The following is a 142,459-nucleotide window of genomic DNA, read 5'->3' as shown; positions in this document are numbered from 1 at the left end:
CCCGAATGCCCTTGAAGACTTCTCAATTAACGCAAAAATAATGTTAGTAGTAGGAAATAAAACAAACTTCGTATGTGTTGCATGATTTACGTTGCCGGCCGTTGCGTTTCCACATTCTGCACAATTCAATGACAGTTGCTTGCCGCACGAGGGAGCCAGACTTCCAGGACCCAGAAATTTATGAAAACATTCGTCCTTTACTGGAACGTTTTTGTAAATTGGGTCTTTGCATCAGAATATATTCAGTATATATTTATACTATGAATTGTAAAAAAAAAAAAAAAAAAATCCTACCTGAAGTCATTTAATAGTGCTACAGCTCGGATTTCTTAATGAAGAAATTAGCAACAGTAAAGGTGTTGTAATTTCTGTTCTGTATATCCCAGCATAAACAGATGAATAAAATTCACCTAAAAAGGTGAATTCAAAACCAACAAATTCTGTGTTTAAATATCACACAAACAAATGTCACACAAAACATTATGTCACTGATTTGCTTCCATACCAGAGTACGTTTCATGCATGTATTGATTAGTATGAGTAACCAGAGTAAGTTTCATGCATATGGCACTTTCCTAGTCAGAGTTATCAGGGGGTGCATTTCCTGGGGTCAAAGTTTTTTGGGTTGAATTTTGGGGATCTGAATTTATACAGAATACAAACCTCCACTTAATGATCATCTTTCAGTGCAGACGTCGTATCGAAGGTATTGAATTTCTATCCCACTCTGTACCACTGGGTGGCGATAGAAGACACAACTTTAACTTTAGATAAGCACACAGAGTTTATAACCGGACCACAGTCTTAAGGCCGCAATATGCTTCTGCGTCTCCGTTTACGGATGGGCGGGCGCACGGATACGGACGGATAGACTGCGGTTATCGTTCTCCGTGGGCTGTGGGTGCTGAAAACAATTCACCGCCAGAAGAGTAGGTGACGCAACGATTTTTTGTAAATCGTCGTGGAGTGTTTATTTACCTAGGTTATCGAGAAGTCGGAGCAAATTTACAAATGAGCCGTTTCATCAATAAAATACGCACATTTTCAGCAACTACACTGCCCATTTCTCGTCACATTTTAATTCAGATGCTGATTTACATGTACTGTTTAGCTGAAATATGAATTGTGAAAACTTACAGCAATGGCGGTCAAAGGATTCTGTTCGTCCTGTTTATCCCGGCAACCCCGCCCCCGCCGCTGACACAAGCGATTCTTAATACTGACCAATCACAGCCAAGGGGGTCTCCGTAGCTCTCCGTCGCTCACGACGGATAGTTAGAAAATTCAGGAGGTGCACGTCGAGCTCTCCGGGGCTCTCCGAGGGCTGACGGAGAGCTCGTAGAGGGCGTTCCTCGGAGAAGAGGGCGTTCCCATGTGTCCGTTTTTCGAAAAACGCAGAAGCATATATAAGCCTTTAGTAACTTTGTTCTCATAACAAATACTTCGATTTGTTTATTTCACTGAATGCTGAAATAAGCCTTTATATGTCGTAGATATGCTCCTTTTTCTCAGCTAGTTGAATAATAAAGGAGCTGGATTTCCGAGTGACTGGCCTCCTGCAACCAGAGAGCACTCAGTATGTTTGGGGTATGACCTCTCTCTCCCTGCTCCTGTGTAATGGCTTCACACATCGCTGGCACCGCAGTAATGAAGTGTGAAGCCCCTTTAATGCCACAGGGAAGTTTCCGTGTGTAACTGGTAAGCTATATTTTGGTGTACTGCTCCGTCTCCGACGAGTCCAGAGCCCATAAGTCATTACACTGAGATAAGTCATACTGTATTATTAGAACTATTCGAAAAGCCAATAAAATAATAAGTCGTATTGAGATACTAATTCATATTGAGATCTTAAGTCATTATTTTCAGATACGCCATGATATTGAGTCATAATATTGAGATCCTAAGTCATTATATTGAGTTATTCGGTGCTATAGAGATACATTTATTATCTCAAAATATATTTGAGATACAAGTTATATGATAATGACTGAATTAATATAGATGTAATTCATAGTTATCATTTTATTTGATTGTGATAATAAGTCATTAGATTGACATAAGATGTCATTTTGAAATAAACCCTGACACATAGCTGAGGTGCAACATGCAAAAACCAAGTGAACCATGTTTAAAGACAAACTCCTTAACTGTATTGAAAAATAGGACTCGTAGGACTCGTAGGATTTCGTAGGGACTGGGTAGTGTTTTTACAGGTAGGTAACAACACAGTTTTAACACAAAAAAAACACAGTTTTTACACAAAAAACAGTTTTTACACACAAAAACACAGTTTTTAACTGTGTACACTGTGTTTCCTGCTGTGGCTTTACTGGTGTTGTACAGTTGCGTGTGTCCCTGGCCTCTGAAGAGCAGAAGGAGAGGGAAGGTTAAGTAGGACAGGACAGAGACAGAGAGGGGGGCAGAGCACTGGGTGTGAGTGTCAGGCTGGCATGACGATAGACTACCACTGCTTCAGTCATGTCTCAAGTAGAGAAGTCCAGACCCAGGGGAGCCCCAGAATGCTGCCTCCTCTCTCAGTGTTGCGTATTGCTGTAGGGCGGCTGTCCTATTTTTATCGCAGAGGCTGCGGATTGATGCAAAGTGACGAGAGGGCCGCGAGGCCACTGAGTGGGTGGGCGCCCACATGCTCTGCTCCACAGGCATCCCTCCCTCCCCACACACACACACACACACACACACACACCCACATGTAAGCACACACACACACACACACTCCTGTTTTCGGCTTAAAAAGAACCCCTACGGCCACAATGTGCAATGTCCTCTCTGTCAACATCTTTGGTGCTCCAGCGTCAATGTGACAGCACACACCAACCCCTAGAAGAGCAAAGGGTCAATTTACAATATTTAACAACACAAAAACTAGGCAAGCCCCCCCCCCCCCCCCCCCCCCCCCCACACACACACACACAAACACACACATGCACCCTTGCACTGCTTAATGTGACATGCCAAAAAACCAAGACATTTGAATAGGCGTTGTACAGGACTAAGCAAGGAGCCATCTGTGATGGTCCTCACACCCCGGAGTGAGCTGCGTGTCGTCCATCCTGTGGCTCTGTGGCTTTCAGGTTGCTACGGTGACTGTTAGGTGGAGAACAGTTCACCGGAACTGAGCTGAGGGTGGATTGGTGATGAGGGCCGGTCTTGGTTGTTGGCACGGAGGATGTGAGGTTAAAACTGGTGGCGGACTTCCCCCTGTGTCCCCCCCCCCCCGGAGAGACATCGCTGTGGCTCCCTCCTGCCAGCTCTTTAGACAGAACCACAAAAACACCACCACATGAGCATGGAAAGAGGTAATGAATATGCAGTGGAACCCAGCGTCGTCCGGGGAGACCACTCTTAGAGTTCTGAGGTTTCCTTTCTGGAAATCACCGGGAAGCACAAAGACCAGTTGACAGCGTTTTTTTTCTTCTCTCGTTTGGTGCGTTTGACTCCCCTAACTGTGGCCCAGAGGTTTTCCAAACGCAAAAGCTATTCTTTCCAGGTTAGTGAACTTTCATGACCTCCCACTGTGAGGAGAAACTTTTTTGGCATTGGTCTGGCAGCCTGCCTGGCTCTCTGTGCCAGCACCTGCCCATCTTGGGCTGTGGGGCCGGGAGACGAGGTGGCTGAACACGTCTAGACAGCCAAGTGGAGGAGGGCAAATATTTAGCTCTGCCACTTTAGGAGGGAATCCAGAACTGGTCCCAGTGCCAGGCCGTGCTTCCAGGCCAGGGATCAGGCCACGTCCCTGTCCTTCTCTTCCTGCTGTTTCCTCACTCTGTATTCAGGGTCACGGATCTCATTTCTGGGATAATATTTCAAGCGGGCCACAGATGGGGAATTAAATTGAAGACCTGGCTTGGTGTGGGGCATCGGAGATGGGGGGGGGGGGGTGTTGGCTCTGAAAGAAAGAGGGGAAGGAAAGCTAAAAGGTCGTTGTGATTCTCTGAGGTTTAAGGGTTGTTTTGTCGGGATTTGTGAAAATGTCTGTCTCCAGTGCTCAGCAAAGTCTTTCCTCATGAAAAGGCCCTATCTGATTGACAGGGTCGTGCTGACTCCTCACAGCCAACGTGCTTGTTTACATGCAAGCTCAAATATTTACCCAAATGGGTTGCAAATGAGAGCTCGCCTCAGGGACTGCCTCTGCCAAAAGGTCTTATGCCTCATGTCATTTAAGAAATAGAGATTGCGAACAAGATAACCTATCCGAAAAAGGGTTAGACAAATCAGTAGTCAACATTATTTGACTTCAAACCCAGCTCTCAGCATATAATCATAGTGGTTCTGCATTTAAATTCAGCACAAGTCCGTAACTTCTGGTCTATACCCCCTACCCTCCTTGGGTCTGACAGCATCGGAGGAACAAGGTCGGAGAGGGAGGGGAATCTGGGATTTTCCCATGGTTCCACAGTGTGAGTGTTGGCGCGGGCGCAGGTTTTCGGGTCTGAGTTGTCACGTCTGCTCCTGGGCTCGGCCAGCCCTGCTCGACTGGTGGCCGTCACTCACGCGCTCACAGACAGCGCAGCGCGGTCTCCTGCCACCTGTGCTCTCCTCATGTTTGATTGGAGCGGATTTATCTGGACGGCCTCCACCACTGTGCCTGACCTCTCTTTAGAGAGCCAAATAGTTTTACTCGCCGGTCTGTGGAGGTACCACTGTTTTGAACTTCAGTGGCTGCATTATCTCCAGGTGGAATTTTCCAGAATAGTAACAAATCGGCCTTTTGTAGTTTTTTTGGGGGGTTGGATTTGTTTGGTTGGAGAGGGAATGTGTGTGTATGAGTGTGTGTTTTTGCGTTAATGAAGAGGAACATTGATGTCTCTCCAATTCAATCTGTGAGGGATTCGAATTCTGTTTAGCAGTAGCTCTTTGAGAGTGCCATTATTGACTGGGATGACACAGTCTTCTCAATTACTGCTTATTAGTTCCAAAAGCAGCCATGACAACATTTATCAGGGGAAGCATCTTACATTTACTCTCCCACCTCATCCTAATTGTCCCCCTCAGGACATGCGGAGCGGGTGTCAGTTAGGACCGCTATCGACAGCTCTGCAGTCATTAGAACTTCACACTCGAGCCGAGGAGCGGAGAGTTCAGGGCACACGTCCACATGGATTGCCTAATTTGATCTGAGATGAGCGACATGGTGGTCGGAGACGCAGTGGTATTTATAGTGTGGGTGAGGATGTTCAGGTTAGGTTCGGTGGAGCTCATTCGGAGCCGGGGGGGTGGGTGGGAGGGGGGGGGGGGGTTGACGAAGGCTTGGCAGTTGGAGATAGTAGGAGGAGTGACAGGGGTGAGGTGTGTGCGCGGGGGGTAGTTATAGCTTCTTTGCATCCCAGCGTGAGGGGGAGATATGCCTCTGTGCATCTCAGCCTGGCCTTTGAGTGAATGACAGAGTCACAGGTCACTACTGGCTGTCTGGAGATTGTTGTCTGTCCACAATGGACTCTCGTCAGATAGATATATACGCTGCCTGTCTGTCACTTTTACTCCCTGATATTTCCCCTCCTTTGTCTGCATGTCCGATACTGTGTATGGCCCAGTTTCTCACTCAACCGTGTGTGAGCTAGTCCAGGAAGTGTGTGTCTGGGAGTGTTTCCAGTGTGTGTGTGTGTGTGAGTGAGTGAGTGAGTGAGAGTGAATGTGCTGCGAGATAGTAATCTCCTGACGGAGCCGGCTGTTGCCCCTCCGTCTCAATGAGACCTCCCCTGCCTCCCGCCTGCCCCCCCAGAGGCAGACAGATTCAGATCTGAGCCCTCCACTCACCCCCCCCCCCCCCCCCCCCCGCTGCCCCCCCCCCCCCCGCTGCTCCAAGCGGCGCTCTTTTAAAAGGGCTTTGCCTCTAAACTCCCTCCCGCCTCTCTGCCTCTCCCACTGCTAGGACTGCACACCCAAGCAATTTGCCTGAAGTGTCCACAGCTTTGTTCCCCTCATCCCCACACAAGAGTCTCCCGGCCCTTCATTTTTCACATGGCATTAGCCACCACAACACATATTAATCATGCTTTTTCCAATCGTTTCGGCTGTACAAACCCAACTTTTCTCCCCAGCCAATTAAATCCTATGATGAATCTCCGTGGAGATGTGGAGCTGGGACGGCGCCTGTGTTCCGCCCCCAAACTCCAGCTGCAGCGAGGATGAGTCACATCAATTGGCTGAAGGAAATCAGCTGCACTCACACAAATAAGAGAGACGGAAAAAAGGGTTTCAAAAGAAAAAAAAGGGCGAGAGGAGGATTAGCATCCATCCCGCCTGTTGGGCAACCGGGGAAGGCGAGGGAATTATCTTGGCGTCGACACTAATGTGGGGACGGTTGTTGTTTCCTAAACTGATTTCCTTAATCCGTCGCTTGCTCCATGCCCTGTAAACACAGGGCCTTGTTTTAGTAATGTGGGAGGTCTTTTCTGCCTCCCCCCCCCACCACCACCACTTCCAATCAACCACATGCACACCCACACAACCACACACCTACACCCACGCATCCGGTTAACACCTCATCCCTCTAACCCTCTCCTAGTCAGCCAGCGCCCTAATTAGTCTGAATTAAGACGAATGCCTGGGCCTCCCACGATCAATTGGTATCGAACGGACCTTCGCCCGGCCCTGCCCAGGGGGGTTCTCTTAGCCGGCAGATCATTTATATCAATCGCTTTTGTTTTTCTTTTCCTCCACCTTCTCAAGCCTCCATCCTTTATTCCACCCTTGCAAACGAGGGAGAGGTTGTAGGGGAGGTTGGCAGGCGGGAACCTGGCAGAGCCTAGATGGAACGGTAGCTTCTGGTGTGATATTGATGTTACCGGGGGCCCCAAGTCGTTGGGGTCTGGACCATTCTGAGAGCAATGCATGCACAACTGATGAGTGTGTGTGTGTGTGTGTGTGTGTGTGTAATGCTGCGTGCTTGTGTGAGTGTTTATGCAGTCTATCTGTGTGCCGGGTCACTTTTCGATATAGTCTCTCCGCTGAACTAACAAGCTCACCCTTTACAAACTGCCCTTTCATCCTCCCCGAGACCTTCACTGAAACATTGCCCTCTCTTGATCTCTCTCTCTTTCTCTCTCTCTCTCTCTCTCTCTCTCTCTCTCTCTCTCTCTCTCTCTCTCTCTCTCTCTCTCTCTCTACCTCTTTGTTTGTGTGTGTGAGACAAGGCTTTATGAGTTCCATGTTTTTTATTGATTCAGCCCTTCTGGATGGATCTGATATTGACGTTATGGCGTCCTCTCTCCTGAGCCCTCCTCTTCTTCTCTTCATCTGTGACTCAAAAGCCCACAACACATGGCGTGATATGATCCAGAACAGGATGTAAGCTCATTTTAAAGTTGAGTTTCATAAAAATACAATATATATACGGCGTCACGTAATTACAATGTAACAGAAAAGGAAGAATTGAAAAGTGTTTTGGGGTCGTGCTAGTGTGTCCTCTCTGTGTCTTTGTCCTGCATGGTGTGCTGTGGCGTGGGAGCACAGCCCTGCTAGCCTGTAGGCAAGCTTAGGGATCGCTAGGTAGCTGCCTCATCATGCCACACTTCATGCACAGCTGAGAAGGATTTACCACGTTGGCGCCAGTGTGAGACTCCAGAGAGACTGAGAATGCTACGCCAAACTCAGCCGTGTTGGCATGATTGTGTTGGATGGGCTGGGTTCGATTGGAGACTGGGACATTGTTATCAAAAAAAGAAGGGAACAGATTTACACAGGTAGGGCAGACCTGATGCATTAGCCACGCTTTGTCTAGCTATGCCACACTGCTCAAGACTGACCCGCAGGCTTCCGTTTACACTCATGCTTGTCAACTATGGCAGGACCAGATGGGTTCTCTGTGAATACAGTTGTGAGTGCATTTGTGTGTGTTACCTTATCTGGTCTTGTGTTTGTTTGTGAGTGCTCCCTGCCCTTATCTTTCAGCCTTGTTTGTCCCTCAGGCTCAGTAGTCCTGCTGCTGTGTCTCCCCCCTCCCTTCCCTCCGTCTCTCCGTCTCTCTGTCTCACTGTTTTGGTGCCACCTACTCTTTAGTGAGAAACCTTCATCCCTGCAACATCCCTACTCGCTCCATTTCTCTCTCCTCCCTCCTCCCCTCTTCTATCCCTCTCTCCTCCTTGCTCAATCCTCTCTTGATCCTTCCCTCCTTCATCGCTCCTTCCCTCCCTCCTCCCTTCCTGCTTCCCTCCCCTGCTCTATTGCCTAGAATAGATAATGGGGAAGCTATGAGAGCAGCTTTTAAAACAATGCATCATGGATGGGCCCGTTTCACTACTCAATAGTTCCTTCGTCTCTTACTTTCCTCCATAGTGGACAGTTTTAATGTGACAAAGTGCCAAGCTAATATAAGCCAGTGTGTGTGAAAGATTTTGCCCATTCACTGATTTTCTTCTCATTTTCCACTCTAATGAGTCTCAGAGGAGACACACACGGTCTCCTTGTATACAGAATCCCACAAGCCAGGGTGTGTGTGTGTGTGCATGTGTGTGTGTGTGTATTTGTGTGTGTGTGTGCGTGTGAATGCGTACCTTCAAGCGTGCATGTCACACATACATGTTTTACTATGTGTCTGTGTTGGGGACGATATGATAATACACAGTGCTCGAAGTTTCAACTGGGAATGTGTGAATGGCCTAAATGTTGTATTGTTTTGCTCTCTGCATACCTGCTGTGGTTGCAGCAGTGTAACACTGAGCCCATGAGCAGTCAGAGAGGTGTCTGGGGAGGGGGGACTGCAGGAGCCTGCCACGCTCAGATGATGAACACATGGGGGAGCGATGAAGCAGGAGCTGGTGCCTTGTGGAGGGAGACTAATGCCAACACTGGCCCTCAGAAACAGCTTGGGGGGTCGCATCAGCCTCAGCCCCAGCCCCAGCCCCAGTCCTAGTCCGAGCCTTAGCCCCAGTCCCAGCCTCAGCCCCAGCCCCAGCCTCAGCCCCAGCCCCAGTCCTAGTCCGAGCCTTAGCCCCAGTCCCAGCCTTAGCCCCAGCCTTAGCCCTAGCCCTAGTCCTAGTCCCAGCCTTAGCCCTAGCCCTAGTCCTAGCCCTAGTCCAAGCCTTAGCCCTAGTCCTAGTCCTAGTCCCAGCCTTAGCCTTAGCCCTAATCCTAGTCCTAGTCCTAGTCCCAGCCTTAGCCCTAGTCCTAGCCCTAGTCCCAGCCTCTCTCCAGCCTCAGCCTGTGTCCCTATCCCATCCCTACTGCCACAGATGGCAGAGAAAGTAACGCTAAAACGAGAAAGCAGGGTATGATGGTGGGGTGTAGAAGACGGATAATATATGAAAATACATTTTCCGACATTAGATTCATGGTCATTTGTGTCAATGAGTGGTCACACCATGGAAACGTTATAAAGTAATATTATGACATACTAGTGACCAGGTCTCTAGGTCATGTGACCCTACTACTCCACAGGCCCCTAAGCCGTGTGGACAGGATCAGACAAGGACATCACTGGCCATTGTGCAGAGCACAGGGAACACCTTAGGGCACTCCACAGAGGTCACTCACAGACACACAAGCAGTGTTTACGGTTCACTTTTCATTTCAATTCTGCTAATATGCTGTGTAGGCCAGACGGATAAAATAGGAATGAGAAAAAAGTAGCCTTTAAGTCGATCAATCTACATTTTTTGGGGGGTGAACATGTAAAAGCATTTTAATGAGAGCCCTTCAGCTCATGCTCAGAGGAATGTGGTATTGATGATGTGCTCCTGTTGTCGGGTCTGTGCGGGTCTAAATCCGCCTTCTCACAGGCGGAGACTGGCTAATTCCTGAATAATCATTTGTTGTCACGACTTTCAACGCGCAGGCAGGGCCAGGGAGAGGTCCCCCGGGGGCCCCGGCTGAAGCAGGGGCTGATGGGTAAGCAGCAGCGGGTGGGCGGTGGCTTTGTGGCAACGTGTCAGGAGATTTGTGTGGCTGGGGGAATAGTGAGTGGGGAAAGTGTCAGGGCAATACCCTTGACGCTGATGTGATTGAGTAGACAGGCGACCCTCTCTTCCCTTTTACCCCCCCACCTCCACCCCCCTTTCGCCCTCAACTCACATAGCAGAGGAGGCCCGAGTGAGCGATCGTTTAAAAAAGGGGGTTGGTTTTTATAGGTAAGCACATCCCCCGTAATTTATGCGTGATTGCCTGGCGATCTGAAGGCACTTTGTCTTCCTCCTTCCTATCTTTCTTTTTTTAATCTGCTGGTGTTTTGTTCATCTGGAGTTTAATCTATAGGGCTATTAGGAAGAACCGTGTAATAACGGCCCCTGCACAGGTGACAGTGTGACATTACCCTAGGAGTCGGGCTGGGGCTGTGGATGGGGTTGAGGCTGGGGCTGTGGATGGGGTTGAGGCTGGGGCTGGGGCTGGGGCTGAGGCTGGGGCTGTTGTGTTGGTTTGGTACAATAGAAAAGCTTGTGTCAGCTAATTGGAAGCTGTGTGTTTGTGTTTCAGTTTACAAGGTCACTGTGTTCGATTTATATCATTAGCCATCGTCAGTCAGTGTATCTGCCTGTTACAAGAACATCCTTATATTTCTAGCCATCACCTTAAATTGGAGTGTACATGTTTGCCTTGGAGGGTGACCTCCAGTATTTCAGACACTCTCAGGGAAGAGCACTGGAATACATGAAAACATTTAGTCATTTTAGTCATTTTAAATGACTGAAACATGACATGAAAAACATGGCAGAGAAGATTGTTTCAGCAGCAGACTAGAGCAGAACAGACTAGACTAGAACAGACTAAAACAGACTAGAGCACAGAGAAGCAGACTAGAGCAGAACAGACTAGACTAGAACAGACTAAAACAGACTAGAGCACAGAGAAGCAGAACAGACTAGACTAGAACAGACTAAAACAGACTAGAGCACAGAGAAGCAGACTAGAGCAGAACAGACTAGACTAGAACAGACTAAAACAGACTAGAGCACAGAGAAGCAGACTAGAGCAGAACAGACTAGACTAGAACAGACTAAAACAGACTAGAGCACAGAGAAGCAGACTAGAGCAGAACAGACTAGACTAGAACAGACTAAAACAGACTAGAGCACAGAGAAGCAGACTAGAGCAGAACAGACTAGACTAGAACAGACTAAAACAGACTAGAGCACAGAGAAGCAGACTAGAGCAGAACAGACTAGACTAGAACAGACTAAAACAGACTAGAGCACAGAGAAGCAAAGCCGGCTGACCAGGTGCTCCCCTGACTGGGAGAGTCATCCCTCTGTGACCGGGAGCTTTGGCTAATGGATGCAGACCATCCTTCATGTTCTCTATCTGTTCCATTCAGCACATATCAGCCAAAGAATGCATCTGGATTCACCCAGCGGCCCTCGCCCTCGCCCCACCTCCACAGTATGATAGAAGAGTGCTCTGTGGCCACACGCGTCTCTGGATCCAAGCGAGGATGGCCAGGGGTGAAACAAGGTCCTAGTTACAGAGCCACATGTGTGATACAAACAGAAGTCTCTTCTTTGTAGGTTTTCCTGTTTCCTATAAACAGATACAGTGTCTGTTTTGATGTATATGCAGTATCAATATACACACATGCCATATATCATTTTCATTTTTGATTTGAGGTACTGCAGCATATTACATTTGGCCTCATGCCGTGCCTCCCTCTTCCAGACTATCTTTTTATAGGATCATGATATTTTGCCCTGTTCTTCCATTCCGCTATCGGTGCTCCTGTATTGGTCTGGGTTGCTGTGAGGGGTCGTGTTAGCCAGACGTGCAGCTGGTGAGGGGGCCGTGAACAATAAGTCAAGGTTCTGATTTGCCCCTTGGTTGACTAGACTATATGGAGAAGAACAAGGCCAGAGGAACAGTTGCCGTTTTCCAAATCGTTTGAGTCTCGTCTGGATTCTTTAAGTGATTAGTTCACTCTTTTCATGTTCCTGGTAAAATGTCCTACGGTTCAGAGGAACAAACAATGGCAGTACGTAATGAAGTAATCTGTCTGAACTGCCCCCTGTTGTTCGGTCTCTCTTCCAACTTCATTGTGTGTGTGTGCGTGCATGTGTGAGATAGCTTTTGTGAGTATGAGAGAGTGTTGGTATGTTTCGGCTTGCATCCCCTAACATTCGCTTGACGCTCACAGCATCAGTCAGTGCATTGATTTCCCATTGGTCGATGTCGGTTGAGGTTACACAACGCGACGCAGACTTCAAATGTCTTCTTTCTCCGCCTGTGTCAGTAGTGACCGTGCCATTGTCAGCGTTCTCTCTCTCAGAGGATGAAGTCAAAGACTCACTATGTGGTTGTATCCAAAACGATTCAGGCCACGCTGGCCACTGTCACGACAAGACAGCCAAAACAAGACGGCAAAGTGGCTGGTTGTCAGGATCCGGGATGCAGTGTCCAGCTAGGCTGGTCCAGCGGAGGGGGCAGAGGGAGTCCAGAGGGCTTGAGGCTTGCAGGGTGTTGTGGGATAGGGCCATGCGGACAGCCCCAAGCCAGGGCTCATCTACGGGGGCCAGTGTTGTTGTTGTTGTTGTTTTCCATCAACTTCTCCCATAGTGCAGAGGGCTTGCTGGCCATGCATGCATGCCTGGGAGATAGTCCCCTGACAGCTAGATATGACACTCTCTTTCATCTTATCCTTTCTTCTCCGGTCTTTCATCACACACAGTCTCTCCCCTGAACCCAGCGGTCACCACTTGGGGGCCTCAAACTTAAGACAAGACAGATCGAGAGAAAGACAGAGAGACAGAGAGAGAGCGGCCGACAGACAGAAACCACTCGGAATACCGCAGTCCAGAATTCTTGCAGAATGTGGATTTTTATAATGCGGCTTTCTGCCCGGAGCCCTGAGTTTCGAGGTTTCTGTCGCGCTGACGCCCTTTCTCGAGAATTGACGCCATCTCTCAGCCCCTCGTGACCACGGAGATCACACCCCTCCTCTACACAGCCTCTCTCTCTCTCCTCGAAGATGTGGAAGAATAGGCCAGCGCCTGACAGCTGTGTTTAGGCTTTGATAGAAGACAGATAGTGGCTGGGCGGGCATGGAGACATGCTGTAATCAGGCAGAGGAAGGGATGATGTCAGTCACAGTGAGGTTTGGCTCCTTAGCAGAGGTAGGGCTGAGGGAGGCTGGGACAGAGGGATCCAACATGTCCGACCAGCAGAATCAATCTCTCGTCCGTAACCGCCCTACCTCTGTTCCTCCCTCTTCTCCTCCCTCTCTTCCTCCGTCTTGCCCTGCTGATGTCATCAGTCATTGAGGTTTATCTTCCTGTCTGTCCACTTTGACCTCCTCCTCGCTTCATCATTGTCACAGCCTTGTCTGGAAAGTGGGCGACAATAACCAGGAAGTTACCGAACAGATCTGGATGTGATGGGTGTTCGATGCCACTCTGAAAATGTCAGTTGTGAAAAGAATGAAAAAGAACACTTTTGTGTGAAATCACATGATGTATTTAACCAGAACCTATACTAGTGACTCAACGCAATATTGCAAGGTTGTCTAAATAGGTCTGGATTTATTACTTGATGAGTTCAGTGTGACAAGATGGCTGCTATCAATGGTGTGACTCTCACTTCACACCGAGCTCAGTGCTTCCGTCTTGTGTTTGTGGCAGGCGATGGTGGCCCTCATCAGTTTCTGCTTCTGAAAGGGAGTGTGGTTTCAGACAGGTGTTTTACTCGTGGGCCTCACAGGGGCCTCTACTGACGCTGCCACTTCAAGGCCCCCAGTGAAGGGAGACGGGGTGTGGATCAGCCTCACATCACACGAGGTGGGGCTGTCAACTTCAACTCCCTGCTGGTATGTCAACCAGCTTCAAGCTCTTAACTGTTTACTTATTTATCCATATCTGTTTGTTTGCATATTTCATATTGCCTACTTTTCTTCGTTTTGGGTTTCTGACAACATTCAGAGCAGAAATACGTTTTTTTCTTCAGACTTGGAAAGGGGTGTTGACTGAAATTAAGATTTTTACTTTTTTTCTCCACAGACGACCTTAAAGGTTGTGCATATTTCTTCTGTCCTAATTCTTTGCATAATTAAGTTTTGGATGTGTGGGTTGAGTGGATGGGTCTCTGGTGTTAAAGAGTCCTGGTTTAGCTCGCCCTTGTTGACTTTGCGGCACAGTTAATCATTAGAACCCTTCCCAAAGGATAACGATAAAAACTCAGGCGTTCATTTATTTCTGTCCAGAGAATGGCGACAATCGCAAGAGATAATTTATCAGTTCAAGGTGCGACCTGTTCACATCTGTCAATACTTTCACTCCTACTTTCCAAGAACAATATACAAACGGAGGCTTGACAGATTTGTTCTTTTTCTACCTCTCACCTACTTTTCAAACTCCCCGCATTCTCTCTCTTTCACTTTCTCTCCTTTCCACACTTCAAAAGAGCTTGACTGTTTGACAGGAGGGGCTCCGGAAACTTGCCGCCTCCCACCAGACCCTCCCAAGTCTCGTCTCCCTCATTGAACTGTTATCTGCCCCATTTCTGGGCTTTTCCATGGCAACAAGCGAGTCGGCAAACTTGTACGAGTCAGTGTGCAAACGTACGGTCTCCTGTGGAACCAGCATCTCGTCTCAGACAGCTGTCTGCTAGAAAGACAGATGGGGGAAAAAAATGAATCTAAAAAAGTTTGGTGGAGTTGTTGTTCTGTGTTTGTAAGGAGAGCATTTATACACAGTTGATGCATTTTGTTGTGTATTGATCCAGAGTGTGATCAAAGAGAACCTTGACCGTGCGTGTACCAGGGACTTGACTGCTAAAACAAGAGCCTTGCACCCCAAGGTCTCTCCCGAATCATAGAAAAGAAACAACATGTTCGACCTGAGAGGCGTGCTATCTGATTTCCTCTGGAGGTGCAACACAACCTGCTCGCTAGGAGCTGAATCACTGAGTGACAGACTGCCAAATCCTATCCGTCCACATTTGAGAGGACCCCTCAGTGGAAGTAACCCAAATCTCAGTCTATTTTAAGGTTAATGTCATACATTCGGCCGTGGAGAGACACTCCTCTCGGTGTCCTCTCAGTCTCCTGCTAATATAACAGGGAGTCAGATGGCTGAGCGGTTAGGGAATCGGGCTATTAATCAGAAGGTTGCCGGTTCGATTCCTGGCCGCGCAAAATGACGTTGTGTCCTTGGGCAAGGCACTTCACCCTACTTGCCTCGAAGGGGGAATGTCCCTGTACTTACTGTAAGTCGCTCTGGATAAGAGCGTCTGCTAAATGACTAAATGGAAATGTAATGTGTCAAGCCTTCCTAGCCCTTGACCCAGGAAAAGCAGAGAAGCACCATTATATTCCTCCCGGTTGCAATGTCTTCATACTCCTTAGTGTCCCATTCACAGGTTCCTCACTTGGCCGCAGAGTGACAAGGGGACTTTAAAGTTGGGTTGCATTTGTGTCTTCAGCTGGATTACTGTAGAATCCCTATGGTTTAAACCAGTCACACTCTACGACACCAAGCAAGACACTTTCGTTTGCAACGTTTATTAAAGGAGCTCTGGAGACAGTGGTGACAAGTCAAGCGTTTTGAAGAAACAGAACGAGGGAGAGAGAGAGAGGAGAAGAGAGGAGCAATTGGGGTTCTCTTTTTAAAAGTTTCAATCCGAGGGCTTTCAGAGACTCTTTGTCAGTCCGTTGATAAAGAAGTTGCAAACATGGCCCTGGGACATAAGGGGCTCCAAGGAATGAGATGGAAGTCAGAGGCACACAGTAAGAGACAATCTGCAAGTTGTGATAACCATTACTGTCTTATATGGCTTCTGAAGTACCAAGGTTCCTATTCAGATCCTCTTCCCCTCAAACTACCAGCCCTCTCGCCTCCTCCACACCACACCCCCAACTCCCCTCTCCTCCCGCCCCGCCCCGCCCAGCAGCACACTGTTGTCCTCCCATCCCTATGCGTGAGTGGCTGAGAGCCCAGGAATTCCAGACCATTCTTTAGAGATATCCACACGCTTTCTTCCTGATCCCAGTCCCTGGTGCTGCTATTTTGGTGAGCCTGTCTGTTTGAAGCAAGTGCCAGGGTGCTCCTGGCCCAACCATTGACAGACCAGGCCTGACTCTTTCCGCGGGGGGGGGGGGGTTAAGGATGGGGGATCTGGAGCCACCTCTGAGAGCTACCCTGCCTCAGACTGAGTTGGCTGACATCAAGTAAACAGCCAACTAAAGCTCTACTCAGTCCCAAATCTCCCTCTACTCTTGCCCTGAGCGAGAGGTGGATATGGGCACACGGATGGGGATGGTGTGGGGATGGTGTGGGGATGGTGTGGGGATGGTGTGGGGATGGTGTGGGATGGTGTGGGGATGGTGTGGGGATGGTGTGGGGATGGTGTGGGGATGGTGTGGGATGGTGTGGGGATGGTGTGGGGATGGTGTGGGATGGTGTGGGGATGGTGTGGGGATGGTGTGGGGATGGTGTGGGATGGTGTGGGGATGGTGTGGGGATGGTGTGGGATGGTGTGGGGATGGTGTGGGGATGGTGTGGGATGGTGTGGGGATGGTGTGGGGATGGTGTGGGATGGTGTGGGGATGGTGTGGGATGGTGTGGGGATGGTGTGGGGATGGTGTGGGGATGGTGTGGGATGGTGTGGGGATGGTGTGGGGATGGTGTGGGGATGGTGTGGGATGGTGTGGGGATGGTGTGGGGATGGTGTGGGGATGGTGTGGGGATGGTGTGGGATGGTGTGGGGATGGTGTGGGGATGGTGTGGGGATGGTGTGGGATGGTGTGGGGATGGTGTGGGGATGGTGTGGGGATGGTGTGGGGATGGTGTGGGATGGTGTGGGGATGGTGTGGGGATGGTGTGGGATGGTGTGGGGATGGTGTGGGGATGGTGTGGGATGGTGTGGGGATGGTGTGGGGATGGTGTGGGATGGTGTGGGGATGGTGTGGGATGGTGTGGGGATGGTGTGGGGATGGTGTGGGGATGGTGTGGGATGGTGTGGGGATGGTGTGGGGATGGTGTGGGATGGTGTGGGGATGGTGTGGGGATGGTGTGGGGATGGTGTGGGATGGTGTGGGGATGGTGTGGGGATGGTGTGGGATGGTGTGGGGATGGTGTGGGGATGGTGTGGGGATGGTGTGGGATGGTGTGGGATGGTGTGGGGATGGTGTGGGGATGGTGTGGGATGGTGTGGGATGGTGTGGGGATGGTGTGGGGATGGTGTGGGGATGGTGTGGGATGGTGTGGGGATGGTGTGGGGATGGTGTGGGGATGGTGTGGGATGGTGTGGGGATGGTGTGGGGATGGTGTGGGGATGGTGTGGGATGGTGTGGGGATGGTGTGGGGATGGTGTGGGGATGGTGTGGGATGGTGTGGGATGGTGTGGGATGGTGTGGGGATGGTGTGGGGATGGTGTGGGGATGGTGTGGGGATGGCGCGGCAAAGCCCGCCTCAGTGGCCGACCCCCTGGGGGCCAGACTGAGAGATCCTGTTTCCATGAAGCGCTTGGGTTGGCATGGCACCGTAACCGTGACACCATCTTTAGCTCGGAGTCTGTCAGTCAGTCATGGTCTGCAGCTCAAGTGGTCATGAAAGGGCTCCCTCTGTCTCAACTCTCCCCAGACTGCCAGACCTGTCTCTCGACTCCCACACCACCACACCATCAACTGGATCTGCTCTTCTCAGCTCTCTCTCTCTCTCCTGTGATCCAGGGCTGGCATGGCTAGGCTGGAGACAGCACTGGCATGGCAGTGGCTGTTGCCTGTAGGTAAGGCCTGCTGGTTGGGTGATAATGCTGCTCAATGCTGCATCCCCACAGGCTGAAGCTGGCCCACAGATCAAGTTGACCAAAAGGCTTTCAACGAAACACAACACTCCTTAACTCTCAACCATCGCCGGAGTCAAATCAATTCCAAGATCAATTTCGACCAGAGAATAGTCGAATGGCAAAAGATAGTTAGGAATCGTTGTGTGGCTTATGCACTGTGTGGTTATTCCCTGTTTATGAGTTTGATTCTGGACAAAAGGTTAAGCTAGAGGAGACCCACCTGTAACCTCTGCAGGAGGCCGTACTGGTTCTTACACATACTAACATACTTTCTTGTACTCACGGTAGTCCAGAGGCCTGTGTCCGCTGTACTCTCAGTCTCTGGTGGCATCAGACGTCTTCGAGCTGTGGTTAACTCTGTCCTGGAGTCTCTGGGGTCTGTGGGACTGCGGATGTGTTGTGACAGGGCTGAAATGTGAGGAAGAGAAGCCGTCGTCACCCGTCACGTCTACCAGATGAAAAGACCCTGAAAGCAGCCATCCTGACGCCGGCGTCCTGCCTGTGACAGCAAGGGTTTGACAGGAGTGGCAGGTAGTTGACCCCCTGTAGCCGTCCCTTTTCTCTCTCTCTCTCTCTCTCTCTCTCTCTCTCTCTCTCTCTCTCTCTCTCTCTCTCTCTCTCTCTCTCCCTTTCTCTCTCTCTCTCTCTTTCTCTATCTCTCTCTCTTTATCTATATCTCTCTCTCTCTTTCTCTCTCACACTCTCTCATTCTGTCTGTCTCTCTGTGTCACACTTTCTCTCACAGTCTCTCTCACTGTCTCCATCTCGCTCCCTCTCTTCCACTTTATTTCACTGCTTCTCCCTTTCTCACTTACTAAGCTCTTCTGTCCCACAAGGGGTTGTCATTGACCTGATACCCTCTGGTCCAGCCTGATGGTTTACTGCCACATAGGCCATTGTTTGTTTATTCACTTTGCTGTTTTCTTTGACCTTTTGCTCAGTGGGTTGGAAACCAGTCCGAGGACAATTGTGTTTTGAACTCTGGGGCCATAGAGTGCAGTCTAGCATGCAGGTTCATGGGTGTACTTGTTACTGTAGAGGTCAGAGCCCCAAGTCACAGAGCAGGGTTGACAGTGGGTTAGGAGTCAGTTATTGTCTCATGTCAGGGTGACATTAAGGCAGAACTATGTATGGATTACTGTAAAAAATCTTCATCAAGGATGGGGTTATAATGATTAAAAAAAATCCAGGTACTAGTTCAAGGTCTTTGAGTTAGTCCATGGTTAATACCAACCAGGGTTATAGGACCGGAGTCATGGTGAAGCGAGGAGCGAGTAGCTGCTTTTCTGAACCAGAACTTGGCGACTGCAGCAGTTGAATCTTTAACAACCTTGATGCACATTTCCATTTTTACAGCAGACAGTGTCCCATGTATTCATCTCCTTGAACAATGGTGAAATGTCAGCAGCTCTGAATTAAACATCCCTCTCCTCTGACTGGAGCACTATTCCTGTTTTTCCCTCTATCATTCCTCGTTTATTGGTGTTGATCAAACCTTTCCCTCTATATGGGCCTGTTGATTGACAGAACAGAGAACCGTGCTGTCTGAGTTCAGAGATGTACCACATGACTATTCTACCTCTCTCTTATGATTGGCTGTCCCAAACTCCCAGTGCTGGCTATGCAAGATGGTCAAAAACTTGAAGACGGGGCATTTAGATAGGGGGTGGGGGGATCTTTTATTAATGGGGAGCTATTAATATTCGAACGCAGTGGGACCACGGTGTGTTTCTTTTTACAGAGGCATAATGAATAACTGAGCACCTCCACGGAACCTGATTCCTCCACATGAATATTCAAACCTAGATGGAGCTGAGGGGGCCAATGGGGGCCTCGTCTCTGAGCCAAGGAAGGACAAACCTACCCATTCTCTCTTTCTCTTTCTCTCTCTCTCTCTCTCTCTCTCTCTCTCTCTCTCTCTCTCTCTCTCTCTCTCTCTCTCTCTCTCTCTCTCTTTTTTCTCTCTCTTTCTCACAGTCTTTTTCCTTATATTCCACTTTCTTTCTTCTATTCTTTTATTCTTTTATTATTCTTTTATTCTTTTTTTCTCCCTCCCTCTCTCTCTCTCTCTCTCTCTCTCTCTCTCTCTCTCTCTCCCTCTCCCTCTCCCTCTCCGTCCCTCTCCCTCTCTCTCTCTCACACACACACGCACACACATACTCTTTCTCATACCTTTCTCCTTCCTCTCCTCTCACGTGACAGAGGGCTGCACTCACTGTCCAGGGGTCCAGAGCTTATAGATCTGATGGTGGGCTCTCTAGATGAGTCTCTGTGGAGGCCGGTTTGATTGATTACAGCATTGTAGGTTTTTTAATTGATTGATTACCGTAATTGTGGAGCTTTTCTGTGGTGTGATTGATTATTAGTTGCTTGAAGCTCGGTTCTGTCTCTGAGGCACACAGGGTGAGAGGTAAGCTCTTGTGTTCTCTGAACTGCAGTTTTTCATATTTATAAAATAATTTTCCACCTCTCTCTTCCACCATTGTCCTTGCCGTGGCAAGCTCTGTGTTTCTGTATGTGTGTGTGTATCCATCTGGATACGTCGCCACCGAAATAGGCCTGTGGCATTCAGCAGACTTGACAAAGAGGTCTTTGCAGACGTACTGTAGTAATCTCCTACAGTGGTGCTGAATGGAGAGAGATGAGAGGGAGTTCACCTAGAGAGAGCAGAGCAACAAAGAGTGGCTGCAGATGAAAGAACAGAGGTGATAGACATGAGGAAGACACACAGGCAAACAGAACGGCTGGCACACGCAACACACACGGACAAGAGAGGTATTCATAAAAGGAAAAGAAAGGAAGGAAGGAAGAGATAAACAAAGGAAGTAAGAGAAAGAAACAGGGAGTCAGGTGGTTGAGCGGTGAGGGAGTCGGGCTAGTAATCTGAAGGTTGCCAGTTCGATTCCCGGCCATTTCAAATGACGTTGTGTCCTTGGGCAAGGCACTTCACCCTACTTGCCTCGGGGGGAATGTCCCTGTACTTACTGTAAGTCGCTCTGGATAAGAGCGTCTGCTAAATGACTAAATGTAAATGTAAACAAAGAAAAGAAAAGAAAGAAAGAGACCGAAAGACAGAACTAAAGAGAAAGAAAGAAAAAGAAACCGGGTAGTTTGTGTCTCCCTGGTGGTCTCCTAGTAAAAGACCAGTGGGTAGCGCTCCCTCCCCTCCGTGCCTCTATTAGAGGCAGAAGCCAGAGGATTACTGCCAGGGCCAAGGCTAATGACTGTCACGGCAACAGAAATCCGATTTACTGAAGCAGCGGCAGAGAGGCGTGAAGCCAGGGTCTCACACAAAAGAAACATCCGGAGAAGATCCTTATTAAACCACAGATCCCTCTGTGTTCTCAGCACTGTTGTACTGTAGGGGAGGCAAAAGATGGATGAGATCCAAATAATGTATATCTGCTCTATTTGGTTCTTATTCCAGTTTTACGTAAGTCCACCGTTCTTTGAAGTTTAAGGGAAAGCTTGGACATGTTTGAAAAAAGCTTTCAAATATAGACGGTAAGGGGAATATGCAGGAATTGTGCTGGTTCTTAATATATTAATAAACATATTAAAATATGTAAATTGCAAAATTTGAATTGAATTTGATCCTCCTTCTATCACGTGATGATGTTATGGAGGATCAGGCCTTTTCCATCTAAACTAGTTCTGATGTCTCTGGTGAGATTTCTGATGCGGTATTTCTCATGTTATCCTTGGTTACTGGCTGGTCCACTAATATCAGGGCACCATGCAGTACTGACTGGTGTACTCACACTTTCACTGTATTCTTAGTCAAAGTGAATCACAAAATTGAATCACAAAAATACTCAGTAACTGACATGTCACCCCTTGACAAACAAAATAGAATATAGAGTTAAGCTGTGTAATACTATACTATCAGGCACAAGTATTTGTCCATCCGGTTAAGTATTTGAAAAAGCGACATCATAGCAAGTATGAGTGAACCTGACCCTCCGGAGCTGCGGAGCGACACTCAGCAATGATGAGACAGAACCACTCAAGTGCCCCTGCAGACGGGCGGGCAACAAAAGGCACCGAACAGCCATCCGGTCCACACGGAGCCTCCACATCCACTGCAGTCTGCTGACGTCCGGGTCCAGGTCACTGACTCTTCATTCTTAACGAGTGAGGGCCAGGGCTCTCTTTGTGTCTGCCCTCATCCTTCATCCTACTGCACTGCAGCAAGCCCCTGTCCCTGCTCAAGCCCCCCTGACACCCCCCTACCCCAAATCACTCACTAGTCATTTTATCACTAGCTTTCACACTTGTTTATTAATGAAGATGTTACTTTGAGCGTTCATAGCTCCCCGTATTTATTTGTCCCTGTGTCATGTGGTATCTAACTGCATAGCGAAGTGTCTTGCAAAATTTAGTTAATTGAAATGTGGCCAAGATTGTCAAAGTGGATGGTGAAATCTTTTTTTTTTACATGATTGTAAAAATAAATGTGTTTTTTTTATCAATAAAAAGGTAATGTTATCGTTAAACTAAATAAATAATACTGACTTTAAAAAAAGGTCTTCTCTTTTTCATTTCCCAGCAGATGTTTGTGATTAGGTTTTATGATTGTTCACAGATACTGAAGGTGGAGAACGAACAGTAAGCAAGGAAAAGGCAAGACCCAGATGAAAACTGTCTTTGTATCATGGTAAGGGCAGTATGCAGAGAGGGTCTGTCTCTCCGCCCGTTTCTCTTTATATTCCTGAAGACGAGCAACAAGAGACACTCCAGGATGGTGACATTTAAGAATATCTGATTGTAGGAATGTCTTATCTGTCTGTCACCATCTGAGTCCCTTTCTTTTCATACCACACTCCCCCCCCCCCCCTCTTACTCAGCTTCCTTTGCTCTCTCATGGGTCTGTAACACACGCACAACCTCACACACGCACACACCTGGGCATCGATTCGGCTGGCTCAGAGCATACAGGACGAGGGAGAGCACTCATGGAGAAGTTTGTACAATTGATCTCTGGGGGGAATGAGATGCAGGACCAGCTCTCATCCTTCTCTTCTCTATCCCTCTCTCTCTCTCTCTCTCTCTCTCTCTCTCTCTCTGTCTCTCTCCCTCTCTCCTCCGGGTGAATACACATTTTCTGCATTCGAGTGGAAAGCTAGAAGAGGAAGAAGAAGGCAGGGCTTTGCTGTTCTGTGTCCCCGGGTATGGCACCTCAAGTGAGGAATCTTAAGAAAAAAACAAGTCTTTAATCCCAGGAGGAAGTGACTTGGTTGACTTGGCAATGGACTTAAGGATGTAAGACAATGTGTGTCGGCTTGTAGATTTGTGCCACACAGCCTCCTTTAAGGGAATAGTTTAGAACAGAACCAGAGAAGAAAAACTGGGATTTTTTTGTTCATGTGTCCCTTGCTTCTGAACTGACTGTGTGAATGAATAACCGCCTGGACCCACAAGTCCACAGGCACTTCTTTCCCAATAACCATACTCATCTATTCATGACTAATACATGAACGTGATCATGTGGTCTTTCTGAGATATATATTGTCTTTTATTTAATTAAGGAGATATATGGATAGCTGCAAGAAGATAATCTTCTATTCCTTTTGAAATCTTTCTTCTCCATTGGCAGACGGGTGTGGAAAGTCTGGTAAAGCAAACTGCCAAAATCGGCACAGCCTGTCAGCATTGAGAGAGGAAAACAGGAGAGGGAGAAAATAACGTCAGGAAGGAGACTGCAAATGAGGCTTGTTTCAATAAGTGGATCAATGAAGATGCAGGAAAAGATGTTGTGTGTGTCAATGCTAGGCGTGTCTGGGCCAACACAGGGAGGAGGGGATGGGTGAGGGGGAGAAGGGGAGGGGGAGAGGGGAGAAGGGGAGGGGGAGAGGGGAGAAAGGAGGGAGTGTCAGAGGAACAGGCAGGGAGAGAGTGGCTAGCATTAAAGTCTGAGGTTTTTTTCCATGGAAAGGAGAATAATATCCAAATCCTGAAACAAGGATCACGTTAGCCAGGTCATTAGAACACAGGGTGTTAAATTACTAATTTAAAAAAAAACTCACCTACCATGGGATTTTTGATGATTTCAATAAATCAGTGTTGTTTTGTGACTGATCAGTCCTGCCTTACAATCCCAAAGCAGTGCATGTTTTTATTACTTGTTTTCCCCACATCAATTTTCATATTTCATGTTCCAGCCCTCTTGTTGTGACACACATTAACAGATTGTGATGTTTTAGGCTACTGCCCTTTCTGGAAGTCAGTTTCCTCTCGCCAGCCCCACGAGTGCGATGTGATCCTCAGAGACGGGCCTTCAGCAGTCGTCCATATCAGACAGACTCGTGGGAGATGCACTTTTCACCACTCTTCACTTCAAGCCCCTTCATTGCACACCACGTCAACAAGTACAACTGGACATAACCGGTTCATGGCTGCTGGAAGGTTGTTACCTGTCCTGCTGCACATCATCATTTTACTCACTGTAAATGTTGTACTTAACATATCAACAAAGCAAATTACCTAACGTTCTGTAGATGGCGGTACTGTGTAATAACTGTCCTCCATTTTGTTTCTATTCTTTCATGAATAGAAAGAGACATTTTAATTCATACTCTCATTTATTACATTTTCATGAAAATATACACACATTCCTCCCCCATCTCCTGAATTGATTCAGTTCAACACTGTACCGCTACCACTGTTGCACGGTGGCTTGTTACGGGTCAGAGGTCACCACCTGACCCCTATTCATTGACAGCCCTCCGACCTGGCTTACCCATCCCAATTCTGCTTGAATTAGCCACCGCTAGTCTTTCAAACGGGATCTGCTGCTGGCTTACTGTAGACACAGGGAAATGCCAGGGGCTTTAAGACCAAAGGATTCCTGTCACCTGTTTTAGCACCCATTTTGTCTGGTATTATGGAGGTTGAGGCGGGCTGAGACAACATGCTGGGGGAATGATAATGATCCCCCCCCCACCCCCCACCCCCCCCCGTAAGACTATCAGCAAACCGAAAACATCCAGACAGCTATTTCTTGATAGCTGTCACAGCACATTTCTCAGAGGCTCCCATTGTGACATGTTAACACTGACAATAAGACAGATTAGCTGCCACAGAGGCGTTTTTTTGACCCCCTGTGGCAGGGGGGAGGGGTGCGGGTGGGTGGATGGGCTCAGTGTTTCTTGTTTCGCGTTGTCCTGCGTTAAAAATAGTCCCCCTTTCGAAAGCTGACATGGTGCTATCATGGCGTGTCATCTGAGAGATCAGCTCTCCAGTGAGAGACGACTGCGCCCTCCCTCCTCCCTCTGAACAATAGACAAGGGGGTTTGTCCCATTACTGCCTCGCTGCCTCTCGCCCTTCTTCCTCCTTGTGCATGCACAGCTGTCTGCGAGACCCAACAAATGCACACGGATGGTTACGAGCATGCTTCGCTATGCTACGCTACTGGTGTAGGATATGTCTTGAGCCCGTTTTTAGTCGGGCATTTTACTCCAAGCATTCTCCGTACGCATACACGTTTGTGAAATTGTTAATAAAGAAATGGAGGTGTTTCGTACACGTGGGTGTTTTGACACCTTTTTGAGCGGCGGGAGGCAGCAAAAGTTTGTAGTGTGCGCCCACTCCCAGCCCTCCCCCCCCCCCCCATCCACTTCCTCCTAGGGTGCACTTGAACAGGTCACGCAAGCTCATCCATCTTCTTTTAATCCCCAATTACTCTGTCTCTGTGTTTCTGCGTCTGTGTGTAAATGGAGGGGGTGTGAGGTGGAGGTGGGGGGGGGGGGCTGAGGCTTGATGGATCTTATTAGAGGTGTTGCATTGATAATCGGTAAAGGCTGGGGGCGAGAGCAATAAACGTTGAGTGGACAGGGGGAGAGAGAGAGAGAGAGAGAGAGAGAGAGAGAGAGAGAGAGAGAGAGAGAGAGAGAGAGAGAGAGAGAGAGAGAGAGAGAGAGAGAGAGAGAGAGAGAGAGAGAGAGAGAGAGAGAGAGAGAGAGAGAGAGAGAGAGAGAGAGAGAGAGAGAGAGAGATGTCTCTGTTCACTTACGACAAGGTGCCCTTGAGAGAAAGGGGGAGAGAGATAGATGGAGTAAAAAGAGAGTCGTTGAGAGAGCAAGAAGAGAACGTGGAGGCCTCACAAGTGCAGCAGCCATGTCGCTTTAGCTTATCCTGGCCAGTGCGTCCGACTGACCGGAGTGGTCGTTCCACATCTGAGGACTGAGTGAATCTTCGTGTTTACCAGGGATAAACGTTTCCTCTCCTTCCTTCTTCCTCCTCTCCCCGGCCCCTCACCCAGATCCAGGTCTGAGAAGTGCAGAAATCTGTTCATAATTCATGGATCCTGTCTGTACCTTCCACTTGGCCTATTTGGTTACAGTGACCATACAAGGCGTGTGACTTTCCTCCGTGTTCTGACTGAGAGTGAGGGATGTGTATGTGTGGGACGTGAAACCAATTTTTATGAACTTCGTTTCATACAATGAGGACGTGAATTCAGCTGAGACCGGTTTTTAATCCTGTGACGTACCTCTGTCTGCCCCCCTCACCTGCATGTCCCCTCCTAGTCCCGGGCCCTCTGTCACCCTGGCCTAATCAGGACTGGGGACAGAGGGGGGCCTGGCTAGCTGGCTGGATAAGCTGAGGGCTTGCTAGCCTGCTGGGCCAGTCTCCACAGAGCTGTCACTGCCCTGGGTTATGCCTCATTAGGTACAATGAGGAGAGGCCACTTTGACAGGGGAAGGGCTGCCTGCATGGAGGTGAGAGAATGTCTGTCCACCTCCCTAATTGGATCATCCACGCGCTCCTGGGTGTTTGCGGCTGTGAGCAGGCAGGAGAGGAGAGGTGTAGAGTGTGGTGGGAGAGGTGACAGAGAGAGAGAGAGAGAGAGAGAGAGAGAGGTAGAGAAGGGAGGTGAGAGACAGAGGTGAAGGGGGGGGGTGACAAACAGAGAGAGGAGGGAGATAAAGACAGGTAAGGAAAGTGAGACAACAGTTCCAACTCCTCGAGGTGAACAGATGTTGTGTGGATCAGATGGGCGGGCTGCAGGGATATCAGTGACCCCCAGTATGCACAAAGCACGGGGCCTTGAAAGAAGGTAGGGGCATGCTGTAGTCATGGGGTTCAGGGACCATTTGACCTCCCTGCCCCTTTCAAAACTCCCTTTCCAATATGTAGAAGCTGCTTTTTTTTTTTTTTTTTAAGGATTTAGGGGAAGAGAGAGGGTGGAGGGGGACAGGGTAGTCAGGCTTGTGCTGGAGGTATTATTCACGCTTTGGTGCCCTGCACGGCAGAGGAGGCAGGCAGGCCAGGAGCTGGCCTGTGTTGGATCAGGGGAGTCGTTGCAGTAAAGGCGACAGAGGAGGAATGGAATGTGGAAGGTGCAGAACAGCTTGTGCTTTTTCAGTGTGCCACTGTCAGCTGACGTAACGCAAGCAGAGAGACGACCGTGCAGAGGCACAATCTGGGAGCGGTGTTTGTGTGGGATTGAGTGTGTGTGTGTGGGTGTGTGAGTCTGAAACGTTGAAACCCACCGATTAAACAAAACGATTTAACCAGTATGAACTGAAAAAAAGGGATCCCAATTAAGATTTCATTTTTCATTATCAATATTTCAGAGGAATGTTCATAAAAAAGGCATGCCATGTTAAATGTCAACTTAGGATAAAATGTCATTCACATGACCTTATTGTCAAAGGTCTCCATTAGGCATCAGATAGGTTCATCAGGACACTATAACTAAAGGGGAAATTCATCTGTTTTGATCCTTGCTGTACCCATCGCAGACATCACCGAGAAACTGTAGCATCACATATCAGAAGATCCAGCAGTTTTAAATCCTCCAGATGATGTACCTCAGGCTAAGTGGGTGTCCTCTCTATGCTCACTTTTCATCTCACCTGCAGAAGTGCCAGACAGGGGGGCTGTGTTCTGTTTTAAGGGCTTCATGACGTCTGGCAGAAACTGATGTCTTCTCCACATTGTCAACCCCCCCCTCTCCACCCCACCCGCTATTCCCCTCCCCTTTCACATCAAAGCTTTAGGGAACTCTGCATCTTTAAATAATGGAGTGTCATCCTGCTAAATAGTGCAGGATTCCATGACAAGAGAAGATCCATTCCATTAGAATAACTGGGACACAAAGAGGAGTCATTAGGCAAAGTGTTTTTTTTCCCCCCTCAAAGCATCACTCTCGTCTTTGATACAATGATTCCAATTAGAGAATGATGAAGGAGGCAGAGGCAGGGACACTTCAATATCTATTTAAGTCAATTAATGGGCCTTGTGACATTTGTGTGAAGTTGATAGGGGCTCAGGGATGGCTGTAAAGGCCGGCTGATGAAAAAGCGTGGGAGTACTAGACGATTGATCCCTTTCATTGATTATGATCTGGTGGGCCCTTTGGATGCTTTTACAAGTTTCCACAGTTAATTTGAAACATGTAAACGTGTGTGTTAGCCTGCCTGTAGCTGGGCTGTGTGTGTTAGCCTGCCTGTAGCTGGGCTGTGTGTGTTAGCCTGCCTGTAGCTGGGCTGTGTGTGTTAGCCTGCCTGTAGCTGGGCTGTGTGTGTTAGCCTGCCTGTAGCTGGGCTGTGTGTGTTAGCCTGCCTGTAGCTGGGCTGTGTGTGTTAGCCTGCCTGTAGCTGGGCTGTGTGCGTGCATGTGTCTTGTGTGTGCAGGTGTGTGTGTGTGGGCTGTGTGGGCACGTGTGTGTGTGTGTGTGTGTGTGTGTGTGGGGGGGGGGGGATGTGTGCTTGTTTTTTAGGGTGGAGGCGCCTCCTCAGTCAGAGGATCGTGATGTGACTGGAAGGCAGGCGAGGCGCGTCTCTGCTCTGACACAAACGCTGCGACACCCTGCTCCGCAAATGTCACTCCCATCCAATTAGATGGTCCAGTGATGGCGTTGCCCACAAGGGAATCCCTCCAATAAAGTTTGTGTTTATTGGATTTGTTTGCTCTCTTTTCCCTCACAGGAAACTGTTGATAGACCAGAATGGGATACAGTACATCACGTATATCAAGTGACGGACGGAACCTGCAAGCCATGGTCATATTGCATGTTGCACCAGTAGTTTCATACTTTTGTTTGGTTCTCTGAGGTTATGTCTGTGCATATTACTCATATTTTAGCCCTCTTACCCACCTACACACACTCTATATATACTCTAATGTCAGTCTGCTCTCAACGCTGCTCATCATTCAGATTATCTGTTGCTCCTCCAGGGATATGTTGTGGTTTGCACAAATAATGTTGTCAAACTGTGATTTCTATCATGAAATCCAACTCGACAATTGCACACTGTAACCAGATAAGCAGCTAGAAAAATGGAAACTCTCTGAACTTAAGTGAGCTTAGCTGAGCGCATTCTTATCAGTTTAGCTGAGCCAAGAATATTTATTAGGAACTCAAATCTGTTTTGATTGCCATAACCTGCTACATTACGTTACCAGAAAAAGCATGTCAATATGTATACTAAAAGGAGGTTAAAACAATGTTAGTTATAACCACAATAAACTGCATGTGTCTAGATGCTATATATGAGTGCGGGGGCATGTGTGTCGAGCAGATGTTCTAGGTTTGCTAGACAGGTCCTCTCCCAGGATAATAAAAGCTCCTTTCTTATCTGGCTGGTGTTGACGACATGGACTTATTCTATTGAAGTACTGATTCTTTCCTGCACATGTTTAAGATATTCTTTCTACATCAGCTAGATCAGCATCAGCTGCAAAACTGCATTTGCTTTAGTGCTATTTATAATTAAAATATTTAATGTCTATTAATTATATTTAAATAGCATTATCTGAAGCATGTGCTCATTTACATTTGTATTTGCCATGTTTCCCCCTAACTGTCTAAGAGAGCTAGAGTTAGCTGAAATAAGATTGCGTGTGGTCTGTGTTTGTTGCTAGGGGAACAGGTGTTGCTGTGTTGCTCTTCAGACTTCCTCAGACTTCAGAGATTCTCCACTTGTCCTACTTCCTGTGGGTCTTCACCCCCACTTGCCTTTTCCCATGTTTAACTGAGGCTTGTCTGACTTCTCGTACCTGACCACTACTGTACCTACAAACACAACTTTGACCCGCTAGAACTCCATTAAAATGAGCTTGATGGCATTGGTGGCCAATATCAGTGGCATACTGAGGAGTTTAACCAATACAATAATGCCTTGTTTTTATCTGCTCAAAAGGCATGGAGTAAGCAGTTGTTTTCTTATGTTTACTAATGAGTCATTTATTTCAAATACCAAAGAACAAAGAAAGATCTTCGTCTGTGCAAACACTTGAGATCAAGTACTTGAGATCTGAGTGTCTGATCAGCTACTATAACTCCCAAAAATGGATGTTTGCCAACTCTTCTGTTGGTGGCAGAAATGTGATCATTAATATCTTCATCATTAATACACAGTGGATATTTTACCAGGTCATGTTTAGTTTAGCCCACTCTGCCTCCAGCATCTGCTATCCCTTTGCTAAGCCTTGTCAGGTTTCATATCATCCTGACTGGATGTCAGGTAAAAGGAAGAGATGGAGCAGGTTCCTGTGAAATCACAAGCATGTCCACACTACATTTTGAAATATTAATTAAGACAAACTCACAAAGATGTTATTGGGATTTATTACGCCAATCTGACACCTCAAGAATGGAGGAGTTGAGAGAAATATACTCCCTCCATCACAGTTATCAGACAGGACCGGCTCTTAATTAGCCATCACACAAAGAATAATATGAGTCATGCTTTGAATGCAGTTTGAACAGCTTACGCCATCTATTTTCTCAAATTATCATGCCCTTTTTCAGTGACAGAAGAATGGATATTTCACCCACACACTAAAGTCCTTATTAGCAAGTGTCTTCATCACTTTGGGTTGAAATGCACAGGAATAAAACTCTCTATGTCTGGAAGGTAATATTCTGACAGTTTATTTACAAAGTGAGAACTGCAAGAGTAGAGAGAAGAGCAGGTCTGTAACACCTAGAAACACTGTTACCCACCCACAAAAGTTACTGCATCATGTGTATGCTATTACAAAAGTAGTTTGACTGAGGCTTTGTTTATAAGTTTTTTGTCTGCCGAGTCCATTGTCTAGAAATAAACCTAGTACAATTTTGGGATAAAAACAAAGTAACAAAGCAACTTCAGGTGCAAGTCTAGGGTATTCCAATACAACACTTCAATACTAAAGTGCAAACATCTGTAATATTTACATTTTCAGACAAGGAGCACACTGCTTTAATGCTAAGCAGTACACAAACACCTATAGATTTCTAATTCAGTCCTTATAGCTTACTGTCATCCCACACAACTCTGTCGTTTCATAACATCTGCAAAAGGATTATTGTGTTTGAGGAGAGAAGTAGTGTTGAACTGTACCTCTATCTAGAAATGGTCAGCCATTATAAACGATCATTAACTGTTAACTATTTACATTTAGTCATTTAGCAGACGCTCTTATCCAGAGCGACTTACAGTAAGTACAGGGACATTCCCCCCGAGGCAAGTAGGGTGAAGTGCCTTGCCCAAGGACACAACGTCATTTTGCACAGCCAAGAATCGAGCACAACACACACACACACATCTACCACAGACCAAAGAGGTCTTCCCAATGTCGGGCTGGCTGACATCTAACCAGAATGACTATATAAAGAATCTTTAACACACCATGTACAGGACCCTGTGGGGATATTGTGTTGTGATTGGACGTTGGATAACACAAATAAGCCACTGGCAGCGAAACATTTTAATTTGTTTAATTGTTGTCAGTTTTTTTTTGTTTTTTTACGTTTGGAAATCAAAACTATAATGAGTCATTTTGCTGCGGTAATTGGTTGGATGAAAAACAAATCCTTGACAAATTAAGGTAATTTACAGTACCAGAAAGTTCTTAATGTTTTACACACTTGAATGGCATAGCTTTTTATTCAAACTGATTATTTTGAATGTGTCAATATGTCAGTATTATTTAAATACATACTGTGAATTTAATTTGAGTATTTACTGCAGATTCTGAGAGGGACAGATGTTTCAGAGGATGTGACAGAGAGAGAATGAAAGAGAGACACAGAGAGAGTGACAGAGTGAGTGAAAGAGAGACAGAGAGAGACTGGAAAGATGTGTTAACAGTCCTACGCCATTACGTAAACCTTTCTACATTTATCACATCATTGTATTGTGATGCACTTTAAAGCAGTCCTATGTCCAGTCAATGATACTGTAACAGTGGTAGGGCGCAGTGATTCAGGTTGAAAGAGCACTCTGTCAGTCATAAGTGAATCTGTCATTTGTCATGTTCCTCTCAGGAAGGGCTCTGGCATGATACACTTACTATTCATCCCTGCATTGGTGGATGCCGGAGAGAGAGAGAGAGAGAGAGAGAGAGAGAGAGAGAGAGAGAGAGAGAGAGAGAGAGAGAGAGAGAGAGAGAGAGAGAGAGACAGAGAGAGAGACTGACTGACAGATAGACAGAGTAGGCAGGTGGAATGGGCAGGGAGAAGTGAACAGCGAGAAGCTCAAAGGAGGGGAGAGAGACAGGAACAATGTGAAGAGAGACAGAAAGAGAAAGCTGAGAGAAATTAAAGAGGAAAGAGAGAGAGAGACAGGGAGAGTGCAGAGAGTAAAGAGAGAGAGAGAGAGAGAGAGATAGCGAGAGAGCGAGAGCTAGAGTGAGAGAGGGGCCCTGTCTAATGGGAAACCCTTCAAGTGAGACAGTAATCTGGGAATCCGTCAGACTGGCGTCCTTTCAGCCAGGGATCCTGACGTTTTCCCAATTAAGCGTGTGAGAAAAGGCAGCCTTTCCCTAATTGTTTAACATGGCCCTCAGTGAACAGTCTCTGAGCACACACAGATTACAGTGTGCGAGACTGACACTGATGTCTCTGGGCACCACACACCTCTAAAAGCCTCAGCCAATGGTTTAATCACAACACATGTGGAGAATACTCGGGGCCGACCCTTCAGAATGAGGCATGGAGAGAGAAGGCCGTCTGAGCAAATCATCTGAGGAAGTTATCAGACTCGGATAGTTTTACTGACTTGATTCATCTTCATTATCACTCAGAACACGCTCCGGCAGAATGAGTCGTTTTAATGGCAATTTTGCGCAATTCAAACAGACAGTGAGATCATTACCATAATTGTGCCGTTCTTCCTGTCATGGAGGCTGTTGGTTCAGCAGAGCAGGAGAGACAGACTGATATGAGAGGTCTGCAGCCCATCTGGACTTGCACACTATGACACCTTTCCATCCCGGTTCTCTTGCCAATTATCCACATCCTATTAGGGTCCCATCCTCTGACGAGAGTCTTCTCGATTCCGTGTCAGTCTTTTCTTCCATCTCACGGCCTGGCTTCTTGTCCTAGCCAGTGCCAGGAGCTGCCATTTGGGTTTGTTTGCAGACGGCTCTAGGCCAACTGAACCAACAAGCTGCCTGATAACAGTGGAAAAAGCAGCCAGAGTTCTGTTTGCTCTCTGACTGGCTTAGGACCCAGAGTATACTCATTCCCCTTCAGAGAAAAGTTGCCGGGGAAGAAATTCACCGTCTAAGTTTGTGAGCATGTCGAGGGACGCTGAATCCTTACCGCGGCTCATCTTCCATTGTCTAAGTAGACCTGTGAGCAAGCTGAGGGACAAACTTCAAAGGTGCCTGGGTAGGGTTAGGGGGTGTAAATGAGCGCTCTGGGTTGTGAAGACACCCTCCCTGTCTCACAGCCGAACACTGTGTTGCAGACAGTGTGCGTCGGCAGGCCCGGGACACACACCTCAGTGTGACTCCACAGAACGCCGGTGCTCACATCCTGATCATCTGCAACTGCTGTATGTGGCGAGGCAGGTGTCCTCTCGCCCCCGCTGTCTCACGGGGCGTGGGACTGGCGAGGGGAGATGTGAGGTGGTGCCAGGCGACACGGAGAGAAAGGGATTAGAAGACGGGGAGGGAGAGAGGGCAGCAGGGCGGGGTCAAAGGGAGGAGAGGAAGACATGCGGGGGCTCACAGGGGGAGTCTGTGTTTGGTGTGAAGACCTAATGATGAAGACAGAGGGGGAGATGGTGATCCGTGAGACACCCCCCCCCCCCCAGATGTGCGTGAAGGTGTGAAGCCTCATCTTGGCAAGCTGTCACGACACCTGCTGGAGTGTGCACGCGACATAAGGAGTGTGTATCCACACGTGTGTGTGCGCACGTGTGTCACTGATTGCCAACGTATTAATGTCAGCCCAATATGTTTATTCAGCACCCTCTCTGGAACCCAAATGGGGATTTAACCACAACGATATCTGTAGAACATGACTGACGAAACAGTCGGTTGGAAGACCACAAACGAATCAGCCACAATCATGGATTTCTCATACAGTCTTCCATTCAGACTAGGCTTCCTTCAACAAAGTTTCTTGTTTGTCTGTCCTGGCAGGTGTTCAGCCTCTAAACCCTGCTCGACTGCCAACTTTGCCACCACAGTATGGGACTGTTTGAAAGGACTTGAGTCTTTGTCTGTATGCAGTCCTATGTCAGTCTGTATGCAGTCCTATGTCAGTCTGTATGGCTCTGTAAAGAATGTTCAAAGGAAGTTTTGCGTGGTAACACACTTTTTCTCTCCCCTATGTCTTCTTTATCTTCCGTTCTCTTGCCCCTTCTCTCTCTGTTTCCTTCCCTCACACAGACATACACACACCCACAGACACACACACACACACCCACAGACACACACACCCACACCCACAGACACACACACCTACGGACAAACGCATATAGACAGTCACACGTTGTGCCCTTGAGCCTTCGAAGAGCTTGCCTGTCTGAGAAAAAAAGCTATTTGAATCTAGCATTTATTAAGATCTCAACAAAGTGAAAAGGGTTTTTGGTGTGTGTGTGAATAAGATGTTTGGAGACTGAATTTGCACTCCCTATCTCTGAGCAAACTTCTTTGAAAATGTCCCCGTTCACAGTAATGTGTGTTAGTGTGTTTTACTGTAAGGCTACAGGCAGGACTGTGTATGTTCACAATGCTTCAAACCCAGCAGTGTTTTGTAGTACCATTTGCTTATCTGCTATTCCTCACTTTGTTGTTTCAGCATTTTCATGCATAAATCATCTGTTTACTTCCAGAGTGAGACACTCATTACAATCCAAACTGGCCTACAGTCTCCTGTTCTTCATGTCCCCAGAACCTTAGCTTGGTGCTGGGAATGTGGAGCAGAGCTGCAGGTACTTCTACTAACTCAAACAAGACCAGGGGAAATAAACAAACATCAACATTTACACGCTGTACACCTGACGGCTGACTTACAGGGCAGCACATATTTTATCGCTCATCAAGCTATTAGGTGGCTTGTGAGTCATCGTTAACCGGAGGTGTTGTTCTGGATTTGATTGGAGGAGGGGGTGTGGGCAGGGGGGGGGGGGGGGGGGTGAGAGGGGAGGGGTGTGGACAGGGGGGAGAGGGAAAGGGGTGTGGACAGGGGGGAGAGGGAAGGGGAGCAGCAACACAAGAGAAGAGGCAGTGTCACCTTGTCACTCTCGGGCATACTGCCAGCTCGCATGCAGGGGCTGGAGAGCGAGCGGGCATGAGGGGGGCTAGGATCTGTGGTAATGAATCATTGCGTAGCCCTCCCACCCCCTCTCTCCTGCCACACCTCTCTTCCCCCCTGTCGCTAACGCTCTAATTATCGCCCTCGGAGAGGGTGGGGACATCTGCATCAACACTAGACAAACAATGACGGGTGTGCGTGGTAAAGAGAGGTGTGACTAACCTACCTCGGAGAGGAGGGGAGAAGAACAGAGTTATTTAGCCACGGGTGGTGATCTGTGGTTCCTGTGAGACTCTCCAGACTCAGACAGGGTCCTGGTTCACCCCCGTGAACTCAGCTGATGGATGGTGATCCAAACAAATAACAACATGACTTGTGTTCTAGATCATCGCCGCATTCGGCTTCTCTTTCCCTGAACTCTCCCTGACCCAGTCTTACCCCTCCTCCCTCCCTCCCTCTCTTCGCAAAGCAATCGTGTGTCCCTCACCCCGATCCATGTCTCCCCCAGACCCCCCAGGCCAGGCACAGTGACTAATGTGTGGGAAATGTGATGAGAGACCTGAGGTAGAACCCGACAGTCATGAAGGATCAAGGTTTTTTTTTCTTTTCTTCACGGAAGCGTTTAGCCCATGGCAGTATGGATGTCACTGCAGCAGCATGCTACAGCACACACCCCACTCCTTGGCTGGGGCCAGTTGGGTGGGTGGCTAGTGACGACCGAGTCCCTGGGAGGGTCTGGAAAACGTACACACACACACACACATGCCTCATCCATGGTTTCCGCTCTTGGCCCATGTCCATGATGATAGTGATGGTTGTTGATGCAGATTCCCTCCACCATCCAGCAGCCATAATCTGCATAATCACATCTTTCTCCACAGGTTGTAGACTAATTTAGACTAAGAAAATATGTACCATGGTTGTGATGTGAAGGCCAGTATACTTGGAGAAAACCAAAGATCTACTGAGTCAGGGAAGTGCCTCTCTCCTCCCAGCCAGGCCCTGCAAGGTCACCAAACTCCAGAACTAATTATCACCTTGGGGGTGCCACGCATCCTTCAGTGGGTGTAGGGTGGTTTGTGTGTGTGTGGTGTGGTGTGTGTGTGGTGTGGTGTGTGACCTCTACCCTCTCCCTGGCCCACTGCCCTAGAGGCTGATGAAGGTTCAGGATCCTGTGAAATGTGCCCTGTTCCAGTTATCTAGCTCACATTGTCACAGCATCTCCCCCCCCCCCCCCCCCCCCCCCCCGACTGGAAGGATTCCCCTCTGATTCCCCTCAAATGTGATTAGATTACAAACCAGCAAACATCTAATTTGAAGACTAATTAAGTTATTCAGGAAGAGAAGGGGTGGCATGGATGGTAATGTGATTTTTATTGGAAGAAGATTGAGCTAAATATTGCACTTCAAGGCTGAGTGGTTGCAGTCATGAGACATCTTTATGGGTTTGGTGAATGTGTTACCAGGGGCAGCTGCCGGCCTCTGTTCAGGGGCCTCTCTGGTGAACGTTCCCCTTCGTACAGTAGAGGGCTTTCTGGAGCATCCAAACTGAATCCTCCAAGATGAAGAAGAGCAAAGGGCTGTGTACCGAGTGGTAGCAAGTGGAGTAGAAAAAAAATGCCTTGAAGGGGGGGGGGGGGTTGGGTACTGGGCCGGGGGGGGGGGGTGGGGGGAGGACAGAGAGGGAGGGAGAGGGAGGGAGATGCGCACACATTAGGCCCTCACACAAGCACAGCCACAGACACGCTCAGACATGAAGGGCTGACAAGGTTAAGAGAAGGTGATAAATATGAATGGGCTGTGATGTGACGGCTGATTTGAATTTGCAGCGAAGCCGCGCCTGCGTCCCGTCTAATGTGTGTGTGGAGCTAATTGAGCAGCCGGGTGCGAGCAAAGAAGCAGCGCTGGGTGTCGCACACTGTGTCATCCTGCATGTCATCCAGCCAGCCTGATGCTCTTTCAGCTGTCATCTTCGGAAAAATGTGCGGGAGACTCCTGGAGCAGGGCAGGGGAGGAGGGCTGGGGAGGAGGGCTGGGGAGCAGGGCTGGGGAGGAGGGCTGGGGAGCAGGGCTGGGGAGCAGGGCTGGGGAGGAGGGCTGGGGAGCAGGGCTGGGGAGGAGGGCAGGGGAGGCGGGCAGGGGAGGAGGGCTGGGGAGCAGGGCTGGGGAGGAGGGCAGGGGAGGAGGGCTGGGGAGCAGGGCTGGGGAGGAGGGCTGGGGAGGAGGGCTGGGGAGCAGGGCTGGGGAGGAGGGCTGGGGAGCAGGGCTGGGGAGCAGGGCTGGGGAGCAGGGCTGGGGAGCAGGGCTGGAGAGGAGGACTGGGGAGGAGGGCTATGGATGGAGAGAGGGATGATAAAGTTAAGGTTACAAAACAGGCAAATTGTAAATGTGTATGCATTACTGGTCAATATAGTTCTAGCACCAGTCTGCAATATGTGGTAAAGAGGGATAAGAAAAGAGAGCAAAACAATTTTATTTATAAAAATACACACCTCCGATGGAGGGACTTGAAACTCATGGCTTTTGTAATAAAATAATCTTAAAAGCTTCTCAGTGAAACCATCAGTCCATCTAACTCATAATTAGCACACAAGGCAAAACCTGGGACAGAGCTACATTCAATTGGTCCCTGTGAGAGTTTGGCCTTGTAAGATATTGCCTCTTAGACAGTATTTTTCCTCAGAAGAGAGAATGGATTTATCTACTGGCAGGCAAAGCATATATATTTCATCGAGGCTACGTCTGGGGCAGAGATGCATGTAAGTATTAGGCCATCGAAAAGTTGTTGGTAGAACACAGGCCACAAGGGAATACTATTAATTGCCAAACACACACACACACGTACGGATACAGCAATACACCTACAGTACATGAAAAAACAGGAAGCAACACCAGGGAATAGAAAAAAAGTGGTTGGCGGCAATTAAGCAAATTATATGGCAACCACATCTTGTTTCTCTAATTGGCTAAATCTGTACTAATTCTAAGGTATTAGGGTGGAAAATGAGTTTGATTCTGTAGTGAGCCCTCCTCTTCCTCTCCCCTCAGGGGCCACTACTAAAAACAGATTCCTTCCCTCCCATCCCCCCACGGACTACCCCAGAGACTTTAGCCGAGCCTGGTGAAATGATTGAGTAACTAACCACAAATTAGCACTTGGTCGATTCCAGCCCCAGGAATGGACAGAGATGCTTGGGTGGAGCTGCCTTGCTGGTGTGGAGGGCAGTGGGGGGGCACGGCCAGGAGGGAGAGCGGTCTGGAAGCAGCTGGGCTGGATGTCTGGCTGGGAGCGTCGAGATTTACATGTTCGCTGAAGGGTGGAAGGACTTGCAGCAGTCCATCCACACTCGTACACCACAAAACTGGAAGACTTTTTATAACTGACGAAGCAAGCAAGTAAAGGAAAGAACGAAACAAAAGGCTGCTTGTTGACATCAGCAGGTTTCTTAAATCATTTCCTTCTGCCCCTGAACCCAAAACGACAGAAAGTCACCTACAGTTTAGAGGAAGGGTTTACTTATTAATGACACTTAGTCTCTCTTGACGGATGTAGAGATATTCAGGCCTGTATGGTATGTGACAGGCCAGGGCCCGGGCTTGGAGACGGGCCTGAATAATGGAACAGCCTGACAAACAAATGAACCAACACACCGACGCAATCCAACTAAAGCCACAGGTGTGGGAGCACAAATGGGTGGCTTCCATAACCTTCCCCCCTTCAGGTGTGCTTGGGACTGTCTGAACTGGAAGGATTGTCTTTTATTGAGCTCTTGTTCTTCTCGTCTTGTGAAGTTGGTGGGTGGGTGAACAGGGTGAATCTGGGCAGAGATAGGAAAGAGCATAAATAAATATATAAGAGCAGGAAAGTCCCTCAGAGTGGAAATGTAGCTCTAATGCAGCAAAAGGAAGAGGAGGACAGGAGAGGCATTACGTGTTACAGAGGGCCTGGGGCCCACTCAAGGTTTACTCTCTCACTACCCACAGCCTCTCTACACACACACACACACACACACACACACACACACACACACACACACACACACACACACACACACACAGACACAGACAGACACACATGCACGCACACCTCCAGCCCCCTCCTCGGAGCATGTTCTGGCTCAGTTCATCTGTCCTCTATCTCTCTCACTGTTTCTGTCTTCCTCTTTGTTTTCCCCTCTCTCTCCACCTCTCTCTCCCCCTCTCTCTCCCTCTCTCTGAGCAGACTCAAGGAAACGGTTCATTTAAATGTACATAACTTGCTCTTGGCGGCCTGCGCTGTGTCTCACTGTTCCCCTGTGGCGCAGCAGAGAGCTAGCCTGAGGAGGAAGAGCCAGACAGGATCACATGCAGGAGGAGGCCAGTGTTCTGGACAGCCAGACATCTGACATGACTGAGGGGGCCCCAGGAGGCCTGTAGGTACACTGAACACGATTCTCCCATGAGAATATGAGTGCAATTTGAGTGTAAAGCAGGAACTGTGCTTGTAGTTTAGCAGAATTGGTTCATAGGGTTGGTGCATGAGTTACATGTTGTGGTCATTGTGTCTCAAGTACCAGTATTTGTGTGTAAACAATTGAGAAAAACTGTAAACAAAGCAATATAACAGTCCATATGTTTTTTGTTTAACCTTGCAGAGTCAAATGGGCATTGTGATGTTTATGATTATGATTCTATCCTTATGGGGACTTCTGGTGAGGACCACACACACACACACCAGCACCACTATCTCACCTAATGCAACGCCCCATCCCCTCAAAACACCTTAACCGCAAGATGAGGTTCACAGTGGCACAGTATGTCAGATGGAGGGAGAGAGAGAGAGAGAGAGAGAGAGAGAGAGAGAGAGAGAGAGAGAGAGAGAGAGAGAGAGAGAGAGAGAGAGAGAGAGAGAGAGAGAGAGAGAGAGAGAGAGAGAGAGAGAGAGAGAGAAATAGAGAGAGAAAAAGAGAGAGAAAAAGAGAGGACAGAGGGAGATAGTCGCATAGGGACAGGGAGAGAAGCAAAAACGGTAGAGAACAGGAGGGAGACAGAAAAGAATAGAGAGAGAGTCACAGAGAGAGAGTGACAGAGAGAGAGAGAGAGAGAGAGAGACAGAAAGAGAGAGAGAGAGCTGGCCTTTGTCAAAGTCAGCCCCTGGCCTTTTCTGACCAGGAGATTGACTACATTAGCTGTGCTGTTTATGTGTGTCTCCATGTGTGTGTGTGTGTGTGTGTGTGTGTGTGTGTGTGTGTGTGTGTGTGTGTGTGTGTGTGTGTGTGCATGCGTCGGAGTATGTGCACGTGTTGTGTCGTCAGAGCGTGCAGACTCTGAACAGTGTCAGGATTAAGCCTTTAAACGTCAGAACATCACTCAGTTTGCTCGTTAGAGTGTGTGAGAAGTTTATAATACCAGCTTTTATGATAGCTGTTCTCCTCACAGACAATGACCCCCATTAACGTCCAAGCACAGGGCTAACCCAATCTGCAGCTGTCAGCATTCGTATTCCCCTGCAGAGGGAAATCACAGTCAACAAGTACTTATGATTGCTTGTACTTGGGCTCAGTCAACTGGCATCAGGTAATACTGTAAGCAAACACTCATGAGACAGTATAGTTTTGCCACCGTCTCTGACCTTGAATTTGACTGTCAAAGTCGCTGTGGATATCGTAGAAAATGGACATCCCTGCTTGGAGTCTAGCTTTAAGGCAGAAGACTGATATTTATCTGCTGGTTGTTCAGATATCAATGTATGTTTACCCTATTAACTTAGCCAATCCCTGTTGTGTGATCAGTATCTGTAATGTAGGGTGCTTGTCTCTTTCTTAACTCTTTTTCTCTCTTTCTCACTTTCTTTTTCTCTTTCTCTATCTCTCTCACTATTTCTTTTGCCCTTTCTCTCTCTCTTTCGGCCTCTCTCTCTGACTCTCTGTCTTTCTTTTACACACACTCTCTCTCTTTCTGTGTATTATCCTACACCAGTACTGTTGTTTATACATGCAGAACCGGGGGTCAGATGACTGAGCGGTTAGAGAATCGGGCTACCAATCAGAAGGTTGCCGGTTCGATTCCCTGCCGTGGATAATGACGTTGTGTCCCTGGGCAAGGCACTTCACTCTACTTGCCTCGGAGGAATGTCCCTGTACTTACTGTAAGTCGCTCTGGATAAGAGCGTCTACTAAATGTAAATGCAGAACCAGGTAGCTAGCTTCCAGTTCAAGATGGATGTGGCTGAGAGGACGCATCCTTTAGCAAGCCCCAGGTCAACTTTCAGCTTTTTTCTTGTAGATGTGTGTGTGTGTGTGTGAGTGCATGTTTCTGTATGTTTAAGTGTGTATGGGTGCCACATCTGTGTTTGAATTTGTGTGTGTGCTTCTCACAGTGTTTCTTTCAGCTCATTCAAGACAAATTAATTTGGGATACTTGTTCTTGTCTCTCAAATTCTTTCTTTAGATGTTAACTTGTTTCTGTTTGCATTTGGCTTGAAACAAATATTTTCTCTCTGTGAAAATCTGTCTCTGGCCAGGGTCCAATGAACTTTTAAACAAATGCTAGAGCTGGCAGTTTTTGTACATCCTTTATTAGTTCCTTCTAAATGGCACAGAGTTAGATTCATGGCACCTCCTGGCCTGGCCTGGACATTTTTAGCATGGTCCATGCCTACATACAGTCCACAGGCTCAATTAGCCACAATAGATTATCTGGCCTTTAACTGTGACAGTCAGGCACTGCCAAACTTTGCCGGCTGTGACGGTAATCCGTTGACATGCTGACATTTCCCAGTGCGGTAGGTTTGTCCCCCCACACCCTCACAGCTCTGCATGCCTCTGACCTTTGAGATGGGACGGAGCTTGCGCTGGGACTTAATGGTGCTCCTCTGGTTGGCACAAGCTTTTGGCTCATGTGTGTGTGTGTGTGTGTCTGCATTCGCATTAAAATTGTCAGATGTTTCAATTTTTACTTTAGGTGCCAACGTTCTGTGTTCAGCTAATATAATCCAAGTTGTACCTGCTATCTCATCATGAATCCATAACAGTAGGATCACACTGATTTGTGTTCAAGTGCCTGGGAATGTATTTGTGAACGGACATGAATGTGTTGTATGAATGTATACGTTTTCAAATGCATGTCCCAAAGCCTGGTGTCAAAGTGTTCCAGAATAAAAGCTTCGATCCTGTCATAGAAAATATAATAGAAGGGCAAAGTTGTGGGCACATGGCCTAGTTTGGCAGATGGCTCTCAGAAGTTCTCTGCAGAACCCGTCCCTTTAGTGTGTGTTTATGTGTTTATGTGTGTGTGTGTGTATGTGTGTGTGTGTCCTACCTTGGGGACTACAAGTCCTTTAGCATCCTCTCAGTGAGTCCAACTGAAAATGTTGTTTCCGGGGAGATGGGACTGGCGGTGAGTGTGTATTAGGGGAGACTCTTAATTGCCAACTCTCAAGGCTTTTCTTTCTCCTCTCTCCATTCTCTCTCTCTTTCTTTGCTCCCCTCCGTCCTCACAATCCATCCATCGCCTTGGAGAGACTCGTGGTCGATGGCTGTGAGCAGCTTTGCCTTGTACCGACTGAATTCAAGAGGGCGATGAGTTTAGGCTTCTTCAGGATTGTCATGGGTCGTTCACTGTGCTGTCTGAGCGTCCCCGCCTGCACATTCATGACAAGAACAGTCGCCCTGTCAGGTCAGCAGCGAAGAGCACAGTGCACCCTACGCTACAGATAAATGTTGGCCTTTACCCATGGCGAGGGGCGTTTGTGTGTGTGTTTGGGAGGGGCTTTCTGAATGTCAGAGTACTACAGTGGTGATGCCAGGGCCCCACAACTCTCGATCTGAGTTGGCTCACGGTCGGACCCCCGGGAGCCTTCTCTCTCCTCCTCCCTGTTCCTGAAAAACGTGTCACATAACTCATCTCAGACAGGGGGTCTGGACCACTGCTACCTGCCGCTTAGGGAGCTGAAAGACTGTAGAAGCTTGCGTGGATGTGTGTGCATGTGTGTGTACAAATGTACACTCCAGGACGCAATGCATTTAGTCTTATTAAGTGGTTTCACATTTTCGGCAAATTGAACTTTCTGTCAACCGCTGTTTAGATAAACGTGTTGCCTGTCAATGAACACTTTATTTTTAATTTTTAAAACATGTTCTAGGATCACAAACAGTTACTGTACTTTGGCTGATTTGATAACAGTTGCTAAAACACGTTCTCACATACCTATCTTTTCCAGATCGGGCTTGTGTGTGGGCTGTATTGTAGCCTGCACTATGAAAAGAGTCCTGCGTTGACACAGGCGGGTGTGTTGATCACAGATGTCTATCTCCCCCGGCCCGGCCTGTTCCAGACCCCCCGCCATGCCCTTCCTGCCTCTCTCCACACACTTCCCAGGTGGGCACGCCCCCTCTGCCACCCAAGCGTCCGACCGGAGCAGCGGGGGCAGGGATATTTCAGGGATGATTACTAATTACTGACAGATTTCTTCGATGGAAGTTAAGCTTGTTATGTCAGCATTGGGGAAACAGAACATTGTGCGTGGACACAGTGCGTCAGGCTCGCTGTTCTCGGAGAAGATCGCGCACGCATTTGTTTATTAGCTTTGTATGTGAGTTGTCTTGTAGAAATGTCTCCCGGTGTTCTCTTCACCTGCTCTGGAGGAGGGGGAGGGACCCTCTGTGTACATCACCCGTCCTCCGGCTCTCCGCAGATCCATGTCTATAAACAGACACACATTCGCGCACACAAACATACGTACACACACATACCTACATACCCACGTACACAAATACACACAGACAGGTTAATTAGATACATGTGGTCTCTATGTCTCTTCTTGCCACCAGCCACGTCTTTAACCAATCAGGTTGGTTGCTAACTATCACGGCGGCCGATCTGACATGACGGTGGAGGGACTGTGTACTTCTCTGTTCTTCAGTCTTCACAGCACTCCTCTCCCACACTAAACACACTCGGTGTGATTTATTGTGTTCTGTTCTGATTAGTTCCACACCCACGAGAGCTCGTCATCTCTATCCAAACCTGTGTACAATGACAGCCACGGAGTGTCAGATAACAGTTTGATTTATATGTTCAAACTGTATCCCCTAGACTCGCTGTCGACTCCGTGGGGTCTGTGTAAAGCACCTGAGGGAACCGAGATTTCAAAGGTCACAAGTACTCTCGGCTCGCTGAAGTGAGTGTGTGGGGGGGGGGGGGGGGGAAGCCATGTCGGATGTTTGTTTGCAGGCATTTTACCGTGTTTTTCCGCAGCCTCCCTGGAGACGCGGCGGCGCTGTGTCGTGAGAACATGGGCGTGTGTTGACACTCTGAGAGAAACACACTGCACTCACACTGTCCCCTGACCTTCCTGTGATGTGCCTTGAGTAGCGTTTGAGAGCCGGTAGCCAGAGGGGCCATGGTACACTGTGATGGCCCAGTCACTGTGGAAGAGAGGAGAGGTGTGGTAGAGTTGGCTGAGAGAGGTATGACAGGCAGGAGCGTCTGCCTCCGCCGCGGCCCGGTGTGACAGAGAGGATCATGGGTGCGAGCAGGAGCAAGCAGAACCCGGGTGACGTTGTGACAGTATCTGAGCGTGTTGCGTGCTGTAGTGTAGAGCGCCGCAGAGACACATGCGTGCGCGGGGGGACGCCAGCTGTGTTGTTTTTTGGAACCCTTATGGTTGTCAGAGCAGGTTAGAGGCCGGCTCGGAGGGCACACAAAGAGGAATGGAGAGGAGCGAGCAAGAGAAGAAAGTAAAAGAGATTTGAGCTTTTAGACTGTCTCTGTTTTCTGAACGAGTGCCAGTGTCCACTGGTCTTTGGTGCTAAGCTTTGGGGAGAGACATCAGAGGGCGTCGAGGTGGACATTGGCTGCCTTCCTGAAGAGCAAAGCAGGCCTGCATTACCACTCGTGTCCCATCTAATTTCTGCCTGCTCGACTCGGTGACACTCGTCCAATCCCAGCTCCTCTCTGCCTCCCTCTTCCCACTGGGCCCGAGCTAATCCCTCCTGACAGCGCCCAAATCCCTGGAAGGGCTTTCACAGCACCCCTTAAAAACAATCCATCCTATTCTCCCCCAGTCCCCCCAATCTGGATCAGACCCCCCCCCCCCCCCCGCCCACCCCCCCTGCCTGCCTCTGTTTGTCCTCTCTTTAGTGTCTCTCCTCCCTTTTCTCTCCCCATTCCTCCGGCTCTAATTCTCCCCTCTCCATCTATCTCCGTCACAATACCGTCCGCTTCTGTCTTCTATCTCCCTCCCTCCGTCCCTCCTCTCCTCCGGTCTCTCTCCTGTGGTTGGATCAATCACTCCTCTGTTGATGGGGATCAGTAAATAGACGCGCGATCGCAGATTGGTCCCTGCGCCGGTTCTCCTCCAGGGCTGTTCACCACTCTACACGGCCATTATATTTAACAGATTGTTCCTCTCTGGGTCTTTATCTCCGAGCCCACCTTTACAGACCCACAGAATCTCTGCAGGAGAACACTGAGGAGTCAGGAAAACAGTCTCACCATCACCCCCACCTCCTCCCCACACACACACACACACACACACACACACACACACACACACACACAGACACACATTCTGGCTGGTCCTATCAGCCTCAATCAGCCCCGCGTGTCTGATTTGAGAGAAGAGAGATGACGGCATTGATGATAGGATCTGTTTCATGCTTGCACCGACAGGCAATTGTACAAATGCATTTTTCCAGACAAATAAGAAAAAAACAAAGACTTTGAAGTTGTGTTTGCAGTTTAGATAGTTCTGCTTTCATTTGAGTCCTCTCCACATCATTTACCAATTGGCTTATTTGGGTTGCAATGATTCTCTTGAGGCAATTGGTTCCAAAAATCCCATTTATTATTTAAATGTATTCAACAATTCCAAAAGATAAAATAAGATTGACAAACATAGCATAGATTTCATTTACAAGCTGTTTGTTCTTCTCATCATATCTATAGAGGGCTGCCTTCCTACTGTAAGTAATGCAATCTCATTGGCTGAATAAAATACATATATGTCATTGGCTGCTGCACAGAATAACTCTGAAAATAACAATGTAGCAATGGCACAGCACATGCTATAATGCTCACAGATTTACACAAACACATTTACACTTTTGAGTGTGCATGCAGGCACGCACACATGCGTGCGCGCACACACACACACGCACACACACACAAACACACACACACAATGATAACAGGCCATGTCATTCAACCAATCAATTTAATTCTGAACCAAGCTGTCAGCCCACCATGTTGAGTAAATATTACCATAATGCCTGTGAGTGCCAGTGAATATATGCAGCTAATGAACGGATGACATCCAGTGAAGCCTCAGAGACAGCAAAAACTAAGATTTGGCTCTGTTACTGTAATGCCATAACTTAAAAACTGAAATAGCTTTTTTGCCTCCCTCTTTCTTTCTCTCCCTCCCTCTCTCTCCCTCTCTTCATCTCCCTTTTTAGATCAAGTTTGTCAGAATGTTAGAGGTCAGAGCGAAACTATTGGATAAACAGTTATTTTTAAAATAGGTTGCCTCTTAAATCTGAACATTTGCATCGAAAGACCAGGAAAGTATAGCTACATAAAAACTAGAACATCTAATATAGCATCCATTTTTTTTTACCTCCACAAGACATTCTTGTGTGGACGAACATGAGAGGGGGTGGAAAAAGGTCAATGTTTCAGGATTCTGGGATGTTTTCTTTATAGACACAGGGAAAAGAAGGACCATACCGTTCTTAGCATAATGTGCTCGGCATGTGAACAACATTCAACCACAAATCAGACCTTTACGGCCACAGAGAAAAGAACCAGATGCAAGTCAAATGTAGAACATCACCAGTTTGATGTGATAACATACCACGCTTTTCTGGACAGTTCATCTTCCCTCCCGACTACTGACCCATCTCACAGCCCGCATCCCAACCATCGCATCCTCTCAAAAAACAAGGTATTCTCACAAGGGACGAATATCTTTTAATATCCTCTTTTGTGTAGATATTCATCTTGACTAAAGTAAAATACTGATATTCTAAGGGGAATAGCACACAACAACAAGCGGGGGACAAGTCATATGAGTCCAGAGACAGCTGTAGCTGGCTGTCGCCACAGTGGAGAGAGGAGACCAGGGCATCTGCAGCTGGGGGTTCCTTTCCAGAGTGGTTCGTAGAGGATTACTCTGAAAGCGTAGGGCATCTGATAGGTTAGAGTAGGACAAAGAGGGGAGCAAAGCGGAAGGGGGAGCAAAGTTAGCTCCCTAACTCCCCCCCCCCAGCCCTCCAGCCCTCCAGCACTCCACATCCACACTGAGCGGAGGAACCTTGAATAATGATTGATTTGTGTTAGCAAAAGTGTATGGATGGAGAGAATCTGTCAACTTTGAACGGTTTCCGTCTTCGAACCCTCTCATCCCCCCCATAACAACCCTCTTCTTCTCTTATCTTAATCTCTCTTTGTCCCTCTGAGTCTGTCTCTGTATGCAGGGTGCTGGGCGTGGGGTTTCAGTCGGCGTAGAGGATGAACCCGGAGAAGGTGCTGTACTTGTTGTTGTTGCCCCCGTGGGCCTTGCCCCCGTCCAGCTTGATGTAGACCTCGTCGCCTGCGTCCAGGTGGAGGATGACGCTGTTGGAGGCGTAGTCGTAGTTCTGGTCTGCGTCTTGCGCTATAGCGCTGGCCCGCACCTGAGAGGGGGAAACGGAGGGGGGAGGGGGGGGGGGGGGGGGGGAGGGAGGTCAGTGTCCAATCCTTAACAGAACAGAACACAACTCGTCTCTTTATATATTTTTTCCACTGTGCATTTGGAATCAGTGTTGGAAGCTTGGCTCCCAACCGTGACAGTGGCTTCAGACCAAGTTCTTAGTGACCTCTGACCTGGCTAATCACATGCTCCATATGAAGCATGTCCCTGTGCGCTGGAGAGAGAGCATGCAGCACAGGCTGCCGTGTGAACCAGCTGCTGAACTAGTAAAACAGTAACGTGTGTGTCTATCAATGTGAAAGGAGTGCTCATCTATTGATAAACCATGTCTGGTGGTCAGGGAGTCAGGTGGCTGAGCGGTTAGGGAATCGGGCTAGTAATCTGAAGGTTGCCAGTTCGATTCCTGGCTGTGCTAAATGACGTTTTGTCCTTGGGCAAGGCACTTCACCCTACTTGCCTCGGGGGAATGTCCCTGTACTTACTGTAAGTCTCTCTGGATAAGAGCGTCTGCTAAAATTTTATGTGTAAAATGTAATGGATGTGATATGGATTGATAACATTTCTTTGTCATGCGGTACAACCAACGATGTCAAGGACACCTTTAGACAGTAAGCAGTGTTAAAATGTGTCCAGTATGGATATAAAATCATCCTTTGAAATCATGGAGATTATTTCTGAATAATTTATTTAAGTTCTGTATTGGTAAATGAAGGACTGAATGTGGTAGAGATGGTAAAGAATAGTCTGCAAAAAAGGGAACCCAATTATTATCTACATCTTACAATCACTATCATCCGGAACAAAACGGCTGTCCTAACCTGGAAGTGCATGTTGTTTTCACAGCATCAAATCTCTAGATGTGATTCTACATTTTCTTTAAAGTATTCCCATAACGTCTGGGCAGGGCCCCAGTTCTGGGCTTTTGAGCAAGTGCTGTCAAGCTGGTGAAACAGGTGGCATGGAGGACGGATAATTAATTGGGCCGTTTAACCAGGGGGCCTCACACAACCCTCTTATTGACTGATCCGAGGTCCTGGGCATTGGCAGAGACCTCTGACTGACACCAGGGTCAGGGCCCTGAACCTAGCATTGTCAGGAGTGTGTTGAAAGCCACTGGAAATTAAGTTATATACGTTATAATCAATTTCATGGGCAAAGGGATTTGCAATTCAGAGCGTAATGCAACAGAACGCTAACCTGGTCCTAACCAGACCCTCGTACATTTCATTTGTACAGAGGGTCTGGGATCGCTCCATTGACAAGCGTTAACTTCCTTGAAGGCGGGTACTCTGATGAAGTTTAATACTATTGGATCTGCCCAGAGCCACTCTGATCTGCCATAACCAATCGCTAGCGTTCGCCTTAGCCAACTCCTTCACCACTACTGTAACGGAGCTAGCTGCCGTTGCTGGAAAATCAAACTTTTCCCGAACCCTGTGGGGAGGAGGGCCACAACATCATGGCCACCAACAAAACTTAGTAAAGATTGTTCCTGCTCCGGCTTTAACTTTTGGATAGTCGGCAGCGACTCCGCCACCATTACTGAACTACAACTCAAACTAGCGAACGACATCAACGTCATCGTTCTCAGCCACTCCCTCTGTTCGCTGATTGGACCTACAAAAATTTTGTTTCCAAAAACCGACTAATACACCGAAATCCCAGACCTGGTACAGAAGCAAAATCAAAATTGAGCGGAAGTACGTAGGAGGGCAGAGCCAGGCTAACAGACCACAGGCATGGTGATGAAAGTGTTTTTTTCCAGATGTCCGCATGCAGATACATTTTCCTTAGCCAGTGCGGAGTTACACAGCCATAAGGGGAGCAATTTTTTTTACGTGATTCATTATTTCAAACCTGTCAAAACTGGCCTCTAATGTGAGTGACATTGAATTACCATGAAACATCCAGTGTCTCAAAAACGATAAATCATTTTCAGCATAATGACTATCAGAGGAGAAACAATCACTCTCCCAAAGTTTTCCAGAAACAAAACAGGCATGCTGTCTCCAGCTACAGGAATTGAGAGTACTTCTTTCACGCATTTGTGCAGGTCTTGTGAATTAGGGGACATTTTGGCTAAGGAAATGGCTACCAATCATTCTTAATAAACAGACTTTCGGATTTCTTTTCTTTTTTAACACAAACAATATTACCACCAGAACCCTACCTCAAGCACAACATGCATACTTTCTACAGTGCTGTTACAGCAGACAACATTATAAATAACTGTATTGGTTTTAATATGGACACTGAGTGAAGTAGTATATGTTACATATAGGTTACATTATCTTGCTAAGTTGTCATAGCAACTATTTAGCTTGACAAACTTGTTAGTTACATCATATACTTTTTCATAGAGCCTACAGGATTTTGAAATACAATGGCATTGGCCTCCAATTTCATCAGGTGTAGGATGACATGTATAAATATACCACATCAGACGTTTTTTGTTAGGATAATGAAAATTGTGAAATCTCAAGGCTGAGATTCTAACGGCCTCTTGCGGATCTTCACCTCACACTAAATCAGAAGACTGAGAAATACTCCCGAGGACAGTTATTCAGTAGCTACAGCAGACACGAGGCATATATGCGCTAAATACGGAGTCAGGTGGCTGAGCGGTGAGGGAGTCGGGCTAGTAATCTGAAGGTTGCCAGTTCGATTCCCTGTCATGCCAACTGACGTTGTGTCCTTGGGCAAGGCACTTCACCCTACTTGCCTCGGGGGAATGTCCCTGTACTCACTGTAAGTCGCTCTGGATAAGAGCGTCTGCTAAATGACTAAATGTAAATGTAAATGTAAATAAATTGCCCAGACAAAGGAAAGCATGATGCAGAATGGTGGTGAACAAGCAGCAGTCACACGATCCCTGAGAATCCAGCATTGGGCTATCACAGTGGGTCACTCCAGTCATCTCCCCTACGAGAGACACGGGGGAAGCAAAGATTCATCTGGGTAATCTCCGCTGTGCTGAGAGGAGCATTTACAGTGCAGGCTGTATGGAATATTGTACGTTACGTGTATGCTACTGCTCTTCCTTTTTATTGTTTATCCTCCTGATTAAATCTAGCAAGACTCATATCGATGTGCAAACAAAGACTCCTATTCTGATTCTGTGAGGGAGTGCATATTAATACGGGAATATTCTCCCTGAACACACAAAGTCAACACTCTCTTATTAGAGGGTGACTTGTGGGCTCGAGGGGGTGGGGGCATTGGGGGTGGGGGTGGAGGGGCTCAGGGGTATTTGTAATTCAGGGATTTTTATTTACTTTTTTTCATGTTTGTATTATTGTTCACAAAGAACCTTAGGACATCTGATGATCTGATTTTTTCTTGATGATATTTTAATACATTTTCTTGGTTTGTGTCACGGTTTTTTAAATGATTGTGAAAGGAAATGCAATTTTAATCTAAAAACAAAAACAGGTGTTGTGGGCACACCTAAACCAGAGGTCTCTCTTTAATAAACAACATTGGAATCTTCTGTGTCAAATAACTGGCTAGGGTCAGTCCAGCTTTAATGAATAGCATCTAAGTGTTTTTGTCACCCTTCCTTTTGGGACAGTAACAGCATGAGCAACACTTTGACCCCTCACTCCACTGCAACAGTCTACACAATGCAGAAATCCCCCTTGCTAGGAGCATGAGGTTTGACCTTCGAGAGCAGAAAAAGAGAGAGAGAGAGAGAGTAGGGGGCAAGGGAGGGAACCAACATCAAACTGGCAACGTGACCTTGACACGATGAAAGACAAACAGAGCGTGCATCTGTGAGGGCCTGCTCCATTCATGGCGAGCGGTGGAGAAGGGAGCGCTGCTCTCCCCCAAATAGCTTCGCGCATGTTAGCGTCCGCTCTTAGTCACTGTGGCGCTCATGACGGAATAGTCCTCTTTGTGGCGGCTGTGTCTGGAAAACAAAGGCTGCCTTGGCTTGAGCTTAGGTAACAGACAGCAGAACGGAAGTCCAGACAGGATCTTCTCCACTTGTGAATGAACATGAATATGAATGTCACATCATCAGTAATGACAGTGCTTACATCTCTAATAGGACACCAACACAAGATCGTGACAGGTTTTTGCATACTAAATGCCACTGTTCCTTGGCTGATTATAATTACTTGTGCGATGTTGCAAATCATTCTTGTTTCCACCGACACATTGCTTTATCGTCAGCGCACAGCTGCGTTCAGGGCATTGTTTCGTGATCTCAAACGTCGCTAAAGAGGAAGTCCGAACCCGAACCGTGATATGTCCTTCGTGATAAACGAGAACATGGCTGAGGCCTATCTGTGGCTGGAGCGCCGGTGACAGTCTGTGATGTCCCTCGTTCTGTTCCGATCTGTTATGAGAGCCTTTGTCAGGGGGAGTGACAAGGACAGATGTGGATGGAGGGCAGCTCCTGGGTGACATCTCTTTGACAGGCACTTGTTGACACACAGTTAAGCCTCCATTTTAGATCCGTCGCCTCTGTTGGCCGTCTGTAAACCCCACTGTTCCTCCGCCTAATTGGGGTTTGAACATCAAAACCGTGAGCTGCATGCCTGATTGTGGCTCAGCTACCTTGTCAAAGGGTTTACATGGCTTACCCCTCTGCTAAACGCGCACTCTCACAGACACACACACAGACTGGGTTGTCATGGTGTCAGTTCTGGTACTTATTTGTGCTATTACTTCCCTTGCAGCAAGATCCTGATTAGAAACGTGATGAGATGTTCAGAAAAAGAGATGGCAACACAAGAGCCACCATCTGTCTCGAAGAACCACGGAAAAGCTTTGTGAATTAATCACACCAGCTGTCCTGTTTGTACCTTTACGGACATCTCTTCTTTGAATCGCTGTTTTAACCAGATTTTCATACATAAGTTGGAAAAAAGCCTGATATCGTGAGGATTACATGTACAAGACCTACTCCGTCCAATAGATTCAAAGCTGCATATCAGAAGGACAACAGAAACCGCAGAGAACACGATGCAGCGTCGACGAGAACGAGGAGGAACAATCACTCGGGACAGACTTGTCAGGGGAGATAGGAGAGGAGGAGAGAGGCGTAGACTCTGACTCTCGTCCCGGCCTCTCTCGCTCGCTCCTCCATGACTCACCCCAGCCAGTCAATTACTGGGAACCTATGTCTGCCTGGGCCAACGACACAACGTCTCATCACAAGCCTGCACACTAGAATTCCGGTCAACAATGGGGTGACAGCGTTGTACCCACTGAGGCTATTTTCACTTTGAGTGTGACTGGAAAGAATGACAAGCGAAGCAAAGCGTGGCAGTGAAAAGTGTTACGAGACATTATGAGGCATTGTGAGACATTATGAGGCATTGTGAGGCATTATGAGGCATTGTGAGGCATTATGAGGTGTTACGTTGTAAAGAGATCCCTAATGAGCCAGTGACCATCTCTTCATGAGGGAGAGGCAGTTTGATTTCACTTTTGCCAGGGGCATCTATTTTTCATGAAGCGTTCCATCCATCCTCTCAAACTGGGAGCATTGTTGATGTCCGCTCACCCCAAAAACGTGGTTTGGGAAAGAAACGCTGTGTTAAACACGTAAGAGCCATCAGCCGTGAGTCATTTGGAGCCCTCGACGTCCGTGTGTCGATGTGAAGTGAGAGTGGAGGGAATTGGGAGATGGCGAAATGTCGGGGCGTTGAGAGAGATGTTTACAGAAGAGCACCGCCGGGGGCACTTCTCTGTACCACGTACCTCGCCTCATTATAATGAAGGAGCCTTGTGAGTCAACACCACTGTGAAGCCTGAGTCAGCCAGCCACAGCTGAAAACCCACAGCCTATTTCAGAGCGTATGCTTTTGGTTCATAAAGCAAGAAACGTCCCAGTCCTTATTCATAAACCAGTCAATCTGAAGTGACAGGAGCGATGTCACTCCTGGTGACGTCTGACTGCTCTCTGCACAGTCTGCGGAACAGACCGGAGACAGGTTGCAGAGATGAGAGGTACCGTGGAGGGAAACTGCTCTGCCTTACAGTAAGTTTGGAAACTTTAAATTATTTCTCTCCCCCCAACATTGTTGTCTATAAAAGCTTGGCGCTGTCTTGACATTTCCAGTCTGGGCGGTATTTCTGAAACCATGCAGGCAAATCTTCATTTAATAGCCCTACCACACCTAATTAGGCTGCTTCTAATGTTCCACTCGACGGAGTGTCAAATCCAATGTCCAATTACACACTAGATCAAGGCCAAAGGTCTTCCTCTGCTACCTCTCCAGCTGATTATAAAGTGAGTGCCTAGCGTGCATCACAGAGAAAAGGGTCTGGCAGAGCCTGATTGGGTCATACACGCACACACACACACACTAAAGTGAGATCAATACCCAGGGATCAGGGCATCTCTGCCTATCCCAGACAGTCGTCTGGTCTACAGAATGTTTCACTGCATGCGCACACGGACGGAAACACACCCACTGACCTGAGTACTGAACCACGGACATCGATGTTGACTAGGACCAGTTTCCTAATAACAGGGTATCTTCTATAAATCAGCAAATTCCATTTTCTGTGCGGAAAAGTTTGCACTTCATCACCAAAACAGGCTTTTTGAGCAGGGCAACAGTACCATAACACAGGAGCGGTATTGGGCTTCAATCTATTTCAGTCTAGTCAACATGTTGTTTTAGTGTCATGACAATGGCATTTTATCTTACTCTGCTCTCTGTTTCATTAATGAAAATGAACAGAGAGAAAGTAGCAGGACTTCATCCAGATGGCAGAGTGTGCTCCATGTGCTGTAGAGATTGGTTCCACATGGTGACTACGCTGCATGGGTCACACCTGGATGCACACCGACCGGGGAAACAATCATGTGCACAAGAGCTTAAGCAACCTCCAGAGATGTGTGTGCGGAGGTAGACCGTCGGAGATGGATTGTTTGAGGTGAAAGCCGTACGCAAATACCAGCTTCACTACATATCCCAGCAGCCCCCTCAGGGAAAAAACAAATCATGTTCTTTCTCCTGCTCCCGACCATAGTTAATACAAGGTAATGTGGATTTTTTGGCTCTGGTTCAAAATGTTTGCAGATTTCACATGGAGAAAAAGGGGAACTTGATAGGAAGTGTCTCCCAGTGTCTCGACTACAGGCTGGTTTCTTTCTGGGTTTTTGCACTTAAATAAAAAAAAATAACATAAAAAAACATCCTGAGTTGTCCTTCGACGGAAATATATATTTTTTCATTTATTTTATTTATGCTTCAGTTATAGTAGACCTGGCCTGTACACATTGTAGAAGGAAGTCTGTCGATCGAACTGTGTATTGTTCATCGTCTTCAACGAAAAGATGAACCGAGCAGAGGAGAGCTGGAGGGCAACGCATAGTCAGGGGGGCAGGTGTGTGTGTGTGTGTGTGTAAGGTATGAGGAGGGGGCAGTAATTGCTAGGGTTGAGCCATGTGCGTGGAGGACGCTGTAGCTTATTAAAGAAGGAGACAGAGTGATTATTCACCATGGCCCTCTTGAGAGAGTGACGCTCAAGTCATTGCTTTTAATTAACTCTGAAACGGTTTTGCGGATTAATAACAATATTAAGAAGGGAACTGAGAGGAGGAGCACAAACACATTCTGGATTTGGCTCAACATTTTTTAATTACGATTAGATAGACTCCTTGGCAAGACACAACTGTCACTCCCCTCTCTTGTTTTCTCCCTCTGTAGCATGGAAATGGATTTGTCTTTATTGTCTCTGACTCGTCTCTGAGGTTTCGTCCAACTCAGGGAAGCGAGACACATGCAGAGGAGATTTGGGATGAGTTGGAACACTTGGCAAGCCAGTAAGAGCCCAGAAAAAAGAAGCCAAAGGAAGCCAGAGGAAAACAGTACAGGGGAACTTGGAAAGCAAATGAAGCACACCCTGCCGAAAATAGATTCCCATTTGCTTGCTTACCAACACGAGCAAACTGTGGTGTGGCTTGAAATGTGTCAAGGTTCCGCGGGAACAACGTTGGGATTTTCTTCTAATGCAATTCAGAGAGCCAGAGGAGAGAACGGGTGAGAGAAGGGCTCATGCGCAAGTTTGACAGGACTTCTGAGAACCCCTGGGGTAGACAGGATATAGGGAGTCAGGTGGCTGAGCGGTGAGGGAATCGGGCTAGTAATCCGAAGGTTGCCAGTTCGATTCCCGTTCATGCCAACTGACGATGTGTCCTTGGGCAAGGCACTTTACCCTGCTTGCCTCGGGTGAATGTCCCTGTATTCACTGTAAGTCGCTCTGGATAAGAGCGTCTGCTAAATGTAAATGTAAAAACACCACTGCAGGTCTCACAAACCGGCTTCTTTTCTTAGACCGAAACAATGATGAAATACTGCCATGGTCTCCTATTCCCTGTGCTGACCAGCTCCAGGGCTTCGCCTGGATCCTGACCTGAGTAATGTCTTAACGCTGCTATAGAACCATCAGCTCCCCTGTATGTACTTTATCACTGACACACCACAAGTTAGCCTCACATTTATAACCATTCCAGTCATTTACACAGGGATTGCCACTGGGGCCATTTACATTTACATTTTACATTTAGTCATTTAGCAGACGCTCTTATCCAGAGCGACTTACAGTAGGTACAGGGACATTCCCCCCGAGGAAAGTAGGGTGAAGTGCCTTGCCCAAGGACACAACGTCATGTCGCACGGCTGGGAATCGAACTGGCAACCTTCAGATTACTAGCCCGATTCCCTCACCGCTCAGCCACCTGACTCCCACAGGTCTACCAAGCCCCACAAGCCCAGAACCCCACAAGCACAGTACAATACTGCACCATCCACTGCAAAAAGGGCAGTATTAGTGTGTGCGTAGTACCCCTCCCCTCGGGAAAGATAGAGGGGGATAGAGAAGGCATGTTTCATTAGGCAAGCAGTCACCACTTTATAAACATTACCCTGGTCTCCGGAGATGCTGGCGGCCTCTGTCTAACTTAAGTGCCTCTACTCCCTCCTCTGGGGAACACAATGAAGTGAAAACAGAAGGTGCTTTATAGGAACATATGTTCTCCTGTGCCTATTATGTATCAACGCTTTTACACTGCCCATAAACGTTATTGCCAAGTGAGATGTTAGAGAGAGAGCCCTTCACAAAACCCCCCCTCTCTTGGTGTTTGCTGTGTGGGAAGTTTGACTACTTTGTGAGGGCAGAGAAGTTAACCTCTAAGATGTCTATGTAAGGAAGAGACTGGCAATACTGAGCTTGGTGTAACAACAAAACAAATGCAAACGTAGCAGAGGTGGTTGAAGGGAGCTGGATCTGCGATGTGCCTACAGAAATGATGTGGAAGGTGAAAATGAACTCTTGGTCTACTGCCAGCCTCTAAATCGTACTGGTGATGTTAGAATGTGTTAATTGGGTGTCTTGAGATGATATCACAAAAAGAAAGTCACCAAACTATGTGAGGGACGTGGACAAAAAAATAAAATGTATTTAACTGTATTGCAGTGGCTTACATATACACAAGCTTCACATGATCCATTTCCCTACTTCCTATCTTCTCCCATAAACTATTATCATGCTAAGGACAGACTCTGACCTTTAGGTTTCATGGAGGTCACATCCAAAGCCACAGCAGCAGGCTTGAAGCCTCAAACCCACAAGGCCACTTGCTTTCTAACATGGCAGACACCATTCTGGAATTAGATTCATCTTCCTGACATCTAGCCCGGCTACAGCGGACCGTTGCTCTGGTAACAGTAACATTGTGGCAGAGTGTAAGTGGATGATGGAGAAGTCTAACCTCCATGACCAAAGGTAACCAATCACCAGGATTATCCTAGCAATTCAACAACAAAAAACATCTGTGTGTTTATATCAATCTTAGTCACCATGACAAGGGAGAAAGTTATGGTGTGAGATTTAGTTTATATAATGTTGTCTACATTCAATGGAAATTATAATATTTTCAAGGAGTATTCTCCCTGGCCTGTCCTGACAAGCGAGCTAAGATTGATAATATCGAAATCCTCATCTAAAATTCAGAGGGGCTGAACTGTGCAGCAGAGGACCAAAACCTGGCAGACACAGAAAATAGCATCCTCCCAAATCTACAGATATCCATACTGTAAATGGCTAGATGACATGATGAAAGGTCATGCCACTTTATATTATTTGTAAACCATTTTACTCAAACTATATGTTCTAACTAAAGATTTTTAACCGAATTATTCTGGAAGCCTTAGGTTAAAGTACTCAGTTCGGCTTTATGGATATAGGCTATTTATAGAGACATAAAATGATTAGAGACTACGATTTAAATTAGACAAGAACAGAAATTAAAAAATTAAAAAAGATTAACACTCAATGACAGCCTTGATTGCTTGTTGCCTAAGTAAGCTAAAAGTTTTGATATAATGTTTAAGCAATCCGCCTATTATACTCGTGCTTCTGCAGTTGACTGGCACAATGCACACACTGCTTACACATGACCTACCTCTGAGTTCCCTGGGGCGTATTCAGTCAATTTTCAGACAACGGAGTGATGCATCAAGACAATAAAATACATCATGCAAATGTTTATTAGGCTATTTGAAAACAACAACAAAAAATGTGTCTATGGCTTAGGCTACGACATCCTGAACAGTATGATTCTATTCCAAGGCGTTCTCTTAAATTTGTCATTAGGATTGTCTTGTTATATTTCTTTCAAAGCTTGAAAAACTACACTCACAACAATAAAGTATTGCTAGTTAGATTTTTGTCATTTATAATTTTTTACCTACAGACTCTCCTTAAAGTTGCTCCTTGTATAAAACTTTAAACAGGCCTATCCTAATAGAAGTCTAATAACAGTACTGGAAGAAACAGTAATAATAATCAGTATAATCTAATATTAGTCTAATAATAATATCCATTGTGATTCAGCTAATTCGTATCCCGTACTCAAATCAATATTAATTGTTATGAATTTAATGTAGTGAATAAATGCAGTGGATAATCTCAATTTTGAACATGTCGGCACTTATATTTTTTCAGCTATTGATTATTTTTCTGCTTCTTGTAGTTTTGAAGGAATATTTGGGGCAATCAAAATTATATAGGCCTCGACCTTGTCTACTTAACACAAAATCAATCTCCCAGCTGTTGAAAAAATAATTAACAGACAAACAACGGAAACTTTGAAGTCAGAAATAAAAAAAGGATGTTTGCTGAACGCAGATGAATGTAGCTACAGTTTTTGTACTTTAATTAGGAAGACAGACGGGGGCAATGTCAGATCGGATCACGCAAGTAGCACCTGAATACACAGTGTTCTTTCTGGGAACGTTTGGTGACAACAGCTGTTCCCGATCTCCCGATCTGGGAGTTCTAAGAGGCTCACGGCAGATGCCGCCGTGTAGGATAGACGCCGGTCTCCTTTTACCGCGGCAATTTGTCGCTACAACATCATACAATGTCCTATTTATTAGATTCTTGACGTCTGATATAATTTTCCCAACAAAGTCACCCGGTGACAACATGTAGATAGAGAGTATAAATGGAGTGAGCAGTGATAAGAAAAACAAAGGCACAAATACTGAGGCAAAGTAAGGAGTTCCAACACAGTGATGTGATCAGAGAGTTGGGTCTAGACCCCGGGTCACTCACCTGGCCGTTTTTGCAGAGGTCTGCCCACATGCTGGTCCCATCCCCTCCCCTCATCAGCACGTGGTATATGAAGAAGTAAGTGCCGGGAATGCTGCAGATGAACTTGCCAGAGATGCCGTCGTAGTTGTTGCCCAAGTTGGTGACTACGTCGTCAAACTTGAGGATCTCGTAGCCTTCGTGGGGGTTCTTTAGCCCTGCGTAGAAGGCCACCCGGGGCACTGTGCTGTAGGTGGCCGTGCTGATAGCTCCGTTTCCCCCCAAGCCCAAGATCCCAGTCCTGCCCCGGTCCCCTCTGTCACCAGGGGGCCCCACCGGCCCGGGTGGCCCCGGCTCTCCAGGTGGCCCCGGGGGTCCAGGCTTCCCTGGCCTGCCGGGCTTGCCCTGGGGTCCCTGGACCAGGGTGGAGGGCATGTTGCTGTTGTCGCTCAGTGCCTCAGCCTCTGCCTGGATGCCGCTGGAGCTGGTACTGCTCACCGTGGTGCCCTTGTTGAGGTAGGGGTCGCACACCATGCGGCAGGTACCCAGCATCTCGTAGTGGCTCGCGTCAGTGCCCACGGAGCTGACCAGCACGGGGATGAGGACGACCAGAACCAGGACGAGCATGACCCCGACGGCGGCCGCCACCAGGGTCTTCCTCCCGATGCTGAGTCGGGGAAGGGGCTGAGCTGCCAGCGTGGGTCTCCCGGGGGCAGAAATGGTGACTGCTGGGTGTGTGGAGCCTGCCACCGAGGAAAGGACCGCGGGGATCCCAAGAAAAGGAGGAGTGGCGAGTGTGTGAGGATGAGAGAGAGACCCACATACACTCGATACGCCTCGCTGCTCCCCTTACTTAGAAGCAGAAGTAGGCAGACGTCCAGTCACGCACTATCCCGCTTTGACCCACACATCCAGGGAAGGCACGCATTCACGCACAGGCACAGACGCAGTTGGAGCTCACAAACTCCCTCTTGAGAGGAAGGAGCGAGAGGACGCAAGAGGAGCAGGAGCTGAATGGTGTGAGAGAGAAAAAGTGAGGATGGTGAGAGAGGGAGTGTGAGAGAGAGGGAGAGCGGTCATGGAGCCCGCGCGCGCGCGTGTGGTGTGTTTGTGGTGACGGATTCTCAGGCTTGGCTTTTTATACGCCCCCTTCCAGGAGAAGCTCTTCCCCCACCCCCCACCCTCCTGTGAAAGGTTGGCGTGGTGACGAGCAGGGAGGGTGACTACACCGTCCCCTTCCTTTCCCCGCTCAGTGAGAGGAAGGGCTCTCATCACATCACATTACTTTTTACCACACTACACTCCTTCTGAGGCATCAACACTCCCTCACGCCCTCCCGCCCTCCTCCTCTGCTCTCTCCTCTCCTCACGTCCCTCTCCTTCACTCCTCACTTCTGATGCTGCCGCTCTTCTCTCTCTCTCTTTTCTCTTTCACTCTCTCCTCTCTCTCTCTCTCTCTCTCTCTCTCTCTCTCTCTCTCTCTCTCTCTCTCTCTCTCTCTCTCTCTCTCTCGCTTTCTCTTTCTCTTGTCTCTCTCTCATCAGCCTCCAGCCTCTAAAAATAAAGATGGAGCAGAAGAGAAGGGAGCTGTGAGTTTTCCTGAAGGTGGGTTCAAGAAATGGATGCTCATTATCTTCCACACATAGACACCAATGCATACATGCACTTACCGTACACAAGCACACACACAGACACACACACACACACATACAAACAAAGGGGAAGATTGAAAGAAAGCATTCGTTTAGACACACACATAGTCGCCGGGTAAAAGGAGTTTTGGAGCGAGGGACAGGAGCTGTGCCACCTTCATTTCCCTCCTGGAGAAAAGAACATAGACAATAACCCTTTTAGGAGGCGTAGGAAGGGCGTTAGGAACACGTGTAGAAAGGGGCAGCAGTGCCTGACTGCTCTGTGTGCCCAGAGACATTGACTGAATTCTGCCTTTATTGTATTCCACTCTCTGCCCTCTCTCTGTGTCAATAACCCCATTTCTCCACCTCAATGCGCTGACAATGTTTCTTATTGGTGTCTTTTTTTAGCTATTGATTTCATGATTTTATCAAATTAGGGGTCCCGCTCGGGAGGGGGAAAATCCATGTGCAGCGATGATGTCATTTATTTGACATTTTCATCTCTCAGCATGATTAATGATAAACTATGGAGGGAAATGATAAAGTTAGAAACATGTAAACACACACAGGTCTCATATGATGGGAGGGTTTGCAGAAATAGCAAAAATAGGTAACCTGCATGCAGCTTCCAGGGTGTATATTTTCGAGGTTTCCCTTTCAACAGAAAATGTGAATATGTGTTAGGGACAAGTTAGGGAAGAGTTTATCATTTAGAAGGTTATAATGCCAATGTGCCACTTATTCTGATGTTTTGTTTGTTTTCTGGATGGGGGAGCATGAGAGGACATCCTGAAACGTAATTAAACCCTAAACCACTTGGAAACTAGAAAAGTGGGTTTGTGCCACAGTTGGGTTGAAGTCTCGTGATCGATTGAGATGGATGGGCCCTCAGGATACCTAAACATTTGTCACCAATTACACCTGTCCACTTCTGGCCCTTTGTCATCATTATGCAGCCATTGCAGAGTTATGGCATTAGCAGTTGGCTCTCTAATTTCTCTCAGGGCACCGTCTGCAAAACAGTCAGCCCAGATTACTCTTATGGCAGGTGTGCTATGGGCTCTGTGTTTACCTACTATGTATTAGGCCTGGTAATTGCATGGAGTTTGTCTATGTGAGGAAGTACACAAGCTGAAAATTGCTTCTGGGGTTTGTTTAGGGGTCTGTTATTTGTTCTCCACACCTGCTGGCTGTACCTGGCAGTCAGTTAGTCGTGCCCCAAATCTCTAAATCTCTGAACCACCAAGATCAATGCAGAGGACAAACAGACAGAGAGCAGTATATGAGGAAGAATCAAGAAGAGAGAAGGAGGTTTTGGTGAGAGGGAGGCAAGCGAGGGATAATCTTAGGGAGCTAAATTGTCTCTGTAGAACTGGTTTGGTTTGATTAGCATGCGTGTGTGTGTGGTGGCAGTGGCGGGTTTACTGAGGGAGTCAACGAGTGCTTATGTCACAGTTTTATTGCCATTGATTTGTCTGGGAAAGGATATGTCTTTTAAGCGACAGGACATTCTGGGTTACAGCATAAGTAAATGACATGCTGCTTCCAGGCAGCGTGCTGGAGCCCTTAAGGGCTTTAACAAACAGGCTTAACCTTCTCCCCTTCCTGTTACTCTTTGTGAATAATTCAATTAACCCAACGAAGAGCTCTTGTTATCTCACGGCGGTTCTGTAAAACACTAAATCAGCTTCACGTACGGTAATCGGCTGCCGTGCTGCATGAAAGGTTGAAATAATAGAAACATACATTAAGTATAGACGTTGGACAGGCTGCTTCATCGAAGGCGCGTCGATCATACCCCCGTGACATTTTACACGTCGTCTGTTTCTCCATTTTTCCAAGCACGATATACCTGGCCATGGAGCACGCCTGATCCGGCCGCGGAGCTGTCCATTAAAGAGGAGTACTGAGAGGCCCCTCTGAGACGGCCCGCTGTTCTACTGTTCTGTTGCTCGCCCATAGGGCACCCTGTGAGGGAGTGATGTCTATCGGCTGCCTGTGGTATGAGTTTCCTAGGAAACAGGCACACGGTATCAACGGGTTAATGGACTGAATTGGAGTGTGCTCCGGAGAGTTTGAGAAGTCTGTCACAGAGGGAACTGGTGGGGTGGGAGGGGTAAAAGCTTTTACAGTAAGATGGAGTGAGGGAGTGGGACTCTGGTCAAGGTTCGAGCCCCCTGGCCTGCATTCCCTCTGGGGTGGCAGGGCCCCGTCGAGGGGTTGAGGTCATGGGGGAGGGGAACCACAGCCCCAGTAGAGATCCAAGGCACGGCTACATGCAACCAGTCACAGTTCAAACACATCCTTTATTCTTTGTTGTTTTCCAGGGCTACAAAGAGGTGAGAAGAAAGCGCAAACGTGTATCGAGAAAAACGCTCTCCGAGGTCCACGAGGGGAACGCTCTTATTGTACAAGGGCAAGCGAGACACTTTTAAGGTTTTTCATTTTATTATTATTTTTTTTGTTTCCAGAAAGAGGTCAAAGAAACCAAACAACAACACAGACACAGTAGACGCCTCATCGCTGGTTGGCTTAGCGTCTCGGTTTGCTTCCCCTGTGTGAGTCCTGGCTGGGTCTTATCAAAGAACTCTTTTCATGGACGGCAGGAACAAGACTCTGCTGTGGCCACTTGGCTCCCACTGAGGCGGGGGAGGCAGGGGGAGGCAGGGGGAGGCAGGGGGAGGCAGGGGGAGGCAGGGGAGGCAGAACAGAGGGAGGGGGGAGCAGAGGAAGTTGTCCGAATAGAGGCCAGGGAATAAAGGGTAAAGAGTGCATTTCAGAGGGAACGAGGGACAGGCTGGGACAGGGTGGGTGAGAGAGATGGAGGGGTGTGGGGTGAGGGGTGTTCCTCCAGTCCTCCAGCCCTGTGTGTCAGCACAACCTGGAGATGTCCTTGCACGTGATGTGTTGGTATGGATATGGGTATCTTTGGGGTGTTTATGACCGTGTCTGTGTGGGTGGAAGGAGTGTGTGTGTGTGTGTGTCTGTGTGGGTGGAAGGAGTGTGTGTGTGTGTGGGGGGGGGGGGGGGTTATGTGTGCATAGGGGCTGTAATTAATATGTTTGCTGGAAGCCTTCTCCGCCTTACCACTTTTGTGCTGATGCAGCACTGTGTGTACGCTCAGGAGCTGGAGAGAGGGCCACGACTCCAGAGGAAACAGCGAACACATCCACCCAGTCTGTCCTCCGGCTGAATGTTCCAGAACAGTGATCGTGGCTCCAGAGCTTGAGATCCACATTGGTTACCAAAGCATGTGACGGTGTTGCTCTTCACAGGAAATACTAACACTTCCATCGTCAGCCCGAGACCAGGTCGTACTTGCATTGGATTCGAGTGAGCAATGCACGTCTGCACATGATTATGGAAAGCAGTTATTCTGTGCACTGTTATGATAATCACTGCTTGTCATGCCAATTAATGAGTTGTTACTACTTCGGCTTACCAGACAACAGAAATCTGTTTCAGTCTGAATAGCTCAGAGTTGTCATATGATGTGTTCAACATAGTAAATTCCCTCTACCCATAGTGCTTTGTTGGTGAGTGTGTTTGTGTTGTGTATCTTGGGTTATGCAACTTGTCGTCTAGTGTTCTGGCGTTGGGAGTCGACGTGATGTGAGCGAGGATGAGTGTGGTCTGATGAACAATTCTTAGCTCCACCAACTTGCTGTATGAAAGACTTGGCTGGGCCGGAGATAACAACATCTCACCATCAAGCAGCAGATGCAAACGCACACAGAGCAAACACAGGACTGTCACTACCAATTATTATTCTTTTTTATATAACTTATAAACCTGTCGTTTTAACCATCAGAAACCCTATTTATTTCTATGCATACAAGTATAATATATATACTGTATACTGTATATACTCTGAATATACATACATAAACACATACATACAGGAAGGACCCTTTTCAGTTGATGATATTGCTCTTTATTGAAATTCTGATGATGAAATACATATTCAGAGACTGTAAAGAGGTTACTCCCGGAGCCACAGAGAGAGCCGGCTCTTTAGAATATCAACTAGGCTGGAGATGGACATCCTCCTCCCTCTTTCAAATATGTTTAAAGTCACTCTCTTATACTCTCTAAATCACCCAGTCAGTTACGGTGCGCTGGAGCAGAACTACATTCTTTTTATGTGCCATTGTACAGCAGGAATGTAAGTCCACTGTGATATTCAGCACTTTATGTCTACTTTGGGTTATTTTTGTTTCGTATAGATTTGGTTTTGAGAGCTGTTCCAGGTCGCAAATTGTATATGAAAGTGTAGCACAGTCCACAGACAAAGCACGGTACCATCACACCTTCTCCTACCACCGACAAGGAAAGGGTTTTCCCCCTTTGTCCTTCTCCCAGAGGAGAAGCTTCAAAGCTTCTGGCCCAGCATGGGGTCAGAAACAGAGGCCACACGGCCCACAGTATCAGACAAAGGATTGATAAGGAAGAACTTTCTTATGTGGATTTACAAACATATTCTCTAGGACTACATGGCTCATGGACACTATTTCAATGACAGTAGTTGATGTGTTATAATGTGTGTTTTTCTCATTTACTTAGAACGTTGTTTAATTGAGGTTTGATTATAACTTCCCTTCAAGTATAGTTAAGTCAGCCAATCTTGATATCAAAATGATTGTACCATACTAACAAAACCATTTATGAATGTTGTATTGTTATATTCTGAAGTTTAAGCATTCCATGGACAGTTGAAATAACGGAACTCAAAAGGTACAGCTACTTCACACCTAGGCAGATCTCAGGACGGCGCCCAGGTGGGGGGAAACTGACCAATGAAAGAGGTCACCTTCACGGGGACCCCCCCCTTGTTCTTTGGAGTATAAAACCCCCAAACGTACAATCACCCCCGCTTGTTCGTAGGATTAAACTGAGGTGAACGCGTCACTCTCTAACCTATTCCTCTCAATTGGCACATTCACTGAGCGCCCGGAACTTTGACGAGAGATTCCGCTTTCTATTCGTTGGACATAACGAACCTTTGACTCCTTCTTCAAACCGACAAAAGTAACTACGATTTGCAATATTTCTTACTTGTGACATATTGGCATGTTGTTATTAAATTGTTGATGTTTGATTGTATTTTACAAATGAGTTAACTTAACCCTTGTTAAGTCAGTTGCCCTTGCTCGTCCATTGTTGCCCAAAGGCCTACCTGTCCCTCTCTACCCCTCTCCCACTCTCTCTCTCTCTCCCCCCTTCAAACGCGCTCTACACAGCCATTGTGTTGCTCGCCCTCATTTGCATACAGCCACTGTACTACTCTGACTAACCCATAACTTATCTGGTATTTGTTCATTATAATTACATTCTCCTAAATAAATCATTGTGTATAATACTCGCGTATCACTCACGTCATCTGATCTGCTCTACTTTCATAGAATTCACTACTTAAGATTAGACTGATTATTACGAAGGCTATTATTTCAATATTATTCAATAAGGTTTCCTCTATACCTTTAACAATAAGAGGTGGTGCCCCCAAGAACTACATACTTTATTATAAATTAAGTATTGCTAATCTTAAACGAGCAAACCCCGCTACAAAAGTTTAAAAAAAGTGCAGCTACTAACAGGAATCTGTCAAAACTTTAAATTATCCAGCCATTCCATTTCCATGTTCCTCTCTCTGTGTGGGAAGGTCATGGCAGTCACACATCCTGTGGGTGTTAATGAGTCAGGCCCTTTGGCCGGAGCTGAACATACAGACAGAGTGTGTACCTCTCTCCTCTCTCCTCAGCCCCCCCCCCCTCCCCCCCATGTGCCAGTCTAGTGGTCCTGGGCATCTCTCTGACTGGCGTCTCTCACAATGTTAGTGGTGGCCTTCTGTGGTAGGTACCGGGTGCCAGAAACAGTATAACGCTTTAAAACATTCCGAAACATCCAAGGAAATATGAGACATAACTGATGAGGAACAACGGTGAGGTTTAAATTGTATCGATTTTAATTAGACGGAAATATATACTAAACTGTCATTGTGATTTTCTTATTGATTGAAACCAGAATTTCTCATCTCCAAAAGTGCTTCTAAATTGAAAAATATAATTCTGGTGTGTTATGAGTGGTGTCAGAAAATATTTTTCTGCTGACAAAAGAAAAAAAGTTTTGTGTCATTCTCTTTCTCTTTTTTTTTTTATCTTCGCACAGGGAGAAATCCCGCAGTCTTTCAGCCAAAGATGACAAGTGCCTGTCAAACACCCGCCTGGGTGCACTGTGGCCTAGCTTTACTCACAGCATGGCAGGGCCGCTGTGGAGGAGCCCTGGGTGAACAGCTGCTCCCAGGACAGGAAGCTTCTTCTGGGCCTAGTCCTCCTGAATGGAGGTGAAGTAAGGAAAACTCAATTTGGTTGCTTTTGAAGGACATTGAGGAAAGGCTTCCTCCAATGCCTTTTCGTTAGTACCTTTTAATCCCAGTTTGCCACGAGGTATTGTTTGCGACACGGCATTCCATGGGTTTGTGCACGAACAATAGTATGTTGTAAATCACCCTCACTTGAAGTTGCCCGCACGCGTTTGCTCGGGCATCGGTCTTGAAGTCGGAGCTGAAACTTAAGCGCGACTCTGTGCAGTGGTCTCTGCAGGGGCTGGAAGGGAGGGGCGGGGCTATTGTGCAAAGTGTTCGTAGCTGTTGCTGTCATTTAATGATTGCATGTCCTGTGGTGCTATTTATTGGTCGTGAATATATCATTATTGGGTCCATAAGTGGGTAACTGTGTAGTGTGTGCGGGAGATGTCGTTCTTGTGTGTCTCTCGTACCTTGGTACCAACCCTGGCATTGGCCTCTTGTTCTTCCTTCTCCACTGGTGCTCACTAGTCACACTAGTCCCTACAAGTGCCAACAACTCCACAGACATCAATGATACTCATTCACATCATACTCATCAAACTGGGATTGGATCATGAATCCTGTCAGCTTGGTACACTATTGATAAACTGTAACACAGATGACCATTTAAGATTTATGGGTAAATACGCATTTTCACATAGATGTTGTTATTTTAGTTTTTGCTAAATCACTGCTCTTCCCATTCCAGAAATGTAAAACAGGATGCATGTATAGTCTCTGAGGGCCTGCCTTCAAGTGGCCCTTCTATCCTGAAGTACTTTTACGCGGAGCAGCATAAATCTAAAATGAATCTGATGTGTACACAATGAGAAAATATGGTGCCTTCGAGTGGTATTAATATTGATATCAGTTAGGTATAATCATTTTTCTGTTTATAACTCAAGAGCAATAACCTTACTGAATACACAAAAGGTCAAGGCTGTGCGCACATAGGAAATGGAAACATAATATCACCAGATAGTTAGTGCTTGCCCAGTGGCGCTGAGGGAGAGGAGAGGGGAGGAGACATTGAGACAATGGAGAATGCACTGAAAGTAACCTCAACCCACATTTCACACCAACAAAAAACGCACACAAAGGCCACCACACACACACACTCTTTTGAATACTCACTCACACAACAAAGCCCACCACCACCGTCATGCACACACACACACACACACATACTTCACGTCTTGGCTAAAAACAGTCGATGAATCCATATTCATATCATGGCCATGTTACCCTGAGAGTGTCTCTCTGTGGGCAGCGAGGCAGACCCAGCATGTCATGTGAAGTCGTCCTCAGCCTCCTGTCTCTCCCGGCCTGTCGTCCGGGGACCCCGGCTCGGCCCCTCCGCGCCGGCTTCCTAGCAGCACGCCCGTGCCTCGGAGGAGGGCAGGGGAGTAAGCGTAGTCTCCTCTAGTATTTATGGATATGAAGTGGTCTGGATTAATCATGAGCAAAGTGAAACGAATTCTGATGATCTGAGGAGACTGTGAGTCAGTGTGTTCCTCTGCAGGCATGCTTCCATTATACATCACGGAGCCGTCAGGGAGGAGTGCTCACTACATTACGGAGGACCATTAATATGGATCTGAGGGTAGAGGAGACAGGATCGAGATAATGAGAAATGTTGTGATGATTACAGCTCAGATATAGACAAGAGTGTAGCGCAAGCTGAGGCACGTTTAAAGTGGAGAGTTATGAAGGACCCCCGGCTGTACTGTTCATCGGTCATTTTGATTACAAAGTATTTGGCATTACCTGTTACCGTTACAACCCTTCCGGAGCGCGTTGTGGAATATGTAATCCACCGGAGCTTCCGTGTGAAGGTCAGCGCGCGACCCAGCTGCTTAGCCGTGCACTTGGCTCACCTTGACCTACTGTCTGCTCTGTTGATCTTGTCTGATCAGCCTCTTCTCAGGGAGGAGCTGTCGTCGGTGCCACGTTCCCCCTGCCCAGGCCCCCTGGGGCACCGGCCACCTGACGACACACCTGGATCCGAAGAGCCATCCTAATTCGTCCCGTGAGGTTGAAGAGAGAGAGAGAGTGGGGAAAAGGAGGGAGGGAGAGAGAGATCGAGCACAAACGGGAGCAACCATAAAAGAGCCAAGCCCCTCCCCCTTATACAGCACAGCAGTTCATTTAAATTCTGCCAGGAGACAACCCATAAATCACCTCCATTCTGACTAATGGCTCCTGCACTGGGGGGAAAACTCTTGGCTCCGTACCTGGAGACATTTCGCACTGCGAAAAATGTAGGCTACCTCCACTCTCACACTCACAATACACACAGATTCCTGTACAGACACACGCACGGCCTCAAATCACGCTAACGGTAAATACACACTGACAGACTACAGTTGGAGAGTCAGCACAACTTCCTCTCCGTATTCCCTGTCACACCAGAGGCGGAACACCCCCACCCCTCCCCCTGACCCCCGAAGTGTTGCTCAATAATTAGCTTAGCGCTGACGTCAGCAAAGATGTCTACATGACACCTAAGCTAACCTTGGATCAACATAAACCTGGGGTTAGAAACACAACTTTTACTAGCATGTTAATTACAATCTGTACCGCATCAATGGACGGGCCTATCCCCAGTCACTTAAAATCCTTGTGTTACCAAGGTCTTCGAATGGAATTCAATACTAAATAACATTTTGACTGAACAATGCAGCAGGTACTGGGAAAATGCTATGCATGTGCGTGTGCGTGTGGCTATGTTTCAGTGTGTTGTGCTGGAAGAGACAGGGGACAGTGTACTGCTGCTTGCTCAGGGCACCAGAAAGCTTGTTTCCTCTGCCGCGGTCTGCCAGCGACGCCCATCTCTGAGTGATGAGACATGACACCCTAACCCCCCCACGCGCCCCTCCACGTCTCCCCGGTCCGCTCGTGACTTGTCACTATCTGTTTGAGCATGCAGTGTCCGCCGTGCTCGAAAACATTCAAGAAACGCCAACAAATTCTCTCCCTTACACACAAGCAACGCACGCCGAACTAGCGAGATTGTTTCTTTTAGACATGCTGTCCCTGCAGCCGGAGACTAAAGGCGCGTTCAGGAGTCATTTAATGGCCACTTGCAACCGTGACAGCGTAACAGTGTGACACGGCCTAACAGCTGTTAGTGGAGGAAGTGAGCGCTCTCTGATCTGTTACACTCTCTAGGTATGTACACTGTTCCCTCCTGATGAAATGGGCCTATTGGTTGTGCAGTGACCTGGAATAACCCTCGGCTGTTCGCCTTGCCTCCGATTCCCCGCGGTGACCGGCTGACCTCTAGCTGTGATTGGGGCCCTTGACACCCCCCACTCTCTAGGTCATGTGTTTTTATACTATACTCTGTGTACTTCCACCCCCATCCCCCTTTCATCCTTCCTGTCCTCCCGCTGCCTCTCCGCCCTCGCTCTCTCCCCAGCGATGGAGGGGGGACCCTGGGCCTGCTTGGAGAGCCGCGGCCGACAGCTGGGTTTGGCTGGAGGATTTCGGGCTTGCTGCGGACTGCGACCACAGAGCCGTGTGGAACGAGTTCAGTCGCCTTCCTCCCCCACAACCCCCCCCCCCCCCCCCCCCCCACAGATCCTTCCCCACGGTGAGACTGAGAAACGCTCCGCAGTGGTCCAGATAACTCCCCTTGCCTCCTCCGGCGTCCTCCGGCCCCCTCGCCTCCGGCCCTGCCAGAAACAGCCCGGGCATCGTCCGGTATGTGGGACAGCCATGACACGCAGCTGCTGCAGCCTGCAGATCTCCTCCTTGCTCTGTTTACACAGTAGCAGTGACCAGGACTCACCAGACCTTAGTTAACAAGCTCCATAATTACAGTGATTAGTGCTCCTGCATGCGCTCATGGGGAAGTGGCCAGGTGTACAGTAGAGTACAATTCCTCCAGCTCTGTTCTGGGAGGAGTCTTGGCAAGGGCAGGGCTGTTTGGCAGGACCAGTGACTCCATGGCTGGAGTGGGAGGTAGTGTAGGCTATGAGGTGGCTTGGGGGTCATTTGTGGTAAACAGACATATAAACCCTCCACATTCCACTCAGATGCTCACATACATCAATGCTCATGGATGACAACATTCACTTACTGTAACTGTCTCCTTTCGGTAGAACTGAAACAGCCTGCAGCCTCCGTCTCAGCTTCTCTACTGTTTTTCACACTCACCTGCTCTTTAAATAAATCCTATTAGCCTTATGAATTAAGGGGGCTCTCTGGGAATCCAGTAAACAGGGGCTCTCCGCATCTCTTTGTTTAATCTCTCTAACAGTCTGCGGGATTAATCCCCTACCGAGAGGAGAGATCGATCCGGTTAACCAGGAAGAGATGTGAAATCACCGCGCGAGTGGAGGAAACCGCGGGAAATGATTGGAACAATTGCAATTCATTGGGAAAGAAATGAGAATGAGGATAGAAATTGACGGCGCGTCACGGCAGTTCGTTTGGGTTGGAGAGCTCCGAGGAGATGGGCAGCAAACAGCATTACTAGAAATAAGCCAATGATTGAAGAATAAACAGGTTTCAAATGAAGTTTGATCCATATAGCGCCTAACTTGAACCGTCCTTGATCACTGAGACTGTGGATGCTTGTTTATATTTCCTGTGTAAAATGCGAGTGCGTCCGTACTGGAACAGTGTGTGCAACATTTGCTTTCGGACTCCGTTGTGAGTGTGTGTTAGTGAAACGAGGCCAGGGTCCTCTGAGAAGCAATGTAGCATTTAAGGCCTGATGATGCCTCCTTGAGCTTAATGAGGAGGAATGAGGGTTGACTGCTTGTGTTAACCCACTAATAAAATCTGCCTCTCTTTAAAGGGTGTTAGAAAACCACTATTACCCCCCTGACATTTTTTTACTGCGTGATTTATGAAGTGAATATTGCTTTTTTTTCTCTCTCTCTCTCTACCCTTGCCCCCTATCCTCTCACTGGAGTAATAAAGGGAAGTTAAGGGATGGTATTGATCCAGAAAAAAAAATGGGTTTTGATTTGCCTGGAAGCTTGAGATGAACCCAGAGGAATGTGCGGCGAAAGGAATAGAGAAGAGTGGAGAACAGAATATCGTGGAGAAGAGGACATGACAGAAAAGGAAGGAGAGAAGAGGAGAGGTACCGAGGATCCTTGTCATCCCCGAGCCCTCCACCATCCAGCCCCTGGCAGTCTGGCCGCACACCACGTGCGAACAAGCTTTCAGCTCACATCATCGTCTCCACATCCACCTATAATTGGCCATATGTGTCACCACCCCCTGCTGCTGCTGGTGGTGGTGGTGGAGAGAGAGGGAGGGAAGGAGGAAGGGAGATCACAAGTCTGACAAGGTGATTGTTGACTAGAGTGGTTATTAGGTAGGCCTTATCAAAGCAAACACTTGACTTTAACGCAAGCGCGTAGTCAGATGAGTAAATGATTGAGCGCGGCAGAGACAAAGAGGCTCTTGTGCGCTTAGAAGACTTCTCTGGGGAGGTCCTGAGTGGAAAATGTCATCAACAGAAGAGTTCTATCAACCAGATAGGCTCCATGCACATACAAATCACATGACACATGACATTCAAGAAGTATTCATTAACCCGTTGAGGAGTAGCGTCACACATGTGATTCTGAACATTCCATCCGACTATTTTCCCATAGACAAAAACTATATGACAAACGCTATAGTATGGCTTCAAAATTTACAATTAGGAGGCTAACAAGTAACACTAGGAGGTAGTAGCATTGCTACGAGTATTATGCTAGGTTGCTAGGTAACGGAAGCTAACCAAAACTAGCTAGCTTCCGTTTTGGAAAAATAACTCACTCCTTAAAAGGATTTCTCTTGAGCATACAATTAAAGATGAAAGTCACCTCGGCATAAGGGTTTTAGCTGTTTATTATATATATACAGTTGCATCATACATTGTAAAGATCGTCTCGGAGAGCAACGAGAGATGATTAAACACACTTGTCATCACAGAATCCGTAATGAATTCAGTGTCATTAGTGATTTTCCTAATCCTGTGTCTATGACAATTACAATGTTAGATCAAGCAGTAGGAAAAGGTCAGAGTTTGGTTAAATGGGCAACTCCTCCCCCTCTTTAAATGGCAAATGTCATGTCAGTCTGCAGATGGAGACAGGCCGGGTGAGGGAGAGAGGCAGGATCCTGGGGGTTGGGGGGTTAGAGGGGGTTAGAGGGGGTAGAGGAGGTGAAGGGGTGGGGGGTTAGAGGGGGTAGAGGAGGTGAGGGGGTGGGGGGTTCGAGGGGGTGGAAGGTGTAGAGGAGGCAAGGGGGTTAGAGGATGTGGAGAGGACAAAGGTGTGGGGGAAGAGGGGAGGAGGGGGAGAGAGGTTGGGTTGCCAGAGGGGGTGGGGGAAGAGGGGAGGAGGGGGAGAGAGGTTGGGTTGCCAGAGGGGGTGGGGGACAGCGGGGGTCAGGGCAAGGTGTGAGGGAGGCTGGCTGAGGCCAGGTTGAGGTGGCCTTTCTGCTGCCCACCACTGATGACTTACTGAGACACAGTGGGCCCTTGGGTACAGGCCACCATCTGGCTTCAGTAACAGAGCTATGGAGCCACAGTGATCTGCACAAGGGAAGCTATAATACATTCAACATACGTAATCAGTATATTATATCGTTTATATAAATACTCTGTTTAATTTCAACTAACACAACTAAACTAAACAACTAACTAAACACAACTGTGGCAAATTATGGTTTGGGAAAAGCCTCTGAAGAAAGGAAATGCAAATAACAAAATGAAACACCAAACCCTTAACTCAACCGATGTACATCATATATACACACTTATATATATATATACTGAAGTGAATTAGATATCAAACATACAAAAACAATGTCCTCAAGAAACTCACTTGAACTTTCAAATATGTTGTAGCTTGCTGTCCTTGTCTGTCTGTCTGTCTGTCTGTCTCTCTCTCTCTCTCTCTCTCTCTCTCTCTCTCTCTCTCTCTCTCTCTCTCTCTCTCTCTCTCTCTCTCTCTCTCTCTCTCTCTCTCTCTTCCTCTGCTCCTCCCCCTCTCCTGTGTCTGGACTGAAGACAGACGAGTATCAGCCCTGGGATTATGTACTGTGAGCTGCTAATAATGTTGAAGAGCCTCCTGGGCTCTCCCTCCCGGAGCAACGGCGCAATAAAGCCAGGAGCCGGGAACTACATGGGTATTTAATGGAATCGCCTGTCGAGGTTCTGAAGGGAGTTTCAGTGCTGCGCTATATTTACAGTTAGCCCCCCATGCTCCGCTGCTCGTCCGCCTCCATCGTCCGCCTCGCCCGCCCGCCCGTCGCCTCGAAGGAGACCTGGCATCTGCCGCTCCCCTTGACTCCCCCCCCCCCCCCGCCTCCTCCCACGCCGCCTCACCCCGAGCACACACTCATCCACTCCGCTCGCTCAGGCAATAAAGTTGAAACCGAGGAGAGAGCTGAGTAAAAGGTTACAAGCTGACAGACACCGGGACCTGGGAGTCAAACCGGTGGCATGAAAGTTGGTCGATGTCGCGTATCCACAGAGGTGTCGCAGGCACCCCGGCGATGAAGGAGCGTCGCTCGCGACGCTACGTGTGTTTTCGTGTGTTGCTGTTGTTAGATTTGCTGTCGGTTCCCCCCCACCCAACCCACCCCCCCCAACGTTATCATTAATTTGCACCATCTGTCTCACACCCAAAGTCAAGTTGAGGGTGACACACAAAGCCCGATTCCGTCGTCTTCTGCTAATTATACCTCTATAACGAGAAATCGGCATGGGGATCGGAATGAACCCCCTCTCCTCCATCCAGCTCTCTTGGTTGGGCCATATGGCCCGTCTCTGAGGGGGGCGCTGACTCCACCGACTCCAGCACACAAGGGTCTCGCTCCTTCATTATCCCGGCAGCACAGGGAACAGCTATGACACACCTCACACTCAGTTACTTGAAGGCGTTGTGTCTGCACCAACGCCACCCGTGGTGGTCTCCGTGCGTCTCTTGTTCAAACTTCCAATCCCGTTTAGAAGGCGAGTGAGGGTCCGGTGAACAGGCCTTGGTCTGACAGGCCGTGGGAAGTCTTGTTGGCCTGCGTACATGCTGTGAGACTCGCGCTGCCCCTCCTTGTCCTTCCTCTGTGCGGGACGTTGTGTCCACATGTGTTCTCATCCGTGCCGGGCTTGTATGTGCACAGGGTGTCAGCCCAGAGAGGGAACTGCTCCGCGTGACTAATTACACGCTCTTGGAACGTCTGAAGTGGCACAGATTAACTGGCACATATGCAATGTTTAATTCAGCATCCCGGCACGAAGGCTCCCTAATCTGGTACCAGACCCAGCGGCAGGCTGGCACACTCTCTATCCACAAACACGCAAACACACACACACACTCTCTATCCACAAACACGCAAACACACACACACACACTCTCAGATGAGGACTGTAAAAAAACATTTTAATATAAAGCATGCAAACGGACAGGTAAAGCATACATTGCTAAGGCCGACATTCTTCCCCTCATAAAATCCTCAGCCAGTGGTACAGCCCTTTGTCAAGTGCCAGCGAAGCAACGCCTTGGATTCAACCTTCCTCCTGCTGTCCACTCCTCCTTCTCTCTCACTGCAGACCTGTGGTGGGGGCCGTCGAACCCCCCACTCTTTGTTCAGGATGGTGGTACACAGGGGTGACAGAGGTTAGTAATTGAGAGGGACATCATTACGCAAACCTTTGTCATGCCTGCCGCATCTATTCCCCTGTAGCCTCTCTCTCTATGGTGTCCATCTCCCAGACCATTGTCTTGGACAACGGTGGGACACAAAACCTTTTTACCCACTGAATCACTACTGTCGCCCGTTTCCAAACCAGACAATCCGACATTTCAATATAGCAGTCAACCTTTTTCCTGTCTTGCCAGCCCTCCGTTTTCATCACAATCAGCAAACATTTAGCTGGTCTGAATAGTTCACAGCCTGGGCCTTTGTGTGCAGACATGGCTTGGATCCTGCAGCTGGGCCTGGGTGTTCTCTTGTGTGCTCTCCAATGTTCACAGAGCAGCACACACACACACACACACACACTGGCTTTTGTCAGAGCTGAGGGAACAGGGTGTGAATGGCTGATGGTTTACATGAAAGGAGATATTCGTTTTGCAGCCTTGAGCCACCACAAAAACACGACGTGCCACGGTAAAATGGAAAGAAAAAAAAGCTTTGAAGTTGGCTCACATCACAAAAATTGAGACATTACAGCAAAAAACGATTTATTGTCTGTAAGGAAGATGGTTAAAAAGTGTTGCAGAACTCTGAGTTGGGAAACCGGAGACAACCATAACAGGAAATGAGAGGAAGCTGTCAGAGGAGATGTTGCCTCAGTTGACCGGTCATTCCCCCTACTCCCTGCAGGGACTGTGTGGTTCTGTGGGGATCCAGCCCCCAGCTGGACGCTTCCTCTGACAAAAATGGGCCAAGACCAACACCAAAAGACACGCAGAGGAACTGGACACCCGCCACCTGGAGACACCATGTGGAGAGCCCAACACGGAACAACAAACTTAGTAGTCATTTTTTAGATGGTCTCTTGTCCTTATCATGAACCATGAAGTGAATCTCTACTGACTTTATTTACCATAATAGATTGTAACATATAGTGTCTGATACAAATATAAAGAGACATTATTAGGGGTCCTGGAAAAATATGTTAAGATCACATCATCAATAACCCAAAGTCCAGGCTGTGCGTCCATGCACACATCCTGAGGAGAAGCCGAACTGTTGCTTGGTCTCATCTTGGAATACATTCACATCCTCGACTCCACTCCAGGTTTCTCCATTTTTCTCATCTCCTCAGTCTGTTGAGTCAGACTCCCCCAAGGCTCAGAAAACGAGTCACCCGTTCACTCTATATATCTTGACAATCCTTTGTATTGTCTTCCTATTCCTCAACAATCAACGTATGGACCTTGGCGGGCATTTCTTTACAACAACGCCGCTATATTGCAGTTTCTAAAGCTAACAACCCGAGTTCACTTTGTGGGGCTGCGCATGTGTGTGTCTATTCCCATAAGTCCAGAACTGGAAACATGGGTGTGAGTGACTGTGTGAGAGACACCACTGAGTGTAGTTGGTCCAACTTCCCAGGTCCTATGTGATATGGGAGACTGATCACAGGGCAATTGTATGAATTTCAAGCACCTCAGCGGCTTGTCAAGCTGCACACCCAGCCCTGTGAGCGAGGAGCCACGCAGTGGGACTGAAGAGCTCGGCGTCCGTCATCACTCCTGCCCGGAGGTTCGTCTCGGCGAGGCGGAGAGCAAGCTCCGCTTCCATTTAGCGCCTGACAGTATCCAAGCTTTCTATTCATTTCCCGTCTCTCAGGGGCAGAGGAAATGAATCATAGGCCTGTCAAAGAGAGGCACTGGGGTGCTCCTGCAATAAGAAGCTGGAGAGGAAACTTTATATGTGAGGTTTACTTATTTCTCCTGGACCCCTGGAGCATTGCTACGGGACGACATTGCAACATTGCGGTTTCAAAAGCTAACAGACTTGGAGAGATAATTCCATCTGCCCATCCTTCTTTTTCTCTTCCTCCCCCCTCTCCTCCCCTCCTCTCTGTCTCCCCCCTCTCTCTCTCTATCTCTCTCTCTCTGTCCTATGTCACTTCCATTTAATCACAAACGTCCGACTATCGATTCCTGGGTCAGGCTTTTGCAGAAAATAACACCTGAGTGACACTGCTTCAATGACCAAAACATCATTATCTCTGCAGAAGCACACAAACACACACACACACACACACACACACACACAGACAAACACAGACCCACTACTCTCTCTCTCTCTCTCTCTCTCTCTCTCTCTCTCTCTCTCTCTCTCTCTGTCTCACACACACAAACACACAGAGTGGATGTGTTTTATTATTGTGTATCGGGATTGCTGTGATGCTAGAGTACAAGTGAATGCTGTCATGCCCGTGCACCTCCCTCGAATATAAGAAGGCACTGTATGTTTTTGTCTAAGAGTACTGTATTTTGGATCTATCCAAGCAACCACTGGACAAGAGATGATACTCTAGTATTATGGGAAAATGGGGTCAGAAGATAAAAAGAAAAGAAAAAAAAACGCTCCCACAATTGTGATTAATTAGCTGCCCATCATGGAGCAGGAGATAGAGGGGATGGATGGATTGCCTATTAGTCTTGAATAGGCGGGAGGCACTGCATCCAGGTGTCCTGTTGAAGGTTGACAGCTGAAGACAACCCAGAAAGAGACAGCACCCTCTCCCTGCCCAGCCCTATCTGCGTCCTCAATCCCACCAGTAGAGCTCTCCCCTGGTAGCCCACTCACTGAAGAGGAGAGGACACTAGCCCACCGATTCACTCTCTGACACACTCACGGAGAGTCATGGGGTCTATCAAGATCTTACGTGAGTAGGTGGGTCTTCTCTTCTGCTTGAAATGGTTCTCTATGGATCTCCGGCTTTGTGTTGGTGTCGATTATGCATTTGGGTTCCTGATGCCGCCAGCACCCATTCCTGTCCCTTCCCTCTCCAGTGTTGCTCAGTGAACCAGCCCTCACCCCTCTGTCCTTCTTCTGCCTCTCACTTCAGGTGTTTTGAAGGTCTGCCATATACAGGGTGCCAGTGCGGAGCTGGAAGTCGCTGTGGATGTCTCTTCATCAATGTCTGATTACTCCCCTGGTTCCGTCTTCCTGGCAAAACAACTCAAACAGCCCAAGACACACACGAACATACACACACACACAATCAAACACACACACACACACACAATCAAACACACACACATCACGATTCCTCGAGAATGAGCAAAACAATTAGGTAATGATCCTGTCCACAGCATGTCTTTTAGTTACACCAAGGAGGGTTTAAGGGAAATAGAGAAGCCTTGTTCAAAAGAGAAGACAGTCAGATAAACAAATGGGTGAGTAACAAAAATGGATTTCTTATTTTCCAGCCTCCAGCAGTACCCTTAAAACAATAGAGAAAAGGCTCTTCCGGATGTTTCTCACTCAAGACAGACACCAGCACGGCATGTGGGATGTTACATGTACATGTCCTTTTCATTTGTATGTATTTACCATATTCAGCTACGAACTGTTGTTCATTTCTGTCTAGAAAGCGTGTTGCAACAGTGTTTCGTCGCAAAGGCTCTTTCTGCTCGTCTCTGACAGACATTCGTCCCCTTCGCCAGTCTGAATGTGACTTTGCTCAGGTCAACCGACTGCCATTGTGTGCAGATAGATCCAGACACCTACCATTACCCTCAGTTGACCCATAACTAATAACAAATCCTGGTTGTTGTGTGTCTCTTGACAGCCCTGTCTCAAACCTACCAGTTCTGACCACCATTTTTCTGAGTGGCAAAATAAGATCAAGGAGGGGCTCCCTGTTAGCTTACTGGGGAAGCAGGCATACCATGAAGGCTAATGCAGGGTTCTGGGCAGGGGCGTCGTTAGACCCTTTATACTGGGGCATGTGCCCCAGTATAAATCTGCTGTGCCCCAGTCAAATCTATAGTTTGAGTTTTAACAATTTACTTTTATTAGTCAGTGCATTCATTTAGATTGATAATCCCAGAAAAAATAAACGCAGTATCCCAATCAACACAAAATGTAAAATCAAAGCAGTTTAACCGAAAACACAAACCGATGCACGCAGAATTCCATGTCAGTGCGCTCTTCTGTGTGCCAAATAGCCACTGCAGCACGCACACAGAAGTCCAGGTGTAGGACTCGGCACACAAGTCAGAATTGAGGTAGGCTAAGAAAACATTACAAAACTAAAGAAAGTTTCTAAATGATAGGCCTACCGGCTACCGATCATCTTATTTTGACTAAAACATAAAAACAATATTACATGAAGCTCCAAAAAATCTTATTAGCTCGTATTAACTGTTGATTAACTATTGATGTCCCTGCCAAAGCTGATATCAAACTTGCATCCCTGAACTGGTGTATAGTGAGTTAAGCAAGTGGAGCTTCTATAGCCTAGTAGTGCGTTGTGTGCAGGAAACTTGAAAGAAAAAAAGGGATATGAATAGGGGCCTGTACTATAATCTAGGAAAATATCTTCAGACAAGTTCCTCCGAAGAAACGGTTATCTATCTAGAGAATGGAAACTGGACGTCATACTGAATGAATGTGTAAACTACAAAAGCTGAAGTTTCTCTTACTTTGATTACTCATTTATTGACAAAATCCAGGCAAAAAATTTGGTTAGCTACATTGTATAAAACGAACGACAAAACAACCCTGACTTCATAACTGCAAAATGATCTAACCGGCTGTACAGTGCGTCTAATGGAAACAAATGCTTGTAGAGAAAAGCAAGTGTGTTAGGATCAATAGTCTGGTCTCCTCAGAGCTAAAGAGCATGCTGATTATTGCTGATTGGGACTGGAAGAGGATCAATGCTCCTGATTGGGCCTGTTGTCTGACGGATGTCTCGTCCCGTGTGAATCACCAAGCCAACAAAGAAAATACGGTGTCATGTGCTTATGTAATCCAGCATCTGTTTACCATGGTCCCTCTACGTCATCCTACATTAGGAAGAGCGAGTGTCATGACCAAGTATCCGGACCATTGTCAGAACAGACCCACTCTCCAAAAGGTCGCTTGAAAGAGGATTTCAAATAAAGTGGATGCGGTATGTACAGAGAATATTCCCACATTAGAGCAAGGTTTCCAGATCCTCCATTGTCTGAGGGATGACAGAAAGGGGCTTGTTTTCTGAGAATGCTGCCTGTTTGGAGGATGCTTGACATTCCTGCTGGGCTGATATGGAGAGAGGTGCCTGTGGACTCTGCGTCACGATTTGTGCCAAATTCAGCTCTCTGTTTCTACCTACTCATTTGGTTCTCCTTGGCCCTCTTCACACCGAACGGAGTGCAGACAAAACATAAGAGAGTAGAATTTCGGTAATGAAGCATGCGCACATTTTTTTATGAAGCTTGTTTTATTGTTTGGGTGCTCATAGAGGCACTCCACAACTCAATAGGCACGACTGGCATAAAGCTCCAGAGATGTTTTAGCACCTGGGCTACAATATTCATTGAATTCCTCTAATGGATTCATTGTCATGGTGGGGTGTCACTGGATGTTTAAAAATCCAAAGAGTGAAGCGTATTCTGTATGAATGAAACTTCCGGCATTTGCAAAACATAGGCAGGAATTATGGAATCACAAACTGCTTTAGGGTACCGTCCCAGACCAAATTAAAATAATGTTGTGCTTTTATAACACAAATAATCCGGAGGGTTGGTGGGACCAATGGTAGGTGGAATAATTGAATAATTGACTAATTTGGCAGGTCCATACAACCAATGAGGTCACCATGTGACTTTTGTGAAAAGAAGCCCATGTAACCGTGGAGAGATCACAACAGCCTAAATTCACAGAGGCTGAGATGGAAGATAACCAATTTAGAGATATACGTACCATAACAATATATGATTCATGGAAAACTTCCTCCCATAGATTGTATCTTGTCTGGAACCCTTAGCAGGGACTTTGCAGCGGCTGTCAGGGCGTCTTCTTCTGTGGTCTCAAGGAGACCAATGTAAGCCAGGTTCAATGACATAGTGTAGTAACTCAGGTATGTACTGTACTACCAGTAAATGTCTTCTATCGTCAAACTTCTGTCACTGGGAACCACTGTGAAAAATCAGATTCAAAGTAACTGCAATGTTGTTGCTATAGCTCTGGCTAGGCAGGCACTATGTGGTTTGGGAGGTGGAGCTACTGCTGTCTGTGTACACTGCATCCCCCCTTCTGACATACCCATAATCGTCTTCAATTCAACACTTGGCTGGATTGTGCGGTAACTGTGTAAGCACACCCAATTTCTGCGATCAATAGGTGAAGGTTTCTGTGCTTGTGCTGCTGCACGATGCAGTCTTCAACCTCGTCCTCTGTATGAAACACTGGCTGTGTCCCAAGCTGACCAAAACATAAATATTAATGATAGCATTTCCAGATAATTCGAAGTGATTATACCAGAAAAACAGTTTTATGAGTGCAGAATATTACTTTCAAATGAATGAGGGCCTATCATTTATATCCAAATTATACATTGTGTTGATTGATACTCTAATTACTATAATTTTTCTAGAATACCTATTATAACAACCTGAGCGGGCAGCTCAGAGCCTGCAGCCTGTGGCTGTGAAGGAGGCTGAGGTACCCTAAAGGGAATTATTTCAAGTCTGGTGGGCAGACAGATTTCCCCACCAGTGCCGAAATGAATCAATTGTCAATCATTTTCAATGATAATAAAGCAATGAACTCTGTGTGAGTGAAGTGAACGTTGTTTAGAGTTTGAAGACACGTAGACATGGATGCTCTCCCTGCAAGGGAAATCAATGGACTGATCAAAGCTAGCATGATGTCGTTCCCCTGTGGCACCTGCTTGCATGTGGGGTTGAAAGTTCAAACAGGAGATGAACTCAGGTGGGATAGACAGCATGCTGTCTGAGGGTGCGGAGGTTCGACATCCAACACACTGTACCTGTGCTCGTGCCCCTCGATGCTCCTCCGCTCCCTCCATCTCATCCCTCCATCACAGCAGCATTGTATCTCACGCAGTGACAGCTAACCTCGACACTGACACAGAGGCAGCACAGAGAGGAAACTATACACACCCAGATGCCCTCGCTCACACACAATAACACACACACACACACATACATTCAGTCTGAAACACGGAAAAAATAACTTGGTTCATTGAGAGGGCGAAAATATCCATGGAAACAGAGTAAAAAGCCATCCATTGCACTGTGTCCTTTTAAACTGTCAAGTCATGATTTAGGCTGAGGCCAAGACGCAGGTTGCCCTCTGTTAAAAGCAAGCTTCCATCACTTTATGGAGAGGGAGAGGAGACAGGGTCAGGGAGGGAGAAGGAAGCGGAGGAGTAGTGTGGTGTGGGAGCGCGTGGTGAAAGAGAAATCCATATTCAAGACTGGACCCGTCCATCCGCTTCGTCGCTCTGGATTCATCGGCAGTCGGAGGCAAAATGTCACACCTTTCATCTGCTCACCCTCAGCCACGGATGCTTCATTGCACAGGTGGAGCACCGAGGGATCGAACACAGCGCAGTGGGGGACGGGGGGGTTAGGGTTAGCCGGGCTAGGTGAGGGGACGGGGGGGTTAGGGTTAGCCGGGCTAGGTGAGGGGACGAGGGGGTTAGCCGGGCTAGGTGAGGGGACGGGGGGGGTTAGGGTTAGCCGGGCTAGGTGAGGGGACGGGGGGGGGGGTTAGCCGGGCTAGGTGAGGGGACGAGGGGGTTAGCCGGGCTAGGTGAGAGGACGGGGGGGGTTAGGGTTAGCCGGGCTAGGTGAGGGGACGGGGGGGTTCGGGTTAGCCGGGCTAGGTGAGGGGACTGGGGGGTTAGCCGGGCTAGGTGAGGGGACGGGGGGGTTAGGGTTAGCCGGGCTAGGTGAGGGGACGGGGGGGGTTAGGGTTAGCCGGGCTAGGTGAGGGGACGAGGGGGTTAGCCAGGCTAGGTGAGGGGACGGGGGGGGGTTAGGGTTAGCCGGGCTAGGTGAGGGGACAGGGGGGGTTAGGGTTAGCCGGGCTAGGTGAGGGGACGAGGGGGTTAGCCGGGCTAGGTGAGGGGACGGGGGGGGTTAGGGTTAGCCGGGCTAGGTGAGGGGACGAGGGGGTTAGCCGGGCTAGGTGAGGGGACGGGGGGGGTTAGGGTTAGCCGGGCTAGGTGAGGGGACGAGGGGGTTAGGGTTAGCCGGGCTAGGTGAGGGGACGGGGGGGTTAGGGTTAGCCGGGCTAGGTGAGAGGTGGTGGCAGCAAGCAACAAGACAAGAAAGCAATAAAACTGATGAATGACGGCAAGCCACTCTCATGCTCCGCATTGTAACCCATGTCCATCCACCCTCAGCCCCCTCCCCCACCCCCCCCAACCCCCCAACCCCCCTCTCGCCCCCGCCACGGCCGCCTCTTCACACCACTCCCCTGGCAGCGCACGTTCCCTGGAGGGCTGGAAGCCTCCTATTGAGCTCCAGTCTGTTTACAGAGCCATGCCTCTCATTGGATTTGGGATCAATGGGATTATATTTCTTCTACAGCAGGAGGGAGGGCTGAGAGGGGAGGAGAGGGAGAGACCTGCACTGAGCGAGAGGGTGAGGGAAGAGGGAAGGCGTGCCTGAGGTTCAGGAAAGACAGACAGACAGGCAGACAGACATGCTAACTGACCGAAGGTTGGATGATGCAGTAAGAGAGCATGGGTTGGGGTAACAGCCAATGGAACAGGCCTATGCAGAGAGATGGGCTGGAGGGTGGGGTGTGTTGTTCTGCTATCTATATTGCAAAAACGGATGTTTATCATTGGTCTTTGAGGAAGAGGGTATAGTCCTTCATGGCAAAGATTTTTGTCAAGTTTGCTTCTGATTACACTCAAATGAAAGGGTAGACCAAGATTGAAGTTCTGAGGAGAGAGAGAGAGAGAGAGAGAGAGAGAGAGAGAGAGAGAGAGAGAGAGAGAGAGAGAGAGAGAGAGAGAGAGAGAGAGAGAGAGAGAGAGAGAGAGAGAGAGTGAGTGGGAGATGGCTACTGTAAATAGTCTCTATTGGACAACATCAAGAGTTAACAAAGGGAATATCTTTGTTAGAAACTAATTTATTTGTTTGTGCGCCAGGATCTGGAGTAACAATGTTTATGTCTTTTATGTGTGATCATGTGCTTGTATGTGTACGTGTGTGTGTGTATTCAAATAGGTTTTTGGTACAGTTAATAGTCAAGTTGAAAGGTCTGTCCCTAATTGAAAAGAAGCATTTGCTAAAATGGGGGGTGGGGGGGGGGGTGTGGGGGGGGGGGTCATCATTTAGGACGTCCGCCAAAATAATCGGATGGAATATGTTTCCCTGAAAACAGTGAATGTTGAATAAATTAGCATACTTTGACTAATCACATGCACACGTTTCAAACCTTGACTACAACTGTTGGCGAAATCCTCACACTGAGCGTAGTGTGAGTATATGTGTGCGTCTGCATGTGTGTGTGTGTGTGTCTTTGGATGTGTGCACAACAAAGGGACAGTGAGAGCGTGAGAGTGAAAAAAAAAGCGAGAGACAGAGGAAGAGGGTCGGCTGTTGGTGCCTCATTACATGCTGGGCCTTTTCCAGAGTGGGTCTCCTTTAGTTATTTTGATGTGTGTTTGCTCAACTGTGGGCTGTGTTTCCTCCACTTGTCCCCTGGCTGTGACACAAATGTATTCCTATTGCACATCGTGCTATTGATTTTTCTTCGGAGGGGGAATTAATCAGCGCCGAGCACAGATCATCTTTAGACCAGGCATTTATTCACACTCTCACCTCAAGTGCACCATTGTGAAGGCTTTTTATCACCTTGTAATTTGAGAAGCAAGATGCACTGGCATGCCCTGTCAATTTTTAAGCCTCACTATCTTATCACCGTCTTGAGAAGACTGACACGTGTTGGCACGCTCTCTCTCTTTCTCGTTCACACACACACACACACACGCACACACACACACACACACACACAATCAGGAGAGGGGTTGGTGCCATGGACTTGTTATCCAGCTACCTAGGCCCTATTTCTCAACTGTCTTCTTCTTCTTCCTGCAACCCTCAATGTACCACATGTAATCTTCCATAATGGACTTTTAATATTTACACTTATAGCATAATCGCTTAAACATTCATTTACGGCACCATATTTGGTTTTTTTTCGCTGGGCCTGACAGCCTATTCATCAAAAAGTGAACATGCGGAACCTTGCGCCCCCTGCGGCAATCAATCAGCGCTCCTCTCCCCGCACAGCATCTTCGCATATAAGATAGCTTATATTTCAGACCAAAATTAATCACACTGTGAAGTTTGCATAATCCCTGACGCCTCCCTCACCCATTAGCCTACGTTTGAGAACCTTTACCTTTGGAGACCACTCTGATGGCTCGAGGGATTCATCTAAATCTCCCATTCATAGTGTAGCCGCAATGGTAAAACTGGTAATGGTAAAACCAGGTGATAAAAAGGAAATGTGAATTTGCATCCAATCATTGGATCACAATAGAACAGAGCCTTCAAATCTATTAGTCGCATATAGAAGGTTAGGCATGACACAGCTGAGTGGAACTTCCAGAGCAAGTTGACATGATGAAATTGATACAGAGCCACTGCATGTTTTATATAATTTTTTTATAAATATAAAAATAAATTACTGAAAAAACAGACCCACATTTGCCTTAAATGAACTATCTAGGTAATTGCAATTATTAATGGAGTTAGATTAACTGAAGTGTAAAACCAGCAACAACACAAAGAATCATGATTGGTCAGTAAACACCTATATCTTCATCCTGTCCTTTCATTTTTTTTATCATAAAGAATTAGATTGTAATCATTGTTTACTTAGGGTGGACGTTTTTGATATATATGTCCACCCTTTATGCCACCCAACCCTTTTTATCACTTCAAAGGGAGTCAGGTGGCTGAGCGGTGAGGGAATCGGGCTAGTAATCTGAAGGTTGCCAGTTCGATTCCCGGTCATGCCAACTGACGTTGTGTCCTTGGGCAAGGCACTTCACCCTACTTGCCTCGGGGGAATGTCCCTGTACTTACTGTAAGTCGCTCTGGATAAGAGCGTCTGCTAAATGACTAAATGTAAATTTAAAGCAATCATTATGAAGACACATCCATCAAATGTTCCAGTCATTTTGTAAATTTAATGCCAGTGTGTTCATCTTGAAAATGTTTGAAAAAATATTATATATTTTCCACATATAGTTAGATCTGGTATATTACTTTTGTGGTCAATAAGAGAGGTACAATACGCCAAACTAAAAATAGTAAATGCATGTTTGGCGCCACCTGGTGACAGCTTGGGGAGAAACGTTGAACAGTCGCTTTGGATAAAAGCATCTGCTAAATGTCAAAATGTAAATGTAAATGTTTGATGGTGATGTGGGGTGATCAGCACATCTTACAAAGTCATAAAGAAATACTCACAGTATGCTCTCAACAGAACATGTGTTGTGGTTCCCCTGACAACACTCATCAAGCTCAAAACCTGAAAATATCCTGGATATTCACCTTCACCGTTTCTCTGGTAAGTGCCTGCTGTGACGTAAGAATCTTGTTAGTACACACATACACACACAGGTCAACCTTTCTCACCAAGAAAGTACACCATACGAGACTTGCAACCATAAACTGTGTTTCCCTCCACAGACATGCCATCCAGCTCAGACGTGAAATGTTCCTTCATGTGTTACTGCGGCAGTGCTTCTGTGGTGATGCTGTGGATGCACAGTGTGTGTTGTTCAGCCGTTCCTGCACATACGAGATTGAAACATTGTCTGACTCTGCTGGCAAAGATTTTGGCTCTCTGATCAGACTGTTTAAATCTTTTATAGAATTTGGCCATACACTCAACTCTGTTAACTGTGTTTCCTGTTTCAGACCCATATTGACCTCAGCAGCTGGTATTTAGGGCTCAACAGAATAGCTATCTCAAGAGTTGAGAAATGTATTGCTTATTTCATAGATGCATTGCCGTCTGCCATGATGGATGCAGAGAATAGGAGTCTGGTCATGTCAGTCTAAAGGGGGAAGAGGCCAGCTGTAACTCTGCCTACCCAGTAAACCAGAGGTCAGAACAGCACTCAGAACAGTTTTCCGGTAGCATGAAAAACATGATCATTTATCTTTCAGGAAGCTGACTTGTGATCTCTGTTTAGAAACAAGCTCTTCATTGCAACATCTACACATTGAAACAGAAACAACTTCACAGTGACTAAGAAAACACGAACATGTGGACATACGGACAAAACCTGAATGTAGAATGGGTGTAGAAAATGAAAGTCCTGAACCCTGTGTGCAGGAGTCAGGGATTTCTTTGTGGCCAACTGAGACTTGAGATCTTCCCACATGATCCGATTTAATAATATGCGATGCAAGTAGACTTAGCACCGTGTGTGACCCCATCTGGGCTTCTGTTTGGTGCCTGACACTCAATATATTACATCAAAATTCACAACGGAATCCAATCTTTTCAACTCCACACCCTAATAAATAAATATAACTAGTAATTTCATAAATCCACATTCTCTTTTCTGACTCCACAGTTCACCTGTCACTCATCGGCCCTGTGCCAGGATGTGGGAAGGATGTGTTTGAACTGGAAAGGAGGTGTGCCAACTGAGGCACCTCCCTCCACCTCCATCCACCTCTCCCTTGTCCGTTACCCATCAGGATCTCAAGGAACATGATCTCACGTCCTGCTTTGATTGAAGAGCTCACAAACTAGGGGGGTGAATATCATTCTATTTACTATGCCATGAAAGTAGTTCACTTGTCTTGTGTTTGTTAATATCTTTGTAGTAAAGTAAAAGCTTTTTCATAGACGGATGCTTGAATAACTTGTGTCATCAGTGTTTGCCGGTATGAACTTGTTTAGATACAAATAGCTCCTCATCTTTGGTGTGAAGATACCAGGATTAATTAATAGAGCTCGATGGATGTTTTAGATATTGTCCATAATTACGCTGATAAGTCATTATTATTGTCCTATTGATTTGATGATAGCTTTTTTTAAAGACAGATTGTGTTTAGGAGTTAAGCTCCCTCCTACTGCACAGCACTGGCTTTTCATTCCACACACACACATACGTCTGACTCGAACCCGAAGCGGACTGATATGTAGCCTGTTGTCATGTACAGTGACAGTATCAGAACAAGAGGACTTCACCCTGTACCGTTTGAGAAGGCATTCTAAGAGATGTCCCCAAGTCTAATCCACCTTCTATCCCGCAGGGAAGATGTCAGTGACAGCCGAGTGTCAGCAAGCCTCTCCACGGACAGGAACGGCACCATCGAGATCACCAACAGCAGCAGCATCTGTCTCGTCAACCCAAAGTACGTCACAAAACCAACCCTTGATTTGGGTATTATTTCGACAAAAGAACACGAACACCGGTTGCTATTTCTATTCTTCTCGCTCCTGCGTTTCTCCGAGTAACTTTTGCACATCTGAGTTTTCGTGGATGGGTGGTTCCATGTGAGACATCACTTAGCTGAGCGTATCCTTCTATCCATCACGAGGTGACATACACCGGCTCATTGCACGCTGCATGCAAGTTCACCCCGTGTTTCTTTCAAGTCCACAACAGTACCCGTGCAGTCACACCCCATCCATCAGCTCAGACTGTTTCAGCAGGAAGGCTGGAAAAGTTTAAAAAAAAAAAAAAGAGAGAAAAACAAGACTTTTTATAAAAGTTGTCAAGTGTATTTTTGACCTATACTCTGTCTTGAGAAATAAATCTAGGCATGCAGGCTTCCAGTCCGAGAGAGAAGCATTAAACTGTGCCATTGCTATCCTGTCCTCCCCAGGGTATACATGGCCAGTCGCTACTGCTTCCACCCCCCCCCCAGCCCTGTGCTCACCACCAAGACCGAGGTTTGCTCCTTCACCAAGGACGACAACACCACCACTGGGGCGGTGGGCCTGCTGACCTATGACCTCCTCCACGTGAGGACCGGAACGTTCACCGAGCATGTGGCCGTCATGTTCTCTGTGCCATTAGACTACAACCTCGAGGTAGCCTGTGCCTGTGACAAAAACCTGTACAAGCGCATGTACTCTGACTAATGACTTCAGGAAGTTTCCCCGCGCCGACGCCAGTGGGTCAGGAATAGAGTGTAAGGCCGCCCAGGTTGATCTGAGGGCCACCATGTCCAACGTGGGCAAGGCTATTGTTAAGGTGGAGCTCTATGATAGAATGGGCCGATAGCATTGAAGAAACCGTCACCAGTATCCACAGCATTGAGATCTTTATCAATCAGTAAATCTACTTGATTTTGATGAATACATGAATACAAATAATTTGGGTAATTATGTTGTTTTCCAATCATTCTAGATTCAGATATGTGCTGCTGTTTTATACACAGCTTGCGTATCTTATTGTGTTTGAATTACTTTGTCTTTCTCTTTCCTGAATAAAGATACATTTACACAAATTCCTTGGTCTCGTCTTATTTGGGCAAACTTTTTTGGAGGGCGCCGACTGCAAGAAATTGAGCTTACTCAGTATTTCTGTAGCACGATGCTATTGGAGTGAAATACAGAGCCTCTTACCTTCCTAAGCCAGTCATAGAGGCAAACACATTCTCTTCGTACAGACTGTACCTGCGTGTGGCTGCTCCTACGTAACAGGCCTCGATCCACTAGGGGTCTATTGTTCAGCTCTGTCAGCTAACGCACAGTTAGGGGTGGGTTATCTTTCCCAAAGGAGCAGACAATGCCATCCGACACGTAGTAGGCTTTTAATCAAAGCCCAAATAAACGGGTGAAAGTGTTGCCACGTGGGTGTGTGTGTGAGAAGCTGGTGTATTGGTTGGTGGGGTTGGTGTGGGTGTGCACATAGAGGTGGAAATATTCCAAATCTTGATCTTGAGAATCACTTAAACCTCCTTCTAACCGAGTTCCCTTCTCTTGCTCGTGGAGCGCAGACAGTTTGAGGTCTTCTACAGGTAAGAGACAGTGTCTCTCTGGAGGTTGGAACATACACCTGTACATTTAGCCTACTTAGACTATACTCATTCCTCTGGGTGGATAATATTTTGACAAGTGAATGTAGTTGTGGACCACACATAAGTAATCTGGTGCTGAGAACATGACGCCTGCAAATGTTTAGAAGTGGCTTGAAATTATCTTTTCACAGGTTCTATGCTAGCTGTGTGTGTGTGTGTGTGTGTGTGTGTGTGTGTGTGTGTGTGTGTGTGTGTGTGTGTGTGTGTGTGTGTGTGTGTGTGTGTGTGTGTGTGTGTGTGGGCATGCTTGTGTGTGTCCGTGGTTGTTCATGCTAATTGCAAATTAGCATGAAGTAAATTAGGAAGTAAAAGGAGTGAAATAAGGTGTTGTTAGTGGAAAAATGAGTCCGCAGAGGCCGTGGCAACTAACGTAAACAGCAGGAGGAGCGTCACCATGGAGATCACCAACCTCACCAACAACTACTGTCTAATCAACCCCAAGTGAGCTCTACCAGAGCCCGTCCCACAAACTACTGAGTAAACTGCTATGACATGTGTGTTTCTCGTACAGGGTATTCCTTGAGAGTGGGGACACCTACAGCCCCCCTCAGCCCAATGCGCCCCCTCAAGAGTGAGGTCTGCACTTTCAGTAAATCCAGCGCCACGGCAACAGGCAGTGTTGGTGTTCTGACCTATGACCTTTTAGAGAGGTCACGTAACGACTGCATGGGGACCGTAGCCATCATGTTCTCTGTGCCCTGGGACTACAACATGTACAAGAGTTGGTTGGCCGTGGGCATCTTTGACAAGGGTCGTGACTGTGACGAGACTCTTTACAAAGAGATGTACTACAGTCATTTAGCAGACGCTCTTATCCAGAGCGACTTACAGTAAGTACAGGGACATTCCCCCGAGGCAAGTAGGGTGAAGTGCCTTGCCCAAGGACACAACGTCATTTTGCACGGCCGGGAATCGAACTGGCAACCTTCAGATTACTAGCCCAATTCCCTAAGTTAGTTTACTCCCTGGCCCAGCAGGCCATACCTCTCTGAGAAGAACCCCCAAGCTTTCTACACTGTGTCAAAATCAGTTCGTCCACTGCAATATGTGCGTTGCCGATTCTTCACTTGACAGTCTGCATGCATGATTCAACAGGCGTTTTGTTGCTGACATGTGTCGGAATCGCAAGGTATTACCTTCAAGCAAATCTGCTTAAGATCAGAGTTTAGTTTGTTTATAAATCCTGGCAGAAATGTTCCATCTCCTGTATGGAAGGTTCTCTGTCTCTGTCGCATCCGGCTTTAAACTGGCTTCTTTACAAATGAAGAATGAAAGGATGACTCACCAGAGAGGGGGAGAGAGGGTGCAAAGCTTAACACAACACACTAAACGCTTGGCCTGTAGTCTCTGGATAAATAACAAATTCAGCTTTCTTTTTTTGTCACTTATAAATGTACGGTCGGTCTCACTTATTGATTGAACCTGGGAGAAGTGATCCATTTAATGAATAGGAATGTACAGTGAGCACTGCAGCTGTGCGTAATGTATGGATGTACAGGATGCATATCCTGGAGATCTTTAGATGTCACATCAGGAAAGAAAACTGTAGAAACAGCGTGGGAGGAATAAAGTGTCCAAGAACAAGTGTTGATGAAGACACCCTTTCCGAGAGGGAAGCATTAGAAAGCTCCTCCTAGAGCCAACAGGAAATGCATGCCTGGCTTCCAGGGGTGTTAGGGAGGCTAGGGGTGCAAATGTAGGGGTGTTAGGCGTGCTAGCATTGCTAGTGGTGCTAGGTTGGCTTTGGGTGCTAGGGCCTGCTAGTTGTGGTAGGGTTGCTAGGCTGATGGGGTGCTGGTTGTGGTAGGGTTGCTAGGGGTGCAATCACCTATGCATCAACCAGTAGACACTATTCACTATTTGTAGCAGGCTACATTATGAAAACGTACATGGAAAAAAGTTAATACAGTATGCACCTTGAAGAGCATGATGTTATCCAACAGGTAGGAGTCAGGTGGCTGAGCGGTTAGGGAATCGGGCTAGTAATCTGAAGGTTGCCAGTTCGATTCCCGGCTGTGCAAAATGACGTTGTGTCCTTGGGCAAGGCACTTCACCCTACTTGCCTCGGGGAGAATGTCCCTGTACTTACTATAAGTTGCTCTGGATAAGAGCGTCTGCTAAATGACTAAATGTAAATGTCTAAATGTAATCGCCCAATTGCAGACACGTTGACAGTCTCCCTCTCTCACAACTACACGTCACCGTACAAAATGTCTGTGTGCTAATGGGGAAGCCTTCTTCTCTTCAGCTCTTAACACTCACTTAGACTTCAGTACCTTCCTGACCCTACTCATCCGAATGGGAGCCAATGTGCCGTCACATAAACAACAAACCCGAGTCACTTCTTATGCTAATGCCTCGATCTCAGCGACGCAATGTTATTAACCTGGGGAAAATAAGGGTTGGAGCAGTAACTCTAAGCTCTCAATTCACATCCCAGATAAGTTACGTTTCTCACTGCCATTCCATTTACAATTTTAGCCCTTGCATTCCTGACTCGCTTTTCCCCAGATTCATTATACTCCTGCCGCATTAACTGGTTGCCACCACAAAAGAAGCCCTGATCAAAGGTTTATTATGCCGCTGGAGCATTTGCATGAAAGCCACACATAATATAGAGGAATAAACTAGCTCCATTTAGGCTTCTGAAGCATTGTTGAGTGGTGCATTGAAACGGCTGCATGGGGTCCTCTTTCAACAGATGGGGATTCTCTTAATGCTTTGAATGGGGATAAACTCATTCCTTTCACATCTCTCCTCTACCTCGTGTGTTCTTCCATACACCTTCATACACTTAAGCCTGCTTTTATGTTTTGTGTGGGTGTGGGTGTGTCTGTGTGTGTGTGTGTGTGTGTGTGTGTGTGTGTGTGTGTGTGTGTGTGAGCGAGAGAGAGAGAGAGAGAGAGAGAGAGAGAGAGAGAGAGAGAGAGAGAGAGAGAGAGACAGAGAGAGAGAGAGAATGAGAGAGAGAGAGAGAGAGAGAGAGAGAGAGAGAGAGAGAGAGAGAGAGAGAGAGAGAGAGAGAGAGAGAGAGAGAGAGGGGGGGAACGTTATTATCATGCGAAAGGCCAGATAAACATTGCACAGCAGTCAAAACTGATTTGATGCATTTTTTTATTGTGACCTGGGTAAACACCATCATGTGGGTGGAGGTGGAGAGTACATGACTAAGACTCCAGCGCCACCTCCTCTGTGTTGGAAGTTCAGGAGGTGCAGCTTACCACCTCACCATCAACCAGCTCCTCCACTACGGTCACCACCTTGGTCATGATGTTCACATGACTGGAACTGGAGCCAATCCCTGACATGGAGGAATGGAGAGAGAAGAGGAGAGATCTTGATGAGAGATTCCGAGTTCATCTGAATGGGCCTTTGACATTTACTTAGACAAGTCCCTTCAAATGGAAGGTCTCACCCTTTTTTATATCGGACAGTGTTTTTAACACTGCTTCAACCTGACAGGTCTGATAATAACCTGATGCTTTAGTATTAGAGTGTCCTGACATAATGACCATAGCATATCATATATATATACTAACCTGAGGTTTCAATGTCGACCGCAGAGCTTTTGACCGCATACCTATGGAAACAACATTTGGTGAGATACAACCATGACTGACAGACTGACAGAATCAAAGATTATATATAGACCTAACATATTCCTTCTCTGAATGAAGATCAGTGGATCCTCTTGCGCTCTAATGGTGGTCAAAGCCTGTAGCGTTTCTGCTTAAAGGCTGCCACCTAGCGGCTGAGCAAAGTATCGACGAATGTGCAGCTTATTTATAACTAGCGCTTGAGAAGTGATCGTATGTCCCAGCAGATGTAATTCTAGACCTCGGCTGAGAATTATGAATCGGACTGACATTTGACTGACGACCACAGCACCATAATAGTGTCCTCTGTTCTTGTGGCTATAGTGTAATACACAATCAAAGTGTACTGTATAGACACTAGACAGTATCTTGCATGTCAGCCATGCAGATGACATGAAAATATGTAACAAACCTAAACCACATAATAAGGGTTTTCATGCCATCATTTCTCTCCTGTGTGTGTGTGTGTTCAAAACAGCCCTCATCAGAGGAAAGGAGAGAGGACTGGAGGACAAGGATCCAAATTGAGAGTCCAGCTTACACGGTGTCATCCTCCAGCAGTCTGTGGTACTCTGCGATCTCCATCTCCAGCCTGGTCTTGATGTCCAGCAGGGCACGGTACTCCTGGCTGCTGCGCTCCGTGTCGGCCCGGATCTGGGTCAGCTGGCTCTCCAGGCTGGTGACAGATGCCTGCAGCCCCATCAGCACAGCTCCATAGCGGGCCTCCATCTCCCCCAGGTTGGCCTCCAGAGAACTCTTCTGCAGGGGCAGGCAGGTCACACAGTCAGGGCTGAGCTGGGTGAGGATTTCTCGACTGGTTTAGTTTGGGAGGCTTCATTTCTGGAGGTCATGCATTGTTTTTATTTTATCAACAGTGAGCCTGCTGTGATGATGTAAGGGGAGGATGGTAGTAACATATTTAGTTGCCCACAGAACTTTTGTGGCTTGTCCTACTAGACATTTTAACCTTTGGCGTTAAGGATAGGATTACTGTAATTTCAACCCAAAAAAGAGTCCGTTTAAAACGGTTCTTTTAATGAACACGTTACATGCGAGCGTTTGACAAAAAAGCTATACAAAAGTTACGAGGAAATAAAGTATTATGGCAGCCATGTTTGTAGTTCTTTACCATGGAGTAGAGGGACTGCATCTCCAGCTCCAGATCTCTGGCAGAGCTCTGGCCAGACTTCAGCTCCACACTGCTGGTCTGCAGGACCTCTGTGCTGGTACTTACTTTCTGCTGCACCTCTTCTGCCTTGAAGGGGCACACACGCAAAGAAGCCACCATTCACACATGCACACGCACCCACACACACATGGACAGAAGTTTTGTAGAACTGAAAGGGATATTGTTCAATGAGGGTGCGATCATGTGATTTGTTTGACATTCAGGTTATCATTGACAGTCATGAGATGCCTTTGTGACGTCTAGGGAGTCAGGTGGCTGAGCGGTGAGGGAATCGGGCAAGTAATCAGAAGGTTTCTAGTTCGATTCCCGGCTATGCCAACCAAATGACGTTGTGTCCTTGGGCAAGGCACTTCACCCTACTTGCCTCGGGGGGAATGTCCCTGTACTTACTGTAAGTCGCTCTGGATAAGAGCGTCTGCTAAATGACTAAATGTAAATGTCTCTTACCTTGGTCTGGAACCAGGCCTCGGCATCTCGGCGGTTCTTGCCCACCAAGGCCTCGTACTGCTCTCTGACCTCAGCGATGACATGGGTCAGGTCGGCGGCCGGCGCCGCGTCCACCTCCACCTGGATCTGACCGCTCATTTGGCTCTGGAGCGACAGCATCTCCTAGGAGACCGCGAGAAGAACAACATCCGATTCCTGTCGGCACTCCTTACGTCAACTCCGAACGGCGTTCCGACGCTCATTTCTTTCCCCTCAAGAGCAGGAAGCCCTCATGTGTAGACTAGCCTACCTCGTCACGGTGCTCCTTAAGATAGGCCAGGTCGTCCTTCAGGCCCTCCAGCTGCATCTCCAGGTCACTCTTCACCAAGGACAGGTCCCCCATCATCCTCTTCAGCCCACTGATGTCGGCCTCCACTGACTGGCGCGAGCCCAGCTCATACTCAAACCTTTGGCCCGAGACAGAGACCGGAACCTTCCGTCAGCACTCAGTACTACGATGGGAGCTTATACTAGACTTGTTCCACACAATTATTGTCACAAGTAGCAGTGATACAACTGTGATACCCGAAGTATGGTTCTTATTATATTCTGCAACAAACTCACTTGCTTCGGAAGTCATCCGCTGCCACCCTGGTGTTGTCCACCTGCAGAGCCAACTCTGTCACTGCTGCGGTGGCAGTCAGGATCTTTTACATGGAGGACACACCCAGCTGTCAGTTGACATACTGCAGCTCACATTACCTGACACATTCAGCTCCCTCTCACATTCAGTAAAGACTGAAAGAAAATCTTTTTCCCCCAGTTTCTGAGGACTCACCTGGGTGCGGATGTCATCGATGGTACCCTGGTGTGTGCTAAGGTCTCGGGTGTGGATGGTGATGTGGCCGAGACCCCACTCCTTGATCTGGAGCTCCAGCTTGGTGTTGGCCTCCTCCAGGGTGCGGACCTTCTCCAGGTACTGGGACAGACGGCTGTTCAGGTTCTGCATGGTCTGCTGCTCATTGGCACTGTTGAAGCCTCCGTCTCCCCCGGCCCCAGCGTCCAATGAGAAGGCACGGAACCTCATACCACCTCCTCCACCTCCAGCACCAAAGCTCATACCACCTCCTCCACCTCCTCCACCTCCTCCAGCACCAAAGCTCATACCACTTCCTCCACCTCCTCCACCTCCAGCACCGAAGCCCCCACTCATGGAGATGCGTCTGGTTCCTGAAGAAGAGCCAGCGGAGGATATACGGACACCTTGGCCCCCGGCCCCTCCGTACACACTGCCAGCCCTCTGGGAGGAAAGGCCCAGTCGTCCCCCAGAGCGGTAGGAGGCGTAGCCCCCCATGGAAGCTCCCGAGGCCAGGCCCACAGACCCGTGTCTGTAGAGGGTGGTCATGATTGCGTCTCGAAGAAGGTGGGTGCAGTCTCAGCCTCCCTCCGAGACCCTTATAAACCCTGCTTCAGTGGGCGTGGCGCGTTCACCTGGCAGGAGAACCAATTGAATTTATGGACGCGTGGAATGTTTTGAGAAGGGTACGCCTGAAGTCATATCATCAGGGCTGCCAACTCTCCAAAAACCTTTGGAGTGAGATTTGGTGGGGCCAAATCTCACCAAAATTTTGCTGAGTAAAAAGCAACCCCCCCCCCCCCCCAAGCAACACACAAGCAGAAGTACAAGGTGAGCGTGTGAACTGGTTAACATGCGTGTCTCACGGCCGATGCGTGAGAGTTGGCAGCCCTGTAACATACACACGCACATACACTCACACACACACACACACACACGCTTTAATAAATGATGCTGTTGTTTCCCCTCCTAGACATGTTCCCCCTCACTAGTAAGAACATCCACCCTGCCCCGGGTATCTGCCACTTCTGTCAGCACCGATCACTGGGACGCTTTAGCCTGGGGGGGGATCTTACTTATGAACTCTCCAGATTTTTCATGTGCACAAGTTGAGACGTTTTCCCTGTGTTATGTAAGGGTGTCTTCTGCCTTTGGGGCATTTGGAGTATTATACTGTAAGGCCTTTCATGACTGGAACTTGAGGAGAGAGTAGGTTTATAAACGCACTCACTGACTCTCCTAACTGATGTACAATTGTGTTTCATTCTTTATCTCTGGGCTACTAGATACAAGAGACAGGGGATTGTTGTTTAATCATGGAAAATTGCAAAACGGAACTTGCTTTCTACATATCACATTACCCATCACTTCAACACTGCTCTTTTGTCTGGTGTTCCCTTCTGTCTCAAGACAAAATAACATGTTCTAACAGGGTTACGCTTCATGGTCAGATGTGATAGTGTCTGTGCTTGACTTGGACTGAAATAGGTACCGATGCTCACCTATGCAGGTGATACTGTGCAATACTTACTTTTGGTCGAGGTGAAAGGGCTCAAACCATAGAATACCACAGCTCCAAGTTTACCACCAAGTATGACCTAACCATGACAATGCCACGACCGTCATGTATGACTAACACACAAAATTAAACAGAATGCATGTGGTTTCTGAGAACATGGATTAGCAGTATTGTGCAGGCAGATTATGAAATGTCCTCCTGGTGCTGGAAAGTAGCTCGATTTAACCAACAGGCTGAGCTCAGGATAGGAAAATGTGCTGTTCACAAAATGGCAAACGGTAAATAAACTTGAAACAGTATCTCTCGTCACACAGTGTGTCCTCAATGCCTTGTTGAATGATCTAAACGTCAAGGGTGACGGCTGCAGCTGCTGTATCACTTGTTGCTGCAGGTAGAGCTGGGAGGAGGTGTAGACGAGGTGAAGCTAAGCTCGAGGCATTGAGTGATTTACATTGTCAGTGATACAAGCTGTGTAGTAAAAAAGCTCTGAACACTTCTACAGTACCGTTGAACCATCATTTATCAGACTACCATTCACAACCTCTAGAGGGAAATGTTTGACAGAAGAACAATCCAGAAACCAGATGTGTGTGTGTGCCAGGCATGTAGTGGTGAGTAACATTGTGTGTGCAATTGCGTGCACGCACACACACTTAGAGGCCCACCCATCACAGCTGCTGGTGCCAGAGGAGGGCTGGACTAGGGATACATGACTGCTGTCATTTCTGACTTGACTCTCTCTGTAATGGGGTTCTTAACACGGAAACTGAACAATGGTACAACGCTTGATTGGTTTTGAGCAGAGTTAACAAGACTTAAACGCCCACTGAAGTCTTTTTCCTAGCACTTTCAAAGCTAATCGTGTCATTTTCACCAAGGTAGGTTCATACGGTGATGAATGATGGTACAGGAGAACCCTCAGTTAGTGGGTCCTCACAGACCAGGTCTAGGTGAACAGGAAGTGTCAGGAAAAGATGATCAACTGTGCATTCCACCCAGGAGAGATCAGGTTTAGAACGAGGGATCAGGTTTATAACATGCCCTTTCAGGCTCCCCACATTAAACAAAGAGATGGTATCCCACCCTCAGCCGCCCAACCCTAAGCCAGGAGGAAAAGGAAAAAATCTCTGGACATCTGGTTTAAACAAAAGATTTAATTATATTATCACAATGTAGTACAATAAGTAAGAGTCGAAAAACATACAGTCTCTTACAGATCTTCCAGAAAGTCTGGTGACCAGCCTAAAAGCAGAAACAGAGTACATTTGCATACATTTCTTTGTTCCCAAAATAGAAAGCACACAATGCCTTCTCGTCTTTACAAAAAGTCACACGAAAAACAACAGTGATAACGTCTTAAAGAACTGGACATTTGTTTACTTTTGTTCTGTCTCCCGTACATTTAAGTTATTTATAGTATTTATAGTCCACACATCAAATGTTTGATTCAGAGCTACAGTATGACTTTCCTCGGCTGGCCTCTTGTGGCTCGCGGTGAAGACCGTTGTCAAGAAGAAGGGTCATGTTCATGAACCCTTATTAAAGCTAGAAATTAGACAATAGTGGGAAAGAGATCCCATAGTCTATCCATTGTGTCCTGTTCTAGACCCCTGACCCCAAACGTCCTTGCTCTGTGAATCATTTAACGCCCTTTCACTCCCTTCGCATATCTAGCTTCTGCGCTCCCCCTGGTCACGTCTGTGGTAGACCAGCAGGGTCGAGGGCCCTCCCTAAGGGCCCTGAACAAAACATGCAGATACTGTCAGGAGAGGGAGATATGTCGTTAAAAAGGGCACATCTCAATTAGATCTGTGCTCACGCATACATATATACATAAATACACTCACTATTTAGGTTGTGTATTCGTGGTTGTAAAAAAAATGCCTCTGTATCCTGAGGATGAGATGCAGTACAGTAAATGAAGTCAAATTCTGCCAGCAAAATGGCTTTGTCCTTCTCACATGTCAAGTCTGAATGCCCAGCAATCCAAGGCCCATAACTTTTCTCATCGGCCTATAGACATTCTACCACAAAATGCCTGTTTTCAGTCCATCCAGCTTGACCAAGCTTTTGTCATTATATCCACCTAACATGGAATAGATTATGTTAAATAACCAATAAAAACATTGTTAGGTCACGTATCTGGAACGATTGTCAACTAGTTGAAACACTCTGACACACATTTCCTTGAGCAGCCTAAATGAATAAGAAAGGGATGTCATTGAACCATAGTTTCGATTTTTGACACAACCAAAACCTGAGATAAACTCAAGTAATATTTAAACAAAGGAAACTTAACATTGCAAATCCGGGGACTTTTTAATCCTACAACGCTAAATCCTAAAATCAACATGTCCATATGGCACAAAACCTACTACAGTATCAGTGCATCTTCAGACATCCTTACTTCAGGGCATTCAGTGGTGTAATGGGGGGGGGGGGGGGGGGGGTGTAAAGTAATGTCATGGGTCATGGATCAGTCCAGCGCAGCCGGGGGAAACACCGTCTGGGAGAGCAGATGAACTAAGAACAGCGGGAGAATGTTGACGTGAGGCATGGTGGGAGAGCAGCCTATCAGGAGCTCCCATCTCCGTTCTTGGTTTTGAGCACCACCAGGATAACCATGACAGGGATAAGACAGATGGGGGTCATCACCAGGGCAAAGACGATGCCGGGAGGGGGGTCACTCAATGCCTCTGTGGGACAGTCCTTGAAGAAAAGGGAGTGGATCTCCACAAAGTAGTGCTCCACCTGGGAGTTGGGCCAGGGGATCTGCATGCAGTCGGCTGAATTCTCTGTGCCCAAGGTGAAATGGTTATAGTGGCTGCAGTTAGGGAGAAGTAGGGAGTGGAGTGTTAGTGACAGAGGAGATGCTATTTCAAACTACTTGGATTCTGAATAAATATGTACTATAATGATTGATTATTAAATGTACAGTCAACCAACCTCCTCACGTTGTTCCAGATGCACCATTCAGTACTGTTAAGCAGAGTCATGGACTGAACAAATATGAAGTAATAGTGATCCAAAAATAGAGAATAACAATCCTCTAGTGTTTTGTTAGCACAGTATTCACAGTACTTTTCACAGTAAGTATAGTTCTTTTTCCAACATCCTGAAAGTCAACAGGTAAGTGGGGGTTAGATCAGGTCTGTCTTACATTGGAAACATACAGTAACAAGTTTGTCAATGCAAGAATGTTAAGGACCCACTTGTCGTGAAGTCACTATCTCCATGGCTGGAATCTAAGAGGAAAATAAAATAGTGCAGTAGTATAGTAGTATACTAGTAGGTGCATGCATACATTATCATATAGTACACTGTTTCAGGATTGGTTTTATTTTTATTGATTCAATATCATTGGATAATAGCAAAGCCTAGGCAACAGTCTAAGCTACAGCTCCCTAACACATCAGTTACATCAAATATAAGGCCAAAAAAACAATGTCACCGGCCCAACCTTTCCCTAAATAGCTTCATAAAGTGCATCATCTGACACTACAATATTGCAAGACGCGTTCTCAACAGTGTGGTGCTAATACAGACTTACCATACAGGACGGAAAGGAACAGCCAAAAGAAACCGAGCGCTCCCCTCATGTCAGAGAAAAGGAGCATAGACACATTCGCTCCAAATGATGACCATTTAGAAGGAGTCTAAACTTATAACACCGCGCACTGCGAGGCATAACAGGAAACTCGACCGTGTAGAAGCTAGACGCAGTGCAGCCCCTCAGTTACCAGATGTCCTATCGGTGTTACCCGCGGTTACCAGATGTTCCCCGAGGTTCTGTCTGCCCTGTCTGTCTGCTCGACTTGGCAGTGAAATAAAACGTCTAAAACACACGGTTCTTTCGAATTGTCTTGACTTTTAAAGGGGTGGAGGCGCAACAGATTGTCCTCCTCTCTCTCTCTCAAATAAAAGGGAGCACACCCAAGCTGGGCTGGACTCACATCTGAAAACCCTTTACTCTTTCATTCTTGTTCTGCTTTTTAGTCTCAATTTCTCACAGTGCAAGGCCTGGCCTACTGGCAGCTTGTGATTTATTTGCCTCCAGGGCTGCCTCTGCCAAATAGGAAACATAAGTAAACATTTAGAGCTGAGGTGTTCAGACATGGATGTAATCATGACAGTGCATGGGTTTGCAATGCAGATGTCTCAAATTTGGGTTAATTTAATCAAACCTGGAAGATGTTGTCAGTGACAGCCAGCTGTTTAAAGACCCAATCTCACCTACAAGGGAGTAATATAAATGTAGTACTTTACACAGAAAACCACACAAAGGATGAGCCTGAGAAGGTTGGTGGACTTTCATCTGTCTTTATGTAATACCCTGGGCCATATGGAGCTACATCTGTGGGCTAGGTTCCCCCTGTTCCTGGTCTTCAAATACTATCACTTGGCCCACTGAAGCTGATGAACAACAATACATAATGAACAATGATAGCCATCTTATCAGAGGAGCACTTTTATTGATTAAAGACTGAATTCAATGTTGAGCGGGAAATGGCCCATGTCTTCTCAGGACACACATATGAATCTGTGCTACACAAGGTTCACATCACATGTGCCTTAGTAGGGCCTCTAAAAACATCTGTTTGCTGAGCAACATTTTTGATTTAGTAATGACATCAGGAAATGGGTCTTTTCAGCTGAGGAGGAGCTCAGAGATTGGGGAGTTGGTGAAAGGAGGAGGGGGATGGTTTTGGGGAAGGGAAATGGGAAGGCGGAGGGTGGGGAACAGAGAAGGAGAGCTCTGTACCGCCCCAGTTGTTTCACAATTCAGAGTTAATTCAAAGTTAATGCATTGATCACAGTCATTGCATGGGGCGCATAACAAACAAATACAGGAAGTAAAAGTGGGGACATAGGCAAGGTTTTAGTTAACCTCTGACCCCAAACTATTATGGGCTGTATGTTTGCAGCTGTTGACCCCACACTGTCGGGGACCTCCCCAATAGTTTGTCTTGGACTCCCATTAAAAGAAACTCTCAGATTTATTGGCCAGAGTATGAATTTTTGTTGTCCTTTTCCCTGCAAGAGGTATATCAGCTCCAACCTGTTTATAGAAGCCATCCAAGAGAGTCCCCCATCGATTCAAATATATTTCAGATTCAATTTGCCTAATTTGAGATGACGAAGGAGAAAACTACAATAACAAATGTGTGTAATGAATAAAGTGTTGCACCTAAAGGAGAATACTATTGTGAAACACCAGTATTTTGAAATGTTGATGAAAATGCTTAAGCAAATCTGTAAACTTACCGGAAATATAGAGGACTTTGTTGGTAGTCAAGAAAGGCCCTGTGGAATAAACAAGACAAAGTAAAAACATTGATGGTTAAAGGCATGATCAAAATATGTTTTATATATTTAACACTTGTAGTATGATACAATATAAAACCATTATTCACAATGATAGGTGTAAAGAAATGTTAATAACGTATCTGTTACCTGGTGTGGTAGCTTGGGGCACTTCAACTTTATCAACCAGCCCAGCAGCTATACTGCATGTTGCTATAGAAGTTTAAAAAAAAAAAAACAGGGAACTTTATTGAAGTCAACACATTGCTGTACTGTTTCAGATATATAGTATTTTGGTGGGTGACATGAACACCAGAAGATAGACACAACCTCAAGTAATGGACAAGCAAGCTAAGACTAACAATGCCCTAAGACAGAGATGCACTTGTTTGTGTTTGTTTGAGACTATAAGATAGTGAAATGTAAAGAACTGATATATTCAGATTCAAAACATCCTTCATTGTCCTTGTGACTCAGTTTTTATCGCCATCATTGTTCTTTATGAAAGTACTGTAGTCTACTTCAACTGAAGGTTGTACTGAAGACCAACTACATGTTGTGCCACTAGCCAGCATCTTATCACAAATGATGTCCTTAAAAACAAAATAATTCAACTTTGTTTTAAAACGTTTACCACAAATTAGATCAGAATCGCTTTTTGTTCCTTCAATAAAGCTCAACATTTTGTTAACTCAGTCATAAGACCACTCCAACCATTCATTCACGGGAGTTCCTAAGCATTCCACTTATGAGGTGAGAGAGAGGGTAAAACAACTTCAATATGTACACCATAAAATCCATACTACATCCTTAAAACCATACACAAATGGAAGACAGAAATGTGTAAATGGTCTACTTACCCCATAGGAGAATCAACAGAAAACATGAAGAATTAATGTCTGTCATGTTGCCTGACACTGCTTTGTCCTTCCCTGGTGGAAACAGATTACATATCTCAACCTTTTCACAGGAAGCCTCTAAAAAACAACAGGAAGCTCTCATTTCCTAGGATGGGCGGATTGGGCGGATTCCCACCATGGGACAGAGCCCCTGATAAAGGGAGAGCTACTGTGGCCCAACACCATACCACCACCTCTCTCTCTTTCACTCTCTCTTTCACTCTCTCTCTCTCTCTCTCTCTGTCTCTCTTTCACTCTTCCTCTCTCTCTCTCTCTCTGACTCCCTCCCTCTGCTTCTCTCTCAAATGAAGATAGATCAGCAGTACTGGGAAAGGTGTGGCTGGACTGAGAATAAACAGTTGAAACATTAAAAAAGGAAAAGCGCTTTAGAATGTTTCAAAGTATTTCAGAGTATGTGGAGTGAAATAACTGGATTCAGCATGCTGCCTTTAGTAATAAAAGAAAGTAAACAGCACATCTAAAAATGTGATAGTTGTGTCTCCAATCGATGCCTCTTATGGGACACAAACATGACCAAACTGGGTTTGGATCTTTTATTAAGTTATCACTAACAGAGAAGCACACAAAAGGTTAAGTGTGCGTCACTAACACATCAGTGTTCAATATTCGTCAGCGTCACGAACGATGCAGTGATAGCTAACTGGCAGAGGGAGATAAGTGTTTCTGTGTATTTTCTGTGAGGTCGTGAATGATGACAAACCTTCCTCCCCTGCAGAGGTTCCTGGGAGAATCCCTCCCTGCCATTGACGCAATATTGTACTCCGCTGGTGTGGTTCTGTGTGGAAGGAGGCGCTGCTGGGCCCTGTGGTACACACACTGGGTAACACATCAACCCACGTCATTGGTCCACTCTGGGTTTCAGCTGCTGGGCTTGGAAATGGGCCAGGTAACTGGGCCAAAATTACTTCCACATTTCAATTCAGATCAATGGGACTTTTTTTCTTTTAAGCCACAGATTTAATAAAACCCACAACGTTGAAACTTTAAGTCAGCCTGGAAGGGACAGCACAACATGTTGTGTTTGTTTGTTGAGCCATTGGACACTCAAAGTCACCTTTGTTTAGCGGATTGGCTATGTATTTGAAATGTAAAGACTTAAGTATTGAGTTAAAGATTTATTGAAAACATATCAGACAAGTTCTTATATAATAAGATTGAGTGCTAACCAGAGTTGGAGTAATGTCATTGATGATACGGTATGTAATGTATTTCTCCAGCCGTCTTTTGAGTCTTTTGAAGTGCTCTATCTCCCAGCTTTTCTGACAAGGATCACTGAGCACAGCACTTCAGCACGTTGGAAGATATGAAACTCCAATCTTAGGTGCCAAGACCAACACACAACGTTTATAGGATACACAATTAAAAACCTTCCGCTGATAAGGCCTCCCTCCACGGCTTATCTTCTTGCACGTGTTTGCTTTTATTTTACAGTCCAGAATAAACACTCCATAGCTCCGATCAAGCAACACTGCAGATACTGTGGGTGTGTGTGTGTGTGAGAGAGAGAGAGAGAGAGAGAGAGAGAGAGAGACAGAGAGAGAGAGAGAGAGAGAGAGAGAGAGAGAGAGAGAGAGAGAGAGAGAGAGAGAGAGAGAGAGAGAGAGAGAGAGAGGGGGAGAAAGGAGAACTATGAGAGAAAGGGGGAGGGGAGAGGGGGGAGAGAGGGAGAGAGAGGGAAGAACGTAGGGTTCTTTCCCCTCGAAAGAGAGGAGAGAGAGGGAGAGCATCTTTAAAAATGGAGAGATGGTGAGCAAGGTATAACCACAGTGTATCATTTGCATCACTGATCAACAACCACTACCACTAATCAACTGTCAGTCTATAGAAATGTGTTAACAGCCTTTTCAAAGATCACAACTAAGTTAGACAGTCTTTAAAAATGGAAAGATATCCTCTTGTGTTTTTTTCTGATTTTAATCCTAATTACTTACCATTATTTGAAGCCAACGTATACAGCTCTGTAGTGCCATCTATTGTTCGAGGGGAGACCACACGTCATAAGTCTTTCATTGGAACAGGAGGCAATTTATAAGTCAACAGTGACTTTATGACTAGTATTTTTTTTTAATGTAATTTATAAATGATTCATGTAGCCCATGTTTACATTGAACTATTGATAAACAATGTGCTTAATAAAATTAATCATTGTAATATTTATTTTTATTTTTACAACTGTGTATCTGTTTCTTCTAATGTAGGTAACCATCACACATTCAGGGTCCGAAACCAAAGTTTAAATATATTTTCTGAGAGCATGTAGGGTTCATCCTTGGTGTCACGGGGCCGAGAGAGCCTAGTCTAGCATGGGTGAGTCACGTGGTCTTGATGTGGAGCAGTAGCGTGGCAGCGGCGGTGCTGACCTACCCTGATTAAACTGTCGTGCGACAACCTACCCTCCCGCCCCTTGCGAGAAGAAAAACAACATGCAGAGAAGCAAGTCCTTCTAGGAGATGGAAAAACAGTACGGGCTTTTCCACTCACTGCCACTACTATTTGACTAGTTCACCGCAGGATATGTATAATGACGTCTGTTATAGGTTACCATACTTGTAATAAGCTACATGACCATAGCTTGTACCTTATTTTACATTTACCACTGAACAAATGCAAAGGCAGCGTAGCATATTTTATCAAAAACTCAACGTTTCCCTCATTTTAATTAGAAATATGCCTTTATTATCGTAGAATAATATCATCTATCGGGACAGTTCAGATACTTTTCTCACTTCGGCTGCCTATTAAACATTTCATTAACAATAACAAATCCTAGTAATTTAGCCAAGAACTCTCTTTATAATTTTATCATGTGCATGCATGCGCATTTTATTGGACACATTTATATCTTTATTATGCCATTATTAATACCATAAATTTAACTAATTTTAAGATGCACAATTCATCTAACCACAGTTCGACGTGCACATCCATCCCATGTTTAAAGACGTCACCCTCTGCTTGGACTGTCTGAGCCAGCTAAGTGCGCAGCTTTTAACTGTACAACTACAATCTCAGCATGCGGACGGATAACCTAGGAATCTTTGGATCTCTTTGGCTAGTGACTACATATGCGTGGACCTTATTTAATACGTCGAGTCTGTAGCGAAGATAGCGTTATCTTATTATAGTGGATGTGAAACGGCGAGTTCTGATCAACGCGTCACTGACGGGCTCTATCACTACAAATAGGAGGCAGGACACGAGGATTCTCGAAGGTATTTGTAACTGCGACATTGTAGAGTATCTCAGTGCTGAACATGAGTGCTTTTAAGAGCGAAAAACAGACATATCTTATATGCCACTATGATATTGTTGATCGTAATATTTCCTTTCTACATTTGACTGGAAATTTAAAGGGAAACGTAGTCTGTTTCAATATGACTGCTGCGTTACCCTACTGTTGATGCACTCATAGCGATGGCTTTATAGAACACGTCGTTCGCCATGAGAGGAAAGCAATGCGCAACGCACGATATTTGTGTTATGACAGAGTATTTTATATTATATTACGAAATCACATTTTGCTTAGGGAGGTTACGAAATCCAGGAAAAGTATACTACGCACTTTTCTGCTCCGTTTCATATTGCCTTTCGGAAGGGTCACGCCCACTTTCACAGTGCAATGTGCGTGCAAGGGAAAACGTGCGTCTTCTGCCATTCGAAGGGGGCGTACATTCGTTTTGCGGTTTGGGTTGTTTATGTAATGTTTTAATTCGGTGTCCATTATTTGGTTATTCTGCAGGCCTACTTAGTCACACGCAATGTCGCACTGGCCAGGTTGTAATTTAAAGGTATTTTTAAACCTGACCACAATTTTGTTTGTCAAACAGAGGGGGGCAGCAGTCTGCACACACGGTCGAGAAGCCGTCTTCTGATGAAGTGAATGACGTTTTAGTCATACTCAATGTGTGTAGTATGAGAGTAAATGAATCATTCCTTACGGGAAGCTGGTCGGTCTACTGGGACAATGTTCGCATATTGTAATCTACCAGACTTATCTAGCTGAGATGCCTGTTGGAATGAACTAGAATACAAATATAACAAATTTAGCTACACATTTTATCTTCTTCAGAATTGAATTTCTAATTAGGCCATATAATTATGCCAACTAACAAAATGGTCTTTGATTATTTGAATATCCTTAGTAATGTCTCATTGCTCTCTTAATTTTCAGTATTTACTTTAGAATAAGTTTGTGTGCCACTTACTCCAATAAACTGAGACTCTTATAATGGTTGTGGTTTAGGATCATGGAAGATGGTCTGGAGGCCTTGGCCTCCCCCCCAGCCCTGGCCCCAACCCCCGACCCAGCATGGGTCCCAGCCTCTGCCCCAGTCTCTGCCCTAGCCTCTGCCCCGGCCCAGGCCTCATCACTGGCACCAGCCTCATCTCCAGCTCCAGGCCCAGCCTCAGACCAGGAGCCTCACTCTGCCCCAAACAGCCCTTCTAGCAGCCTGGTAGAGTGGAGGAAGAGGGTGAAGTCTGAGTACATGCGCCTTCGTCAGCTGAAACGACTTAAGAAAGCAGAAGAGGTCAAGGTGAAAACCTGTTCACTAAACAGAGTTTGTCCGTGGAGTTGGAAAAGTTGTGTCTGTGCGAATGAAACGTATCTTGTGTGATGTTATTTTGCAGGCCCTGTTCATGTCCAACCGGCAGAAGATTGAGGAACAGACAAACTTACTGAATACAGAGTGGTCCAAGCTTAGGGTCCAGTCCATTCCCCTGTCCACTTCTGGTGGAGCTCAGCCCAGCAAGAAGGTTGGTCCGAGCAGGAGAGAGAGCCTCTGGCTCAATTCATAATCCTGCCTGTGCTGCTCTGGCTCGACTCGTAATCCTGTCCAGGTTGCTCTGGCTCGACTGGTAATCCTGTCCATCAATGCTGTGATTTATAATGATCCCCGAAAGAAAGTCCTCCAATGAGAATGCTGTGAGCTAACAGGACTGTTCAAACTCTCAACCTTCTGTAGATTACCTTCTCATTCTAAAGGCAGAGCAGCATAGCATTATTTTTATATCCTGGTATGTCCCTCCCTAGTGCTACGCCAGTAGTAACTCTTATTGTATAAAAAATAACTTCAGGGACATGGGATGTATTTATATGACGTACAAATATGAATGGCATATCTATTTTCCACATTACCCATGTTACTCTCCCATCTCCCCTTGTCCAATCACAGATGTGCATGGTGGAGTTCGGCTTCCCAGCGTTCAAAGCCCAGGCGGTTGCCATGCAACCCCTGACGACGGTGACAGGAATCCCCTTCATGTATTCCTGGTCTCCTCTGCAGCACAACTTCATGGTACGCATCTCTGTATCCTCACCAAGCCAGGCCTCGGCTAGGTTAGCCTTCTGCTCACGCGCTCATACAATAGACGCACCATCGAAAATCCAGCTCGAAAACACTGTTAGATCCGTGCACTTCTGATCCTTGATCTTCTGCTGCACTTTCCACATGCACTTTTTGCTCCCCGCTTTGGATAAAAGAGTCTGCTTAACGAATGAAATGTCAAATTGGAAAATGTCATGTCGAAGTCGTGCCAGCAGTCTCTGAATATATACTTCTAACTTCTGGGGGTCAGATGGCTGAGCGGTTAGGGACGGACGTATGTCCCTGTACTTACTGAAAGTCGCTCTGGATAAGAGCGTCTGCTAAATGACTAAATGTAATGTTCTTCCCATGTTAGGTGGAGGATGAGACATTCCTACACAACATCCCCTACATGGGGGACGAGGTCCTGGAGCAGGATGAGGCCTTCCTGGAGGAGCTCATCGACAACTATGACGGCGTCCACGGAGACAGACGTGCGTACTGCCCCGCGTGTCGACGTCATCCGTGTGTCTGTCCCGTTCCGCCGATGCGCGTCTTCGGTATCGTTTATCAACCCAGACTTTTATGGGAGGTGTGGGGTTAGGCGGGCTCTATGATGTCACCCTGACGTGCCTGACGTGTGTTTGGGGTAAGATGTTTCTGGGGGATACGTACTGACGCATGTTGTGTGATGTCATGACTTGGTGCTGACATGTTGACTGTTTGTTTGGGTCCCAGAGGGGGGGTTTATCAACGATGAGATCTTTAAAGAACTGGTGGAGGCCCTCAGCCAATACTCGGACCAGGAGGAGGACAACGAGGAGGGCGGAGAGGAGAGGGGGAGGAGAGAGGAGGAGAGGGGGAGGAGAGAGGAGGAGAGGGGGAAGAAAGAGGAGGAGAGAGGGAAGAAAGAGGAGGAGAGAGGGAGGAGAGAGGAGGAGAGAGGGAAGAAAGAGGAGGAGAGGGGGAGGAGGGAGGAGGAGAGAGGGAAGAAAGAGGAGGAGAGGGGGAGGAGAGAGGAGGAGAGAGGGAAGAAAGAGGAGGAGAGAGGGAAGAAAGAGGAGGAGAGAGGGCTGAGGAGAGGGACAACGGAAGGGTCAGAGGAACCAAAGGCAGCCGTGGCCTTCCTCAGGAGGAAGAGGAGGAGCTTGACTGAGGGTGAGTTTCTTTTAGACTGTCTGACAGACAGGGAGCTGTAAGCATGATTCGATGATCATTAATCAAGAGAACAAGGTACACAAAGTTGAGCACTTTGACCATGCCTTGTGTAGTGGAGGATCCAAGAGGGTGTCCAGGCCCCACTGCACTATCACTGGGATTGTTTACTGTCAGAGTGTCCCAGTGTTCTGGGGACAGGGTTGACTGGGAAAACCTGTTTGCACATGACACCGATACAGCCTGGATCTGGTTTCAGTGCCGCATGACCTCTGGAACTGGCCAATATGGGAATTGGCGGTGTTTGGAGAGGTTGTCTCTGAGCCAGTGCCGAAGAGAGAAACAAGTACATTCTGAATGCAGACCCAGTCGTCTCACACACACACACACACACACACACAGACGACATGTGCACTCGCACACAAACGCGTACAAATGAAATAATGACTTCCGCACCCCAGTCACTCATCGCAGACAAGACTACTTTTGTTATTTGGTAATTACAGCAGGATTTCTTCCACTGTGGCACACTGGAGAAGATCTGAGTGCTGCTGTTGTACAGTAGAGAGAATCTAAGATCTTTGCTCACTCTCTGTTCTTTGTCTTACCTTTCTCTGTCTTGGTCAGTGAAAGATTTGTCCACCAGTAAGAAGATCCCAAACGATAAGATATTCACAGCCATCGCCTCAATGTTTCCCTACAAGGGCACTATGGAGGAGCTCAAAGAAAAGTAAGAAAGTGCACAAAAACTCGGCATCTATGTGTTCCGTCTTTAGCAGAGCGTTGCTTAGTGTTCACCATGGAGACGCGGCCTCTCAGGGGAAGGTAATAATGGTGGCTGCTCTCAGACCCTCTGATTGAAAGGAGCAGAAATATCAGCATCTCAAAGAGCCTCTGTTTTAAAACTACTGTGACTCTCCTCCAAACCCACCTTCAGTTGCGCAGGCTACTGGCAAAATACTGCTTGGATTTCACATCAACTTCGATGAAATGTATTGAAAAAAAATGCTTTTGTAGGTGAAGTGCACGTTTTCTTTTGTAGTTATTTTGCGCTCACTCTTTTTTGCTTCTCTTTCGCTGCTCATTACAGGTACAAGGACCTGTTGGAGCCCCCCAGCCCGGTCAAGCTGCCCCCCCTCTGCACCCCTAACATGGATGGGCCCTTTGCCAAGTCTGTACAGAGAGAGCAGTCCCTTCACTCCTTCCACACTCTCTTCTGCAGGCGCTGCTTCAAATACGACTGCTTCCTGCACCGTAATGTCTTAAGACACTTCTCCAACACGTTGTCTTTTCCCATGACAAACACACGCATGTCATTTGAGGATCATTTCTTCGTACTTTATACTTATTTTTTTTACAAGTAACAAGATAGTAACGCTCCTTGTGCATTTGTCTCGGCCTGTGAAGCATTCCATGCCACACCTAATGTTTACAAGAGGAAAAGCAAGGAGATTCGCATCGAGACCGAGCCTTGTGGCGTGGACTGCTTTCAGCTACAGGTGGGATCCATGTCTACGTTCACCTCTGCATATTCTTCCGACCGACTACTTAGCATCCACTCTCTCTCTCCCCTATAACCTGTCTTCTTGTCTCCTCTGATGTGTCCTCTGAAGAAAGGGGCCAAAGAGTTTGCAGATCAGCACATGCTGCGTTCCCAGAGGTCTCGGAGGCGGGGGAGACAGAACCGCCTCGCCAGCGCCAGTTGTGCTGGCCCCTCTGCCGCTGCTGAGGAGGGCAAGGATGGCGACAGTGACCACGAGACAACCAGTTCCTCAGGTAAGCGAATAGCAGACACTAGCTCCTCAGGAAGGAGACTAGAACACTAGCTCCTCAGGAAGGAGACTAGAACACTAACTCCTCAGGAAGGAGACCAGTAGAGAACACTAGCTCCTCAGGAAGGACACTAGTAGAGAACACTAGCTCCTCAGGAAGGAGACTAGAACACTAGCTCCTCAGGAAGGAGACTAGAACACTAGCTCCTCAGGAAGGAGACCAGTAAAGAACACTAGCTCCTCAGGAAGGAGACCAGTAGAGAACACTAGCTCCTCAGGAAGGAGACTAGTAGAGAACACTAGCTCCTCAGGAAGGAGACTAGAACACTAGTTCCTCAGGAAGGAGACCAGTAGAGAACACTAGCTCCTCAGGAAGGAGACTAGTAGAGAACACTAGCTCCTCAGGAAGGACACTAGTAGAGAACACTAGCTCCTCAGGAAGGAGACTAGAACACTAGCTCCTCAGGAAGGAGACCAGTAAAGAACACTAGCTCCTCAGGAAGGAGACCAGTAGAGAACACTAGCTCCTCAGGAAGGAGACTAGAACACTAGTTCCTCAGGAAGGAGACTAGTAGAGAACACTAGCTCCTCAGGAAGGAGACTAGTAGAGAACACTAGCTCCTCAGGAAGGAGACCAGTAGAGAACACTAGCTCCTCAGGAAGGGGACTAGAACACTAGCTCCTCAGGAAGGAGACTAGTAGAGAACACTAGCTCCTCAGGAAGGAGACCAGTAGAGAACACTAGCTCCTCAGGAAGGAGACTAGAACACTAGCTCCTCAGGAAGGAGACCAGTAGAGAACACTAGGAGCTCAGTTATGGGACAGGTTCTTTTTTGTTCTTTCTCCTTTATATCCTCTTATAATCTTACTCTGTCTTTCCAAATAAAAATCATAATTTTGTGCAGTCTTCAGACCCAAAATAAACACCTCCTCACCCAGCCCCCTCACTTCCTTTGTCTATTGACAGATTCATGTGGAGAGCAGTGGGAGGTTGGACCACTCTCTCTTTCTGGCTCTCTGGCTCTCATATCCCCATTAGACTCTCTCGTATCCCACTCCCCTCTCTCAATTACTCATTCCCTCCAGCGTTCGACTTGTTGGTCATGTGACATCTGTAAATGAAGTTCTCATTTCGAGATTCATCGGTTGAAATGGTTGAGCTAAACTATTTGAGTGTTGTGTACACAAGGAGGTGTGCCTTTCACACGTTCTCAGATCCAGAGAAAAACAGATTGATGGCCAGATTAATGAGGAATCCCAGTCTTAGCATGTGGTCACAGCAACACCGCCTTGTCTCAGTTGCCAAGCAACATGCCACTCTGTTTTTGGCACTCGGTGTACAAGCATGAGTCTTAAATATCCGGTGTGCGTGCGTGTGTGTGTTTATGGGGTTGTGCGTGTGGTTGCACTTGTGTGTTTGTTCTCCAGAGGGAAACTCTCGTTGTCAGACCCCTACTAAGATGCGTGGTCCGGGGGAGGAGGAGGCTGGACAGGCTGGAGGGCCGGGCCAGTGGGGCGGGGCGGAGGAGTCTCTTTTCAGAGTGCTCCATGGCACTTACTACAACAACTTCTGCTCAATCGCACGCCTCATCGGCACCAAGACCTGCAAGCAGGTGACTCATGCTCCAAACACCTACCACCCATACACATTCACAACATCGGGGCCAATAAATAGTATCCAAATGACATGACGTTCTGCGGACAGACCAACACACACTTGCTACGCTGTTGTGTTGAGGTGTTTCGCAACACATGGACATACTGTGGTTGTGGTTTCACAGTGTGTATAATTGGGGTGATTACAAATGGAATTTCAACAGCATGTGGCACCATAAATTAGGTCAGCGAGGGTCTGTGTATGACATCTTCCTTATTCACTCCAGCCATGCTTTCCAAACACACACAGCTGTAGACTATCCCAATCCTTCCAGCTGAGGTTCTACACAGTGTGTGGCCTGCGTGGAGAACATTCTAGAGATTCTGATTAGACCAGAAAACAATTCTGATTAGATTTCAGCCCAAAGAATAAGACTCATGTAAACCCCCCTGAAGACAGACGAAGACAAGGAAACAAAGAGAAGCCAAATGCAGATCTGACACACCCACTTTAAAGAGGCCGTGACAGTTTTGGAACGGCCTGGAGCTTGTGACTCAGCTGACGGGAAACCCTGCAACCCATTGCTGTGTAGTCTGTCTGCCTGTCTGTCTGCCTGTCTGCCTGTCTCACTCTGCCTGTCTGTCTGCCTGTCTCACTCTGCCTGTCTGTCTGCCTGTCTCACTCTGCCTGTATGTCTAGTTCATCTGCCTGTCTGCCTGTCTCACTCTGCCTGTCTGCCTGCCTGCCTGCCTGTGTCACTCTGCCTGTATGTCTAGTTCATCTGTCTGTCTGTCTGTGTCACTCTGTCTGTCTGTCTGTCTGTCTGTCTAGTTCATCAGTCTGTCTGTCCTAGGGATGAGGCCTAATCAGCTTTTTTGGCAGGCAGATGTAGTTTGGGGCTTTGTGTGTATGTGTTGTGAGTGTGGGTGGAGTGTGTGTGTGTGGATATTTTTTGTTATTCCTGCGGGGACCAGACGTCCTCTCAAGAACAGTAAAATTTGAAAAATGTGAACTTGTGGGGAGATTTTCTTCCTCACAAGTTCAAGTGTTTTTTCTAGGGGGATTCAAGGCTGGGGTTAGAATTATTGTTAGGGTTAGAAGGACAGAGTTTGGCTAAGGGGACAGTTTTAGGGTTATGAATAGGAGCCAGGGTTGGGGTTTAGTTTAGGGATCTGGTGAGGTTTTTGGGTTAAGGTTAGGGTTCAGGGAAACATGATGTTGAATGGGTGGCCAGATGTGTGTACAGTTGGGTGTGTCCATCTGTTGATGTTGTTGTTTGCGTTCTCTACCAGGTGTATGAGTTTGCAGTGAAGGAGGTCCTGATCCACCGTGTGCCCTTGGACGATGGTGGCATCTCCCCTCAGAAGAAGAAGAGGAAACACAGGCAAGATGGCTGCCAGTCCGGCTGGCTCTCTCTCTCCCCTCACAACCCCTGTGGCAGTGTGATCTCTGAGGAATGCAGGGAGAATGTTACCGCATTAGCCAGCAGTCAAACAGACAGCAGATATACATTTTTTACATTAAAAAGTGAAAGCTACAGTAATCATTCACCCTTTGTTGTGCTCTAAAATAGACTTTGAAAAATGGGGAAAAAAATAACCCTTTTTCTATCTTTGCCTTATAGATTATGGGCAAAGATCCAGCTCAAGAAAGGTAGGCCCCTCATTTTTCTTCTCAGCCGTAATGCACTCCATTCTTTTTTTTAGCGCTCGAATAAATCCCAATATCCCTTTTCCTGTTCAAGGAACCTGATGTCTTTGTCCCTCTCTCTACCAGACAGCTCCTCCAACACAGTGTACAACTACCAGCCGTGTGACCACCCAGACCACCCATGTGACAGCTCCTGTCCCTGTGTGATGACCCAGAACTTCTGTGAAAAGTTCTGCCAGTGCGAGCAGGAGTGTGAGTGTCACCTTACCGTCCCACACGTGTGACGCCCCCCCCCCCCCCCCCCCCCCCACTCACTCGCCCTCACACTCACCCACTCACTCGGCTTCAGAAGGTATACTGTATACAGTGTACTGTACATGATGAATGCTCTGCTCTGGAATAGGATCATCACTTCTGTGAGCGAGGAGATATAGCAAGCCTTAGTTGTATTATGAGGAAACTGTCCACAGGCAGTTTGAGTGGGAGAATACTATCTCTCTCTCTATCTCTCTCGCTTTCTGTCTTTCCCTCTCGTATACAGTACACAGGCAAACTGTCTCTCTCTCTCGCGCTCTGTTTCTCTCTCCTTTGTTCTCTTTCTGTCTCTCTCTCTGTCTCTCTCACGCTCACTCCCTCTGTCACCAGGCCACAATAGAGGACTATGTAAAGTGATCTTCCTCTGGCTGCATTAGAAGAAGGAGCTGCCCTCTGGCAGGCCTGCCCAGGCATCTGTTCAACACAAGTCTTGTGCCCACACATTCATCAGGACAGAAATGAGGCAGAACGCACTTCCAAACATGGCCACAGGGCGGGGAACGCATAATGTATTTGTCTTTCTGGAGACCAGACTACAGAAAGAGAAAAGGAGAGGGAGGGGGGGGGGGGCATAAGGGCTGTTCTTGGCTTTGCATTTTCAACTTTGGAACATTATTCACCTAATAGAGGTACAACCCCCTCCTCCCTGTCCCCCTCCTCCCTCTCCCCCCTCCTCTTCCCGTAGCTGAGGAAAGTGGGATCCAAACAGGAAGCAGCCTAGGGTTTACATGTGTGAGCTTCACAGCTCTGGAAAGAAATCAAAGGGATGTGACGGGCTCTGCGCCGGATTTACAGCATCGTACACATCAATAATATGAGTCAGACAGCTCTTCTAAAACAACGTTTCGTACAGTAATACACACTCGCACACACGAGCACCCAGACACACGCAGGCACACACAAACTCACTCTGACAAAGGAGAACACAGAAGACAAATTCAGACTAGTTTTGCTGGATTTTTCCCACAGTTAAACCTGCCGGAGAAGGACATTTGAAATGATGTCTGCTCATTTTCTTCATCCATCTGCCCTGCAGGCTCTTCCCTGCTCCCTGCCGAGTTGTAGTCCAACATAGCTGCCAGCAGAGGTCACAAAGGATTGTGGTACTTTGAAGGACATAGCGAGTTGTTCATTCATGCAAATGCTGCTAGTCATCAAGAGAGAATGTTCAGGATTGTTATTCTAGACTGGGGGAGGGGGGGGGGGGGGGGCATATAAAGACTTAAGTGTCTTTATATGCCAGCAACAAGGTGTTTGGCAGCAACAAGGTTCTGATGTCGAAACGTTCACCTGGGTTGTCATTCAGGCCAGAACCGGTTTCCAGGCTGCCGGTGCAAGACCCAGTGCAACACCAAGCAGTGCCCTTGCTACCTGGCTGTTAGAGAGTGTGACCCGGACCTGTGCATGACCTGCGGGGCTGCAGACCACTGGGACAGCAAGGTGGTCTCCTGCAAGAACTGCAGCATCCAGAGAGGCCTCAAGAAGGTACTGGGCTGCTCAGCCCCATATCAATACTGGGGAGTCAGAGGGCTGAGTGGTTAGGGAATATGGCTATTAATCAGAAGATTGCCAGTTTGATTCCTGGCCGTGCAAAATGACGTGTCCTTGGACAAGGCACTTCACCCTACTTGCCTCGGGGGAATGTCCCTGTACTTACTGTAAGTTGCTCTGGATAAGAGCGGCTGCTAAATGACTAAATGTAAAGACGAAGCTGTAACACACAGCTTTCTCTGAAGCTGTACTGTGTGTGAATCCAGGTGAATGATCTTTAGGGCTAAGACTGATTTTGTTTTTGCATTGATAAAGCCTGCACTTTACTCTCTGATCTCACTAGCACCTCCTACTGGCGCCATCGGATGTTGCAGGCTGGGGTACCTTCATCAAAGAGCCCGTTCAGAAGAACGAGTTCATCTCAGAGTATTGCGGAGAGGTGAGGCCAGTTAGATGCTTCGTGACGACACACAAAACATCCTGAGAAATGTACACAGAGGCCACAAAAAAACGATGGAACCCGTGTGTTTGTGTGTAGCTGATCTCCCAGGACGAAGCAGATCGGCGGGGCAGGATCTACGACAAATACATGTCCAGCTTCCTCTTCAACCTCAACAATGGTAAAGTCAAACAGTGGTTGGCCTCATCATCTTGTTGTGTCCGGCAGTACCCGAACTCACCGTGCCGTGTCTTCGCAGACTTTGTTGTAGACGCCACGAGGAAGGGGAACAAAATACGCTTTGCCAATCACTCTGTCAATCCAAACTGCTACGCCAAGGGTAAGACCAGAGCCCAACTCGACTGGCTCCAGATACACAAAGAGCTGTCCTAGAGGATTGACTGGTTGAGTTTGTTGTGGTTTTTCCGCTACATTGTTTTTTTTAACGGTTGAATGTGGGATTGCTGCTGTTGTAGTTGTCATGGTGAATGGAGACCACCGCATTGGGATCTTTGCCAAACGGGCTATCCTGCAGGGAGAGGAGCTCTTCTTTGACTACAGGTAGTGTGACGGGGGTTTTAACCTCTGCTCAGAGTAGCCTCTCTTATGAAGATGAAGCTTCTTTTTTCAGTTATGTACTTCTCTTTCTAATCTGTCACCCCACAGGAGCCTTGAGACCCATTGATTTGTATGCGATATTTATGAGCACAATGTTTTGTCATTGTACACCCTTGCTCTCTCCGTCTCTTTCTCCTCTCTCTCCATCCTCTCCCCAAAAGATACAGCCAAGCCGACGCCCTAAAATATGTCGGGATTGAGAGGGAAATAGACGTGACCTAGCCGCATGTGCAGGACGCCCCTCTGAGACACCTGCTCCGTCCTTCCCACAATGCCCGGCTCTGGTGAGAAGGACGGTGAGCTACAGAAAGGAAGAAGGAAGGGGAGGACATAGCAACACTTGTTACAAACGGCTCTCCAGGGACGTGACACTACGCCCTCATCAGCTAAGGTCATGCTTACCTGCCCGTCCTAAATCACTGACATCGCTTCCCCTCCTCACATTCGTCGCCCATCGCTGGATACCCCCACCTCACAAAATCTCTGCACCTACAAGCTAGGAAACTAAACAAGCTATTAGGATGGCGCCAGTACCTTCTATATATTCTGTGTAAGGCTTATAGTGCACAAAGAGCATCTTGCCAGTCTTGTTGTTTCTATCTAGTGCATACAAAGAAATAATGGTAAACCTACTATGCATTTCCGTGCTCTCTTTCTGTGGTTCAGTTACTGTACTTGTATCTGGGCTTGTGTTCGACCTCTCTACAAGCAGTGCTAGCTTTCATAGTGTATCTAATGACGATTTAATACAGTGCATGTGCTTCTCTCCGACAGACAAGCTATAAGCACATTAGCAGGAGCATCAGCTTTGCATCGAAATGAAGATCTGTAGAGTTTGTTAGTGTCCCGTAATGTTACCCTAGCTGTTACTCCTCATTGTAGTCAGTCTGGATGTGCTGGTTGCGGAGGTATGGGTATGGATATGCCTGCTGTTTGCTGAGCTCTGCGTGATCTCTCTCTGTGGCTAGCATCTACACCACTTCTTCATTGTTAGTGAAATAATAACCTTGCATTTATATATCAATGTTCTGCAGACATAGGCAACCGTACAAGTAACCGACTGACTGAATGTGAACTCTGGTGGTGAAGGAGGGACACCTCTCCCCTTTTGCAGCTCCACATCAGGCCTACCTTGGCCACTGGTACTTCAGGCAATGCTCCTGTTCTTACAAAAAGCACCATTGAGTTTACATGTCAGATTTTCTGGCGACTTTCACAACAACACACCAATAGTCTTCCCTGAAAGAAAAGCTCTAAGTGCCAAATGAATCCCAACAGAAAGCAATGGGCTGTCTTATGTACAGCAATGTATAGTGGATAGAACTATGTTAAAGGTACTGTTACAGGTGCTTGAGGTTAACGTCATGGGAAAAGCAAAAAATATATATTTGACCAAATGGCAAGTGCCCCACCTGGATGTTGTGTAAACCCATCTATGTAATTTCTTTATTTTCCTGACAAAAATAAATCCAGGGTTGATATTGCCCCAGCTTTTATCCTAATCCAACTTTAAAGCCCCCTTTGACATGAGCTCTTTCTGACTGGAGCTAAATTTGACTGAAGCATTATCTGAAAATGTATGCCTATGAAAATAAAACTTTAACTTTATACATGATAACTTGTCTTGTCTTGAATAATCATTATTTGTTATGTCTGTATTCGTGAGATGCTAATTAAACTGTATGTATATTTCTCTGTTTATTGTTCCATGAGGGGGAAACAAAATAAACAAAACAAAGATCAGACTTTCCTTCAAGCTTCTTTATTGAAGTGATGGTTTGGTTTTGCGTTCATTTACATAGTTATGGTCATTTACAGTGAACAAATTACAAAACAAAACCAATGACAGAGAATCAATATTACAGAGGGAGAACAGACCTCCTAAACGTCAGTGCGGCCACAAACAAGACAGCAGCTTGTCTCTGGTGCCTCCCGCCACAGTCAGGAGGGGGTCCCAGAGTGGCCTCCTGCCCAGGGACTCCTTCCTCTAACCTGCCTGCTCCTCACCTCTGGCTCCCTGGGCCCTGTCTGTCTTCTGTTGCTCCTCTCCCCACACCCTCTAACCCCTCGAGACCCGCTCCGGTTCACCCTACAACTCTCATCTACACTGTTCCTGTCACCCTGCGAGTTGTAGGACGAGCGGGAGCCAGATCCACAGCCAACCAGAACAGCCTCTGTGAAGTGCTGGTCGTGACTGATGATGTACAGTGTATGTCATGCCGCGGAGAATCAAGATTGGTGGACCCGTACCGGAGTAGGGAGGAGCCACCGGGACAGAAATTCTCTCTTCTCACTCTCATCTGCTATTGGTGGGTAACTAACTGTGAGTTGGATCGGTTACTTCAGTGCACAGATGCTTCTCATCAGACACATCATCTCACATTGGCAGAGGATCCTTGTAACAAACTGGGTGAACACAAACCTACATGTCTACTGTGCATTCGATCACACACACACTCCAGGGACCACGCATGGACAAGCTAGTATGTTGCTAGGCAGGGCGCACATACAGTACAGTTCCTTCAAAATGAAACAAATGAGACACATTGCAGCGTGTAGACGAAACACATAAATAAGTCGACTGTTTTCTTTGAAGGCTTCAAAGTATATTCGACCACAGCTCTTAAACTGGTCTAATATGAACTCTGTAAGAGGTGATTGTCCATCTGACTGAAACACAAAATCTTGATCATTGCTCATAAAAAGGAAAACAACTCTAAACTCTGACTATGTTATCTCAGTGTGGTTCACCATTCATTATATCTAACACACTGTTACAATGATTTTGTGGGAAGTATCCAGGTATGGTACAATCTAAAGATCCAAACCATTTATCACGTTTGTAACACCTGTGATAAAATGTAGGCATCACATTGAGTGTACCATCTTTTGTTAAGCTTCTACAGTGCTTGTTTCACAACATGTTGTTTGATCCTAGGTGCTTCTACCAAAAGGACAATGGACTGATCACAGGTCTTCAGACAAGATCTGAATGAGTTTGTCCTGCAGAAACCAGGCACAACATTACTCTTTCTATTCTGAACATGAAAGCTATGATGGATGGTGCTATGAGCAACATTTCAGAGAGAAGCATTCAGGCTTGCTGTCTGTCTACATTACACAGTAACAAGAAGATTTACATTCAAATCTCCATCGCCACTGATTTGCTTCATTAAAACAGCATAAATAAATAAACATCGAAACACCTTATTCACATACTTATGTATAGATATGCTTGACATCCTAATGCAAGCGTCTGCAAACGTAGCGCACACAAAAACATCTTCAGTGATCGATGCTGGAAGCAGCTGATATTATTGAACGTCATTGCAAAGGTCATCATGCTCTAGTAATGCATGGATTATGACAAAAAATGGTCTACATTTTCTCTTTATTTTAACACTACTTTAGTGCTTTAGCTTCAAAGGGCGATAAGTGAGGATGCTTTGGTTCCACCACACACTAAGTGGTTTCCCTGACTGGAATATCTTTTCCACAATTCCTCTAACCGCCAACCATCTCTATGTCGTGGGTTGAAATGTGTTTGGAACATATGTGATTATACAGCCTTGTGAACAGGAAGCTAAGAAGCAGCAGTGACAGAAGGACTCTGTCCTACGGTAGGTGCCAACGGTGTGGGGAAAAGTACAAAATCTGCATTTACACTGTGGTGGTCCCTTGTACTGTACTGGCACTGTGTGTGTCCTGTATGAGCGCGTATGTGTGTCTGTGTATGTGTGTGTGTTTATGTGTGCTGTATGAGTGCGTATGTGTGTGAGTGTGTGTGTAAGTGTGTGTAAGTTTGCTTTTCCAGCTGTTGGTGAGAGACTTTCTTCAGTTCATGTAGGATTTTCTGGATGTCAGGGTAGTTGGTCTGGGTCACTGTGTGCCCCTGTGCTCTGACTGTGCACTGACCTATTGAGAGCATTCACTAAAAAAACAAGACATATATAAGAGAAAAACTGCCCTGAATGAGGACTACAGCAGAAGTCCCATCCCTAGTTAAATTCAACAGCACAACCTTCCCTCCAGATCCGCAACAGTATTGGTGAAACTTATTCTACAGCACCAAGGCATCGTATGGTTCCCCAAGTTGTACCTTTATCACAATATGTTTCTCACAGCATTCGGATGGCTGCTTAGTTCCTCAGCCTAAATGTACGACGCATTCACTTTTACATATTTCTAGTGGATCAGTATAGTATAGTACTTTGCAAAGCTGCTAACTCCTGACACTAGGGCAAATCTGTATCGTAAAAATGATTCCGCTTTGTATAGGTATACATTTTCATAGGCTGCAATACATCAAATACAGGTGAATGTGTCTTCCACATTCTTTAAATGTATCATCTCAAAGCTTATGCTCCATGCTTTACTGTGTACTGTCTCTTCATCTGGGCCCAAAGCAATTGGAGATGCTTAACCATGAATCATGGGTGCAAATGTCTTTTTAAGTTTTCACATCTGTCATTAATCTGGGATATTGCACCATCTCTCCAGTGTAAATTGATACACAGGCCAAAGCAGAAAGAGACAGAAAGCTATGTTTTCATCCAAATGGCTACATGGAACTGACATCCCATTGACATCCCATTGTATACAGTAAATGACATTCATTTATCAGAAATGGGCCCAAAACAGCAACGATAGGCTACTATCTAAATCCACATGTAGGTGAACTATCATGGTTACTTCTGACCTAGCTAATTTTGCTCTGATGAGGCACTTCTGTTGGTCACCCTGCAACACAGTGTGAGACTTGTTGGCTACTCACGCAATCGGGGCTTTGTTCGAACTATGAACCTTACAAAAATAGAACACATCAAAACACAAGGTAGAGCACCAGGCATCAGATCACACACCTGGGGAAAGTCAACAATACAGAAAAATAAATCACAATACTATCAGACAAGCTGAAGGAACTCATAAGAATAGGTATCTGTGTTTGTCCTAGGCGCCAAATCCTCCCAAGTCCCTTGATGCTAGTCGGCCCTGAATTCTTCCTCGATTTCCGGAAGGTTCTTCTTCTCCTTGCGCAGCGTCTCTGTCAGAGGCCGGGAACTGCTGGGGGACTCCAGGTTCTTGGGCTCGTTGGTGTGGTAGCTGCCTTTCTGGCGGTACACGTAGATGTAGATGCTGTACATGCCTCCAAAGAGCAACATCATTGCCAGGATAACCACCACTGCATGTAGAAATACAGACAGCCAAGACAACCACAGTTAAAGGAAGAAGCAACGGATGTCTACAAACAGAAAATCAATTTGAGAACTAATACACAGTTTGACCTGACAAATTGGCCTGTGCCGCAATTATTTCTGCAAACAGATATTTACTTTACAGAAGGTAACCCCTTATGATCAATATAATTACAGTACAGTCCGTTCTCTGCCATGAGAGATTGTTTTACACCATCGACTGGATTCTATGAGACCAAAGGTATAATTGTTCAGACAACTGCATATTGCCATGAGCTAGACATTAGTCACTGAAGTTGTCCAATGACCTGTAAGAGCAGGGCACAGAAGGGGCAGCAGCTCTCTACTCCAATCATCAGTCCCAGTGTGATGTTCAGCATTACCATGCCCTGAACACTCAGTCTGAATGATCGTTGAGACTATCATCTATCAACAATGAGCGCCAGAAGAAGAGGAGAAGAATGCAGTAAGTATAGCTGATCCGGTTATGGACTCAGACTGGGATGGGGCAGACTGGCTGAGAGGCATCCTGGAATCATGTCTCATGTCCTGGGAAAATCGATTCCGGATTCTGGCATCTGTACAGGTCACCTTAACATATCAAAGTCCCTTCCCCCCCGCCCACCCCCCGCCTACCCCCCCCCTCCCCCGGTCCTCCCTCCCCCACGTGTATTTCACTATGATCATAAGGATTAGGTGGATAAGGAACTAATGTCTTAATTATCTCCAATGATCCATTTCCAGACAGAAAGACAAATGACAGGCATGTACATTTTGCCCTTATAGAGCATGAAATATCAGGCACGGTTCTACAAGAATACTTAAAGCCTATTATAGTATCTGATGGCCTTCCAGATTTTAGGATTAGTAGGGGTTTAGTCAAATAGATTATTCCTAACTGTTATTAAGAAAGGCAGAGAGAGAGAGCGAGAGAGAGAGAGAGAGAGAGAGAGAGAGAGAGAGAGAGAGAGAGAGAGAGAGAGAGAGAGAGAGAGAGAGAGAGAGGCTTAAGACTAGAAGTATACTAAAGTCAGGACTCCCAGATGTCATTCACTGACAGACAAAAACAGTGGATTCAGCCATATAAAAACTAGAGTATGCTCTTCCACAGTCATGGATCCCAGTTTGATTAGAATAATGGAACAGCAATAGCTCACCTGTCAACCAAAACAAGCCTAGGTCATCATGGATGTAGTAGTATTCTGGAAAGGAAGAAAATCTGTGTGTCAGGTACTGCAGGTTACGTAAGTCAATTTTAACTACACAGTGCATTGTGGGACATTGAGTCTTACCAATGCCCGTGAACCAGGGGTCCACCTCCCAGGGCACGTATCCCAGGACAGGCGGGAACGCTCCACAGATGGACTCGGAGACATAGCCTTGTATTGTGACAGGAGGGTTCGTCTCGTTGGGCCGGAAGAAGGTTTTCAGAGGAGCATGGATGTTGTACCTCACCCCCGATATGCAACCAATAAAACCAGGGCTGTTGTGTCTCTGCACCTCATAGTCAATGTCACCCACCTCTGAAGGAGAAAGAAAACAGTAGAAATACCATCTCAGATATGTGTCGATCAGATCTTACCTGAAGAACAAAGACACAAGCCTGAATCAGGATGGGCCTGGTGGGATAAGGTGGACTCTTACCCATCACCCTTCCCATGAACATGGACTTGGGTGAGTCAAACCTAAAGTCCTCCACCAGGGTAATCTTCTCAATAAAGGGCTCCATATAGTCCACCTGCAGGCAACACACAAGCATCCAGTACAGTATAACCTGTTGTATTTTGTAAGTGATGTAGCAAATTATACTTTATACAGCAAAATACAGAAGAGAAGGTTGTACCTGTGTTTTGATGGTTCGGTTGTGTCTGGTGATGTTGACATAGTGTGGGAACCCATCTGCCAGGTTCCTGTATGCCAGCTGGTACTTGTGGGTGATCAAGCCTAGCTTGTACCTCAGGTGTAGACTGCCTGCAGACGTAAGGAAAACCTCATCAGCTCATCCTCATACTTCCCAGATATTATTGTTTTGTATATATTGTATTATTGATAGTATTGGGAAACATGCACTGGGCATTTTGCAGAGGTCTTCTTCTCAAGACGTGTTCACTTCATTGTTATCTCAGAGACATTCTCTGCCTGCAGGTGAAGTGAGAGCTCTCCTACCATCCTTCCTGAGGATCACCGCCATGTAGTCCTGGATGAAGGAGCTGATGTAGAGCAGCACGGCCGGGGTGTGGAGGGTACTGAAGCTGAATTCGATGTCGTCGCTGGTGTCATTGTAACCCAGGCTGAAGTTGCGGAAGTGAGGGTCCAGCCAGTTAGCCCACACAGCCTCGTCTGAGATGGCCTTCTTCCGGATGTCATAGCGTAGCCACGAGCCAATCTCAAAGTAGGCCCCGATGTCTTCGAAACAAAGGATGATTAAAGTGCCGGTGTCAAATGTGTCAGACTTTCATGTCGGGATATTTAATGGTACTTTACCTCAGCAATGATTTCGACGCTGTACCATTCAACCTACCTTTATGGCAGTAGAAGCCTTCAAAGGCTGTGTTGTTGCAGTCACACGTGTAGGCAGCGTAGCCCTCTAGGCACTGGCCGTCGTTTCGACACGGTATGGTGGCATTGAGACACTGGCCTGTGCAGTTCCTCCGGATCCCTTGTTCCTCGTTCACCTTCCCTTCCAGGTCCAGAGTCACTCCATTCATCCGTAACCCCCGGAGGCAGCCCAGGTACGGTCGATTGGTCCGATTGGCCGAGCCTGGTTACACGAGACAGCACTCTGAGTTGTCTTTTGCACAGAACATTGTAAAGACAAAGAAGTAACTGGAGTCAAGTGGCTGAGCGGTTAGGGAATCGGCCTAGAAATCAGAAGGTTGCCGGTTCGATTCCCGGCCACGCAATATTATGTTGTGTCCTTGGGCACTTCACCCTTAGCCTCGGGGGGGAATGACCCTGTACTTACAATTACATTTAGCAGACGCTTTTATCCAAAGCGACTTCCAAGAGAGAGGTACTGTACTTACTGTAAGTCGCTCTGGATAAGAGCGTCTGCTACATGACTACATGTAAATGTAAGTAATAATAATAATATTTACTGGACAACTGACTTATCAACTGACTTGGAATTAGCGACATACACAAATTCAGAAACTAACAGGAGGTTTAAACCCCAAACACCATGCTCCCCTCTTTAACCTACCTATGAGGAGCGGGTGGGTGAACTTCATGGTGACAAAAGTCTGACCAGGGAAGCGTTTGATTGCCCAGGGTTGGTAGTCCACTTTAATCCTGGCCACCTTCACATTGAGCTCAGCCTGGACATAGTGCCACTCGTTATCGTTAAGTGGCATAGGAGAATGTAAAGTCACGTTGAGAATGCCGTCTCCAACCATGAATATAAAGGCCAGGTCTTGGGTGGCTGGGAAGGGAAAACAAAACATGACCAAGGAGGACAAGAAGACAAGAAAACATTTTGGTTGCAAGTCTGTTTAGGCTGCTTCTCTGTTGATGCTATCATCCTGACATACTGTTGAGCTCGATGCGTATGAAGTTGCGGAGGTGCTCGTCAGAGTTCTCCAGGAAGACGCCGTGGTCGCGGTAGGTTTTGAAGTGGAAGGAGATGTCGGCACTGCTGCCAGGGATGAAGGTGGGGAAGGTGATGTAAGTGGGCTTGGTGAAGGCTATGGTGTTCCAGATGTTTCCTGTGGGACAGAGTCAACGTGAGATTCATAACCAGCCAACAAAGACAACTCAGTGTTTCCAAGGGGGGAGGGGGTTTAAGGTTTTACTCACTGTCGCCATGGCAACGTAGAGGCCCTAGACTGAAGTGGGCCTCAGAGCCGGTTCTGTTAGTGTCCCCTACCACCACCTTCCTCACTGGCAGGTGATCCCTCCAGTCCAGGTAGCCTTTATCTGTATACCTGTACAGAACAAAGACGGAGGTTAGAATGAATACTAAACTGGCCGTTTATATACATGTATATGGGTTCTCTCTCTCACCATTGCCGGTAGTCTGCATCGCAGTTGCACTGGAAGCGGGAGTCGGCGCAGGTCTGGTTGATAGAACAACCGCACTTCTGGCTCTCGCGGAAAGTCCCGCCCCAGTAGTAATGACTGTCATTATTCCTCCCAATCCAATAACCATACGGCCTTCCGTCTGAAAGTGATGTGGACAGAGCCAAACATGAATGCATCAGCCGTTGCAATACATCAACAGTATGTCAGATGCACGTTGGCCAATCCCACTCACTGGGGGTGTTGAGGAGGCGGGACTTGTAGCAGGAGTAGCTGATCCACTGTTCACAGTACATGGAGGTGTTGGCCAGCGCTGTCACTTCATCCCAAGAGGCGTTCCAGTAGTTGACGTCTCCGATGAAGGGCCGGTCCACCGTGCTGCCAGACACCTTGGTGCTCTCAACACGGTCATGCATTATCACCGTCCAGGCCTTGTACGCTGAGGAGAACGAGAGAGACAGGCAGAGAGAGAGAGAGAGAGAGAGAGAGAGAGAGACAGGCAAAGAGAGAGGGGGGGAGGTAGAGAGAGAGAGAGACAGACAGAAGTGCAGGTAGAGAGACAAAGACAGAAAGAGAGACAGAGACAATGAGAGAAGAGAGAGAGAGAGAGAGAGAGAGAGAGAGAGAGAGAGAGAGAGAGAGAGAGGTGCAGGTAGAGAGACAAAGACAGAAAGAGAGAGACAAAGACAATGAGATAGAGAGAGTGGGGTGGATTTGATCAGTATCTAGAGCGTCATATTTTCCAAGACAGCTCTATAGAAACCACTGGACCCTGTCTAATCAGTATTCATACGAAACACATTCATAAGTTTGTATGATTGCATTGTGCTGGGCGGAGAATCCTGGGCCCTGAACCAATTACTGTCTCTGGGCCCAAATGTGTTATCCTCTGCCATTGTTGAAGCTCATTACATGATACACAAGCAGATGGCCAGGCTTAATCTTCTGTCTTTTCATGTTCCTCGGATATTTATTGAATGTTCAAAACAACCACATGATTACTATTTGAAAACAGCCAGATACATATTTAGCTCTGTAGATATACAGCTGTGATCGAATGCATGGATTAAGATACGTGACAGTGACAGTGGCTGCTCACATTTCATCATACAGTACACCTCGAACGGTTTCAATGGTCCACTCAGGTCCGGGTCAATGGTGTAGTTGCCTGAGCCATAGTTCCCATGGAGCCTGTAGGCCTCACAAGATTCCTTGTACACAGCTGTTTGGTGGGGAGACAAAGGGTTAAAGATTTATGTATGGGCCCAACACGGCAAAGTATGGCATCATTTATTTGCCCTTTTATCTTTGACAATCTCTTTTGTGTCATGAGGCTGTACTCACAGTTGTGACACACTTCGCCTTTATATCCAGTGTTCTCACACAAGCAGATGAAGTCATCCCAGGACTGGATGCATCGCCCTTCGTGTTCACACGGGTTAGGAGTGCATCTGGACACAACACCAAAATAAAAGTCAAGTGAACAGCTGGTTGACAGCTCGACAGGACCTCATCTAGTTCTGTCTGTTCCAAGATGAAAGGCTTGACTGACAGATGGGCGAGAGTGATAGAGAGAGAGAGAGAGAGGTCGCTCTCTCCCCCTCCTTTTATGAGGTGAGATTTAGAGGCTGAGGCGTTCTTCTGGGTGGGGGTGGGGGGTGGTAGGGCGGTCAGTGGCTAAGTAACAGCCGATACCTAACTTTATAGACTTGTGCTTTACCAGAACCCGCATTTACAAGTCCTTCACATAAGAAAACCAGTGAAAATAGAATCTAATCCTATAAAATGTCATATGGCATAGCACTATATGACTATATGGGTCATATATAACATGTGACTGATATAACCACATCATATATACAACATCATATATACAACATCATATATACGGAGTCAGGTGGCTGAGCGGTTAGAGAATCGGGCTAGTAATCTCAAGGTTGCCAGTTCGATTCCTGGCCGTGTCAATTGACGTTGTGTCCTTGGGCAAGGCACTTCACCCTACTTGCCTCGGGGGGAATGTCCCTGTACTTACTGTAAGTCGCACTGGATAAGAGCGTCTGCTAAATGACTAAATGTAAATGTAATGTAAATGTAAATATATCACACCTCACATACTGCAGCATGGCATGGGGCATTCAGTAAAAAGCGTTCCTTGTGCTTGGCCATACATAACGCTAAGCATAAGCCCAGCCTTAAGCCTTAGAATAAATCTCTGGACAATGTCTACTGTGTTATGCCACTCGTCTGTCATTGAAGAGAGAGGAGAGGTTTATGGCTGGGCCCACGTCCATTCATCTCTATAGGCACCTTGAATGTGTCACGGCAGCAGGCTAGGAGGACGGTTGGTGCAGTTAGGCTAACCTATACAACATCATCACATCATGATGAGATTACGCGTGAAGATGGAATGGGGAAATGACCCACCTCTAAACTCTACAATGCTGCACTGCCGAGCCTGTACCCGCCCCCACCACACACACACACACACACACACCGACCCACCTGTCTGTGATGCCACAGGTGCCCAGAAGCAGCTCAGCGTAGCGTCCCCATTTCCGCTGCAGGATGATGTCAATGTCCAGTTGCTCGTTGTCGATGTAGATCTGCTGCATGCAGCCGTGGAAGTGGTTCAGCTTGGTCTCGCACTTCCTCACTGTGTTGTTGGTCTTCGGACAACCTGAGGGCCCGATCAGGAAGAAGAGGAGAATGACATGAGAGCCGTGTGGTTTCATTTGAGTCATTTAGCAGACACTCTTATCCAGAGCAAATTACAGTAAGTACAGGGGCAAGTAGTGTGAAGTGCCAAGGACACAACGTCATTTGGCACGGCCGGGAATCGAACTGGCAACCTTCAGATTACTAGCCCGATTCCCTAACAGCTCAGCCACCTGGCTCCCTCGAATGTTGACGTCGCTGACAAGGACAAGGAGGTTCAATGCGACTCTGATACTATGACTGTGATGAATGAGAAATGGTTTGGGTCAAGCGTCCACCTCCAAAGAAGTAGCGGTCTCCGGTGCGGACGGTGAAGGGGTTGGTGATCTTCAGGGGAGAGCCCTCGTCGTCGTCGATGGTGATGGTCATCAGGTTGTCCCTCGCTGCCAGATCCACCGTGTGCCACATTCCATCGTTCAAACGGTAACCTGGGGCAACAACATCCTGCCGTCAAATCTACAGTCAGCAAACATCGCATCCTCCATACGGTTCTTTCACCGTGTTGAACCTATGTGGAGTGGACAGTGTACAGGAAGTGATGTCGATGTTGTGATGTATATCCCACCGGCAGCAAACTGTAGTTTCTTCTTTCCAGGCTGCATGATGGTGACGTTGACCTGCCCCTCACTTAGGCCCAGCTCCAGAGCCCCCAGGTCATCGGCAAAGCGCGTGAACATCAACAGGCCCGTGTAGTCCCAGGAGCGGAACTTAAACTTTACAAACATACGTGGCTTCCGGAAGAAACCCGGCACCTGCAGGTAGTTGTTGGGTCCAGCGAAGGTCATGGGCTTCCACAGAATGTCACGGCATGCATAATGCATCTTTTTCTGAGGAGAAGAACGCAGAAAAGATAGTTTACTCCTCAAGGGGTTTGCGTTTTGCTAAATGACTGACCTTTGAGATGCCACCATGTGCAAACAGTGAGCAGGGAGTGTGATTGGACGATGAGTTGAACAGGATGAGTGTCTGATGAGAAAAAAAGGCTCAACCTGCCGAGGGATGCGTATCTCTGGCTCCTCCCTCTTGGCCATGTTGATGATATTGACCCCGTTGATGAAGACGTTTTCCAGGCAGCCCCGGAAGTTGAGCTTGTCTGGAAGGTGGGGTTGGTTGGGCTCGATCACCCCCCCTATGTAGAGCTAGGAAGGGACACCGGACAAAGGATGACATCATGGCACTATATATTCCGAAGAAGAGAGATGTTTGAAGAGTTATGCTCGATGACTGGCTGGCTGACACACCTGCTTGTCCAGGTCCAGGTAGGTGAATTCTCCATTGCAGATGGCGGTCTCTTTCTGACTGTCCACGGTGAAGTTGACTTGGCGGCCGTAGCGTTTGATGGTGACGTAGTGCCAGTGCTGGTCGTCCAGAATGTTACCCACAGTCATCGTGGTGCGACCATCCACCTGGTGAACAGCACTGCTTCCTACAAAACAGACACTGAGTATTATAAAACTTCATTCATATACAGTGGGTCTAATACAGTGTGATTGATGCTAATGACTTCAACAGAGTCTAATTCTAAAATCTGTGAAAAGCTTGAAGCTTCAGAGACATAACAAACAGGTTGAGGAGATCCAGTCATTGATCTAGCCGGACGTCTAGTTATCTCCTCCCAGCAGCCTAATGTCTTCATTTCAGACATGAGACAACCCAGTCTCACACTGTTCCCTGAGATTAATGACGGCCACTGACAAGCAGAATGGACCGCTCTCTACTTTCTTCTTTCCACACAGCACTGTTGGAATATTTCACCCACACTAGCTGTCCTCTATCCCCCACCGCTGCCTCACAGAGAGCGGCCTCTCCACCACCGTCTCCTCACAGGCAGACACGCAGGAAACCCGCCGTACCCAGGCAGATGGTGAGGTAGAGACGTCCCTTCTTCAGCTCCAGGGTGAGGAGGTCCCCCTGGATGCCCTCGCTGTGCAGCAGCAGGCCGTCCTGCTCCAGGGTCTTGAAGTTGAGGGCAAAGTGGTCCTGCAGAGTCCGGAGCTTCTGGTCTGGGTACTGGTAGACCACCGAGTCGTCTCCGTTCATCTGCATGACGTAGGAGTCTGGCACACATGGTTGGAGGTTAATGGTCTTCGTTTTAGTGTTGTTGGATTATGTATAGACATTGAGAAGCAGAACTTGACCTGTGCTGACTACCAGGTAATATACAGCATGTACCTGTGGCCCTGTCTTGGTGAGCAATAGCTTAATAAGTTATAATAGCTTAATAACTTCTAATAAGTTAATAAGCATTGTGAGAGCAAATGATTCATGTGAATTGATTGAAACTTGATACTGTACCCTGCGACAACACCAACGAAAAGGCATTTGAGTCACACAGAGGAATGGTGCTTGTGTCAGTATCACAGGGTATCTCGAGAGGCCTTGTCGGTTGATATCAGTGTTTACCGTAGGCACAGCCAAAAACCTCCAGCCGGACACCAATCTTGCCCCCGTTCTCGGTGTTCCAGCCCAGCGGCAGAAGGCGGATGTGTTTGGCAGTGAAGGGGTAGTGGAAGACATTCCTCTTCACCTGGTTGTAGTTCCAGTTACCTGGCAGTGTCTGTGGAAAGCACAGAGACAGAAAAGACAGAGAGAGAGGAGAAAGACATTCAGTCAACGCAGTGTTTCGTCTCGCTCAATGACTACAGATAAACAGTTGAATACAAATGATTCTTGCTAGCGCCGCGGCTAATGTGGTGATGATGGGGAAAATGCATCTAATCAACTGCTGCCCGGTCGACTCTTGGTAACATAAGTCACCAGCAGAGATCACTCAGAGATCTAAGTGAAGCCCCCCACCCCCACAACCACCCCCACAACCACCCCCACAACCACCCCTGTTCTGCCTCCACAGTACCGAGTTGCCTCCTTTCATGACGTAGGGGGTCCAGGCGTCCGGCCGGTCCCCGTAGAGCAGGGTGTACTTGGTGACCCAGTCATAAGAGTTGAAGGTGCCCTGCGTGGCGACGGCCACAATGCGGTACTTCCTGCCCAGGTCCACCTGCATCCAGGGCTGCCTGTCCCGGGGGGCGGGGGACCAGCCACTACTTCCTGAGCGGGAAAACACACAGGAAGCAGATAAATGACAGAAAGCATATAGCAAAAGTGTAGGACCAGAAGAAACAAAAACATAGACTGTACTGTATGCATACGATGAATAAATACCAGTGAATATATGATTATGCAATCAGTCAAGAGCTTACCATACAGTTTGGCAAAGTTGGCGGAGTATAGAAAGTTGTATCTGGAGGAGGCCAGGAACGAGGAGGCATACAGCTGAGAGACCAGGGGGTCGACACATTCTCCTGGAGAGACAACCACAGAAGAGGAGGTTCAACACAAGGGCTACAGTCCCCTTTTATCTCTAGACTTGTATCCCTAGAGTCAACTAGCTAAAAAGTAATTCCGTATTCTACTACTGCTACTCTATGACGTTCTAATACTGTGGTACATGTAAGTAGTTTTGTAAGTGGGTTTCTTCCCAGACACAGCTAACACTTTTATTTCAGCTGTAATAGAGAGAAACCTTTCTCTCAGACAAATACAGAGACACCTTGTAATTGTCCATGAGATGAACGATTGCAATACAAAGTTAATTACACACTCAATCCCCATCAAGCAGACGGAATTAATCAAATCGGCAGGAGGCTTTCAGCTTTTAGCCAAGCACATTAGGTTGATGTGTTTTTGTGTATGTGTATGTGTGTATTTGAGTGAAGAGAGAAAGAGAGAATGAGAAAGGGAGCCTGTTTGTGTGGGTTAGAATGTGGAGCTATAATGATTGCACTCTGCCATCGTATTGAGAGACTGCGGATGTGTCGGGGTGATAGCTGGTGTTATTCTCCATCTGCCTGCTGGACAGATAGGAGGGAAATTATTCAGGTCCTGCATCTCCTCGTGCCATCCGCTACAAACCCTGTCCCACGCCCTCTGCAATTAGGACTCCCCATAACTCTGCCTAATCTAGTCATTGCCGCAGATACACCCACAAGGTCCTCACTTAGGCCACTGTGAACCACTGTTTTATCTTTCGATAGGCTTAAACATGCCTGTTACTTCAACCGACAGCTAACTGAGGTATGGAGATGGAAGAGAGCTCTATAGGCAGATGAACACACAGTGAGCTCAACTAACTCCAGAACAAACAAAAAAAGGAATATGATCTTTTTGGTTGTTTTTGGTGACAGATTCAAAAGCGTTCTGTACGTGTATCGAGACTGGGACTCAGTGACTTCCTCTCCTCTCAAATGGGATTCAGGTGGAATCGTTTCTATTCCAGTCACTGAGGTCAGGGAGCTGGGGGGGAGGAAACAGGTGGAAGCTAAAAAGAGAGATGTTAGCAGGATTAGTATTCAGGCTGCAGACGGAGGGAGGTAAGAGGGAGTGCAGTCTCCTCCTTAAACGCTCCGCATGGGGAGAAGAGAGAAGAAATTTGCATTGGTGCCAAAAAGCTCACAAATAATATTGCAAATGGATAACCTAACACAGCTGCTTATCTGCGCTCTGCCTCTTCGGTCTCCCACCAAAAGATGTGACAACTTGCAGAGCAGTGCTCCGCTAAACAAAGATGATGTCACCGTGAAAACACCTTTTCCATTTTACAATAAAAGCAAGTCCATTTACAGGAGAGCACAAATGCAACCATCCCTTTTCTCAAGGACAACACACTGAGGTGGTAGAAATCATCTTAGGAAGAGAAATGTGACCTTGACAGTCTGTCTCCCTCTGTCTGCATGTCTGACGTATAAACAACCTTGCAAGGCTATCCTGTGTTTCCCCCCAGGATAGGTGACAGACTGTAAATCGGCTCTGTCTTTTACAACTGAACAAGAGTATTGTTAGCTGTGCGGATTCCTTAAAGACTGACATAGCTGTGGTAGCTGGTGTTGTAGAAAACAGACGTCCATAGAAGGTAGTAGAAAAAAGTAATCGAAGGCAAAATATCTTTCAACAGCTCAAGGCAGCTCAATGGTTTATTTCGGCAAGGCAGATGTGCATTCACAAACACATACAGGAAAAGACCACTCTTGATGCCCCAACACTCATGTTTTATAGACTAAATGAGAATAATCCCCCGCCCTGTATAATATAATGACATAACCTTCTAGAACATTCTAGAAGGTTCTTTAACCAGTTCCTAACCACCCCACAACTGCGTGCGCATCCTCTGGCTCTTAAAATGTTGATCAACTTCTCTCTTACTGGAAAAGCCCCCTCTACTTCACTTCCCATGTCCTCTCTTCATCTCAACCCCAGTTCACCCCAACATGCTTAACCCGTTCCTACATCCTCCATCTCTCTCGGTTCTGGCCGAACCTACCACTTCGGATGCATGACTGTAGTCCCTTAAGACTAAGTTCATAGATGATTTGCTCCCACCTGCTGCAACCTGTCTCACTCCCCCCTTCCTTTCTGACAGGCCCTCTTCAGTTGAACGAGTCTACCATACACTGTTGAGCAACAACAGCCTATTTTTCTAAGGATACAATTTCCTTTCTCATACTTAGTTTGCCAAACCTCTCATCATACTTTCCTTTTTTTCTGGTTAAATCCAGTTTGGAGTGGAGTTTATTAATTGCGCAGGGTTTCTTAACTACGCAGATAGAAGTCAGCCATTTTAGGCCCCAAAACCTGACCTGGGGTAACCTTCCCTGGTTTGCCTTGCTGTCCCATAATCAATTTCCCACAACACTGGCTAAAGTAGTGTTTATGAAAGGTGTTTATTGCGTGAAGGAGTCCGAGGACAAACATGGAACAGACAAAACAGGGAGGGAGGAAGTGAAAGTGACATGTGACAAGATAACATCCGTCACAAAAGCACCATGAAGATTACCTTACACGAAGAGGGTTGGGTTCTTGTCAACTGTTCTCAGGTGCACTTGTTTTGATCTTCCTGGTGAAGAGTGCAGTCTTGGAGGGAGGAGCATGAAAGGCAAGGCTCAGACCTCCAGACTACTGCAGGTTCCACCAGGACACTCAATGCCCCACCCCTCCCAGGGGGACGCTCTGCTCCTCCTCTCCCTCTCTGCTCCCCTCTCCTCCTCTCCTCCTCTCCCTCTCTGCTCCACTCTCTCCTTTCAACATCCATATCTCTCTGTCTCTGCCAGCTTCATCTTTTCTGCCAGATTCGTTCTTTTCTTTTCTCCCAGACTCTCTTTCTTATCGCTCTGCCAATGCTAAAAAGGATCCTTACAAAATACTTCCTCACACTCCTCGCACACACACACACACACACACACAGACACTTCTCAAGTGGGCGTAGTGATGTCGTAGTTGCTAAAACCCGGAGTCTCTCCAGAACATTCCGTCCTTGGCCCCCCCTCACTCTCTCTGTCTCTCTCGCTACCTCCCTGCACCACAAGTTGGTCTCTGATTCCATCTATCATTAAACGGCTGGGGGAGTTTGCACGAGGAGGTCTGGGCCCAGGAAATGCTTACTCATCAGTCTTGTGTTACTGTGGAAGATAAGCTGGGCAGTCTGAGCTGACACATCACTACTGCTGGGCCATACATATAGATAGATATAGCTTTATGGATACATAGATAGCCCTTCCGTTGACATACGGCATCTCTCAGAGGCTGATGATGGAGCATACTTAATTAATCTATGATTCACATGAATCTTCTGCATATGCAGACCCTTCCAGAGTACACCAAAGTACACAGGGACAGAAGCAAGCAATAGAATAAGATATTAATTATTTATGGTTAAGGTGTGGGGGGGGGGGTATCTGAGACGAGGGAAGGAGGGGAACTGAAAGCTGCAGAGTCAAAGTCAAACGCTTCAGATGGGGGGGGGGGGGGGGGGGGGGGGGGGATTCAGTGTTCTGCACTTTTCTAAAAATAGAATGGCAGAGTTGCACACTAGTGCATCCTCTCCCCTCCATTTCCAGAAAGAACTATGCTTCTCATAGAGGCTCAAACATTCTGTCTGGGGACTGGATCTGCTCAGGACGTTAACCAGAACGCATCACAATCACATAACACAATCACAGAACACAGAACAATCACACAAATACGAACACACACAGTTAGCCCGCTGCAGGGCACCAGGAGTGCTCAGCCTGCATAAGCCCCACCCCAGATCAGATCAGGGTTTTTTTGGAGTCTCCATTTTAATCTGGCACAGCTCCACTGAGCACATTCCACTAACAGCCTTCCGGTGCAGATTTACAATGCTGCTTGCCTGCCTACCACCCTACCTGGCTGCCTTGCTCTTCATCCCACCCCCCTGCACATCTGGGACCACTGTCCCTGATGTGCAGGCCTCCACCCACCCAGACACACATACACAGCCAGCACAGGGTCCTAGACTTCCAGCACATAGCCACGCAACAAAACCCCTCCACCCCCCCACTACCCATCAGAGCTCCACCCCCTCGCCATGCCCCACACAGAAACACTGCCCATCAACACCATGTCCCCCCGCCCCCCCCCCCCCCCCCCCCTCCAACACACACTACCCATCGAAACCATTTACCCCCCACTTCACAACCCAACCATGTACAAAAAAGACATGTACCCTTCAACACAATGGACGCCACTACACTACCCAACACAACCATGCACAATCCTACAATGTCCTAGAAACACAGATTCAGTACCATAATCACACAATCACAACAGAAAGTCTAGCACAGAATAGTCTGCGTGGATGATCCTCTTACCATAACCCCAGCACTCCCCTGGCACCCCTCGGCACCCCCCTGGCACCCCCCAAGCAGCCCCCAAGCAGCCCCCCAGCACCAAGAGGGCACGGGGGGCAAGTGTTCAATTGGACATGTAGTCAACACAAATATAGAATGACAAGAGCCTGTCCATTTAATGTAGAGGGGGGATATTAAAGACCATAATTTTTTATGGGATCAATCCATCATGGTATGCTGTCTTTCCTATCCCACCTCCATCCCATCCCACCCCCATCCATCCCACCCTCAAATACAGAGACACCAATCAGTTCCCCAATCAGTAGGCTATGGTAAATATTCAAAATTGCCCTGTAGGTCTGTATATTTGTATAATGACATAAAACCAAAATAATACGTGTAATATAAACATGCACATACAACTTTTATCATTAACAATGAAGCGTGACCTGAATAAATACAGTATACCACTGTAAAATCACTGAAATTATGATGTTTTATCATGCTTAGTCATGCTAATGTCTTAGGTGAGCATACGCGGAGCTCGCGGACAGGTGATGAGAACACACTGCCAAAGTACTGCAGTGGGGTGGTCCCGCACGAGGCATGAGGTTGGGCGCAGTGGATTTTTTTAAACTGCAGTTTTATAAACACACTACATTTGAAACACGGTCGTTACATTTCTGTGACTTTCCAAATGCACACAGGCCCCCAAATATATTGAATTTCGTCCATGTCGGTGGGAAATGATGAAGCCCGATGATGCAGAAACTTGCACGTTGGCTCGAGAAAGCACTGCAATGCAGACAGCCCCGTGCGAGGGTATCATTGCCGCGCGCCTTCCGCATGACCGATGTTTTTTTAAATATATTATTTCAAAAATAACTATGTAGGCTATTTTATGCAATTGTGTTAACCATGAGTCATGTAAACTGGCATACAATGTTTAAAACGTAATGTCAGAGATTCGTTAGATGCTGCCCTTCACAGCAGTTACATTTTGCCCTCCATCGTTTTGATTTAGGTACTTTATTGCAATATTTTGCAGTAGGCTATCCTCCTTTTATTCGTATCTTTTAATTAGATACTGTGGATATTGGTTAATAATTCATCTGATAACACAAGACTAACCAACAAGAAAAATTTAAATATATGACTTTTTCACAGCACTTACGTGATGAGCAATGTTGAAAACACAAAAATAAAAGGCAAATGCTGAGTATTTTGCAAATCATCCTTCACTGAGGATAGCGTCTCCACGTAGGCTACGTTTATTAGATGGTAGATTGTTTTCTCCCGTCCATCAGGCAGCACTGCATCCTTTCACCTTTTCTTTTCCCAACTTTGACTCGCGCAGTTCCAACTCCTGTTCCCGGGATCTCGGTTAGATGCTGCCGGGGCGGGGACGCGCACCAGCAGCTGATGCTGCGTTCACCAAGAGCGCGCACTACTTTTATTATCAGTACATTATTTTAAAATGAACATCACATAAGATATCATTTCCAGATCGTTATCCCAGGTGTTGTGGAGCTGCGTAACTACTGCTAGGATTATGTGACTCCAGTGGCTCCACCAGTAGCCTATACCAAATATTCCGGTCCAGAGCAGGGTGGACAGCAAAAAAAAAAACTTTTTGTCCAGGCTTTTATTGGGGACTTCTGTTTTCCAACAATTTATGTTTTCCTATAGCCTGTGAGAAGACAATATATATCAGTACTGGCACATCAGTGACAGAAATTCCTCCTCTTTTGTCAGAATCGTTGAATTATTTTCCCGCAATGATGCACTGGCACGGGCTCCAGTGGCCTCTCGTCTGCTACTCTGGTGGCATGGTAACCCATCTACCCACAGTCATCTGGCCACAACCGAGCGCACTGCGTTTATGAGGAATAATGGTCGGAATAATTTCCTCTCCCGGAACGATGTAACATTAATAATCTCGTAAAGGACGAATGTCGTTTATCCCGATTCAGTTCAATAACTACAGCACAGTTGGCACAGCAGTTAGGCACAGAAATAACATTTTTACCTCAAGTAATATTGACAAACAACCATGACCAAAAACAATGCCCTTGGTATCTGGTCATTCACGATATATTGATAATGTCTAGATATCTGAACAAGCTAAATTGTGCCAGCTGTGGAAGGGTTGAGGCTCACACAGAGAGTGTGGGGGCAGGGTAGGGTAGGACTGAGGCCCGGGGATTTGTGGCGTGCGTGGTACACTGACCATGAAATAAACGGCTTTGGGATTAAGCAGTGGATTTATGGAACAGCAGTGTCAATGCAGGAGTGAGATTGGATGTCCAGGCCAATGTGGGATTTGCGTTGTTTCAATCAAATCAGATTGGCATTTTGTAAGCTCTGCCACCAGTTCTCTGTCAAATGCTAGACATCATGCCATAATGCTGGACCTTTCGAGAATTCAACTCATTGTCATTTGCCAGAGGGGGAGGATACATTTTTAATTATTGATTGAATAATTACCACGGCAAAATGTATAACACTAATAATGGTTCTTTTGAATGAATATCTCAACAAAGCAAGAAAAGGTCAAAGCACATGAGATCAAACTAATCTGCCATTTTAAATTTAAGATAATCCATGGATTGTACACACACACACTCACACAAAATTAACTGTTGCAGCACGTAGGATTAGGGTTAAACACCAATCTAATCATTGCATTATCTGCTCCTGCATCTCTCTTATTACAGTGATGACTGTAATAAGAGAGAGATGAGTCTGTCAGTAAGACCTGCTCATGACGCATGATTACAGTCAGAAATTAGGTTCAGATAGCTATTCACATGTGTGTTCTTAGAGAAGGTAGGTTAGAAGGTAGGTACTTTCTTGATTCTCACTCAAAACTAAAATGTTTTATATATATGTAATGCATGACATAACCACTAGATGTCACTTCAAACCTATGCAGACCATACTCACCAGTGAATGGCAGTCTCCTTATATCTTCTTGCCCCCTCGCTAGGATCTAATTCATGGGCACATGATTACACAACTGATTCAGAAATAGATGTGCAATGTGAATTCACACTAAGATTACTGGATGCAAACACACACTCTTAGATATATAATCACTTTTAAGATGGTCCCCTCGCTGGCTCACAAACAAGAATATGTGCTCTCTCTCTCTCTCTCTCTCTCTCTCTCTCTCTCTCTCTCTCTCTCTCTCTCTCTCTCTCTCTCTCTCTCTCTCTCTCTCTCTGGCTCTCTCTCTCTCTCTCAAACTCCCTCTATTGGCTTTCCATCAAACTTTCTTCTGCAGTCCCTCTCCCTCGCAAAGACACATGCACTACACACACAAACAAACGAGCGTAGGTGGAGACCTAGCATATGTTTGTTTCTCACAGGGATTTGGGATCAGATTGTACGTCTGCCTACCCTCATCAGGGGGTGCGTGTATCTTCCATGGTGGTGCCGCTGTAAAAAGCAGAGGACACTTGTTGAGGGTTCAAACACAAAAAGACCTACAAACAAAAACCCAATCGCAAGCAACACAGACAACGGTCAAATGTTCCCAAGAGATTGTTTCGCTGATCTGTTACCATGGATGAGTGCTGGCTGTCATGAAGATGGATTGAGGGAAAAACAATGTCGTCTGTTAGGGTGAGTTGTTGTTGGTTTATGCCTATAAAGTATGTGTCAAACATAAACACTGAACTTGCAATAATTAGATAAAGAGACGGAAACTGAGCCTGGATGCCTGTTAGATGTCACATGACCCACCGAAGCTCCACCCCCATCTCTGAGAGCTATTTTCATCCGTGGGCCAACTGACAATATCAACATC

The 142,459-nt window shown here is 47.0% G+C and overlaps 6 protein-coding genes across 7 annotated transcripts; 2 read left to right on the top strand and 4 right to left on the bottom strand.

Annotated features, from left to right (window-relative positions):
* Nucleotides 1-47,677: 47,677 nt before the first annotated feature.
* c1ql1l2 (complement component 1, q subcomponent-like 1-like 2) lies at nucleotides 47,678-60,078 on the bottom strand. The gene is made up of 2 exons (XM_067233126.1): nucleotides 59,458-60,078; nucleotides 47,678-47,857 (listed from the first exon to the last, which is right to left on the bottom strand). Exons 1-2 carry the CDS (start codon nucleotides 60,058-60,060, stop codon nucleotides 47,678-47,680), a joined length of 783 nt encoding a protein of 260 aa, XP_067089227.1. The 5' UTR covers nucleotides 60,061-60,078.
* Nucleotides 60,079-91,008: 30,930 nt separating this feature from the next.
* LOC136940551 (uncharacterized) lies at nucleotides 91,009-91,759 on the top strand. The gene is given in 4 exon segments (XM_067232740.1): nucleotides 91,009-91,017; nucleotides 91,260-91,366; nucleotides 91,437-91,478; nucleotides 91,480-91,759. Coding segments are annotated over 4 exon segments (438 nt in total).
* A 2,273-nt stretch (nucleotides 91,760-94,032) lies between these two features.
* On the bottom strand, nucleotides 94,033-97,548 carry LOC136940296 (keratin, type I cytoskeletal 13-like). Of its 2 annotated transcripts, XM_067232353.1 has the most exons (9): nucleotides 97,325-97,548; nucleotides 96,975-97,237; nucleotides 96,761-96,843; nucleotides 96,447-96,603; nucleotides 96,158-96,319; nucleotides 95,651-95,776; nucleotides 95,063-95,280; nucleotides 94,465-94,505; nucleotides 94,033-94,226 (listed from the first exon to the last, which is right to left on the bottom strand). In XM_067232353.1, the coding sequence occupies exons 1-9, from the start codon at nucleotides 97,539-97,541 to the stop codon at nucleotides 94,129-94,131; spliced, it is 1,365 nt and encodes a 454-aa protein (XP_067088454.1). In that variant the 5' UTR covers nucleotides 97,542-97,548; the 3' UTR covers nucleotides 94,033-94,128. The 2 variants fall into 2 exon arrangements, with proteins under 2 accessions (XP_067088454.1, XP_067088453.1); XM_067232352.1 differs by having other exon boundaries at nucleotides 96,975-97,548.
* A 2,102-nt stretch (nucleotides 97,549-99,650) lies between these two features.
* Nucleotides 99,651-104,746, bottom strand: ramp2 (receptor (G protein-coupled) activity modifying protein 2). The gene is made up of 6 exons (XM_067233690.1): nucleotides 104,676-104,746; nucleotides 103,966-104,028; nucleotides 103,777-103,815; nucleotides 101,724-101,756; nucleotides 101,458-101,626; nucleotides 99,651-101,335 (listed from the first exon to the last, which is right to left on the bottom strand). Exons 1-6 carry the CDS (start codon nucleotides 104,719-104,721, stop codon nucleotides 101,086-101,088), a joined length of 600 nt encoding a protein of 199 aa, XP_067089791.1. The 5' UTR covers nucleotides 104,722-104,746; the 3' UTR covers nucleotides 99,651-101,085.
* Nucleotides 104,747-107,698: 2,952 nt separating this feature from the next.
* ezh1 (enhancer of zeste 1 polycomb repressive complex 2 subunit) lies at nucleotides 107,699-120,696 on the top strand. The gene is made up of 21 exons (XM_067233601.1): nucleotides 107,699-107,947; nucleotides 108,979-109,270; nucleotides 109,365-109,490; nucleotides 109,910-110,032; nucleotides 110,418-110,535; nucleotides 110,780-110,870; nucleotides 111,060-111,199; nucleotides 111,824-111,926; nucleotides 112,287-112,450; nucleotides 112,604-112,695; nucleotides 112,810-112,972; nucleotides 114,397-114,581; nucleotides 115,858-115,949; nucleotides 116,190-116,218; nucleotides 116,342-116,467; nucleotides 117,837-118,015; nucleotides 118,365-118,460; nucleotides 118,560-118,641; nucleotides 118,720-118,800; nucleotides 118,937-119,021; nucleotides 119,240-120,696. Exons 2-21 carry the CDS (start codon nucleotides 108,983-108,985, stop codon nucleotides 119,298-119,300), a joined length of 2,424 nt encoding a protein of 807 aa, XP_067089702.1. The 5' UTR covers nucleotides 107,699-107,947; nucleotides 108,979-108,982; the 3' UTR covers nucleotides 119,301-120,696.
* A 138-nt stretch (nucleotides 120,697-120,834) lies between these two features.
* cntnap1 (contactin associated protein 1) lies at nucleotides 120,835-140,158 on the bottom strand. The gene is made up of 24 exons (XM_067233600.1): nucleotides 139,823-140,158; nucleotides 134,206-134,307; nucleotides 133,860-134,053; nucleotides 133,409-133,562; nucleotides 132,859-133,062; nucleotides 132,247-132,431; nucleotides 131,995-132,144; nucleotides 131,571-131,832; nucleotides 131,284-131,433; nucleotides 130,793-130,967; nucleotides 129,635-129,741; nucleotides 129,390-129,512; nucleotides 128,526-128,729; nucleotides 128,276-128,432; nucleotides 128,069-128,196; nucleotides 127,804-127,977; nucleotides 127,476-127,694; nucleotides 126,795-127,034; nucleotides 126,440-126,679; nucleotides 126,117-126,244; nucleotides 125,918-126,011; nucleotides 125,566-125,796; nucleotides 125,431-125,475; nucleotides 120,835-124,260 (listed from the first exon to the last, which is right to left on the bottom strand). Exons 1-24 carry the CDS (start codon nucleotides 139,881-139,883, stop codon nucleotides 124,061-124,063), a joined length of 3,927 nt encoding a protein of 1,308 aa, XP_067089701.1. The 5' UTR covers nucleotides 139,884-140,158; the 3' UTR covers nucleotides 120,835-124,060.
* Between the last annotated feature and the right edge of the window lie 2,301 nt (nucleotides 140,159-142,459).

This window comes from Osmerus mordax, chromosome 3, assembly GCF_038355195.1.
Source record: "Osmerus mordax isolate fOsmMor3 chromosome 3, fOsmMor3.pri, whole genome shotgun sequence".
NCBI lineage: Eukaryota > Metazoa > Chordata > Actinopteri > Osmeriformes > Osmeridae > Osmerus > Osmerus mordax.
This window is presented reverse-complemented; position numbering and strand designations above follow the sequence as displayed.

Bases quoted from the DNA above. Each gene is read 5' to 3' on its own strand.
- LOC136940296 (XM_067232352.1), bottom strand. From the start codon at position 97,541: ATGACCACCCTCTACAGACACGGGTCTGTGGGCCTGGCCTCGGGAGCT. The intron at 96,604-96,760 runs GTGAGTTTGTTG...CTCGGGCCAAAG, and splicing joins GCGGATGACTTCCGAAGCAA to GTTTGAGTATGAGCTGGGCT. The intron at 95,777-96,157 runs GTAAGAGACATT...TGCCCCTTCAAG, and splicing joins AGGCCTGGTTCCAGACCAAG to GCAGAAGAGGTGCAGCAGAA.
- c1ql1l2 (XM_067233126.1), bottom strand. From the start codon at position 60,060: ATGCTCGTCCTGGTTCTGGTCGTCCTCATCCCCGTGCTGGTCAGCTCC. The intron at 47,858-59,457 runs GTGAGTGACCCG...TCCCCCTCTCAG, and splicing joins ACCTCTGCAAAAACGGCCAG to GTGCGGGCCAGCGCTATAGC.
- cntnap1 (XM_067233600.1), bottom strand. From the start codon at position 139,883: ATGATTTGCAAAATACTCAGCATTTGCCTTTTATTTTTGTGTTTTCAA. The intron at 131,434-131,570 runs GTGGGATATACA...TTGTTGCCCCAG, and splicing joins GAAACTACAGTTTGCTGCCG to GTTACCGTTTGAACGATGGA. The intron at 127,035-127,475 runs GTAGGTTAAAGA...TCGTGTAACCAG, and splicing joins CACCCACCCGCTCCTCATAG to GCTCGGCCAATCGGACCAAT.
- ramp2 (XM_067233690.1), bottom strand. From the start codon at position 104,721: ATGACAGACATTAATTCTTCATGTTTTCTGTTGATTCTCCTATGGG. The intron at 104,029-104,675 runs GTAAGTAGACCA...AAACTTCTATAG, and splicing joins TCTGTTGATTCTCCTATGGG to CAACATGCAGTATAGCTGCT. The intron at 101,627-101,723 runs GTGGGTCCTTAA...GTTGACTTTCAG, and splicing joins AGATAGTGACTTCACGACAA to GATGTTGGAAAAAGAACTAT.
- ezh1 (XM_067233601.1), top strand. From the start codon at position 108,983: ATGGAAGATGGTCTGGAGGCCTTGGCCTCCCCCCCAGCCCTGGCCCCA. The intron at 109,491-109,909 runs GTTGGTCCGAGC...GTCCAATCACAG, and splicing joins GAGCTCAGCCCAGCAAGAAG to ATGTGCATGGTGGAGTTCGG. The intron at 112,696-112,809 runs GTGGGATCCATG...TGTCCTCTGAAG, and splicing joins TGGACTGCTTTCAGCTACAG to AAAGGGGCCAAAGAGTTTGC.